Source organism: Tachypleus tridentatus, chromosome 11 (assembly GCF_004210375.1).
Source record: "Tachypleus tridentatus isolate NWPU-2018 chromosome 11, ASM421037v1, whole genome shotgun sequence".
Taxonomy (NCBI): Eukaryota; Metazoa; Arthropoda; class Merostomata; order Xiphosura; family Limulidae; genus Tachypleus; species Tachypleus tridentatus.
Genome location: NC_134835.1, coordinates 90,202,453 through 90,346,631, shown reverse-complemented (window position 1 = coordinate 90,346,631; position 144,179 = coordinate 90,202,453). Strand labels below are relative to the sequence as shown.

Genomic DNA, 144,179 nt, shown 5'->3' with positions numbered 1-144,179 from the left:
TTATGAGTTTCTGAAAACCTCCAAATGTTCTTTATATCTATAGGAATAGTACTTTCAACAAGATTGTTGTATACACATGAAAGCACAGAAAATCAACAATATTTTTCAAAAAAGTTAGATTTTTTTACTAAAATCATTGTTTAATTATTTCACGATTTTATGTGAATTACCTAAATGTTATAAGCTATTATCCACCGTCAACGTTCTCCTATTTCGTGTTTATATTAATTTCAATATTTTTATCCGAGTTTATTTCTCTCAATTGTTATGAATACATCCATCTGTGTATTCTCATGCATGGGGTTTCTGACTCAACCTCACCAAGAAAAATGACATTTTTTGTGTGTGTTTTTTCTTATTTCTTTGCCTTGAACTTTTATCTACAACTTCCTTGTTGGTGGAAGACAGAAAACATCACATTATTACTAACGGACTACCATGAAAGGGTATTTAATTTGCAGGTAAATGGTTACATGTATACGAGAGTTGTTTCTTCCAACTGATGCATTTGTACTTTTTAGCTCATATTTGGTTGTGATTGTCAAAGTTTAGCTGTAAACAGATAATTTGAACATGCTTAACAGGATATCTTGATCAGAAAATATCATCTTTTTTCAGATGAGTACAGCTGTTTAAAAGTGTTACTGGTCTTCACCCGAGACAAATCTTTCTACTTCAGCACCGTGTTCGTTCCGGGAATTATTTTGGTATCCAGTTCATTCATTAGCTTTTGGCTAGACATTAACGCTGTGCCCGCTCGCGTTATGATCGGTGTGACCACTATGTTGAACTTTTGTACCACCACTAACAGTTTCCGGTCAACTTTACCTGTCGTGTCCAGCATTACGGCCATGAATATGTGGGACGGTGTCTGTATGTTCTTCATCTACGCTTCCATGCTGGAGTTCATAGTGGTCAACTATCTGTATAGGAAACGAGGCCACAGCCACCCTACAAATCGTTCTGCGTCTGCTGCTAACCAACCCGTGACAGAATCCTCACGAAGCAGTTCAGCAGTGACCCAAGTAGGTCGCAAATTCGGAAAATATGGGGTGGTACGACCTTTGCTGAATTAGTCGTTTCGTGCTCGTGTAGCATGGCATCAAGTACAACTGATTTGTAAATGTCGTGAATGCATACGATTTTTTTCCCTTATGTTTGTTTAAAAAATAAATAAGTAGAGCTCAAACTTTTGCTTACCTTGTTTATAACACATTTTATGCTGTTATAACTTTTGCTTACCTTATTTATGATAAATTTTATGCTGTTATAACTTTCGCTTACCTTGTTTATGATACATTTTATGCTGTTATAACTTTCGCTTATCTTGTTTATAATACATTTTATGCTGTTATAACTTTTGCTTACCTTGCTTATGATACATTTTATGCTGTTGTAACTTTCGCTTACCTTGTTTATAATATATTTTATGCTGTTATAACTTTCGCTTATCTTGTTATGATACATTATATGCTGTTATAACTTTCGCTTACCTTTTTTATGATACATTTCATGCTGTTATAACTTTCGCTTATCTTGTTTATGATACATTTTATACTGTTAATTTTTTCGTTTTCTTTAGTAATTCACGTTTTCTACTTAGCATCTTTTTTCGGTTACTTCTTTATCTTATAAATTTCCTGTTTAGTTTTCTTCTTCTAATATATACGTTTTCAGTTGTCCTTTTCTTTTATCTTTTGCTAATAACAAAGACATTAAAAAATGATAGAGTTCAAAGGCATGAGAAAAACTCTAACAATTTACGTTTAACGTTCTTCTGATATGTTTGTCGAACTTATGAACAAATGATTTGGTTAGTATAAACACAAAGTAACACTTCAGTAGGTATAAAGTGAGAGAATGTTTTTATACCATACATTATTCTAAAGACCTATGTTATTTTGGGAATATCTAGAGTTTTATTTTTCACAACTGGTATTTGGACTTTGCTCATTAACACCCTGGTTTCACTACAGTATACATGCTTCATTCATTTTTTCTATGAACATAGAATATAAAGGGGAAAGAAATTATTGGAACATTCGAAAAGCTAATGGTTATACGCCAACATTTCTGATTTTAAAAGGCTAATTAAATTAATTAATACTTTTTTATGTTTGCGCTGTCATTATTATCCATGTAAACAGTGTTTGTCGAATGTTCTTTAATGTGTTTAACGCTTCGAGTTAGTCACTTGATGAAAGACTTTTTAAAAAAGCCTGGACACTATCTGAATACAAAAACAAAAAAAACCTTATAAGCCCAAGCGCTTTCGAAGACTAGATATTTCTTCATTAAGGGCAAACTAAAGAAGAAAGGACTGTCTTACCGGTTTTAGGGTTTGTTATTCTTGTCTTTAATTAATATTTTATACCTACATGTTTACCTAACACTATGAATAAACGTTAATTATATATTTTGATAATAGCTGTATTTAGATATATAGATATTTATATATTTTTTAGCTATTTCAAATTCCAGGGAAGTTTCTTTTCTTATTTAAATTTCAACACCATTTTTGACCATTATATTCAGTTCTCCAGTGTAACAGCGGTAAGTCTAGAGACTTACAACTCTAAAATCCGGGTTTTGATTCCCTGCGGTGGACACAGCAGATGATCCAATATGGCTTTGCTATAACACAACTAAACCATTACATTTATTATCATATTTATGCTTTTTTCTTAACATTAAAATAGTTTAATGAATTAACATGTATTTATGTTACGTCCATCTGACTTCAATTGAAAAATGTTTTCAATGTATTGAGCAAAACAGTGTTAAGGCAGATAAATAACATGCCATGTTTTACAAGTTATTACTCATATACAACAGAATGGCCTTAAAAAGGTGTACAGAAAATGATTATAATGCAGTGTTTTGGCATAACTTTTTGCTGGGCCACTTCCTATAGATAACAGTAAATTAATTGTTATCTTAAAGCCAAATCATACCAAACTAAGTTGTGGAACTGCTCTGTAATTTCCCTGAAAATATCATGCTACACCTTCTAGCTTTGAAATTTCTGCATTAACACCATTGTTCGATGATGTAAAAATCAGAGACTCTCAGAATGTTTATTTCCATATCAACAATGAATAAATTTACCACATGTAACCAACATATCTCATGTCCTGTATGAATCTCTGGATGGAAGTATGTAAATATTTTTCTTCAAGATACTTCCTAGATGTTTCAGTTTGTTTATTGGAAAAGGTAGGCGCGAACTCTGCCCTTGTACTATTTCGAAATGTACCGCATGGAGTTTATGTCCGAAGATAATACTGCCCAGTCCATTTCCACGATAATTTCTTTTAAGATTAGCAGTGGCGATATTTATCATTCAGTACCAGCATTTTTAAGATCATATCAGGTCTGACGGCACCAATGAAAAGTGTGGCGAAGAACTGTCATCATCTTCTTCTCATACCTCACACCATTCTTCAGTGACGTACTGATCGGTATGATCCAGTCAGAGAAACGGTCTCAACAATTGTACTCAGCTATGGTGAATTAGTGTAGTTCTTTCAGGTTTTCCACTCTCAGCGAGCTCTCACAACCCTCCAAGGTTGAATCACGCTATGCTTGAGTCTCAAAATGGAGTTCTGATATTGTTTTCCTTTTCTCTATATTGATCCACAGGTTCTGGTGGGAGAAGTAGGCGTAAAGCTGTTTCCAAGTATTTTCACTTGACTGGAAGTGAGTCCAAGAACTTACAGCAGTTTCTTGTTCTAGGTAAGCAGTGGTAATACATGTAGAGTAGGTATAAATATTAATATAACTCAAAATGAAATCGAGTCCAACGTTACAAATGAAAAAGCTAAAGATAGTTTTCATGACCTCATCTCCATGAAGCACTACTTTCACAGCAGCTGATTTCATCTTCATGAAGCACTGCATTCAGAGTAGATGATTTCATCTCCGTGAAGTACTGCATTCAGAGCAGATGCCTTCATTTCCATGAAACAGTGCATTCAAAGCAGATGATTTCATCTCCATGAAGCACTACATTCAGAGCAGATGACTTCATCTCCATGAAGCACTACATTCAGAGTAGATGATTTCATCTCCATGAAGCACAGCATTCAGAGCAGATGCCTTCATTTCCATGAAACAGTGCATTCAAAACAGTTGATTTCATTTCCATGAAGCACTACATTCAGAGCAGATGACTTCATCTCCATGAAGCACTACATTCAGAGCAGATGATTTCATCTCCACGAAGTACTACATTCAGAGCAAACTCCTTAATAAAATACAAATAAATACGTTTTTGGACTCCCTTCCAGTCAAGTGAATATACTTGGAAACAGCTTTACGCCTGCTTCTCTTACCAGAACCTGTGGATCAATATGGAGAATAGGAGAAAAAAATATCAGAACTCCATTTTGAGACTGAAGCATAGCATGATTTAACCTTGGAGGGTTGTGAGAGCTCGCTCAGAGTGGACAAAGTTACTGTTAGGGTGGTATGAACAGTTTGAAGGTTAACTTAATGTCATGATGTTTCTTTAAACATTCTCAAACAACAAGTATTGACGTGTGAGGGTATTACTGTGAAACAGTTTCTTATGTATGAAGGATGATTTTAACTGAAAGAAATAGTGTCGTTCTTCTAACACTTACATTGAATCGTGTTATCTTTAGGTAAAAAATACAAAAAAAATATTTTGTTTTTTGCTAATGAAGTGTATAATAGAATCATATTAACAAATTAAATATCTTGTTTTATTATGTAATTTAAACTTTGTTAAATTAGTTTGGTTTATTTGGAATTTCCTACAAATTTACTCGAGGGCCATTTGCTCTAATCTTCCCTGTATTAGCAGTGTAACATTAGAGGGAAGGTAGTTAGTCAACATCATCTATCGCCAACTCTTGGGCTATTCTTTCTCCAACAAACAGTGAGATTAATTATCACTTTATAACGCTGCCATAGCTAAAAAGGTAAGCAACTTAGGTGACAAGATTTCGAAATCGTGACCCGCAAATTGCGAATCGAACGCCATAACCACTAAGCCATACCCTTTAATTAGTTAAAAAACATAATTATTGAAAGCTATCATGTGCCCCTCGGTGGACTCGGCAGATAGCTCAATGTGGCTTTGCTATAGGAAAATATACAGATACACACGCTAGCATGGACTGATGAATTGAATAGTTCGACACATAAATGGATGAATAACAGGTGTATTTTATAGAGCAATTTCTTACCTTAAGGGAGACAATAAACTGCTGTTTCGTCAATATTTTTGAGAAACACAGTTTAGAGTCTTGCAAAATTTACGTCAATAACAATATTTGTTAATTTATAATTTTATTCATCCAGGATATGCACGTTATTAAAATCTGTCGTTCCTTTCTCTTTTTTTAACGTGAGGTTAAATAAACTCCCTGAGTGGTACAGTGGTATATCTGCGTACTCACACCGTTAGAAACCTGGTTTCGATACCCACGGTGGGTAGAGTACAGACAGCTCCTAGTGAAGCTTTTTGTTTAATATGAAAAGCAAACAAACAGATCAAATAAAACCAATTTCCACATATGGATTTTTTTGTATAAAACTTTGACAGAAAATATTTTAAAGAATTCCTAAATTCTGGTAAATAAATACAAGTAATATACTGAGTTGGGTAGATTCTCGTTATTAGTGTGCTGCACTATGGATCACAACATTCAAGGTTCGATCCAAGATATGTTGCAATAAATGTTCCGCGTTATAATAATAATAGTAAATAGCACTATTCAGTTAAAATTTGTCAAATAGGCGGCGGGCGTTGCTGATTGCTCTGATTAGCACTTAGAAATGGTTGTGCCCGAACCTTAACATCGTTGAACTAATCTATTAGTCTATACAAAAAAGGTGTTGTTCAATTCGAATGTTCTAAATATAATTATTTTTTTCTTCACACATATTCAACTACTTGTTAGACAGAATCGCTATTGTTTCACAGTATCAAACCCACCAAACTAAATACTCCTTGAATTCCCTCTAGGTTACGAGACTGTTCGTCAGTTTTACTATTAATAATTTTAAAAAAAAATTCAAACACAAAGAGCACTCACGTTATTGTAACAGGGAATTTCCATTTTGACGTATGAAAATAATAAGTACAACAACAACAGTCTCAAACCGTGCACTTTTCTTGGGTTCTTTGTAACCTTGGTAATTAAATATTACTTGTATTCGTTTTGTTTCCTATGTTACTAGAAAAAGTTGCTAGGTAATTTATAGATTTATGTTAATAACCTTTGTTAGATAACAGCGCTTTGAAATATGAAGTAATATTTGTTTTCTACTACTGACTGTAGTCCTATATAGTTAAAAAGAATTTTCTACTATTATCATAAACCTAAAATAATTACTTACCTCTGTCTTCATTCAGGCCGCCATCTCAAGGCTGTATCTTTCCAGTTGGGACCTGGAATGGCCAAGTGTGTTAAGGCACTCGACTCGTAATCCGAGGGTCGGGGGTTCAAATCCCAGTCGCACCAAAGATGCTTGCCCTTTCAGCCGTGGTGGTGTTATAAACTGACGGTCAATCCCACTATTCGTTGGTAAAAGAGTAGCCAAAGAGTTGGCGGTGGGTGGTGATGACTAGCTGCCTTACCTCTAGCCTTATATTGCTAAATTAGGGACGGGTAGCGCAGATAGCTCTCGAGTAGCTTTGCGCGAAATTCAAAAACAAACAAAAACAATATTATATAATATTATAACAAGTTGATGAATAATTTTGTTTTTGTATCTGAACTTATAATCAACAGAGATCTAAAGTACATCTGCTTCATTTATCCGTTATTTTGTAAACAGGGTTGCGCTCATAAAGTTGGTCAGGAGGACACTAACCACGAAAGTAACAATACCCGACAAGAGGTTCCTGCGTTCGATGATAACCGATATCAAGGAGCAAAAGTCAGAGCTGTTGCTTCTGTGTTTGGTTGGCTTCGTCGGCCACTCGTTCTAGAACCTGACATGGGAACTCGGCCGAAACTCGCCAAGAAAATTGACAACGTTTCCAAAGTGGTCTTCCCAGTTCTATTCTTCTGCTTCGCGTTTGGGTTTTTCTTAACATATGCTGTGATTGAACCGATGCAAGATGAAAACTGGGTCCTCACAGAGTAACAAAACAATAATAATCCTGACATAAGACATACAATTCTCTCTTCTAAAATACGAGACGTTCCGTTTTGTCTAGGACTTGACAATGAGGTTATCAACGACTGTGGAAAGATAGGATGGTATAATAATAGTCAAGATCTGTTACTGTATCTGTTCCCAGTATCAAGGTTGGATCGTAACATTGGTACTAATTATAAATTTTTTAAGTCCAAGCTTGAAGTTGTGACTCTTTACTAAATCTTCTGTAGAATAAAGAAAATATGAAAATTTCTGCTTCAGAAGGTGCCTATACGTTACAAACAGAATTTGTATCTATTAGAATACGGTTAACGTGTACAATAAACTTTAGTTGTTTCGTCTATTTATTATTCATAATTCGTTATTTAATTGAAACTAGACACATTTGTGATGTAATTCACAAGATAATTATGATTTTTTAATATGTAAGTCTGTTATAGTAATTATTTCATATGAAAAAAAATTAATGTTATTTATTATCTTAGGCTTAAAGCTTTCAAAAACAAAGTTCTTAATTTTCAAGAGATTTGGCGAATCTGAATATCTACCTTTAATACTGTTTACCAATGATACTTCATTTATGGCATTAGACTATTAAAATAGTTCCTTTCACACACACTGCTTTATAATTAATCGAGCAAAATATACCTTCTCTTGACTTTGGTTAAAAATTATTGTCCAGTAGTCTAATACTTAGGGTCTAAAGATTTCAGAATTGTGAAATGTCTCATCAGTTACTTTGAGTATTTTCTTCACTTAATACGTATAAAGGTGGATAGCAATAGTGTCTTTCTGCTCAGATAGTAATACATCTAACATGAGAGTATAATTGTAATTTTATACAGTGAACAGCAATGCTTGAATTTCTTAAAATTATTATCTGAACAGTAAATTGTACTTGATATGGTACGTCAAATATGAATACTATGGTTCAGTGGTTATAAAGAAGTAGTGATGAAATACGTATAAAACACGCGATCTTCGGTAACGTGTGTATTTGGTTTGCTCTGATCATAATTTCTAATGTTACGCATCGAGTTTTTTCAGAATTTGGTTTATTACAATAAATACAGATAATATTTCTAAATGAGGTTTAATTATCAAATTTATGTCACTCGCCCGTTTGTTTGTTGCATTTTACGCAAAGCTGTTCAAAACCTACCTGCGCTAGCCGTCCCTAATTTAAGAGTGATAAATTAGAAAGAAGGGAGGTAATCAACACGCCTATTGCCAAATTTTGAGTTACTCTATGAAATATTAGGATTCGCTGTCTCATTATAACTCCCAAACAGCTGAAAGAGCGAGCAGGTTTCGAATTTGAGATCCGCAGGTTGCGAATCGAGCGCCCTAACCACCAGTTTATGTCAGGCTTACTCACCCGACACTCAACAATGAGTTGTTTTTTTTTACTCACCATTCTTGTAAGCTAACCCTTACCCTAAGTTTATGTAAACGCTATTGCAAAGATTAAATACTATAAAAGTTGTTCTAAAAATTCGAACCCATTGGTATAATTTTTAGTTTTTCAGATCGCAAAACAAATTGTCAAGATATTATTTCTCCTAGTTTAATAAGCACTTTGTTTGCTTCTACTGTCTATAACTTTCAAGCTGCTAGAAAATTTTCCGCTTCTGTTACTGGATGTAAAATGTTTGGAGACATTTCTAAACATTTCAAAACGTTTAAATTCTAGAGGTTTCACTGTTTTATGAAGTTGTACAAAATAAAGAGACTATTAATGACTCTTTCAAGTGCACTAACAACGTTTTATCCTTTTATGAAAATTTCAAGGACGTAGTTCCTTAATATATATATTTTATTACACTATAGTTGCTAATGTATGAGCTTAAAAACCTTATAAAACACATTTTTTAGTATTAATTACAAAAAGGAAGTGATATTCTCATGTACCTTTAAGATAAACTTCTTCGTATGCAGGTAAATATTTCCAATAGTTAGGTTTTAGAATAAGTACCATTAAGAAAGATGATTTTAAAGCAAATGTAGCTATCGATTCTCTTAAGACAGAATTTTAAAACCCTGGCTTATCGTTGACCAACAGCTACATGTGAACCGAACGAAGAGGAATCATGATAAGCTGGACTTATAAATACACTACTTCTAATATATTACACACTGTTTGTATTATTCGAACCAGAAAGAAAAGGGAACAGTTGAATTCTGATGATCGAAGACTCGAACCTGGTCAGTTTAGAATATTGTAGGATACAAATATTTGAAACTTTTACATTATTTTAGAATTTTTTAAAGTAGATCCATCAAAGGAACTTTTGGCAATCTTTCTATGGGTAGAATATTAGACGTTTTTAATATTTGGCTTTTTTAGACTTTCTAATATTCTTTATAAGCCCAATTATACTTCCCTCGTGCATATTGACGTGCTTAATCACTTTACTCTTATAATTGCACGTGCATACTTTTTTCAGGTCTGTGATACATATATCTGTGTGTGTTTTTTTTTAATTCTAATTTGTTGAATTTAGCTATTAAATGACGTTATCTTCCAGAAAGTTTAGATTGTATCAAATAACGATGCTATGTAATGAACATGCTAGGTAATTAATAACGGCTTGGAGATACAGGGGTTGTTGTTAAGTTACTTCGTAGACACTAAACTTATTTTCAGTGTCTGATGAACTATCATCATGTAGGAAATTAGTCTTGAATTTTACAGTCAGAGTTGGATTAATATCTCCACATTTAAACAACAGCAACTCGCAAATGACTTTGTGTTTTTATTTGTTTTTCTCGTCATTGTGTGTGTGTATATATATTATATATCTGTGTGTGTGTATTATAAATATTGGGTTGAGGAATAATTCGTGAGCGTTTTTTTCAAGTTAAAAAATATATTCATAAATGAAACGCTTTCGCAAAATATTTCATGTCATTTGGTAGATAATGTTTTGCTCTAATAGATGGTGTGTTTGATTTTCATGTCTTTAATTTTTGCTTTCATTTTCAGCTCATTAAATGGAATGTCAAGTGGACGAAATCGAGCATTTTCGACACCATCTGCTTTTCGCATTTAATTTCTTGCAATTTCGTTTAAAACAATGCATACTATATACCTAGGTATTACATGAAATAAAGTATCATAATAAATGTTTTGGGTGTAATGTGTTCATGCATTGAAGTATTGTATAGTCTTGCATGTAATGCTTGAATGAAATTATTTAAAAAACGATCACGAATTATTCCTCAACCTAATACTATTACATTTGGAACAATATTATATCTGAATCGAATTCTTTTAAACTAAATATGAAAAAATTACTATAAAAATGATTTTCTTTTGCATTACTTTCTGATATTTAAACAAACTAAATAGCATTTCTTGTGTATGTTAACTTTTAATATAAAAGTAAATATTTCTGTGAACTAGGCAGTGTAAATATAGAAGTTTTTATGAACACACTATTACAAAAACGGGCCAATTTCAACTAGATAGCTTCGTTTTAATCCTAAATATACTGTTGGGTTAATTGCATCTTAAACTACGAAAAACTATAAGCCCAATTATACTTCTATCGTAGATTAACCCTCAGTCCTCAAGGGTGTTCCTTGTTAAATCAGTGCTAAGTTTTTTCTAATACACATTAACCCTCGATTTCAGAAGGCATATCAGTGTTAAATAAATACTAAACAACCAATATATATTAAATCTCAATATCCTATTGCGTTCAACTGTTAAATCAATGCTAAATATACAATACACACCAACCGTTTCACTCTGGGGGAGATTTTAAAGTATTATATCGTTACTAAACGTCAAGTACTCTGTACATAAGTGCCAATCTGTTTCTTATGTATTATATATGCTAGTTAAATAGTAATTCAACTTTAATCTCAAGGACTTTTATATTTTCTTCTCAATATAAACGCCGAACGTCCAGCACGTCAACTATGTCCTGGACATGCATTATCCCTAAAACCTCAGATGCCAAAAAATACAGCTAAACCCAGATTTATTAAAATGCAACATGTTTTCTGTAAGACGAACAAGAACTAGATCCAAATGTACACCACACATACACAGAAAAAAATCTATCTGTTAATGATTTTGTTGGTGCACACACATCTCTCACGAGCCCGAATTGTTCGCAAGAGATGTAGAAACACTATTGTCACAGTTATTTGAAGCGTCTAAAGAAATCTTTAGCTTAGACAGATTTATTTCCAATAATTAATTTCGACTAAATACTTTGTTGTCAACTGCAACTAACACTTTTATTTTCATATAGCTTCCTTAAAAGTAAGCTGAGGTTCGTTGCAGGTCATAATGTATCTTTTTTTTCTCACAGCTATGTAATCATTGCTTCAAAATTTCAAACACTTAGCAAAACTGTAACAAATTTATATGCAAAAACGGCTCGTTTGGGTTGAGAAAATATTTTACATAGAAGAGCGAACAACGTTTCGACCTTCTTCGGTCATCGTCAGGTTCACGTGAACCTGAGCCGTTTTTGCATATAAATTTCTCAACAAGTGGGTTTCTCGACATCACTGAAAACTGTAACAACTTTTTCTTTTCCTCTTTGATATACCTTTCACTTTATTAGAGTATTATTGTAATGTTAAATCCTTAATATGTTTGTTAAATATTTGACAGATTGAGTTTGTTTGTGCTCTACATTTGTTTAAAACCAAAAATAGTTTTTTGTAAGCTAACTCATAGCTCGTGTTTTGAACTCAAACTTGTGAACTGCAGTGCTATATACATTATAATAACTTCATAACGTAGTAATTCTGTAACAGGCTCAAGTGTATTCGTCGGCAACTTTCCGCTAACTATAAACTTTTAAATTCACATTTTTGAAAGAATTTCCAATAGTGTATTGGAATAGTAAAATGTTTCCTGTGGAAAATTCCTTTCTGATTTGGAGACGATGATTTGGGCTTTATGTAGCTCCTGATGAATCAACACGAAACACCGAAACGTATTCTCAAGACGGCTGGTATGGTTATTAAAACTTTAATTAAAATAAAGTAGAGAACAACGTTTCGATCTTTTTAGGTCATCTTTATTAAAAGTGTTAATACCCACACCAGCCATCTTGAGAATACATTTTTTACTTCAGGTGGGTTTCTCAACATCACGAAACACCGAAACGTTGTCTCCATACTAGGCAAAAAGCTGAAGTAGTAGTCCACAGAAAACTTTTCAATTATATTCATATTTCAATATGAATTTTTTTGTAAAAACTAAGTGGAAGATTTGTCTGTAACAGCAATGAAACAGAATGTACTTGAACATATGATAACTTCTGATTTTCTTTATATATTGATTAGAGTAGTAGTAGTTCGAGACATATACTGTATGCTACAGCAATTTCTCAAACGCCATTTCACGACAAATGCCATACTTATAGTTGATTATTCTTGTAAGAATTAAAGCATCTCTAAATTTATTATTCTACAAGTATGTTGCTGTATAAAACGCAGTCTACTTCGACTATTTTCTTAATAGTGTGATAACTTTAAGATCACAACTTAAACTATCAAAGCTTTGATAGAAAAACTGTACAACATGAAATAATTTATCTACATATGAAAATTGTATATTAGTGACAAAATCCAGTAGTTAGGCAATGAAAAAAGAGGTTTTTTATTTTATATGTTGTTAACTAAGCACAAGGCTACACAGTGCTATATGTTCTGCCTGCAAGGGGTATCGAAACCCAGTTTCTAGCGTTATAATCCTGCAGACTCACCGCCGTGACGGGGTGGGTGAGAAAATAAGGCAGCATAGAACGAAAGAAACGAACTTTGTTACTACTGGAGTGCCATCAGAGTTTTACTTGTTTTTTATTCATTTACAATAATAATGAATGATAACTAATATATTCATAATATATTAAGGTTTGAGATGTTACGAGGTTTAGTGTTAATCGTCACTTCTTCTCATGAATTAATCTATTTCAGTTTATATGAATCTGGTTATTTATCTATAACGTTCAGTGTGTGTGTATTTAACTTGTCTTTGTTATTTTCCGAAACATACAGTGGCACTCATACTTATTACAAGTTAACAAAATGGGTTTTAAGGATTGTAAAACTCAATTAAAGTGATAACAGTCCTTACTTGAAAGAAACTCGCGGCCTGGCATGGCCAAGCGCGTAAGGCGTGCGACTCGTAATCCGAGGGTCGCGGGTTCGCGCCCGCGTCGCGCTAAACATGCTCGCCCTCCCAGCCGTGGGGGTGTATAATGTGACGGTCAATCCCACTATTCGTTGGTAAAAGAGTAGCCCAAGAGTTGGCGGTGGGTGGTGATGACTAGCTGCTTTCCCTCTAGTCTTACACTGCTAAATTAGGGACGGCTAGCACAGATAGCCCTCGAGTAGCTTTGTGCGAAATTCCAAAAACAAACAAACAAGAAACTCGCGTCTCCGTCTGTACATGAGCGGACTGTTTATAATAAAGTTTTATCATCATTATCTTACAACTTGTGCTGAAATACTGAACTGATTAAATGACAAGTAGTTTTCAATTTTTATTATTTTTTCACATTTTGTATCGTTGAATCACTAAAGCCACATCTTCGTAAATCATAGGTGACATCAAGAAATAACTGAGTATCTTCATTGACACAATCTTAGTTTTAAACATGAAATATGACCTTTATTTGGAAGAAGGGTCCAAATGAACTCAACTTTTCTATAGTCCCGTACATGGGTATTAATTACAGTGATTGCATATTCGTTTATGCATAATTAAAAGTTGGACGTCCCACTTCAGACAACGTCCACGTGCTACACCCTCAGTCATCTCCAATACAAAACCAATCATCTTTACGAAAACAATGACATTAATCAGTATCAGAATATTTTTTTTCTCATATGTCAACAAGTAAGCCTGTTTAATATATACTCCATACTCACACACGTACATGGGTTAGGGGTCTCGGCCTAACCCCCTATATTTGTTATATGCTTCTACAGTTATAGCGCAGCTGCTTATGGTATTTGATTTTCCACATACTCGACATTTACTGTTGTACAGAATTGCTTATATTAGTAATATAATCTAACAATTAATAATTATTCCGTATGTAAATATTACAGTACTTTACTATAATAATATGCATATATTTATGTTAATTTAAGCCTAACTCTCCCTCCATGTAAGTTTGTGGATTTTGTGTGAACAGTGAAAGTTTAAGTACATTTCACGCAAAAATTGTTTCCAGATTTAATCACAGAGCACCTATGTTTTACAAATTTTTTGTTGGGCATGCCCCCAGATCCCCGTAGAATTTGCATGATTCGCACAATATATGTTGGCTTTTGATCTTCTAAGTTATAATTACACTTTCAAACATTCTGAGTACGAGCCCTGATACTGCAAGGTACAACTGCTGTCTATTAGATGATGAGGTAATGAGAAAAACTGGTTTGGTTGTTTTTTGTCCTCCAGAATAAATGTAGTATTTTTGTGTTTGCTTCTCAGACCTTAAGGAAATTAAGGATCAAAATCAGAGCTTCTTCATTCAGACTAAACCAAACTATCTTTAATAATTTGTCATGTAACACTATTAGCGGATACCCATGTACATTTCCATTTTGTCAAAAACAAATCTAAATCTACGATTTATCAGAAAAGCAGAGACGATCAATTACAACAACAATTTGAATTAACTAATTATAATTGGTTAGTTATAAAATTAAAAGTTTATGACACAGGCACCCTTAACAATCCTAGATAAGCAGAAATTAAAAGTTAATAACGAATAAACTCATCCTTTACAGAAACATACAAACAACATTTTGCGGTTTATTGTTGCCAAAAAAATATTTTTGATATAAATCCAGTAGGAATTTGGTGAAAAGTTTTAGGTCTTTAAGATTTATAGTCTCTAGAATATTTATATTTTAATCTCAAAATCTCTTTCTTACAATATGCTTGGAGCCTAAATTCGAACTTACTTTCGTACAATAAGAAATATCACACGTGACAGTGAAAATATCTGCTTTCTTGTTAAAACAGTATTTTGTTTTAGATTTATCACATAATTTATAACATTTGGACATATTTTAAATATAGTTAGAGTAATATTCTTATAAATGTTGTTCTTCTTTTTTTCACATAAGCTGCAAGAGTAAAATGTTCTAGTAGAATTTAGTTTATAATAAAAATATCTACTCTTGAGAAATTATTTTTACATTGATTTGAATATCTTGCAACTTCCATCTGTTTGTATTTGGTTTAGCATCTATTGTTGAATGAATTTCATCTGTATTTGATTTAGCATTTATCGTTGAATGAATTTCATCTATTTGTATTTCACTTAGCCTGTATTATAATTAACAAATTTATTACATTTACAAAAAAAAAAAATAATCAACAACTTATTGCTTAGTGGGAACCTTAGGTTAATTTCCCGATATAGTTATATGTGGAAACAAGTTACGTTTTCGACACTCAGTTTCTAACCTCTTAGTATTATAATCAATTATTATTAAATCACATTTATGAAGTAAAGACACTGAAACATGCATAAATATCTACATTATAATCATAAAGAGGTGAGTTAAATCAAAGTAAAAGTATTATTTGACTAGTATTTATTCGATATAAGAAAACGTTAATGAAAGAAATCAATGTATTTAAAATTATAAGCGTAAATCAATGTTATGTATAATAAATGTTTACCATTGTCACGTGATTCTGTATCGCAATAACTTGAGATGTTTATTATTGAGTGTTTTGAGTACAGGTACTTGATCTCTTAAATGTATTAAAAACTCTATGTGTCTTGTTCACCTGAATCCAAGATTTACTGCACCGTCAAGTTTAACGACGATTTTCATTAAGTGTTCTATGGTTTTGATAATGTGCAAGTGCCATATTTTAGATAATCATAATTAAAATTCTCTAGCTCTTGTTCTTGAGATTTATATAGATTTTTTTCTTCGATAGCTTATACAATTGGATTTAACATCATATGTTGATGTGTTTGATAGAATTTCCTGCAAGCAGACTACCGAATTATAAAAGGTGGCGTCAAATCCTTGTTACTACGGTTATTGATGAAAGTGTCAGAATCTTAAAATAGATAAAAGTCTAAATTACCCATTCTTATATAATTGTTTACAGTATCTACAACAAACATACCATTGCATGTGAGTATTTTTTCTGGCAGTTTTGGTAACGTGATTTCATAAACCTAGATCTCAATGTAACCGTTAATCTATATAAAACATTTTCTTTAGGATTCTTTTATCTATTTATATCCTATAGTATTCATATTTCGTCATTGTGAAATAAACACAAAGTTCCTCATGACCATACATTTTAATAGAATGTGGATATAGAGTTGGAATGATTAAATAGTTACATAAAGGCTGTATAAATCTGATAAGCCAGTGAGCGGCTATGTAATGACATTTCATTTCTGTTGTAGAAAATTCTCATGTGTGTTTTATTTTAGTTTAATGGGCATTTCCATTGTTGATATTGTACATATAAAAACGAGGGCAAAAAAGGTTGTGAAACAGGAAAAATGCAAGAGGCAACTACTGTAAAGTATTTTCACAAAAATAAACTTTTTTTTTTTCGCTTGACTCTTCATTGTAGAAGCTGTTCTTTTGAAATAATTGACAACACATTCTGTGAGGGTAATTTAACCTATAAATTTCTCAACTCATTTCAAACATTTATTCTGAACAGGTTAGGGGTAGAGTTCTTCGTTATGAAATAGAAAATAAGTGGAGTTTATGAAACGTTAAGATGTAATCTAACCGAAAGGGAGCCAAAAACAGCCGCTGGTCACCTGTTTTAACTACTTCCACCACTATACAATGGTGTATTATCTGCCAACCAGTCAGTAAACACTAATGTAACGTTACAGGAGGGGCGGGCGCTTAACATTCCACTTTGTATTGTCGTGACGTCAATAAAAAATTGCGCGTGCCGTGAATCACGAGAAGAATAATGCACTTTGTAGGCTATAACATAGCATGACATATCAACTTAAAATTAAGAAATAAAAATGTTTGTTACTCTTAATTTTGTTTATTTACTCTTGAAACAGAACACATTTAAGGACACTGCAGAAGTATATCTACTTCGTACTTTATTTATATTAATTCTACATATAAGTTTGATTAGAGTAATGCTTTAAAACCTAACACACAGATACGAGGGCAGTTTTCGTAATTGAATTTTACTCATTTTCATTTTACTGTTACTTTTACTACTTATTTTGGTCTACTTTAGAATATATAGCGGAGAGCTCATTTCTTGGACATTATTCTTGTTTGAATAATAGCGTGTTTAAGTTATCATCTGGTAAACATCTCTCACTTCCATACCCAAACAAACCAATCGTTAAAGAGCGTTAGACCAAGAAAATGAGAAGAACCACAGTCATCTCGATGAAATCTGTAACAATGGATCAACAAGAAAATGTCGCTTATCCTAACAAACTTAATATGAAAGGAAATTTCTGTAGTTCACCCGTGTTACTCCTAACACAAATTGTATTAACATCATCTGTAGTTCACCCGTGTTATTCCTAACACAAATTGTATTAACATCATCTGTAGTTCACCCGTGTTACTCCTAACACAAATTGTATTAACATCATCTTGCTGCAGGTATAGCATTCTGTAATCTCTCTATTCGTTTGTTTGTTCATCCTCGAGAAAACCTAAGCACAACTCACTAAATTCAGTTCATGATTTATAATTTATATAGTAATGTTATAATATAAACTAGAAAAAATGCAAAAATTTCAGGCGGTAAGTGAGACTGTAGTTCCTCATTTTTTATTTCCAGTATCTGATTGCATTTTGCCTGTCCACAGGCCTACCAAGAGAACTGGTATACCAAGGAATTACCCTGATCTCTAGACGTTTAAGAAGAGAGGAAAGATAAAGCCAACAAATAGTAATAAAGTAACTAATTAAATAACAGAGAGACAATGTAAGTAATAAATGTAAACAATATAAAGATTATTATATGTTGCAGACAGTTAAAATACGTACTGCCACAATCGACATTAGTCAAAAGACAAATACTATGACAGCCATACTAGAATATTACTACTATAATGTTATATCGTTTAATTCACTTGTCGTTTACATGAGTAATTACCAAACGTTAACCATGAGAAATCTTGAAGTTGTAACCCTTAACTGCGAAATTTTTCAACACATTTTAAATAATTTATAGTGTGTAACCCAATAAAAGGTTAGCTGTGTTTTTGATTTGAATAACCCTCTAATGTGGTGGTCACAATACCACTGTTCATTCTAGCTAGTAAAGTAGTTTAACCCACATAATTGTACTCTCTTAGTTACACAAATCTGCTTTTAATCAATGTTAATAAAAAATATTAGGGTAAATCATTATATTATACACTAAATGTGATAGTTGTCCAATTTAAAGTTTTATATCATTATGAGAGGCGTGAGAGAGACATAAGATTTCTTTCCTTAATTTCACATGGCTTGACTTTCTCATAAAAGAAAATCCCTTTGAGATTTGACCAACCTTGTAACCACCATGTAAAATGTAAAATAATCTAAATAACATTTTTTTCTTTCTAGACTGACTGCAGATTTTAACTCAAAATTACATTTACTTAAACCAAATACTTTATTGTTTGTAACGTTTTATATATTTTTTCTTCGTAATTTTATTATTTTATTGTCCATTTGAACCTGTATAACTAAATCACTCGGCGAGTGCTCAAATGAGGTAACCTTATTAAATTACATATTTCATGGGCTTGTGTATGGGCTTCAAGCGTTCAGTGCCAGTTCTCGGTGAAATTTCAGCCTTAAACTTTTACAATCACACTTCTTGTACACTAAATATTTTTATTTATTTAAAAATGCTCGTAAGAACATAGAATAATAACAAGCAACAAGTTAACAATACCCTAAGACTATTATAATTTAACTAGCTTTATGACTATTGCATAAGTGCCTTAAAATTTCATTAGATACTCTATCTGAACAGTTAAACAGAAAGGTTCCAACTAAGAAAAATACATGTTTTAAACCACGGAGAAAAAGTATGAATTGAATATAAATTAGTTGAGGTGGAACGTCAAAATTATGTCCATGAGGGTCGCGGGTTCGAATCCCCGTCACACCAAACATGCTCGCCCTTTCAGCCGTGAGGGGGTTATAATGTGACGGTCAATCCCACTATTCGTTGGTAAAAGAGTAGCCCAAAAGTTGGCGGTGGGTGGTGATGACTAGCTGCCTTCCCTCTAGTCTTACACTACTAAATTAGGGACGGCTAGCGCAGATAGCCCTCGAGTAGCTTTGCGCGAAATTCCAAAAACAAACAAAACATTATAACAGTGTAAGTCCGCAGTTTATTTAATTAAAATGTATGGTAAAAATATAATTGTAATAAATCTCAAATGTGTGTTTCTTATTCGTTGTTAAGCTCAAAGCTAGACAATGAGCTATCTGTGCAATGTCCATTACGAGTATCAAAACCCGATTTTAGCGTTATAAGCCTTCACGCATGCTGCTGAGATACCAGGAGGGCTTCGAAGTATGCGCGTTTAATTGTTTTGAAAATACATATGGTCGTATGTATTAATAAGGCATATATAAAAATTGTATAAATAAGTACAAAACACTTTTGACACGTAGGAATGTCCCCAAGTGGGACAACGATATGTCGGTGTACTTACAACGCCAAAATCTAGGTTTTGTTTCCCTGCGACGGACATAACATATAACCCAAAGTGGCTTTGCCCTAAAACAAACATATAAGAAAAAATAGTTGAACGCGTGATTGAAATAAGCATTTAAAAACTTACAAAATTACTGAAAAAATATTAGGAAATAAACACTTACAAAAAATGTATTTTTTTGGTCCTTTATGCTACTTACCTTAAATGTTACCGGTAAAAGTAGCAGCCACACAAGTGAAAAAGAAAAAAATATTTAACAAAAACATCACCATTTGTTTACAATAAAATGTGCAGATTGTGGTGATCTAACTTGCAAATTTATTTACAACTTATGTCCTTCTCTTAGAACCTTCAAGTGGCACATCGAACATTGGTATGTCTGCTGACTCACATCGCTAGAAACCCGGTTTCGATACTCGTAGTATAAGTTGATCGATACCTTTTGGGTCCAGAATATAGCACCAATGAATTTGTTTTTTTCACCATACAGTATACGCCAAATGAAGCATCATCTGAGAGTACACGATAAAAAAAGTCTGTGACAAATGACTTCTACATTTCTCAGGCAACAGTGCATGTCATAATCAAGAAGGATATCGGAAATTGCGACACAAGTCACGTGTTCATAAGTTGTTTTCATAACATATCCATTCAGTTGTTACATTCTTTAAGCAATTGGAGAATGAAACAGGTTTTTCATACTTTTTCTTATTAAGACATGCTGCTCAAGTTGGAAGAAGCAGCACTTGTTGATTTCCTACAATCAGCTGAGGAAATGAGAGCTTGTCAATCGTTCTTCTCCTTCACTTGATGAACCGTAGAAAGTCTGAATGGAGGAATAGCGTATTTGAGCAAAACAACTTAGTGACGGAGCCTTTTGCAATGGAAACTAAACGTCAAGGCCATTATCAAAATGCACTGTCGTCACATAGACCATGAGTGTACTGTAACGACACTGGAAAACTCCAAAATTACCTTAATATAACCTACTCAACCTCTGTACTGCAATGAACCAAATTCCGATTATGTTACCACGTTATAGACAGTCTTCGCATAACAAGAAACTTCTTTCTTTTCATAGGATCTATTAGAGAGTAGCGTATCGTTCCTGAAACAAAAAGACCTGGAATAATTTCTGAATTTATAAATAATAGCTCTACTGGTTCATCAGACGCTGGTGGCATGTTTGAAGTTGGTTCAACTAAAATGAAGATATGAAAGTATGAGATGAATAGAAATAAAGTGATTCTTCAATGGATTGAGCGAATAAATATAAATAGTTAAATAAACTTTGAAATTAAATAAACACAAACTAAATTATATAAACAATACGTTTAATACAATATAAAAAACTAAAAAATATATGTTAAGTTGTCAGAAGAAAGCCCGCCAGTAAAAAAAAACCCAAAAAACATATATATTAATCGATACACCCAGGATTTATGGCGGATTTCTTTCGGACAACAGAAAGTCCAACTACCTGAAACATAGACTTGACATTTGAGCATATTTTGTTTGTTTATTCGTGTTACTTTTCAGGGAACAGAATCCATTATTTCTGGCAGATTGATGGAAACAAGTGATTCGCGAGAAATGTGGTCTATAATAGTCGGTTTCTTCTCATTAACTAATGTTCTGTTTTAAACTATATTAACTTTTCATACGAGTGGTGTTGGAAATGTTTTTATTAAATAAAGGAGTAGAAAATGCGTTGTATGGAGGGGGGAAGGTGATTTTTTTCTATGGTAATATCTTACATTTAATAAAACTACATATTACAAAGAAAAATAAAACAAACAAAAATATTGAGGCAATAGATCATTATAACGTAGAACATTCAAAATATTTAGTAAATTGAAATAGTTTATTAATTTGAAATGCTATCGTGACATCAGGTAACTTATAAGGAAAAAGGGGCAAAAATAATAATTTACATGTTTATATATGTAAGTTTGATTGTTTGTTTGTTTTTCTTTAATTTCGCACAAAGCTACTCGAGGGTTATCTGTGCTAGCCGTCCCTAATTTAGCAGTGTAAGACTAGAGGGAAGGCAGCTAATAATCATCACCCACCGCCAATTATTGGGCTACTCTTTTACCAACGAATAGTGGGATTGACCGTCACATTATAACGCCCCCACGGCTGAAAGGGCGAGCATGTTTGGCGCGACGGGGATGCGAACTCGCGACCCTCGGATTACGAGTCGCACGCCTTAACACGCTTGGCCATGCCGGGACTATCGTAAGTTTGAAGCTAACCTTAACTGGTCCAACAAAATCAAAATAAAACACTAGATGTATGTAAATACTCCTAAAATTTGTGCCCCCTCCCCGTGGCTCAGCGGTATGTCTGCGGACTTATAACGCTAAAAACCGGGTTTCGTTACCCGTGGTGGGCAGAACACAGATAGCCCATTGTGTAGCTTTGTGCTTAATTCAAAACAACAACCTAAAATTTATTCTTCTGTTAGCTAAACATAAAACCATCTGTTGGAAATTTAATTACAGTAATTTGGCTTCATTACTTCTCACTAAAAATTATTAGGAAACAATAAACCAAAGTACGCTTAGTAACTTTAAACATATTTCTAACTCTCTCGTTCTCTCATCAAACAAGCACGAATTAAAAGACACGGCATAATTAAATACATGTCGAGGACACATATATATATATATATATAACCGTTGAAAATTTTTGTTTTTTTGTTTTTTGGAATTTCGCACAAAGCTACTCAAGGGCTATCTGTGCTAGCCGTCCCTAATTTAGCAGTGTAAGACTAAAGGGAAAGCAGCTAGTCATCACCACCCACCGCCAACTCTTGGGCTACTCTTTTACCAACGAATAGGGGGATTGACCGTCACATTATAACGCCCCCACGGCTGGGAGGGCGAGCATGTTTGGCGCGACGCGGGCGCGAACCCGCGACCCGCGGATTACGAGTCGCACGCCTTACGCGCTAGGCCATGCCGGGCCTGCCGTTGAAAATCCACTGCACTTCCGAAGATGTTAAATTATCAAGCGGCAGAATACAACTTCTTTAAGCTTAAACCTTTGTACTCTCAGCTTCGGTTTGTATTTTAGTGAACACTCCTGAAGAAGTTGTAAATAAAAACGTTGAGTGTCTAATTAAATAAAAACAATATTTGATGTTATGCGGTCGTTTGATTCTATTATTAATATTTTTTTCTCTACAATATTTAAAATTCTACTATCTTCTCAAAATAATTTGCCACTATACAATTTCCTAAAACATCTTTGTGTATCATACTCATTTAATTAGAACAAAAATCATTAACTGAATACGCAATTCAAAATTATATGCCAAATGTTTTTAAAGCTCTCTACATGTTCAGTAAACCAATCACAGACGACTCGCAGACTGCGATTCATTGCCTCAAAAAACATGTCCTACACTTTGAGTTTTTGGATTTGCCATGAGGTTGATGGTAAAATCTCAATATTCGATCAGGCAAGAGTTTTGTTTGTTTTGGAATTTCGCACAAAGCTACTCGAGGGCTATCTGTGCTAGCCGTCTCTTATTTAGCAGTGTAAGACTAGAGGGAAGGCTGCTAGTCATCACCACCCACCGCCAACTCTTGGGCTACTCTTTTACCAACGAAAAGTGGGATTGACCGTCACATTATAACGCCCCCACGGCTGGGAGAGCGAGCATGTTTGGTGTGACGGGGATTCGAACCCGCGACCCTCGGATTACAAGTCGCGCTCCTTACGCGCTTGGCCATGCCGGGCCGAGGCAAGAGAAAAAGAAGTCCGCGAGTTTTTAGTAGTCACTGTTGACTATCTGCCTTCACTCTAGTTTATCATTTCCTAATTATGGATGGCTAAGCATAGGTTTTTGTGTAGCTTTATGCGAGAATTATAAAAGAAATAGCCAATTTAGAAATAGGGAATGTTATGAGTCAATATTCCTTATGTAACCTGGCGCAAAATTATTAAATAAGCAACGCTTATGGTTTCCATTTTACTGTTCTTTTACTTGAGAAACAGATTTATTTGCATATAACCTGTAAATATGAAACTGGCACACACACACACCCAAAACCTCTATAGAAATTTACTTTTAGAATAATGGTCAAATTCTTATAGTCTGTTTAGAATTTCGCGCAAAGCTGCTTGAAGGCTCCAAGCGCTAGTCGTCCCTAATTTAGCAGTGATAAAATAGAGGGAAAAAAGCTGGTCTTTTATAAACAAATAGTGAAGCTATGACCGTGACAATATTCGCCTCCACGGATGAAAGGGTAAACGTGTTCGGTGACAGGAATTCGAGCCCACGATAGGCAGTTGCGAGTCGAGCACCCTGAACAAAATATTTATAAACATACGTGGGCATCTGAAAACGCTTCATCCTCTATGGTCTTCCTGGGAATGTTTCCTATATATGCTTATTTAAAGCACATTGTTTATTGGAATTGTGTCGTATCTAAAAGCTGTTTTGTAAGCAACTTTCATTTAGGGATAGGAGAACAACATTTTTTGTTACTGTTTCGTAGTTTAAAATCAGTATCATAATGAAGCTTCACATTTTAAAGGTCAAATTAAAGAAATGCTTGCGAGCAAGAGGTATTTGGACACAAATAAAACCAGGTCAGTGTTGTGTATCATTCGGAATTGTTCGGGTAATTCCGGTATCCTGCTCTGAATCCGATTAGTTGTTCCATGCGGCCCGTTGCGATTGTGAAATTAATTTCCTGCGTGCTGCCGTGTACATTATTGTCTCGTTTTGCCTGGAAATTCTAAGGTAAATTTTGTCTGTTGAAACTAGGCGCAGTCCTATAATTCTAACTTCTAATTTTGATTTTAGAAAGTCAATTATTCATGAAACTTAAACTATGTACGTAACTCCCGTAACCTGAAATACGCTTTCAGTGTAAGTTCAATCGTTTGAATTTACGACAACGCTGAGTTAGTAGGTGTAACTTAGCTCATAAGCCTGAAGCTTATGTTAATATTTGATATTGGGGAAAGAAAATCTTGTCTCTTTCTACAAAATCCAACTCTACAGAAAATTTTATTCTAAACTGTGTTTAGCAGTGGTAGTTAAAGTCAATTATTTGTACTGATTAAAAGAGCCTAAGAATTGGCGGTGGGTGCTGATGACAAGCTACTACCTTCCTTGTAGTCTCTCAGTTCATGATCTACATTTACCGTTTCTTGCATGTAGGTTTGAAATCTAAATATCCAATTTAATATAAATACAAGCGATGCTGGTTTAAGTTTTTCTTCAAGATTGATATTAGGTGTTTAACTATAATCAGTAATGTCGAGAAACCCACTTGTTGAGAAATATATATGCAAAAACGGCTCGTTTGGGTTGAGAAAATATTTTACATATAAGAGCGAATAACGTTTCGACCTTCTTCGGTCATCGTCAGGTTCTATGACTTTTGCTTAGTGACAAAAGTATAACCTAATATTGTTGCTAGTGTATGTACTGAAAGTCATCGTCAGGTTCTATGACCCAAGAAGGTTGAAACGTTGTTCGCTCTTATATGTAAAATATTTTCTCAACCCAGACGAGCCGTTTTTGCATATAAATAGGTGTTTAACTGTTTGAGATATTAAAGTAAAACGTTTGTGAGTCATTTGATATTGTTCATTCTTGAATTGGAAATTTTAGTTCAAGAACCAGTTACAAATAGGAGAAACCATCATTATACACTTGTGGTATGTTGTGAATGATTTTATCTATAATTTACACATGTGGAACAATCTCATTCCAAGGCCTTTCCTTTATTAGTAGTAATTAGTAGACTTGCAGTCTAATGAATATATTATATTTTTGAGAAAAATTACACCTCCTTTTATAATAATAGGAAATCATTATAATATTGTGCAGCACATGAGATGTTTAAATACAATGAGAAATTTCTAATTGCACTACCAGCATATAGACCAAAAATGAGGGAGAAGTACTACCATAGTATACCCTAACCTCACGTTTTATATCGAACTGAAATAAATAAATTCTGCTAAACAAACTTGACCAACAAAGAGGCATAAAACTGCTGTCGAGGCAGCTAAACATCGGTAAATTCCTTTGTGAACCAATCAAAATTAAGATCACTCATGAAATTGATAATAATTGGTAAAAATCAGTTATATTAGGAATTCTAATAAATAGAAAAGCCAGTGCATTTTGGGAACATTATGCTCAAACAGTGGCTTTTATGTCATGTTGCTTAGTGACAAAAGTATAACCTAATATTGTTGCTAGTGTATGTACTGAAAGTGTGAAATGAAATGTATGGGCAATAAAACAGGAAAAAGTATTTGTTGATTTAAAGAGGTTTTTTTTTATTATTATTAAAAACTGATAATATAAGAGAAAATAGCTTATAGCATAATTCAGAAATGATTTCAATAAGCTGAATTACTGTTTTCACTGTCACAATACAATTTATACACTTGGCTCTAGGCTAGGTAGTCTCATGGTATATCTTTACTTGAGACTCCAACATTCACTACACTTATAAGGTTTCATGACACCCTTCTTCATGGCTCATTACTAAAATCATAATGGACAGAGAGTAATTCAACTGTTTAGTTGGATAAATGCAGTTTGATTTTTATGATGCCTCATATTTCAAGAAACCAAGTGTAGTGTGACAAACACTGGTTGTTATATAGTTTAGGTAAAATAATTTACGATTGAAGTTTAGAAATTCAGAAAAGAAAGTAAAATCAAGATTCTTCAGTTTAGAATGTAAATACTATTGGATTAGCTTAAACTATCATTTTATTATTATCACCAAATTTTTACTCTTGAAATCATTACAAGAAATATACATAATAATGGTTTTATTATAAATGCAGAAGAGCATCATGGCTTACCTGATAAAAAAAAAGAAAATATTTCCCTTGAGAGTCATTGTTTATGTTCACAAAGAAGCCATTTTCAAACAGTTAACAGTAACACTGTGACAACTCAAGTAAAAAAAATCAACCTGTTAGGAACCTAGGGTTCTTTGACAAATGAGATAAGTACAATTTATCTGGGATATCTTCTTCCAATCATTATCAATAATTCATAAAATTTTAAGGCAGTAAGACCTTTTTGAGTTATACTAACCATTATGATCTGATTTTTTCCTTTTTGTAAAATGAAAGTAAATGTTTAAAGCACTCATACCAAGGTTTCTGGTATAAAATTTTTTGAAGAAAAGGTTACAGGTCATTTGGGCCACAAAGCTCAACAGTAGACAGTACAAATGGAATATGAGATGATATATATAGTAAATTTAATTTTTGACAACATTATTATATCTAAATGATACTGTTCACAAACTCTATTATTATGTATATTTCATGATCATGAAAAAAAAAGGCTTTATGTTTGTTGTTTTTCAATTGACTTGCAACCATTTCATCACTGTAGTTTTGCAGCAACACATTTCATTCCTCATATGAAAGATATTCGGTTATTTTCTAATGTGCCTTTTCCGAGAAATAATGTTATTGTTACTATAGCATTACAGCCTGTAGAGTTTAATTATTATTTCTTCAAATTCTTTACTAAAAAGTTGTTCACAACAAATTAGTAGAAGAAAAACTAGTGTTAAATATCTGTTTCAATATTGAAAGAATGTGATTAGAAAATAATGCATCCATTTAAAACTATTTAGATATAAAAATTTTCTCAACTTTTAAGGAAACCAGGTTTGGTTTAATAGATCAAGCTGGCTGTAAAGAAGTATGGAGGTGAAAACATTGAAGAAACTGTCTATTCCAGAGGCTCATGAATGTATCTACACACCCTGTTATTGGTAAGGTACAACAGAATATGGACTGTAGGTGTTAAACAAACAAAAAGAGCTCATGTTGCTATTTTTCAGGTGTTAAAATGGAAATTATATATTTAAATTGGCTTAAATAAACCTGCTGTTATGATTGTTTTTTTTAAACTTGCATGATGTCAGATTGAATGCTGCAAGAATGAATGTTTTTCATCACTCTTGTTTGTATGGTTTCTTTGAGACAGTTATTGTTTATATAGATTCCAGCTATAGAAATGTTTCTCATTTATTTTTTGTTGTATGTCTCCTAAATCTTTTGAATTATTTATATTTTTGTGTTTAGAACACCAATTTTATAAGCTATTGCTAAGAAGGAAAATGTCTGTTTTTAACCATTTTGTTTTTAAAAGTTTTTAATCCTGCATCTGTTTAACATTTAGAGCTTTGATAAAATGTTTTCTTGCACTTTCCTCTATGCATGATAGAAAAAAAAGTTTTCAGAGCTTGAAGTATTAGGGTAATTAGTTGAAGCCTTGTTGAGCAAGACTTTCAAATTTTTCTATAACTTTACATTATATGTTTTCCAAATCTCCATAATAATTGTGCAATAGATAAGAAAAGCACCAAACTTAGCAAACTTTTCAAACAATGCATTTTGAACATTTTCAGACATGGATGCATCTGAAATTACTTCTGCATTTCCACTCTCTTGAGTTTCAAAATAGTCATTGCTTAAGATCACACTAACTACCCTGTAGACCTATGGCCCACATTTACAGGGCCACTATAATGCAAATTTAATGCTTGAACTACTGTTTCCAATACGGTACTTCTGTTCTCTCACAAAATTAGCCTTCTCGTTTATTGCTGCCCCCTATATGCAAACATTTTATTAATGTGTGCTACAAGCCTTCCCCTACTGGAATTAAATGATTCCAGCATGTATTTCTTGTAAATCATCATGCATCATCTCTCCACCAGCAGGAGCATCATATATGCACATGTTATATGCAACTCCCTCTACCAAACTATCAGTTCTTGTTTGGCAGTACTTGTATTTGGATGTTTTTTTTGTCATTTTTTACTGTTTCGTGTTTGTATGTAATATACTCGCAAAAGTTATAACTTACAGATTTTCTGGAGTTTGTAATTTGTCTTCATTTATGGCAGCTTATTCCAGTCAACCATTTGAAGCTGATGTTACCACTTTGGGAATCATGCCTACAACTAACATTATCTCACAGGTTACAGGTGCTGGTGACCTGATGTGGGTTTTTATCAGTATGCATATCCTCTGGGAGATTAAGTGTTAAAAAAGTTTGGCCTCTTTCTGTTGTCCTCACCCACTTTGTAGATGCCAGTCCTGTTTGCTTGGACGGATATATTGATAGCCTTTATCCACCACTAGATGTCATGTGTTTAGTTCATCATTTCCATTGTGTAGTGTCCATTTTATCTTCTTTTTACACATTTATAATGGCTTTTATTCACTTTTTATTATGGACAGTTTATGCCTTATTTCCTTGGGAGTTTGATTGTCTACTGTCTGGATTTTTCATTGGACCTCACCTCTTGCTTCATGGTCTACTATTTATCATACAGTCCACTGACTTTAGAGTGGTAAGACATTTTACAAATTTATTGCTAATATTATTATCTGTAATATACACTTGTAATATACAAGCACAGATATTAATGTGGACAAAGCCAGAAAGAGATTATTTGTGAAGAGTAAATCTGTAGAATGAATTCCACTAACAACAATTATTATGGTGAAGCATATCAAGAGGGCAGTCTATCAGGATGGTAACATCTAGGGTCAAATACTGCTTCCACAATCTGTGCTTGCTTCTCTGACGAGCTAGGGATGGACATTACAAGTCTCATTGGACAACACTCTCTGTGGCCTCCAAACTGTTATGAGTTGGTCTTGTGTGAATGCAAGAAACGATGTAACCAACTTTACACTTGTAAGAAGACCATCTTTCACTGCAAAAATTGTTGTTTATGTGAACAAGAATGATCCAGGAACAACAAAACACCCCCCGCTAGTACAGCTGTATGTCTACAGATTTACAGCACTAAAATCAGGGGTTTGATTCCCCTCCGTGGCCTCAGCAGATAGCCTGATGTGGCTTTGCTCTAAGGTAACAAACAAGGAACAATGAATGACACTCTTATGAGTGATGGTGGCACATACCATTGACTAAATTGAAATTGTGTCTTAACTGGTATTATAAAACTGTATGGCAAGTAATGTTGCTAATTTTGCAATTATAAGGGTTCAGTGAATAAATATATAAATATATTAGTACCACTAATGTAACTTGGTTGAATAAAAATGACATTTTTCTGAAATAATCTTTATACAAGAATCAAAATTTAAATCTGGATTTATAATAATACAGTCAAACATCGATATAAGGCGCTAGTTGGGGTTCAAAAAATCGACCACGGTGTATCTGATTGCGCCTTATACCGATTTGATTATATATTTTTTTTACCCTCGGGGTGAGCGATAATGCAAAATTTACGCGTTTTGTAGTGAAATAAAGAAAAACAAACAAAACTACTTACACCAATGATATAGCATTTTTTTTTTTATTTATTAAACTCAATTTTAAGACTGAAATTAAATGTAAAAAGCAGAATTCTAAAGAAATTTATCGAATTCATTACTTTGATGTGGGCTGATATTCTAAAAGTAGTTCCGTCAGAGCAATCATGTGATCGTTTTTACGATTAGACGCTGATTAAAATTAGTTCAATTTTAAAAGTTAATACATATAGTAATTAATTTTGATAATTTATTTACTAATTATTAAAATCTAAGTACAAACTGAAGTCAAATAATTACCAGATAAAAAAATGTCATGGCAAAGTTTAAAATACTAATTCAGTACTGAAACAAAACGGATTTTCAAAAAAATTTAATAACAATAAAATATAGTAAGCACATAAAACAAGTTGAAATGCACAAATTTATAGTTACTCAGTAGTCTTCTTTCTTTCAAAAGCCTCCAAAAGTGTCTGTTGTCTTCCTCCTTGGTTACGCATCCTCTTCGCAGTCCTCATTAGGTAGTATCTTGCAAATTCCTAGATTGTGGTGTTCTGCCCAATATAGAAGTTGTTCTGTGTACTGTACTGCCTGAGTTGAGGTGATGCAATTCCTGAGTTCTTCTGGAATGGGGTCATCTTCTTCTTCTTCATCTGGAGTGGTAAAATCTGTGGGTGCTGCCGCTGGGTTCTCTATTGCTTTCTGGATCTCTTCATCTGTGAGGGGTGGCTGGATAACTGGTGCTACTTCGTCAATCTCGGCCCACTGCTTCACAAGGGTTGTCAAGGGGAGTCCATCCTGGTAGTCTACAAACTTCCTTTCTGCCTCTGCTACTTCTTCTGCTGTAAATCCATGGAAAATGTCATCTTTTTCTTCTATTGGTTCTGGTTGTGGTTCTGGTGCTGCTTCTTTGAGTCCTTTATTCCAACAATTGATGATGGTGCTCTGGCTTATCTTGTTCCATGCTATGCTGCTCATGTAGATGGCGTCCTTGATGGTCATCTTCTTCAAGAACTCTGGTACGTTGCTGATATCATCGACTATGGCCTTGACCAGTTGAGCTCTGTATTCTCTCTTGAAGCTGGCGATGATCCCTTGGTCAAGTGGTTGAATCTTGCTGGTGGTGTTTTTGGGTAAGTAGAGTACGGTAATCTTTCCATCTCTGCTAAGACCCCATCGCGCCCAACTGATTATCGCGCTTTATCGATGCGTTTTATATCGATGTTTACCTGTAATTATTACTACTAAAATATTTATTATTATTAACAATAACAGAATGCCTTTTTTATATACAAATGTGTAACCACAAATTGAAATATGAACAAATCATATAATTTATGTTCATATGGACATAGGTATAATTTCAAGTATTTTCTGTTTATTTTCCTAATATATGTTTACATGTGTGCCAAATTTGGTTCTTTTATTAATAAATTTACAGTTGTTTTGTAATTCCTTTGTACTATAATGACACGCTTCCCCTCACAGACATACATAGAGAAAGAGCAACAGTATCCATGAAGATGTAGATGTGGAAGTCTTCCCTTTTGACATTTCTATGTATACGAAATGAGTGTTGTTGAAATTAGACTTCGAAGATGCAGTTATTTGGTTCATCTACCTACTTCCAAGTACATATCAATGCATGCTAGAGAGTTAAACTGAGTATAGGTGTGATTAGAATAAATGGTTAAATATAGTCAAATTTTCTTTAATATTTTTATTTTTTGATATGTAGTGTAGTATGTTACTGCTTAAAAGTGTTTATGCTTGTTAAACCTGCATAAGTTAAAGAACATACAAGCAGTAAAACATTTTCAGATTGTATCACATCCAGAGACAGCCTACAAAAAATATTGTTTAGTTTTAAACTTTAGAAAGCACAGTTTTTGTTTTTTAAAATTCATAATTTGTTGTCATAACTTTAGGGACACTTTTTATACTTAAATGTATATGATTGTACTGGAATCAACAGCAATATTAAATTAACATGGACATGTAATTCTAATGAGGTTAATAATGTTGTAATTTATTTGCAGTTTTATAATGCAGATTATTGAAGTTTGAAAATGGTCATTCATTTTTTGTTTTTAACTATTACTATTAAAATAGGGAACTTTGCTTTTATTTGTCTTTTTTTATATTTGAATATAATTACTCAGTAACACCATAATTTTATGGCAACATCATTATATTTTTGTACTGAATGGCTAACAGCCAGTTAATGGACTTTGCTTTTCCACTTACAGTGAAGAAAATGTTTGGAAACTCTGTGAGTTTGTGGCAAAAGAACAGCCTGAACTTATCAAATATTGCAATGTTGTTTTCATATCAAATGAAAACCAAACAGTAAGTACCCAGAGAAGCTTTTTTTTTTGGGGGGGAGATGTAATACTAGATCTGTTTATTTTGTATAGTATTTAAATGCAATATTTTGAGTTTTCAAAGAGGTTCAAAATGTACAATTATGATAGAAAGTGTTTGTACCCCTGCATCGTGAGTAGTTTTTCCTCATAACTTAAAAAGAATCAGGATTAGGATAATGAAAGTATAGTGTATTATAAATATTATACTAACATACATCTACATAACTTGCTATGTAAATTGAATGACAAATAAACTGTTTATAAACAAATAACCAAACATAGGAGGGGCAGAAAATGTTTGTGCATCTACTTTAATGGTCAGTTGTGTAGCCTTTCAGGTTCATTACTTGGCACAATCTCTCCTCATAGCCCTCCATAATCGTTTGACAGTACTCGACTAGGATTTTCTTCCATTCTTCTTTACAGAAGGCCTCCAATTCTTGCAAGTTTTTGAATGTCGCTGATGAACCCTAGTCTTCAACTCATGCCAAACATTTTCAATTGAGTTAAGATTGGGTGACTGAGATGGCCACTCCAGAATGTTTATATGGTTCCTCTGCAACCAGGATTGCACATATTTCGATGTGTGCTTAGCGTCATTGTTGTGCTGAAAGATCCAACGACGCCCAAGCCGCAAGTTCTGAGCATCATTCTTGATATAAGTGTCTAATATATCAACATATTCTTCTTTTTTCATGATTCCGTTGATGTGGTGAAGGCTGCTTACACCAGAAGAGCTGTAGGGATGGTGTTCTTTGGAAGATTTTGTTCCCCCTTCTGTAACTGTAACTGTAGAAGTGCTTACTTCAACCCCAGTTTCTGTATGTCATTACGTGTTAAACGAGGGTTCCTACTAACTTCTCTGAGAACCTTCCTCTTGGTTCTCTCTGGAATTTTGGTGTGGCGTCCGGAATGAGGGAGGTTAGCAGTTGATCCTGTAAGCTTAAACTTGTCAATTATGCTTTGAATAGTAGATTTTGGCATATTAAGTTGTGTAACAATACCAGAAAAAGACACATAAGATTTGTGTTTTACAATAATTCAGTTTTTTAAATCACTGGACTGTTGTTATCTATTTACCATGATGACCAAGCAGATAATGACGGAGACAGCACTAAATTGCCGGAAGTACATTTTTTTGCTGACTAAATTCCAATAATTATGAACCCAGTGTCTAGTTCTGGAATGGTATAATGTAGTTTATTTGCCAAACTTAACAAATATTTTTATGGTAATATCAATTTTTTTATACATTTTGAACTGTGCGAACACTTTTTGCTCCTCCTATTTTTGGTTATTTGCTTATAAACAGTTTATTTGTCAATTAATTTATATAAGAATTTATGTAGATGTGTACTAATATAATATTTATAATATATTATATGTCTATTAGCCTAATCATGATACTTTTTCAGTTATGAGCAAAACACTACTCAGGACACGGGTACGAACACTTTCTGTTATAACTGTAGTGCTCAATGTATTGTTTCAATAGCTTTTTTCAGAATTTATTACCAAAGGATGTGGAAAAATATTCAGATATTTAATAGATTGAATTCTCTGGTATTTTTATATTTTGTTTTTTTTGTAAGAAACTAATATTTTGTTTTGTTATACACCTTACTTAAAGTTGTTTGTGTGTATACCTATGTATATTTTATACTGTAAAGAATAAATTTAAAAATTAATTATACATACTATAAAAGTGATTAAGGGAAGGGGGGACAAATGGGTGCAATTGCCTTGGGCTCCACAAGTAAAATAAAAAATTGGATGTTTTGCTGAATAACATATATTTGCAGCTGTCGCAATGACAATACTAATTTCAGTTTTTGTATTAAATTACTATTTTGAAATTTTCATTAATATATTCTTACAGCTTCTTCTTTCATATATTTAACAATTAAACTTGTTGTCATTATACAGTAAAACCTGTCTAAGGTGGAATCACACAGGACCAAGTAAAATTTCCAGCTTACGCAGGTTTTCCAGCTTAGACAGTAAACATGCATTTCCTTATTTATGTATAATATTTGAGTGGAACGTTATACTTGCTAGACTCATGGGAAGTAAGACGTTTGCGAATAAAGTTATTATATTGTTTATGCTATATTTATTAGAATAAGAACAGAAACAGACATTCAAAATGTACATAAGTACACAATATCTTAATCAAATTTATTCGAAGAAAGTGTCCAATTTCAACTGTTTTGTTTCTTTAATGGGCTTCCTCATGTAGTTAAAAGAGAATGCCAATTTTATGGCCTTTTCATGAAGTTCATTTTCCCCCTTCATTTTTGCATACAATTTGATAGCGATGAAGTAGGAATCTCTATTTCCTCACTATCTTTTCCATTTTGTTCATCTTCTGAATATCTTACACTGTTTACACCTTGTGATTCTATTATAGATTTTAGATCAGTTTCATCATTTTATGTTAGAACATTCTTGTCAATGTTCACAAAACTTTCCACGTTTACAGAATCATCTGCATTAATCTTCTCCATCAGAGTTTGGATTTCACTGGAATTGTCATAACAAACAACTTCCCCACAATCTCGGCCATTATCAAGAATAAATCCACAGTTTTAAAAGCACTTTATTATGCATTCATCTTTTATGCATTTGATTAAATGACTTAAAAATGCAATTGCATCTAACATGTCAATTTTCATGGTCATTTCAGATGCTCTCTTACAGTCATCCATGTTTGCAATAATATGCTGAAGCATCAATTTTCTGTATTTCAATTTTATACACTATATAATTTGATTATCTAGTGGCTGTAGAACTGATGTTTTATATGGAGGTAGAAAGACTAAACAAACATTTGAAAGTTAAACTTTTGGGTGACAAGTTAAAGTAGAGTATTCCTATTTTTCGTTCCATTCTTTTGCTTAATTTGTTCGATATAGTACTTGTCATCCATGTTTTATTATTCGCTTTCCATTCCATAGGAAATTGATTTTTCCTTAAGTTTTTGACATTGCACAGATTTTCACACTTACCTCTATTACCTATGGTAAATTTTCCCTAAACTGTAAAATTAGGGAAGATAGGATTTTTTTTTTTGTGAGAATTATTTAAAGAGTAGAATTTTGCACTTAAAAGACAAATATATTTCTACAAATCATGAATCTAATTTAACTGCAAAAATGATGGCAGAAAAAAAAAACATGAAATATTTAACCAGTACTTACTGTAACAAAATGTCCAAGAATTTATTAATATTTAAATGAATAATTAATTAAAATAATTTATTATTAATTAAATAAGAAATTAATATTTAATCAAAAACATTTTTTCCACCTTCTCAGGTTCTAATCCTATTCATTGATAGATGAGGTAGGTGAAATATAGTTTTCAGGTTCTGCCATATAGAGGGCTTTTTATAAGAGAAATCTTAAGATAATGCTGCAAAATTTTCAAATTTCCAGCTTGTATTGGTTTCCACCTGATGCAATTTCCAGCTTAGACAGGTTTTACTGTATTATAATCACTATTTTGTACATTATCTACCCAATGCTTATGTTCATGTATTGCTCAAACTGTAGTTAATAAATAGTTTTTAATTATATTTATCTTATTTATGAAGTTTATTCTGAAGGCCATCTAAACAATTTGACCCTGAACAGTGTATAAGTATTTCTTAGCTAATACATAGTATTAATGCAAAACCATTTCATTATTGGGGTGATCATCAGGATCCAGCAGTGATCTTTTAGAATTTTATGTACAGAAATCTTTGGTATGTCTTTACTAATTATATGGATATAAACATTTTGCACTTTCAAATTATATATATATTTTGTAATTTTTATGGAATGTGTAATCAAGAACAAAATAGTTCATCATTAATTTTCAAAATAATTTTCAACTTTTGAAATATCTGAAACATTTTACCTGTAACAATTTGAGAACTTCATGCTTGGATAAACTTCTAAGTTTTATTTTATTGCTAATTCATTAAAAATGCTATTTATAAGAAGCAAATGATGGAAAAATAAGGCTTGTTTACAAACTTAAAACAAATTTGAAAATAGTCTCAAAAATCAGGAAAAGTAGAAAAATAGGCTAGTAGCTAGCAGTCTTCTCATGTATTCTTTGATTAATTAATAACAAAAAGTTTCCTATTATTTTCCCAAGCAATGAGGACAGAGTTAGTTTCAAGTGAATACAACTGTGGAAAGCTGCCGTTTACTGATTATGAATGTACTTCTTTAATCCATTAATATCGCGTAAGAATTAAAGAAAGAGGTTTGAAGTTAAATGATAATGAAATACTTTATCATTTTGCTCTTTTTAAGTGTTACATAATGTATACACAAATTTCTGTATTTTTTAACAGGTACCATTGTGGAATCAGCGGGCTGGAAGTGCAGATGATTTAACTGTCTGGGTAAGAAAATGTTTAAAATGTAAACTAAATGATATTCCTTATTAGTTTTATAAATAAATATAATTCTAAGTCTCTGAATGTCACTTAAGTATAGTAATATGTAATTTTGCATAAATTTGTGTGTTCCATCTGTAACTGTCATTTTTAAGCAAACCTTGCACATTTTGGATAGGATCGGGAACTTATTGAAATTTTCTAATTATTTAATTGTTGGGCTTAAAAATTTAAGCATTTAATTAATTATTCATTCCCACATAAAACTGGATGAATAGAATAATCAAATTTAATGTGAAAAGTGTGTCTATAGTTTGTTGTAATTTATTCTAAACAAAGGAGTAGTAGTTACTGTGGGCATCATTTTCTGCACATATGAGTTTTTATGAGTTACATTAAAAATTTAGTTAAACTACTTTTTATGGCATATAAATAAACTTGACATGTAATGTAGCTTGACAAATAATGTATCTAATAGTCCAAATGTTAATACTCTGTAGGATTTAAGCCCTTAATTTTATAAATTAACATCTCCTATTATGAGAATTGTGACCTTTGTTCTCTAGGTATTCTTTCTTCTCTGTCTATTTACTATTTCTCTGAGAAGTATGAAATTTAACATAAATAACTCCTTACAATGTTGTAAATGCTCAAGCAAAGTATAATATTTGTAGCCTATAATTTATTTAGTTGCAGAGACATAAAATAGAAAATCAGATTCTTCTTGCCACACTCACCAAGAAATTATCGATAGTTTTTTCTGACATTTAATACTATATTATTTATAACCAATAGAAGCCTGCAGTTTTTATCTATCAAAGTATGTATTACATTATGTTGTTTTCCATATATAGTATTGTATATTTTGCTTCCAGTTCCAACTTTATTTCCATAGGAAACCCATTAACAAGTATATTTGAATTTTTTGGCTCTTATTGCATAGCTAGAAAGCCAGAAAACTGTGATAGGTATGCAGCATTATCTACTTCTTTCCATAATAGTATTTTGTATTCTTTGGTGCAGTAGTACCTGTAATATAAGAAAAGGAGGGTTAAGTTTCATTCACATTCAACAGCAAAAAAAAATAACTAAAAAGACCTGGGTAAGTACTATATTTCTTTTTTTTCATGTGTATTCTTTGTTTATTATTAAAAAGAGACTAAAGTATAAAAATTAGAATCTTTTTATGTTAAATTAGCTGAAAATAATAATAAATGTTTATGAGGTATGCTTGTGAGCAACCTTTGAGTAGTTTGTACCTTACATAATTTAGTAATGTAACATGAACTACACATTTGTCAAGTGATTTTTAATTTGTGTAGTGGGAGTATCAGTTACACATAAACAATAAAACAACAACAGTTTGAAGTAGTAGAGTATGTATACTGTAACAAGTTTAAAGCTATGTAGGATAAATGTTAGAATTTGAAGTCATTTTGTAAAGGAAAAAGGTTAATTTATATTTTGTATTTTATTATAGTGGTTATGAGGTTGGCTCACCTCATATAGCATTAGGACAGAAAAATAACAGATAAAATATGATGAAAGTTTATTGAAAAAAAAAATTGAAATTTATTTAGGTTTTAAAGATTATGCAAATAAAATTTGAAAATTTTCAGATGAAGAAAGATTTTTTATCTTTATGTGAATGCTATGTTATGCTCAAAAATAGTTTAGGAAAAAACAGTATCTAAGCACCTGTAATGACTGGTTAGAAATAACACCATAATGTTCTTACTTTTGATACTGTTTCTTAGTTCCTGTGCTGAGAAAATGAATAAACAAAAACAAAACTTAAAGTTTTCTTTAACATAAACTGTTTAAAAAAATTTGTAATTGTTAAATCCAATTTAACTTTAGGCTATTAAGATTTTCAAAGTATTTTTAAAGTTAATAAAGTCAAAATAAAGTATCTGCGCAATCAAAAATATGAAAAAATTCAGTTAAATCCTTTTAAAATATTCATATGTAAGATTTAGATGGAAAATGTTAAAATGGACCTCAGAAATACCATGTTGAATGATTGATATATGTATTTTTAAAGGTTTACAGTTAGCTATCTTTTATGCAAGAAGTATAGACATTGAGTAGTGATAACCCTCAATAAAACTGTTAGGTGCAATTACAAAAGTAACAATCAGTTTTAGTTATATGTAATGAGAATTTGTAGCTATTAATGATTCATAAAAAGACTTCCACTCATTTACAGACATATACACCTTTTTATTTGAAATTCGTATATGTATTTTAGGACTACCATGTTATTTTAATCCATACGCCACCAGATCAAGGGCCAGCCTTAGTGTATGATCTTGACAGCACGTTACCTTTTCCAGTAGACTTCAGTACTTATGGTTGTCAAACATTAAAATCTGACTTTTTATTAAAACCAGAATTTCACAGGTGAGTGTACACATCAAATGCAAATGTTATTGTTCATGCATGTTCAATTCTTAACATCCATCTAACGTAGTGTATAGAGAAATTGGAAAGTAAATTATATCAGTAATTACTTTTTCACAATATATGTAAAAAGAGTTTTGCACTACCCAAGAATTTTATGATTTTGGTGCTATTGACCCAAAAAATTACTATTAAAAAAGTAGGAAGGTTTTTCTACTCAAATTGTTTACTGTACTCCTTTATTTACTGTCTATGGTTTAAGAAAAATAAGTTTAAGAACTTATATGTAAATTGTAATAATCAATATCCATATATAAAGTATAATAATTTAAATTAGACTATATTTTACAAAATACTAGTCCTTTAAAGCACAGTCAAGACACTTTATAAACACTAAAAGTTAGTTTTATATTATTGGATATGGTAATGTAAGTGCATGTGTGTTGTGTCATTGTTTGTAAGTTCTGTATTGTTAGCCAGGCACAACTGAAAGGCCAATATAGTAAATAATAAATACATGTAAATGTATAGTATTATGAGATTTAACTATTTAGAATAAACATTTGAGTAATCATGTTATAGTTTATATTCATTCTAGAATGAAAAAGGCATAATTCTTATTTATTTCCTAATTTTTATGATGGTTACAAGATTGGTGAAATCAACCAAACCTGTACAAAGATTCATTTGTGAAAGTAGCAGATAAAATATAAAGTTTTTTTATCAAGAAATATTTGGTAACTACCTGAATGTTATAATGATTTTGTACAGGAAAACTAAATTTTTTTAAATGCATATAAGTGTTTTTAAACTTAAAATTAAAATTACTTTGCATCTTGGATAGGCAGTATGTGAAAAGAAAAAAAGCATGAGAAGAACATTGCTTAACAATTCTTAAGACTTAATAAAAAAGAATTTGATATTTTACATATGAAAGCATTGTAATGTTTATTGTTAACATATGCTTGTAATTTAAGGGCTATAACATGAAAACTATATCAAGTTATGAGGTCGTTCCCAAGGATCGAGCCTGTGCTGAAATAGTTAGTTACAATGGTAGATGCCTATTCACTTCTTTCTCCTGTGTACAAACTTTTGGGACAAACTGCAGATGATCTAAAACCTTTCATTTTTATAATTAATGAAATTCCTGGTGCTTATTAAGATTTTCAATAATTAAATATACAGTGAGAAATGTTTTATTGTAAAAATATCAAAAACATTCATAATTTTTCTAAATGTACTCATTCTGGAATATTAATTAGTATAGTTATTTTTTGGTAAATGTTAATTTACCAAAACAGATCTTTTATTAAAGGGCAAATATACCAACATTCAGAAACGTCAGTCTGATTAAATCTTAGTTTAATTTTTTCATTTGTGATTTTAAATATAGATTAAACCAATTCACATATATTTTGTTTGTGAAAATTGATTTGTAAATATTTTTAAACTCTTAAACATGATTTGAACTGTTTAAAATTATTTAATTTACAGTAGCTGTTTAAACCTTAATGATTAAAATCTGCATTCTTTGTTTAAAAATAAGTACTCATTGCCTACACTTTCTCAGCAGTAAAACAAATTCATAAAACAGGAGAGAAGGACATTTTAAACATAAGAAGCTTATGTATTTCTGTATTTCTTTTATAGTTATCTAAACAACAATAACATCTTTTAATGATTTTTTTTAACCACAGTCATACCCTAATATTGTGTTTTTTAAATAACTGATAATCATACCTGTCCCATTCTTTTAGTAACTAACATCTACAACTGATCTGGTAATTTAACTGAACCATTTCAAATGTACTGCAATCAACATAACCCTAAACTTCTGCATTGTCATGCAGATAAAATATTTCTTAGATTTTATAATCCAAGCATCTTTACTAAATTTATGGCTTTTTCTGTTTGCATTAGCAAGCATGTTTTTGTTGTTGGCATTTCAATGCATAGCTACACAATAAATTATCTACTTTGTTTACTATGGGGAATTGAACTTCAGATTTTAGTGTTGTAGACTTAGAAACATGCTGCTGATCTAGGAGACAAATATATTGTACATACATGTCTGACGTAAAAACTGCACAGTTGCTCATGTTATGCTTAATTATCTATGAATTGACACTAGTCGGTTTACTTTTTCTATAAACTTTACAAATTTCATATTGTTATATCTTTTCCCCTTTTCTGTCACAGATATGATAGATGATAAAAAGTGTGCATATTTTTGAAAGCAAATGGGCACCTCCTTAGTCACTTGTGTTAATTTTCAATCTAGCCTTCATATTTTATATCATTATTATAGTTTTGAAACTATAAAACAAATCTTAATGGAAAAAAAAAATACTTGAGATATTTATTATAGAAAGCAGAAGTAAACATTAAGGTTTATTTTGCACAGTACAGTAGACTGGAAAAATTAATTTGTACCTGGAGCTCTTCTGTAAAAGCATAAATGTTTTATATACTTCATTTTTGGAATGTATTAAATTACAATTATTTTATTTTTACTCAAAAATATGTTATTTTTGTACATCAAGTCTATAGATTATTGTCCGTACTAGTAAAGATAAAGAATGCCACTAGTTTTGAAACTGTTCAAATCACATTGAACTATTATATTCTATGCAACAGAAATTATGTGTAAAAGAAGTGTCCTAGTTATTGTAAATTTGATAATGAACAACATATCTTAATGTATTATAAAATTGGTCTTATTTAAATGAAGTTTCTATTTTTCAAGAATACCTTTTTAGCACACAGATTTCATGAAGTGATAAGAAAATTAAATTAATAGCAATGGGGAATAGTGAAAAATATTTTAACCCATAAATATTAATGATATGGAGTCAACTTGTCTCCCTAACTTTATTGTAAACTTAATCACTTATCATACCATGTTTATTTTTAATTTAGTTTTATACATATATTTATATATTTTATGCATCACTGTTTGAGTTTTGATTTTCTACACATACATCACGATACCTTGAAGGACATGTTTATATTACATGATGCTCTCTTCATATGATTATCTTTAAACCAACATTTTATAAACATGTCTCTTAGTATATTTTCCATGGTTCTAAAGTTTTGTATTTTATAATAATTTACCTTCTTTAAATTCTAGTCACTTAAAGTGTTTTTGAGAGACTGAAGTAGTTAAACTTTTTTATTTCTAGAAAATTCCGCATCATTCCTGCTGAAATGTTTCTTAAAAAGTTTACTTCAGATCGTTCTCATATGAGAAACCCTGATGGCACATGGATAAAAAAACCTCCATCTTACTCTTGCATTCAGACATCAGGTATGTGTACCTTTGATTTGAATACAACAAATGTTTAATCATTTTCAGCCTGTTTATATGTGGGACATTATGGAAAACTCATTTTTTATCTAGGAACAGGTGCACTAAATGCATTTGTTGTATTGTATAGTATGGAACACAAATAGTAAAAACCAAAGTTTATACTTTATCACTCAATAATAAAATTACATTTGATCTCTGTACTTGAGATCACAACATGTGATTAATAGGCTTTCACAATAGGCTCAGTATAATATACACAAGTTCATCTACTTTTTTGCACACCATAAGTATTTGTACTATAACTTTTGATACAGTGTATGTATCTTTACAAAATTTGGTAGACTTTTAGTAAATATTACAAGTATTTTGGATTAAAAAACCAGATTTTTTTATTGAATATTTTTACTAAAGATTTGTTTGTGAAAATAGTTTAGTTTGTTACTAGTCTGAATGCAAAGTGATTTCATGTTATGATTAAAAATATTCTTTTTCTCAGAAATCTCAAGTATTGTTTGCATAATCTCTAAAACACTCTAAATACATTTCAGATGTTTGTTTTCAGTAAGACTTTTTGTTTTATATTATTTATATACTCTAACTATGTGGGATCTGTTACTTAACCAACTTTGTAACCATAATAAAAAAATTAGTGAATAAAAATAAATATAAATTATGCTTTTCTCATGCTAAATGACTGTATGTTATAATGCAAAAATACAAATGTTTAGTCTAAGTAGCTACCTAACATTACATAACTTGCACTGACACGGTGCATGTGCACTCAGGTCACATATCCAGTAATATAAAACTGACCTTTAGGCTCCCTTCTCTTGGCTGTGTTTTAGTGGACTTGAATTTTGTAGTATACAGTCACATTTCAATTATTATTAATTATATATATATAGGTTATTACTATTTAGAAATAAATTATTAAACTTATTTTTCTTAAAATATAGAAAAATAAATAAAAAACTAAAACAAGCAATTATTTCTTCGTGCTTACAACCTTTGTACTTGGTTGTTGCTAGACATAGGTGGCTAAGCCTTTAAAAACTTTTGCACTTGGAAGATATCAAACAAAATTTTTTTAAGTTTCATATATATAGGTGAATAACCAAAAAATTGTAAATAACTATACTGACACCATACATTTTCACTATAAATTTATTTAGCTTGGTAACTAAGATGTATTGAGATTTTAAAAAATATGGAACTTTGAGCAGGCTAAAAACACAATCCTATCTCCTCAGAAACTTAGATCGAAAGAATGTGGTAGCTTTTTCAAAGATTAAAATGGCTGAGTAAACCACCTTTGGAATATTTTAAGTTGTTGATTGGTTATTCATATGTCTTATACTGTAGTAGGAATATATAAAGGGACCATTTTAAAGTAGAATGAGGCCACCATGTTTGATTCAGTACATGAACCACAAATTTCAGCAAAATAAAAAGATACGAAGCTCTTATTTTATATTCTAGCTTGGCAATATTAATAATTTGTGTTCCTAATTTGTATGAAATTATAGACTTAGTATATTGATGCCACAAACATTAATTTTAAACAGTGCTGCATTCAACATACCATGTGACTCACTAAAATCTATATCTAGTTGAAAGTATATTGTTCAATTTGATTCCAGACTTATTGACATAAATTAGTGGTTCAATAAAATTTTGAATACAAGTCAACAAATGTGATAACATGGTCTTTGAACCCTGCCCCTTTGTGAAGGAATTAGTTGTTGTTTTCCACGTGAAGAGGGCATTCAGCTCAACTTAAATATCTCTTTTATGATGCAAAATAAAATATACACATAAAGAAGTTATAAGCTGTTCAATGTGTCAAAAACTCTGACCATAATTTACAAGGAACTAACAACACTGAATGGGAAAATTAAGACTAAAGATATACAATGCTAGTCTCAAGGTAGTTTGTTTAAAATCTGTGAAGAAAAGAAGGAGCTTTACATGCAGAAAAGAGAAAGGATGTATTTACTTAAGTCATGATTTAACAGTTGTTTAGATTTTTCATAACTGCCAGTCTTCAAAAAAGCTTCATTTAGTAAAGTTTGTAGTGAGAACTGATCATAATTTAAGTTTATATCAGTTAATGTCGTGATCAGTAAGAGTTCAATGAAATTCTCAACAAGAGCAGAATTCAAAATTCTTCATTATTGTAGGAACTCTTCTATGTTCTCTACAAATTTGCTTTTGTAAAAAAATATAAGAATATAACACCATTTTATTTCTAATGATAACCTTTAATTTTTCTGGTTTAGAAGTTACCACATAGGATCACCAGCAAAAGTTGTTTTAACACAAGACCCAAAACTGAGCACTTTTGGAGAGTTGACTGTTCTTCATCAACCATTCAAAAGTGCTCCTGTTTTTGAGTCTCATTAGAAAACATTACAACATTTAATTTTTGGTAGGGTAGGAGCTTCGTACCAATATTTACTGATCTGTTGTGACAGTACTATATCTAGAGTATGTCACTCTTTATTACTTTGGCAAAAAAGAAAAACAACATAATTTTGTAACATTTCTATAGATTTTGTAAATATTTTAAAATGTTTTCTATTTTCATTGTCTCCACGCTTTTTACACAAAAATGCATATTTACTACCCAGAAAATGACTGTTTATAAAACATAATTATGTAGCATTAAGTCTGGAACATGTACTTTCTTGACATTTGGCAATATGAAAATACAAACTCAGTATCAGATATGACACAGATGAAAGTGATGAAAATAGGGCAATGTTGTTTGTTGCCAGTTTATTTTAAGTAGTATTTTTATGATAATAAAGAACATTTCACAATAAAGGTAAATTTTATGGGTGAAAAATTTTCAAGCTTTAAAGGTATGACTGTTATATTCTACTTCTTTTTCTTTCTTGATGTTTTTTATGTTTTCCCTTGTACTACATGGAGACAACCATTTAAGCATAATAAAAATCATAGTGTGATTGTATTTTACTATAAAAAGCTAAAAAAATGTTTATTTCTATTTGAGTGCCAATTTAGATACCTAAAGTTGTTCTTTGATCCATTTTTGTTTACTTCAAAAGGATTGTCATTATTGCAGTATGAAATAATAATGTTTTTAATGTATTGTGATACATATCATATCGAGAATGAACCACTGCTACACACTGTAATCTTTAACATCACCAAGGAATTATATCAATGTTTTTATGAGATTTGAATACCTGCAAAGTTGAAACTTCTGATTAACTTTTCAGGACTATCTTTAAGATGAGATAAGGTTAATAAAAAGAGGTGTGTTTCTCTGAAATATTGATATTTTTTGTAAATAGGTATATTATAGAAACTATTTACTGTGACCGTATAGTTTTTGAGTCTGGGTAATGTATTCTACTTTAGTGTTTTGTCTAATATCTCTGTATATTTTATTAAATTATTTGGCAGATGTTTGATGAACAGGATTTTTATATGATGTTAGATAATGAGAATTTTTATGATATAATATCTGAATATGTATATTTTCATTAAATATTTGTGGTGGGGATTTTTTAGTCAGTGGATAACAAACATGTCTAAGAATCATTATAATTCATGTTAAAAAGTAAATTAAATGACATGGTTTTATTAACTTAGATGGGGACACAATTTGGCATTGTTAACCCTACTAACATTGGGTTAATTTTACAAACTGTCCTTATATTGGAGAATTAGCATTTACTATGATTCTGAACTTACTGTTTGTACCTTCACAAAATTTGACCTGCTTTTAGTTAATGTGAGAAGCATTTTTACTAAATATGAAGTCAGTCTGATGAGTCTGAATGTAAGAAGATTTTCATGTTGAGAATAAAAATTTATATTAGTTTATAACTAAAGTTACAATAATAGTTATAATTTGTTGATTTCAAAGAGAAATATTTTAAAAGATCTCAGAATTGTCTGAGCCCTGATCACTTCAGAATTGTCTAACTTCTTTGAAATAACTACTGAAAAGTTCTAACCAATCAAAACACAAACAATACAGAATTAAAATAATCTAAACAAATTTGAACCTCTTACCTTCTTTATTTGCTGAAGTAACAACAATAAATTTGTCAAACCCACCAGAGAAGTTCCTCCCCTCTGTCCCTTGCTTTTCATATTGTTCACTGATCAATGTTACATGATTATTGGACATGTTTATTAACTAACAGAAATAGCAGATTTTCTTCTATGGAAATACTAAAATTCTGTTTTTGTTGTTCCTGTTTTTACCATTTAGTCAAAAATAGTTACTTGGTTATTGGTGATGAGATGTAATGCCCTGAACAATAGTAGTTTTCTTTTACTTGTTTATAGCTAATTTAGAAGGTCAGATAAATTATGGTAGTTTGGAAGCATTCTGTTTTTGTGACCAATATATTTTTAATGTTTAAAATGCATATTTGAAAGCTGTGTTGTTTCTTTTGTAACTAAGATTTTTGTGATTACAAGGTTTAGAGAAGAATATAAGCTATAATATTTGAGTGTATATGACTCAACTATGCAGTTAGTATTAGAAATCTTTTTATATGTATATTTTTCAACTAAAAGTAACTAAAATGTAAACATTTTAAACTACTCAACAAAACTAACAAACCTAACAAAACTTCATTAAAATAAAGCATATAAATATACACTTGTTCAAACATTAGTGTGAAATATTAACATTGAATCACATCCTATTTACATTGGTTCTATGAAAATTAACTCAGGGGCTCCAACTGTGATTTATAGAAGTAAAAAATGGATATGAAAATAAAAATTTATTTGGGCTTTTAAGTAATCAAACCTTATCAACACAAAGTAAGCAATTCTCATCATAAAGGATGATGGTGTGAAATCTTAGAGGAGAGTCTGTTCTTTCTTTGTTATAAATATGTCCATCAGCCGTGCAAAGTTAATTAGCAAGCAGTCTCAAAAGTCAGAGATAGGGAGGGGCATTTCTGGTAGGTTTGAGAAACTTGTTGATGTCTCTGCAAATAAAATAGGTAAGAGATTCAAAATCTAGATTCTTGCTGGTAATTACATATAGTTTGTGTTTTTAATTACTTGGAAACTGCAGGAACCTGTATTACAAGTTCAAATATTTTAAAGTTAAAACATAGATATCAAAATATTGGGTGTCCCAGAAAATGTACAATTTCAGAGATGCCAACTATTTCAAATGACTGAGCGTAATGATTGTAGACAGAGCCCGTACAGATATCGTACAACCATTGGATACAGTTTTGAGTCATCCATGTCTGTGGATCCATCTGTGGCTAAACTGTAAACACTGTTATGCTTGAAATCATATTGTAATCTTCACAACCCAACATTTGTACAATGGTTGTAGTTTTGGTTCTAGCACAGCCATACTTTTTTGCTATATCGGAGTCTGGGAACATTTTTCTGAATAGATGTCCTGCATGATCAGCTACAGCTAGGGGTAAATTATGAGCAATGACGAATTGCATGAACCTCACTTCTGCATTTGTGGTTTCATATTCTGAATTCTTACTCATAAATGTTGTTAGCTGCATCATTTTTGTCTTCGCCTCAGCCTCTTGTTGGTGAGATGCTGATTTTGTATGTCTGGAACAATCGTTTATCCCGCCATGCGACACAGAAAAATCGATGTGACAAACTGTACAAAATGCATGACTGTTACTGACTTTTGATGCAATGACCAGATATTTTGCACTATACTCTTTCCTAAATTTTTGATTCACAGTTTTAGTCCTTTTAGATTTGCCAGAAACGATACAATCTGGTGAGCGAGGCCTCTTTTTTTCCATCTTGTGAACAATCGCATTGGTGTTTCTATGCTGCTTAGAAAACGAGAAATACACATCGACACGAGCGCTGATTAGCTGACAAGCACTGATGACGTAACTCTGGATTACCCCACGTACCCAGTATGGAGAAGCACCGCACTAAAACTATTGGAAGATGTCGGAGATACAAATATTTTTTATTATTTCAAGCACAAACATGATTGTCGCAAGTAGCTATTTGGACTGTCTTTTATTTATTATCAAAATTTATTTGTATCTCACTAGAAATTTTTTTTTCACCCATTGCAAGCCCTGGGGGAACAATTTATCACTTTATTGTATAGGCCTATATAATATATAATAATTTGGGAGTTGCAACAAGTCGTAATATTTGTCTGTATGAGCATATAATCGTAATGTATACATCAAAATCATAATGATTACACTCAAATTGTAATGCCTGGCATCTCTGCAATTTTAATGTGGCACAACAAAAAGTACAGACTCTGGTGATTGCCAAATAGTAAATTTACTCATTTAAAAGCTAAATGATGAAAGATTGTGTTCCCATAATATCTTTTCATGTCTCTTGTTCAATGTAGGCTCCACATTTACCAATAGCATTATGCATATGGACTGTCATGTTGTTCATCATTTCAGAGAATGTTTGTTGGTGGGTATTCCAAATCACCCACTGGATATTGTCCTTGAGCTCACTAATAGTCTGAAGCATTGAATTAATACAAATTCTATGTTTTAGATAACCAATAAAAAAGGTCTGGATATGACAAGTTAGGTGAATATGGAGGCCATTTCAGATCTTCATAATGAGAAATCAGTTGTTTATAAGAATTTTTCATGACAGTAACAACTTGTTTCTCTGGTAGCATGAGGAGTTGCTCCATCCTGCTGAAACCTCATTACTTCATCAGAACTGTTTGTTTAGTTCGAGGAGAAACATTACACAATTATACAGTCATTCGATAGCAGTTAACATGCCACATTCGTTGATGTACACTGATAATATAGTAAATTGTTTAATGAAATTTTGAATTCAAAATATCATGAAATGGGCAATTTGACCGTGGTTATATGGAAAGATTTAAGGTTGATATACTTTGCAAAAGTAAAAAAAGTCATTGAGTCTTGACCAACCTTTCTTACCTATGTGTATAACACCTGATTGTTTTTCCACATTTCAACAATCTATTTAGCAGTTAATTATTTTTTATGTGGAAGCCTTGACTATCATTTTGGTTACTGTTAGTAAGCTCTGGATAATGACATCCAACAGTAATTAAAGTGTTAGACAGTTTTTAACTACTTGTTAGTGTTTTAATAAACCGTTTAGACAAAACAATCGTTATGCTCCAGATATATAAAAAGTATTTTATTTAAAAAAAATTTATATATATATATATATCAAGTTTAAAGGTCATTTTTCTAAACTTTTAATCAAAACTTATGTAAATCTTTCTAGCATGCACTGCAAGTTTTGAAAGACTTGCTAGTGTTTATTTTGTAAATTGTGTACATTATTTCTTTTGTTAAAATATATATATATTTTTTGTATGTTCTTTATCTGAAAGTTTCTTGGTAAATGCTAATTTTAATTCACATATAACACAGGTAAGAAATTTCTAGCAGATATGCAAGGAATACAAGTAATTGTAATAAGTACCTCTTACTGTTTCACTATTTTTATAAATATAAATATTCCTAACATTTTTAAGTGACTTTAATATTAAACTAAACTTTAACACTTTTTTTGGAACTTTTACAAATACTTCTGTTACATTAAATTTTAGGTCTTTATGTCAAAATTCCAAATGTTGTGGAACTTAGTTTAATTTCAATTAATATATGCAGTATTGTTTACTAATCCTAAGTGTATTATTTTAATATACCAGCAGAGACCTGCAAAACATTTGGAGTCAAGTTATTATCTTTATTGCAACAGTTCTTTAAATACAGAATTTCTAGAATAATACAAAAGAATTATGATTTCAGACACCAAAGTCTATACATCCACTTGTCTTAAGCTTAACAAGTTAAGTGTTTGTTAAGTATAACCTATATTTGTTAAGGAGATAACATTGTAAATTGTGTAACATTTTTTTGCTTTTGTTTGATTAGAACTAAATTTTAATGTATGTAGTTTGAATATACAAGAATGTTTTTTTCTCAATAGTTATTACTTAGTTCATTTAGTGATCTAAAATTTAATGAATATTTGGTTTTCATAATCAAAGTGTTAAAAGTTGATTTATTTTAAGTGGTAGTTTTGAGAAATTTCATGATGTAACTCAGTACAAGTCATACATTACTTATGCAGTTTAATTGTTATGCTAGGTTTTAGTAATATTGTTTAGATCATTTTACCAAAAGTTTCCAAGTTTTTCTAGATGTAATATTGTTGTCACTAGAGGGCTAGATATTTCTAGCTTTTTTTATTGCATGTTATAAATATGTGCAGGTAGAGAGGGGTAGACAGTTCTAGACTGAGTGATTGGCAGTTCAGCTATGACATACAATTTCTAAAGAAGTTAAAGTTAAGTCATAAGACATTAAGTTAATGAAAGTGAAATTAAACTATGTCATTGTTAGTTTCGCTATAATGGGCAATATTTAAAGTGAGTTTCACACCGGTATTGTGATAACAGAAATAATAGAGAATAATTTATCTTGTCACAGGATGTTCTAAAGTAACTCAATCTGCCTATGCAGAATTTGACCAAAAGGAGACAATAATTTAAAGTTATAGATACTACTATCACTGGTTGTGCAATAACAAACAGAGTACAGAAAAATAATTTGTCTTGTCATTTGAATTCTAAAGTAACTGAACTAGCTTGTGTAGACTTTTGACAATAAGAGATAGTCATTTACAACTTTGATAACTAATAGTGAAACAGATTTTTGCATACACATTGGACTTTTTTATATATATTATTTTAAAACAAATATATTGTGTGTTGTCTGTTTATTGCTGACATTTATAGCCTACTCTAGAAGAATTCCAGTTCTATAAAACTGACAACTCAATACCATCAATAAATAAATTTGTAACATTATACTATTACCTAATGTTAGACTTTTCTTTAAAACGTTTGGTACGCTTTCAACATGTTGTTTTATAAAATGTCTTCTAACATATATTTCCATTTATCTGTTGAAATGAGGTACACACATGTCAGAACAGACAAAAATTGAGTATTGTTGTAATAGATTCATTGTATTACTGGTATTAGTGCTATATAAGTGTTACACTGACTAGATTTAAGAGATTCTTAAAAAAAGTAATTTTGTATTTAGAATGTCTTGCAGAATACGATTAAATTTTGACTAACTTTCTGTTTATAGAAAGCACCAACAACTTGAAAGAATTCATCAGCATGAAAGCTGGAACGGGAATTGGTGAGGTGATGAATTTAAACCAGTTTATAGAAAAATATTTTCCAGACTGAGAAGTCACCAGAAATAAGAACTGATATATATATAAAAACCCAAAAAAAAACCTGTTCTTATGGTTACTTTTGGATGTTTCTGGGGTTGAGGATTATGTGAAAATATATTCTCTTCTAGCTTCCTGATGATAAAAAATATATATTTGTTTTAATATGTTCCTTTATGTAATTTCTTCATTAAAAATAATATATTTTTTATCATTTAGATTAAGATCACACAAATCAGAATAATGACACTTATTGTAACGTTCACATAAGTGTAAAGTAAGATGTAGCAAATACTTCAAAATTTAGAATGGAAAAGCGTTTATTGTGTGGAAAACACACAAGAATAAATTACGAATTATAAATTTTACAACATATCCAGTTCATACTTCACATAATTAGTAAAAGATTGTGTTTGCTGTAATATTATAATCTATGAATTATCTTATTCAGAACAATTTAGAAGAAAAAGACTATAAAAAACTTTAATTTTGTAAGTTTTTAGAATTTGTGTGTTACATATTGTGGGTTCGAACATTCTGCTTATGATAATGTAAGTGACTGGTAAGTTACATTAATTGGCAAGGGTTTAACCATGTATCAAAACCCACACTGGCAAAAGTAAATTAACCTTTAAAATGATTTAGATGCAGTCAAAATAAATTTTATTTTTAATGTTCTGATTTTATTCGCATTTATTAAGCTTAATTAAGAGGAAATAGTTGTAGAAAAGCAATAAATTTGTAGCAAGCAGACACAGTTTGGGATTTTTAATTTCATAAGGAGTAATTATTGAAGCATTTCCAAAAATCATTTAGTATATCAATGATAAACATAGTTTATAAATTAATATCAGTTTTGATACAAACTGTGCTGGTGACTGAAACCTATTCAGTCTACTTGTTAAAGGATGTACTGATTGTAGAACAGAAATGGAAGGTAATGTTTTTATTACAAAACAAGTTTTTATGACTATGGTATACATAGACCCTTTTTTTTTTTAATTTGTGTAAAAATGAGAGGTGTGACATCAACTGTGATTAATACTAATGCTTGGAATTAACCAAATAATGAAAGTGTGTGTAAGGAAAATGACATTTTAAAACCTACATTTAGATGACTTCCATTGCTGTTATTATGATTCAAATCTGTAATAATATTTCAGGACATGGAATAACTTTATTAGCATTTTGTACCCAGATGCACATCATAAAACAAATAACATTTCAACATCATTTCTAGTAATTTGTAAGTGTGCGCACAAACTTAGTTACACGTGATAAAGTGATGCTTAGCTATTAATAATAATCTGGTATTCTTCAACATTTAAGGAAGTGATTAAGGACAGAATTAAGATGTTTTATTTCTCAGTACATTAACAGAATAATCTCAGTATAAAGACTGAGGTTATCAAGAAAATTAGAATAAAATAACTAAATAATCAGTGAAAAATTTGTGAAAGTGAAAGTGTTTTTCACTAATCACTAAAATTACTTCTCATTTAGAAACAGAGATATGTATTTAGTAGTATCTGTGTCAAGAAATGATTGTACAAAAATTAAAATAATAGTCTTTCTTCCCTAAATTATTACATACAAATTATTTAAGGAAAGTATATCATTAAATTGCTCAAATGTATTGTTTACAAATATATTTTGATGTGTTTGTTATATTTATCATAGATTTGTTTGTTTGCCAAAGCATGTTGAATTATGTTGTATTAGTGACATTATATGTTTTCTATTTTTATCATTTATGATACTAGTATAGTCATCATACTTTAAGGGGATTATTGCAGAAAATGTTAATTAACAATATAAGTCTTAATGGAGAGAAAGAAAAATATCCACTCATTTTTGCAATTTAACATTTGGATTATTTGTATATGAAATAATATAATTTCTATGTCCTCATATCATCCATCATTTCTGGCAAACTTGTTGGTTTATCAGCAGTTTTCATTTCTTCCAAAAGATTATGATGCTCTTGTTTTTAGGTTGTAAAATGTAATTGTTTTAACTTGATGTACTTAAACTTGTTCTTTTTACCTCTTCATGAAGTAATAATGGTTTTCTATTTAATTTGTTTCAGTAAAAGTTATAAATTCAGTATAAAGTTCCAAAATATAATAGCCTATGATTTTAAAGCAAATTATGTGTGTTGTAAGACATGAAAATGCAATTATATGTGTGTTTTAAATCATTTATGCAGTTTTCATGAATTTTGTCAAAAAAAAATAGGATACATATGTCTTGTTCATGTACATTATGAAATTGCACGTTTTTTGTTATTGTGTTTACTTGCATTTATATTATTAATATTTCACTGTTATTATGCTGTATTAGCTTTTGTGTTGAAATGTGCGTCACATTTCTGGATTTAAAATTTTGTTTACTTAGAAATAAATAAAAGTACCTGGAGTGGAATTGTGAGACCTCAGCACAATGATGAACTAGTTAATTTAAAATGTATATATATTTTTGAGGAGCATGATTTTTTTCATCACTACTTTTTGGGGCTTTTTTATATGTTCTTCAAATGAGAAAGGTAAAATGCTTTTTTTTGCTATTAGAAGTAAACTCCAGTGGAAAGAGGGCTGAAATATTTTATTGATTAACCTTGAATTACATATTTCTCATGATATATTGGGGTATCTATAAATGATAAATGGACTCTATGAGTGTGTATGTACTGTTTTGTCATTACATCAAACTTGCATCACTTTTCCAAATAGAGACCTTTTTTGATTATGTTGAACACTTTTGCCTAGGGCACATGGATTGTTTTTGATACTAACCTTTTTGTTACTGTATTCTTCCCTGTTAAAAGATGCCACAAACTGCCTACCATGGTTAGGGTATAAATTGTTACAAGTCTCTTTCAGGATAGTTCTGGTGCTTTGAGTTGATCCATATATTTTTGTTTTTCTGTGCTGTCGAATATAAATGATATCCTTAGCTTGGAAATTCTAAATCCACACTCTGGACACAGATGTATGATCTGAGTGTATAAACATTTTCTGTTGAAAAGAACTGTTATATACCTTTCTCAAAAGGCATTATATTTTGGTGGTAATACACTACCTATGAAATGCCAAACTGTGTGAAATCTATCTCTGATACATCCTGTCCCTTTGTGACTTTATATAGACTGTGGTTGTCATATGACTTGGTGATTTGCATTATTAAAATATTTTAATATAATATACTTAATCTGCTGTATAATTTCTATACAGCCATCTGTGCATCTTCTTGACTGGTAAATTATTTTCTTAATATTTTGGGAAAATATTTGTGACAGTGAGGAGGTGTGTACTTCTTAATAAATGAAGAAAAAGTAGTGAAATAAAGTAGTTATAGCACTTTCCAAGTAGCATATATCATCATCATCAAATAGATATTTTAGAGAAAAATATGCAAAAGCTGCTTTAATTAAGCAATAGAAAAGGGACAAATAGAGCATCCTAGTGAGTAGCATTTTTACTTTTTAGTATCCTCGCATGACTACTAAATACTTAACTAAATCAACTTGTAACTCAAATTTTAAAACATCTTTAGCCTGAATACTTTGTGATTGGCCATAAGTGTTCACAATTATATATATATATATATATATATAAACATAAAAAAGAAAGAAATGTTGATTTCAAGTTGCTTAAGAATTGGTGTATTAATCAGTAATTTTATATGTTGTATAAATACAGAAAAGTAACTATTTTATATGGAAAATTATTTTGAAGCTTCTTTTTTTTTAATGTTATATCATGTCACCCTATCTGGTCTTGTTCTCTCTGGTGACTGTTTTTTTTACCATAGCAGTGGAGTATAATTTTCATTGAAAAAAACTGTTATAAGGCTGTAAAGTCCAAAGTGCATTACTCCTCCCTGCAGATTTTCATAATTCATTTAGTTTGTGAAGACACTTGTTTCCTTATAAAATTTGCAACAGTCCAATCACACAGAGGTCTATAGGTGTTACAGTCAGTGACTTTACTAGAATATGGAATAACATGAATACCAATTCCCTTATCCAGTTGCTTAGGTATGAAATGGTTAAACAGAAGGTATGACTAAAAATCTTATTGAAACCATATCATTTCCACCTTGTTTCTCAACGAAGATTCTTTTTGATTTTGTTGTGTACTGTTTCATAGGACATGTGAATGGTTATCAGACAAACATTTTATGTGATTTTTCAAATTCCTCAAGTTTTATTTTGTGTGATATGATATTCTAAAGTCATGAGTTTAAGTTTGTATAAACACATGTATTTTACTTATAAATACATATTTTGTTTTCTTTGTTTGGGAGCATGTCTACCAGAAAGAGATTTAATTTGGGTGATAATTATTAATAAGGTATAAATTATGGCTGGAAATCTCTGTTCATATATACCATATATTTTTGTGTAATTATGATGACTGACTTGTAAGGACTTTGAACATTTTTGGAAACTGATCTTCACAAATAAGCTAATGAAATCACAACCAAGAGTGCATTCATTTTCACCACTGATGACCAGGGGCATTTGCCAAGTGATGGGTTTCCCATGCTGATGCCATTATTGTTCTTCCAAACACACAAGTCTGGCACAAAAGTTAACTGTTAATTGTTTGAGTGTACATACTGATTGGCAGTATAACTAATGATAATGACCTCCATTCAAGTTTGTTTTGCTGAAAGATGCAAACACAGTTCAGGGAATACATGTAGTGTTCAAGAACAAATAGCATTGGGCCCAGCTTGAGAGAAAACATTGATATCAAAAATATTCCTTAAATCTCAATAGAAAATTGATTGCTTTGAGAAAATTATGGATGACTTTATTATAAAATAAAAGATTATGATGTAATAAAACTTTCTTTGTTAAGTCCTAGTTCTAGGTCTACTGTACATCTAAGTGCAATACTGCATGGTGTATTTCTGTTTTGACCTCTGACATTAAAGGTGGATGGAGGTTATGTTTTAACCCCTGTGTGTGTATGTATGTCTGCAAGGTTTCTTGAAAATGACCGATTGGATTTGGATTAAAGCTGGAATATCTTTGGATTTTGTTCTAATTTAGAAATGATTGATTTTTTTTTAGGTTCAAGGTCACAACCAGGTCAAAATAATCCAGAAAATCCCTGTTAAATGTAGTGATCGATTTTTCACTTTTTTTTTTTTTACTGTATAACTGAGTCAGAAATGATCAAGTCATGGTGAAACATGTATATAGATTATTATTATTATTCATTGTTTTGTTAGAAAGGATTCATGTCCATTGATAATGACAAACAAATGGATACATTTTGGTTTGTTTTTCGTTAGAGCCAAATATAATCAATGCTGCATGGCAGAGATATGCAATCTGAGTACTTCTCTATTTGGTGATCCATCTAATTTCTAACGTTGACTTAGGCTTATATTGCCTGTATATCTCCATTTCAATCAAGATACTTTGTAACATTAATTTATGCCACGAATGCCTGATGATGATTATTGGTGGTGCAAGTTGTCAAAAAATAAACCAGTCACTTCATATATTTATTTCCAAATAAGTAAAAAGTATGAGGAAGTAAATGAATGTATTTGTTTTGTTGTTTTATTTCAGTTTTTTAACTTAAATGAACTTTCATATAGGCTTTAAAATGTGCCTGCAGAACAGAACATCTAGAAATATACAGTTTCTGAGGAGTTCAGGCAGCCATTGACTTTTATGGGTTTAGCCCCAGGATGCATTGTTTAGAGATGTTTCAACCCAAGCTTTTATCTGGGTAATTATTGTTAATTGTTTGTTTCACGGATTCTCATTTGTTAAGAGAGATCATACTTTGTTTACCATGTCGTATAACTCATTTTAGATCTCTTTATGGATGGCCCTGGTGCCTTATGTTGATTCATGCTTCTTTGTTTTCCAATGCTATTAGTTACAAGGAATATTTCAAATTATAAGTGCATCAGCAGTTAAGCTAGAAGATTGAGGGCTTATAATAATAGAATTGAGATTTGATTCCTGTGGTGGGCACAATATAGGAAACCCAATTAAAAAGATGAAATAATTAAATGGTACGAATGACATTTGTCCTTGTAAATGAATCATTAATGTTACTTTGAAACAAAAAATTGTTTTTTAATGAATAATGTTTTTGTTTAAGACTAGTTTTTGTGAAAAGTTCTTGACTTCAAGTTACAGTTGTTTAATTAACCTATTAATTCATTGTGTTTTAAATATATCTATATATATATATATTGTGGTTAGAATAGTTAACTTTAAAAGGATATTTAGTTGTATATTGGGTATGATAGTATGTTGTGGGTCATTTCAGTTGTTATTTGAAAGAAGTAATTTCAGTTTTTCATTTTTATGTGATTGTTATGCTATGTGTAATCTGTTTTGCAAGTAGCATTTTAAAATGCATTATAGTTATGAAGTTTAGAATTATGTACATGTCAGAATTTGTTACTTAAGCTTAATTTTGTTTTATAAGGTTTACTTAATTGAGGTATATGACAATGTTTAAGCTATACATTGTGAATTTCACTCTTTATCTTATCTTTATCCTGATTTTTAATCAAAATATTGAAAATAATTTAATACAATAGTTTAGTGTCATAAAATGGCATATGGCTAATAAATTATTTTTTATAAACAAAAATTATTTATTTTTTACTTTTGCAAAATCCAGTGATTGATTCTAATGTAAACAACATGGATAATTGGATGTCCACGTGTGTAAGGCTTTTGTAATTTGAAAATATCTGTGGTTCGAGAAGACTTACCTATCCTTTAATAGATTGTTTACAAAGAGTATTCATGGTGAAATTGGTTGAATAATGGCAACTTTCTATAGAAACACAAGTTTATATACTTTTTCAAGCTCTACACTTGTGTTTCTACAGGACGTTGCCATTATTCAACCAAATTTGAAGGCTTTGCGTAATCTCATATTTGTATTATCAAAAAAAGAAAAGAAATCCTCAATTTTTTTAGTTTTTTTCCTTTGTATGGAGATTCATTAGTATAAATTTGAAAAACTAGAATATTGTGTTTTTAATGGTCTATTGTAATGTCTATTTTGTCTAGCTTTGTAATACTTTATGTCAGTGCATTTTGTTCTGTGATGTTGAGATTTCATGTTAATCTTTAACAAGTTGGTGATAATGTGTGATGTAGTTGAATGAGAATGGATGAGTTGTATAGATGTTTGAAAAACATCTTTGTAACATCTAGATATTTGAAAAATAAAGCACGTGTTATTTTAATGTAAAAGACAAAGCAATGTTCAATATTCTTTATGTATACGTTCAGAAAAAACATTGGCATTAAACATGTTAAAAAATAAGTATTCCAAATGATCTTACGTGATAGAAATAGGTTTTTTATGAATATTACAACTTTTACAAATCAAATTTTAACACATAATAGCATTATTTACAGATTAGTTGATATTACTTGAAATTAAGTGCACTGGATAAATAAATATAAAAAAAATGTTGTAAGAGTGGTGTTTTTGAACATGAAAAATATACACTACAGAAATTACATTCAGTTTCATTTTAGACCTATCATACTTTAATGTAAATTCAGTTTATTTAGAAGTAGTGTGTGTTCACTGTTCTTTACTGATCGGTTTGAAGCCTAGTTTCTATCATGTTTAGTTTTGTTCACCATATGTAATCTTATGTTTTTACTCTTGTTTATTCACATGCATGGAACTCAGCGAGCATAAATACAGACAAACATGAGCTAGGTGGGTTAGTGGCATGAAATTGTATACAAGATGACAAATTTTAATTTTAGAAAAGAACAAGTAGTCTAGCATATTCAATGAAAAATACTTGACACTTTCAACACAACCACTTATGGCCCACATGACCAGGTGGTTAGGTTAAAGTTCATAATCCTAATGAAATGTTTAATGGTCTGCCACTTTGAAACCAGATAAAATGTACAACCAGCTCAGAGAGACAGTTTTATACAAATTGTGTTTGAATACTCATGCAGTGAGGTAATGGTTACATATACCAGTGATTTCAAAGTACCTACATTTGTTGACAGTACTTATTACGGTACCCATATGATACCCATGGGATACAATAAAGCTATTACAAATTTTACAGTACTATTACCCATATAATACCCATTGGATACAATAAAGCTATTACAAATTTATTGCAGAAATGATTTCTGATAATTTTGCTGTTCTAAAAAGTAAAAACAAAACATACCATTGGTGCTTTTAAATAAATCACTTTTTTTTTAATTGCATGCGCTATAAAATTGTTTGTTGTTAAACACAAATCTACACAATGGGCTATCTGTGCTCTGCCAATAGTGGATATCAATCCCCGGCTATTTAGTGTTCTAATCCTTCGACCTACCACTGAACTACATGGAAGGGGGGGGGGTCACCATTTTGAAGCTCCTGATGTCATAGAATGGACTTATTTACAATAGCCTGTGTACAACCGGTGATTATTACTAATTGATTTTGTTTTTACTATTGTTTTACTATTGATTTTGTTTTTCATATTTACAGCAGGTTTACTTTAATTCGTGACCTTTTTCCCCCATCTTGAATAATATTCGATTTTACTAATCGTCTATTTGATGTGGTTTGTATTTATCATTGTGTTCATACTTGGTGAGTCAGTGGTTAAGGTGCAGCAGAATTATATGTTCGATGTGAAATTTCAGCTATGCAATCAGAAAACACCCAACGTTTTAATCTGGTGAACAAAGAACCCTGGTAATGTTACAGATTATATCATTTTACGTACGAGATGTTTATTTCTAGTCTAGACTATACCTTCGTCTAATTTGTTTGGTGGGATTTACGTAAAATAATCGCCACACAAATTTATGGAACTTTGCTTATATAATCTATATTAATTAATTTATTCTTGTTGTTTTTTAATTACCTACCAGTGTTAAAAAATTATATCATCAGTTTCTACCACATACAAATACATTGTTCAAAATTCACAAACAATTTATTTGAGTAATTCTACTTTTAATTAAAGGTTTGCTTTGCATGATGTCATCTACCTATAAACATCGTGGAATAGCACAGTTGTATCAAGTAAAAGACTCGTATTTGCTTCTAACCTTTCGTCTAAAAACAAATTTATTAGAAATTTATGTTCGTACGACAAAGATATTTACTATATAAAATTATAAACATGAGTGTTGGTAAACTAAATTTTTTTTTCTTTCGAAATCCACATTATTTGTTATCCAAAATGAGAATTTAATATGTGTAATACTCATAAGGCTCTAAATCTAATGAAAGAGCAAATGTTAATTTTTTTTTGTCATCCGTTGGGACAGCGGTAAGTTTACAAACTCAAGGCTAACATCCTGGGTTCGATTCCTTGCGGAGGACACAGCAGATAGCCCAGCGTGACTTTATCCTGAAACAAACAAAAAGATGTTAATTTTCATGGTCTTTTCTCCCATGTCTTCACGTTTTGTTACGAAGTGAAGCGAGCTTCTTTTCTGTGGAGTATAAGGTACTCAATTGAAGAAACTAGAGGAATGGGGTTCTGGAATAGTAAACTTTGTAAGAACTGTACAAGTTAGTACTTCCTGCGAAAATCTTTGTATCAGTTGTAAAGAAAACTTCTTGTATATCATCCATTCAGTAGGACAATCCTAGTGTACTACAGAATATATGAGTATGGTTCTACATAAAGAAACACAAGTCAACATTTTAAAGATAGGGAAAATGATTTGGATAATGTATCTATTACTGTTCGTCTTTTTGTTAATTCGTACCACACGATTTTTGAATGACACATATTATCATTAATGTTTACGGTGTTTTGTTGTTGTTGTTTTTACCATTAAGAATTTCCGTCTAAGGCATCATCATCAGAAAGCATTAAAAACTGGACGACTCATGTTTTGATCAAGTTTAATATTTTCTATTCAGAGATGCAGTGCAAAAGCTATATTCCTCGCAACAATTCTTCATGTTAACAACGTACATAAAGCCATGAGATAATTCATATAATTAAACTATTAATCAACAATAAGGAAAATGTTAATTTTTTTATTTGATGTTAATAACCATGCATGGTTGAATAAAGAACCAGAACAAATAGAGATAATTTTAACGTTTACATAATATTTATTGCTTCCTTTCATACTGGAGAAGTAACATGTGTAAAACAAAACGTATCTATTACGATGAAATAAACACTAGTATATAGATATATAGATGTAAAGCTAATTTTACAGACACATATAATATCAATCCTAGTGTACTACAGAATATATGAGTATGGTTCTACATAAAGAAACACAAGTCAACATTTTGTTAGGCGCAAAGCTGCACAACGGAATATTTGTTTTTTAGCGTTATAAGCCCTCAGACTTACCTCGGGGGCTCACAACTCAAAACATAGTAGTTACATAAAATATCTTTTGAATTCAACCCTCCTGTGTTACCACAGTACACATATACTTTTAAATATAACGCTATCTGTCGAACTACTAAGACAAACAATATTATCGTTAGGACATAGAAGTTAGAATAATCAATTATATCGTAGCTATCAATTTCAAAAACGTTGCTTAATTCTCCACAATTTTAAAACAACTTATTATTACAGAATATAAGTTAGTAGCGTTAAGACAGGGAAATACAAAGAAATAACTTGTTCATTTTGTTAATCTATTTTGTAATTATATTCAAATAATCTGTATTGTGTAACTATAAAAACACCTTTTCACGCGATACGTATATGTTTATACCTGAATCGTATTTTGTCCTTTATCGCTAATAGAGCGATAAGTTTACGGATTTATAACGCTATAATGAGGGTTTGGATTCCGCTCAGCAGACAGCTCGATGCTATAAGAATACACACACATGCTCCTTTATCGAGAATAAGGTGAAACACTGTGCCTCCTAGGTTTTGATATTAAAAAATGCTACTTTAATATCTCGACTTAAAAAGCTGTATATGTCAATTGGGGCTATTAAGTTTAAACTAAACGTTTAAAAATAATTAACTTATGTTTGTCGAGAGTAAACTAATTCTGGACTAAGCTTTTGTTCGTAAATCTGTAACACTGGCTTTAAATTCCAGTAAAGTTAATGTATTAATTGTGAACCAGGTGCTTCCTTTTACAGAATATTTAACGAAATGAACATTATTATTCTACTTAACCCTAAAATTTAAACACTAATGTTATACTTTACACTAATTACTTTCAATTATATGTTAAGAAATTCATTCGAAAGTATACGGTTGAAACTTCCAGCCCTCAAAGAAAAAATGTCTATAGTGAAATTTCGTCTGTTGTTTCTTCTGGTGTTTATTTTATTTTTATTAGTAGCCTGACATATATATCTAAAAGTTACGTCAATGTTAAGTAATATGGTTTATATGACTTTGCATGAAATTAAATAAAATAACTAATGTTCATAATAATTAAAATGTTATGCTAGAGCTCACTTTAGTTTCCTTTAAAATCAAACATTTCCCGAAAGCTGTTCCCTAAGTTACGCAGACCAACCTGCAATGTCCTAAAATTACGTTAACAAACGTAATAACATTTATTTCCAGACCTTTGATACATGAGAATACACACTGTTCATACTTCATGTATCCGCCACTGCACAACTGTCATCCCAGCAGGGGCGTAGCCAAAAGGGTGAGGAGTTGAACGACTACTTTAGTATTTTGAAAAGTAATCTGTATTTTGATTTTAAAAAAGATTAATATTAAAAAAAAATAAAAATTACTTTCATGTAAGTCACTTAAATTACATTCTTTATGTAGAAGAAAATTTCCACTATGTGGTGCTGGTTAAGATCATGCATTGCAACAGTCGAGGCTTATGACTCATACATCTGAAAGGCAAGGAGACACGTTTGTGTAATATCAACATTTTGTACTGAAAATGTCATAACGGTAGATCCGAGGAGGAGATTACAGTTGAACCAATGAAAACAAAGATAATCTGAAGCAATTCTAAAGAAAAATCAAAATACTTGTTTGTTATAGCCCTACAAACGTTACTAGAAGCATCAATTATCACGGTGAAGTGAAGGTGAAAATATTTAATCCGGTTAGTACATAGTTTTCCACCTTTAAAGTTTGAATGGATATTTTTCTACTGAATATTTTATAAAATTCGTAAAATAATTAGTCATTGCTTTATAAACTTGCGAAGAAACTGTTCAGATTATAAGCAAAACTCACGTTTATAACGACAGGTTTGCCTATTGATAACGAATGGAAATATGTTTGAATTCAAAAACAATAACAGATTTTAGGTTCTATCGCTGTCAACTGACTTGTGCTTAAACAAAATGAACTTTTCCTCAGACATCCATCAATTGTTTAAATATAACACCTTTTATTATAAGTTCATTGAAATCTATATTTTCACCCCATTTAACTCACTACATCTTTGTAGATAATTATACAATTATTAGAACTGTATAAAAGTGTGATAACTATTTTATCACCCCATATAATTCGCTACACCTTTCTAGATTTAACTCTGTAAAGTAGAACCAAGAGCTATTTTAAAATCTATAATACAGGAAACATAGATTTATATTCTCGTTAATGTCAGTTATATCTTACTTTAACATATTGTGGAAGACTTGGATTTTCAGGACCGATATTGGCTGCCTTTCAAAGCTCGGTCGCAATAATAAAGATACATACACTCAAAGCTATACCATAAATTCTACTGATGTCATGATTACAGAAGTTTCTTAGTTTCAGGTATACACACATATCCCGATGTAATCAGGCATCATTATTTTATAAATAGAACATTGCACTGAACACTAATACAAGTTATGAAAAATCAATTCACATAAAACAAGTGTTTAAATTACAAAGTACATTAAGAGAATATGTTATTACCTTCTTTTCATATAAGAGTGTATAAGTATACAAGGATTATTAGTCGCAGAATATTATAGTAATTTTGCTTCGCCATGATATAAGCCAGCTGTTGATTTAAGATATATACTGTACACTATACAGGAAAAATTGTCAGCTTTGTAACAGAAATACTAACAACCAGTGCTTATTTATCATTTCTTTTAAAACATGTGGAATGATTCGCTGCTGTTGTTTTCGAAGGTTATTATCCGTCTAAACTTTTGTGTCAGAATCATCTTTTACTTGAGCCAAATAAATAAATTCAAAACATGAGCTGAGGTCGAATGTAATACTGGAAAAAAAATGTCACGAAATAAAAGTATTTTGATGGTTTTCGAAACTGCCAATAAAAAAATGCAAAGTTTGTTTTATGAATGAGAAAGCCCACAAGTACAGGTGGCTACGAAATCCACGTTTGGCGTACACACTCACGAACTATAAACAAAATAAGTAAAAATGAATCTCCAGTCAAATAGAAGTAAAATGTACGCGAGTTTACATGTTTCTTTTCACAACATGAGAGTAAAAGATGGCTACCATCATGAAAAAATCTTTCTGAATGACATTTGGAAACTGGTGGAAGCCTTGTTGTAACATTTAGTACACTAAGAGCATATGTAAGCTGCAAACGTTGAAATAAAGCTTATGATACTGCTCATGCGCAGGGAGAAAACCCTAGTAATGATGTGCTGAATGTAGTAAATAATGATATTTATATATATGGTTGTGACAGGATTCTGATACAGTTTTGAAGTAAAACTTAAGAATATGAAAGTACGTTCAAAGGATTGCAAATTAAAAAAAAATGATTACCTGTTTTACTGATGACATTTCTTATATTGACAAGCAGAAAATAATCAAAATAATGGTATGTCATCTTGCCAAAATATATTAAGACTGTGTCATTGTTTAACAGACACAAAACACTAATAACACGATCCATGCTAGTGTTAAGTATATGTGTAATTTATCTTGGTATTTACCCAGTGGGTTGTTATATTTGCATATATAGTCTGTGAGAAGATTTTCTCGTTAAACAGTACAGAGACTGGTTAATCTGCGACGAGTGTAGTTCTCGGCAATTTTTGTACCAGTCTGCTTTCATGGTAATGGTTTTGGACAACTAAATTCAGAATAGTGCCATCAAATTAAAACTGGAACAAAATAGATAAACGAACTTTAAGATAAACAGTATCCATTTCAATAGTTTCCAAGTTTTAAGGAAATATTTTTTATGTTTCTCTATTTTCAGCAATTTTTCGAACTACACAACACACAGTATTATGTTTCTCTCCATCATACACTTTCTGTAAACACATACCAAACCATGGAAAATTTCGTTCGCAACATAAAGATACTACATTCCTTGAAGTTTTCTACATGTATATTCAATTTACAATACAAAATAATAATTAATTTCTGGATAACTGTTTTTTTCAGGTGTCTGTTTAAATATAACACGTAAGCACTTATATTATTATTGGCTCTCCACGTTTAGACTAACGGCAACTATAAAATTAAAATAATAAGTACAGATATGCACGAAATAAGGGGTATTTATTTTTTTTTTAATCGCAGGATAAAATAACTTACACGTCTTTTTGTTAAAGTTTGTTCTGACATGAGCTGTTTTACCTAAATATGCAGACTTAATGCTATATGAATCACAAACATCTAAACTATGGACCATGTGTTTTTAAGGTTTGTTTTTTCCTTTTTGTCAGAATCCTATAAAATGGTGTTAATAACATAGAAGTAGGTTGACACTGATTTCAAAAAATGGTTTTACGTTACATATTCAACCCATATTATATTGTATCTTTTTAGTAAATTTCATGCAAGATAAAACCGTAAATAGATTGATTATTATGCTTAAACTACACACTTACATTGTGTAATTTGACCGATAAATCTACTAATTTTGTGCACAGAACTGCGTGCTGTCGTACATCTAATTACTAACACATACGTTTAGTCACTTCTATTTAACCTGAAATAACTTTATCTGTTTTCCTAAAGGTCATGTCCTAACCGCTCCAGTTCATTAAGCATGTAATCTACATCCTCCTCCTTTACTCCTGGGTTTGAGATTATCGCACGAAAGAAGTTGGGTGTGTTTCCGAGAGGCTGATAGCCAATCATCAACGTGCCTGTATCCATCATTCTTCCTTTAAGTTTCGCTGTTATCTGAAATGGAGCATTCTATGTAAAATATTTCAGTCACTTAACACATGGTTATACATTTTTACTCATTTAAAGTGCTTTTTAGAATTTACTAACTTCGTCCAACCTGTCAAAAAATGACGAGAGAATTTTGGAAAAACATAACAAAAAAAACCTGGAACCCCACCCTTCCTTCAATAAGTTTTGTTTACCACATTTCCCCTTCATCAGGGTCCGGCATGGCCAGGTGGGTTAAGGCGTTCGATTCGTAATCCGAGGGTCGCGAGTTTGAATCCCCGTCGCACCAAACATGCTCGCCCTCTCAGTCGTGAGGGCATTATAATGTGACGGTCAATCCCCACTATTCGTCAGTAAAAGAGTAGCCCAAGAGTTGGCGGTGGGTGGTGATGACTAGCTGCCTTCCCTCTAGTCTTACACTGCAAAATTAGGGACGGCTAGTGCAGATAGCCCTCATGTAGCTTTGCGCGAAATTAAAAAAAACAAACACCAAACCAAACTCTTTTACCAACGGAATAGTGAGATTGACCGTAACATTATAACGCCCCCACGCCTGAAAAGGCGAGTATGTTTGGTGTAACGGGGATTCGAACCCGCGACCTTCAGATTACGAGTCGAGTGCCTTAACCACCTGGTCATTAATTAAGACTATTAGGAATACGTTTAGGGGGAAAAAAGAATGAAAAAGTTGTATCGAAAGATAATAAGAAAGCTGGAAAACTATACAAAATGCTAATAACAGCATACGAATTATTGTCGTTAACCTCTAACTTTAGATGTTTTTAAAACTCACTGAGAACTTTTAAATGTCTATGTCAAACTAAATACATGCATAAAACAATTTAAAATAGTGGAATTCGAGCTAGCTCTCGTGACAGTTCGAAGTATTATATGCATACTTAAGACAACGATATCAGGTCATAGTTTTGTTACTAACCGACGTAAATGAGTGGAACGTTACCAAAATGTATTTGCATTTTATATATTTTAAATATTTGATAATCGAAAATTAAACATCTGTGTTTTTACTTTATAGAAGGACTATAATTTATAAGCGATATTAACAAGGGGATATATTTATTTGTTTATAACTAAATAAACACGTTACATTCTTTAAGATTTCGAACCTAGCAATTACAAAAGTATAGTCTCACCTGTCCAAGTTTAATCTCTTTGTCCTTGTTGTGTGGCATATTCCTTATGCTAGGGGGAACGTACCAGAAACTGATGTTAACACATTCTGGCTAATACAGACAAGAATAAAACAAAGGCTCATGATTTTGCATGCTTAAGATAAAAAAGTGTTTGTACTTGATAAATGATATAAACTATTTCATAAAACAACAGTTAAAAGAGAAACTGCATAACTTTAAAATAATTTATGTCTACAACAGTCATGTTTCACGGCACAGAGTTAAAGCATTTTTTATTCCTTTTTTTGTATTATGATTGTTTGGTATATATATATATACATAACAGAAGTTGGAAGTTCTAAACGTATTTATTGGATTTTACCTACTTGAATTTTCTTTGTTTCATCTCTACATAAATCACTTTACACATCCGATTTTCTTACCTTACAAAATGTTAAATACGCAGATATTTTGCTGAGTTATTAATTATTCAGAATATGTTCAGGTGTAGATAGTTTCTATTAACTAACAAATATATACGTAGAACGTTTAGGTAGTTAATTGTGAAAATATTGCGTAATAACACTACAGCTTCCTCTGAAAACTTAGATTATGTTTCATGATAATTCATTTAATAGTTCTACATAAGTAGCAAAAGGCCAGAGAACAGGATCAGACTACACGCAAACTAAGTCTAAAAACGAATCTAATAGAAAACTCAAAACAAACTAATGCTACAAGAGCTATAATTTGTATTCAGAAACTGACTGTTTAAAAGAGAAAAAGTTCTAAAACTCATTGACATGAATGATCGTGCAAAGAAAAACGAAATAACCACGTCTATAGTTCATAATGAGTAAAATACAATGTTAAAAATTAGTTCAAAATTAATAATGAATAAATTATTTTATCGCCTTACAAAAAGCATTAACTCTGAACATTCATTTCAAATTATAATTTAAATATAGATATCAGAGAAAACTTTTCTTGAAATTTTAGTGTCATGGTTTTCTCATGTTTATCAGGTGATTAGAAAATGTTAACTCTCATCCTTAAAAGTGAACGTACAAAAACAATTCAGTTTTTGTTTGTTTTGAATTTCGCGCAAAGCTACACGAGGGCTATCTACGCTAGCCGTCCCTAATTTAGCAGAGTAAGACTAGAGAAAAGACTAGTCATCACTACCCACCGCCAACTTTTGGTCTACTCTTTTACAAACGAACGTAACGCCCCTACGGCTAAAAGGGCGAGCATGTTTGGTGTGACGGGGATTTGAACCCACGACCATCAGGTTATTAGTCAAGCGCCCCTAACCATCTAGCCATGCTGGGTAAAGTCAAGTATTAAGTAGCTTAATTTCTTATAGTGAGCTTAAATTATCACTTGATTTGCACTGTGTGAGTACCATGCAGCGAAAATTGGTTATATATATATATATATATCAGTAATATCGGTAAAGATTTAGATAAAAATGCCAGACATTATATCTCCCTAGTTGTGACAATCTGTAGTTGTATTTGTTCTTCAAATATATATATATATATTTTTCAGGCGTGTCTTAAAATAGTGTTTGATATTGATAGCAGCTGTTTAAGGTTATATATGAAAACCATAACCTAATTGGTATACGAAATACTTTAGAAACGAAAAGAAAAACTCGGATACTGCCTTATATTAACACGCTTACATATCGCATAATCACATATATATGTTTTAGAATATTAGATTGGAGAGAACGAAAAAAAAAACCGAAAATATTGATAGACGAAATTTTATTATAAGTTAGAATGAACACACTTGGATGATTTTGTAAAGATGATATTCTACGACACTTTCAGTCATTTGGTCCTCAGCATTTCCCCCCCGGAAACAGTTAGATAAATTGGAGAGTTCCTTTCTAGCTGACTACATTGACGATATTGTCTACAGAACAGCACAAAAATGTGATAATAGGCTCAGCGAGACAAATAAAAAAGGCTGTGAAAATCACTCGCAAGAAGGTGTGAAACACTGACATCCTTCTAAGAACTTCGTGATTCTATTGTAAATCACAGTTTCCTTAAAAAAGAACTTGATCATTTATGACTGAATTTGAAGCCTGAATGAAATCTCACCTCCTTTAGGATCAAGAAGAAACGGTCTTTTCTTTCATTCAACTTCCGGATCATGTAACTGGAGAAAATAACAATTTTATCGTTTTAAGAATCAAGTACGTATATATCTAAGTTTTGGAATTCTCTTAAAATGTCTACATTATTTTATAATCAAATGTAAGTCATACTCTTATCTTTAACGCTACTGTTTAAAAGATTATCAACACTAAGCGAACTGTTAGATAAAATGCTGATGAACCATACTTAGTTAAGACGTTTCGATTTTGTTTGTTATTATGCGCAAAGTTACACAATGGGCTATCTGCATTATACCCACGACGAGTATCGAGACAGCAGTAAGACTCGATTTACCTCGGAGGACACAGAACATAGCCCGATGTAGCGTAATAAGTCTTATGTTTTACTGATGAGTCTCTTGGGAATTGAAAATTTATGGTATATGAAAAAATAAAATTCATTTTTAAGGATATTTCAAGGCAAATGTGTTTCTCGATCATTACAGTACTATGTATGATTTCTAACCATAGTCCTAAAAGCCTAAAAATAAAACAATGATTTAGGGTTTTTACTTGGTTCTCTGAATTGTGTTTAACCTGTTGACTGCCAAGTATTTCAGCTGCTACAATACAACTCTAACGCTTCTTCATTTTGTAACTTTTTCATGACGCCATTTTGAATCGAAAGTGAAACAATTTGTAAATAGGTCAAATGCATGTATGGTACTGACATCTAGCGTTGAAGTTAGGTATTACTGAGAACAAATTAACTCGTCCGTGGCACTGTGTTACCGATTGGCTTGGACGAGTTATCTCGTCTACGCCACTGAATAGGTTAATTAACATACATAAACCCACGAGTATATAACATTTTTTCATTCTTCAACAAGCCCTACAAATCAATGTTCAATACTCACTGGGCCATATCAAAGAGATGATCGATGTGCTTTTCATATCCTGTCATTCCCTGAAAAAGAAAAAGTCAGTAAAGGGTACTTAGGGACACTATGTGTAATGTGCAGAGCATTTATACATCAAGTATATAGAGCGTATAGAGCTAATTCATACCAAATAAAGGTAATATTAGGTTTATATAACTCCTATTGATATTTCTACAAACAAAATGAAATTAATATATAGTAAAATTTGCTAAAAAACCGTTCGTTTGATTTTACATTTCGATTCTTAATGAGAAAAGTGGAATAATGTGAATATATAAATAGGAGAAAAACTCGAAATAGAAACCTAAGTTTTGTAATACGCCAAAATCTAGATAAAACTGATATTCTAAATATAAAGAACTATAGAGCACATTTTTCTTTAATTCGTTACAAATACGTTAATAAAAACATATCAAGTAAACCCATGTTTATCAGATTACAATATACTCATGTTTAGGACAACATGGGATTCAGTACATATACAGAATATCACTTGCTGAAGACAGTAATGAGGTACATGCTGTATTAACTGTAAGCTGATCTATGCTTTATTTATTTATAACCGTTGGAAGTTTCCTTGCTTTTGTTATACACTGCCCTGCATCTCCTAAGTTGGATTCACTTCGTGAGATATTATTGAGTTTACGGCTAGGAAAGTGGTCCAGAATGAGAAAATATGGTACCATATTCACGAAACAATAATGTTATTCTTCTCTTCATGCGAACGCTATTCAAGGAACTATAAGTCATCATATCATAAATAAGTGAGGTTGTTACCCCAAGGTCTCACTTGACCTGCCAGTAGAAAATATCACCATGTTTCTTAATAGGTTTAAAAATTGAAAAATTCTTCCTCAAGAAAGTACATGTAATACCACAGGTGAATGACTAGGATAATATGTTCCTATAGCAAAAGGACTTTAGCCACTTTCTTGAGAGATCTTATGTGTTAAAACTACGTGAATGATAAGTTTGAAAGGTGTTATGTCAAGTTGACGTGTGATTTGTGTGTCTCAGTAATCCCAAAATATTTACACTCATAGAAAGCACACTAAACAGATCTTAGTGATGGTGTTTGTTCACATGTGACTTTCATTGGATGCAGTAAAGTTACTTCGAATTTATTGCTACGATAACTCTTGGTATTCTTTCAGGATCCTATCGTAAAATGGGCTGGTGGTTAGGGCGTTCGACTAGCAATTTTGAGGGTCATGGGTTTAATTCCTGTCAAAGAATATGGTCAGTCTTTCAGACGTGTGGGAGTTATAATGTGACGATCATTCTAAATATTTGTTTGTAAAAGAGTAGCCTAAGAGTTGGCGGTGTGTAGTGTTGACTAGTCTGTCTTCCCTCTAGTCTATCATCGCTAAATTATGAATGGCTATCGCAGATAACTCTCGAGAAACTTTGCGCGACTTGCAAGTCCATAAAAATCTGTGACGTCCTCTACCAGGGTTTTGGGCTGAAATGAAATATTTTAGAGTTTGTATTATTAAGTTATTGATGTCACTGAATTATCTTGCGTAAAACTGATCACTCATTATCAAGCATTGCATGCATCTCATGTTTTGATTTTCAATTTTTCTTCCAGAATTCTGTTATCTCAAGACTGAGCTTTACCTAATTCACGATGTTTTGACATTTTTACCCATTGCGACATTGCTAATCTAATGTTGATATTACAGTGACATTTTCGATTCCAGTTGAGTTCATTGGGTCTATTGTTTATTTATTGTTGTTGTTTTTTTTATTTCGTGCAAAGCTACACGAGGACTATAGCCGTCGCGGGTTCGAATCCCCGTTACACCAAACATACTCGCCTTTTCAGCTGTGGGGGCGTTATAATGTGACAGTCAATCTCACTATTCCGTTGGTAAAAGAGTTTGGTTTGTTTGAATTTCACACAAAGATACACGAGGGCTATCTGCGCTAGCCGTCCCTAATTTAGCAGTGTAAGACTAGAGGGAAGGATCTAGTCATCACCACCCACCGCCAACTCTTGGGCTACTCTTTTACCAACGAAGAGTGAGATTAATCGTCACATTATAACACCTCCACGGCTGAAAAGGCGGATATGTTTGGTGTGAACCTGCGACCCTCAGAATAGGACCTTGATTATCTACATTCAGTTAATAAAACAGATGGTTGCCAAGAAAGTGGTGTCATGTACTAGTCAAATATGAATTTATTATATAAAATGATTACATAAAAAATCTACCAAGAGTTCCGGTCAACAAACTTACTTTTGACCGCCACATGAGGCAGAGTTTAAAAATGTCGAGCACCTTAACCATCTGGCCATCCCTGGCTTTCAAGCATTGACATTCTTTTAGGATAAGGAAGTATCATGTTTCTAAAAATACACGTTTAAAGCTCACTGTGTGTGTTTTGATGTGTCGACCAAGTAACTATATCTGTTAACATGTTTCTGTTCTTTATTTATTGTATATTTCTATATCATAAATACATGTAGATTAGAAAAAAATAAGTTGTTTTTTACGTGTAGCATTGAAATGCTAGTTTTTACGCCTTTTTTTCCACTGTTTTTTGAGCTTACAAATTTACTGATAGATACGATCAACCAAACTCGAATAAAGAGAAATGTGAATGAAAATGAAAACCATTAATAAAATAATTTATCTATCTCTAAGACGAAATCCACAATCTCTATTTAATACAGTACTTATTTGAAATAGCTTGGTTCATGCCTCTCTAATTTTAATTTGATGACACGGACCCTCTTTTTAGAAAAACGTTTGGAGACGACTTGAATTAGTAATAAAAAACTTCATTATAAATGTACAACGTCTCTACCTGATGATTACGTAATTTCGTGTCCCCCGCTAGTACAGCGATAAGTCTACGGATTTACTACGATAAAATCAAGGGTTCGATTCCCATCGGTGGACTCAGCAGACAGCCTGATGTGGCTTCGCTATAAGAAAAACACACACACACGTAATTTCGTCGAAATGTTGTATATTCAGAATAAAGTTTCCTTCATTACCTATTCAAGCCGTTTCCAAGTATTTACTCTCTTCAATTTTAATTTCACAATACTGCTAGTATTTTACCACGTTAAAAATTTGGCAAAAATACCTTTATTATTTACATTCAGTTAATAAAACAGATGGTTGCCAAGAAAGTGGCGTCATCTACTAATCAAATATGAATTTATTATATAAAATGATTACATGAAAAATCTACCAAGAGTTCCGCTCAACAAACTTACTTTTGACCGCCACATGAGCCAGAGTTTAAAAATGTCGTTGTGGCGACCACATTGAATAACTTTGTCTCCAGTGTCGTAAGTGACGTCATAGTGTTTATCTTGTTGAAACAGGTAGTCAGCGCTTAGCATATTGCAGCTGATGAGGAGACCCTATAAGAAAGTGACATTATATCAGAGATTTCATTTGCAGTAAAGCTAAAATTATATCTATAAAGAGATGAATATATAAGGTTTTAAACTGATGAAATAACTGCACAGCAAAAAAGAATGTCAATTACAACATTTATGTACAAGTGTGCTTATCAAAGTTACCTTGGTAAAAATTGCGTTATAATCGACAATCTGCAGAGAGACTACTCTGTTGGAGACGACGTTTCGGTACACTTGCGTGAATTTTATTTAGATCTTTGGTTTTATAGATTTTGCTTCATATTTATCTTGTAAGGCGCTCGTGTATTATACTGTTTTGATTGGCTGAACAGAGGTGGTTCCCGGTTGTTTGGTTAGTTTCGGGAACAAGCCTTCTGATTGGCTGTTTTTGTTTTTTTTTAGAAGATAGTTCTGTTTCTTGTTTAGCACAAATCTTCACGATGAGATATGTACGTTTGCACACCGCTAATATCGAAACTCGATTTTTGGCGTTATAAGCCCTCCAACTTACTGCTGAACCACGGGGACAGGGGTTTCAGGAATGTAGTCATGAATCTCTCATCCTAAACTGTTAATTAAATTCAAGAGATTCTCACTATTATGAGTAAAGTTCTTTTTATCTAATTTGTAATAGTTCATTCGTCAGTTATTTTGCTCTTCTTCCATTCTATGCTGTGATTTGTGTTCATAACGTTTTCCGTGATAGTGGATGAGTTACTACATTTTAGTGTTTCCTGAGTCTGTCCTTAGCGTCTCTATATTTCTTCTATATAAGGAAACCCATAGGAACACTCATTTTTAAATAAAAATGCCTTTAAATGCTAAGTAGTCTAGCCTGGTGGTTGTTTAACTGAGATTTCTTGCATTCAACAGACTGACGAAAAGAGATGAGCAATATTCAACCATTCAGAAGCATTACAAAACCAACTACAGAATCTGAAACCACCTCCACTCAACTAATCAAGAGCTTTCTATCATAGACGCCCTAAGAGATACAAACACAGCTATGTCTACAAAACGGCAAACTTGAAGAAGATATATGAAAGTTATCTCCAACAAGAAATCCACCGGAAGATCGTTCATTACAAGTCACTGTTACAACTAATCCATTACCACACTTTAAAAATCAAAGTTCCCTGACAAGAAAGAAATGTAGTTTTCGCTTTGTAATTATTAAAAACGTTAATATGTTAAGAGCACTTAAAAACCTCCAACGAACTTGTAGTAATCTTGATATCTACTTCCTTGGAGTGAAATAGTTTGTGCACTTTAGCTGTTGTACAGAAAGTTAAATACGTTATTTTAAGAAGACTTTGAGCACTCAAATCAACAGTACTACATTATGATATTGTTTGGTGTTTCATCTAGGTTGTATGATGTCACTTCTGTTTAAGGGGAGTATGTGAAGGAATCTCCGTCTAGAAAAAGTGACATAAGATTTGTATACAATGTTTTTCCATGACATATCTCTACAAAAAATACATGCCTCAAGCTTTTACATATGAAGACGCGTGTAAGCCGCCAGATACAGAGCTTGCGTGGAGACCGTCATTCTCGTACACTTGAGGGGTTTTATGTATTATAATTTACCTCGGAGGTTTTGTTTGTTTGGGAATTTCGCACAAAGCTACTCGAGGGCTATCTGTGCTAGCCGTCTCTAATTTAGCAGTGTAAGACTAGAGGGAAGGCAGCTAGTCATCACCACCCACCGCCAACTCTTGGGCTACTCTTTTACCAACGAATAGTGGGATTGATACCTCGGAGGAGTCTTTGATTTATTATGTAATGTATGATACGTATTAAGGTTTTCAAATAGCCACAAATTTTAATTTTAATTTAGAAGTTAGTTAAATGTCGATATGTATTAAATTTATGATATTTGCAAACAAGATTGATACACACAATTTTTTTTCTGAGCACATATATTTTACCATACAAAAAACAATACACTTTATAATAACAGTTATTAATACTAGTTATTACAAATAATGATTTAAATACAATAGTTTTACAAAATTATCAAAAGTGCCGAGTCTTATATCCGATCTGGAACTGAATATTTTATCGATGGTTCACGAGGCGCCAATTATTTTATGTTGATATACAGATACAGTTTACTTGAAGGGAATGCTAGCTAACTCTATTATTCGCACGTTAGTTCTTTACCGACGAAGATATCTAAGTTCTCGTAGAAATATTAACGTCCGAAGTTGATTCACTAAAGTTTGTAAAGTTTGAAATCTATAAACGTTCCTGGTCAAATATCTGTAGTTTTCCTATTAATAAGCGTTTGTCACCATTATACCTTCCGAGGCTTATAGTATACTGACTGTAGCGATCCAAGAATACTATTCAACTGTCTCTTGGCGAGGTTCTACAAAGTTCAATTGACAATAATACCGGAAATCACTAGTATTTTACGTACACACATTGTTGATTCTTACGCTCGAGAATCTTCTACAAATTGCGGGACTTTCTCAATACACATTTAACATTATAAGTTACACATATCTCTAAATATATATTAAAATAAAACAAACATAGATGTTTAACATATATTTTAAATAATATTAAATCCGTTACAATAGGGATTTGATGTGCTTTGAACATGACAATTATATAATGGAAGCATAGCTTCAAGGATATTGTCCAAATGTACAATAGTTATATAGAGCGTGACCGGACATTACGAGATTCCATACTTGTTTTAACATAACGTACTCAACCTCTGTAGCTATACTAAAACAAAGAAATATCTCATACTCTTCACATAAGTACCGAACTATTTTTTCAAGTCCGAATTCAGTTTATATATCATCAAGGCTTCTTTAATCATTTTAAGATATTTTTTTTTGAAAAATAACATCAAAAGTTATATGTATAACTATGTAAAGGTAAAAAGATTAAAAACTATGAAATTCAAAGAATCCAAAATATTACACAGTGTTGAAATTAAATTATTAGGCAGTCAGTGTAATATTTATGTGTGCATTAATCACAAGCAAATTTTGATTTTGTAATTAACATTGTAACTGTTACTGTTCCACATTCTGTTTGGGAAGCTGTTAAGCTCAAAATAACGTACACATTTTCTTGTATGTTTATGTTGAGAATAATACATCTAATGGGTGCAGTGATGTGATGGTGTTTATATCAATCGAGTCTTCATTCAACATTTTAATATACGAAAACACCTGTTTTATCAGTGCATCTTTCATACTAGTGATATTAAAAGTTAACATATAAATGTAGGTGATTCCATTCAACAGGTACTTACGTTTTCCTTAAAATGTACAGTAGAACACTGAAGTAAGGATCCCATCAGCTTATGCGGATTCCAAGTAACGGAATTTGCCCTATTGAAATAAGCACACATCCGTAATTACAGGAAGAAAAACAAACAAACCCAATGATACAAATAATCAATGAAGCAACTCAAAGCATTTTCATCTGTTGTGAACACTCTATTTCAAAAAAGTTCGTGTAACTTCAGGTGACATCTTTGTGAGTAGAAAGCGTAAGGTCCTAGTATTAAAAGTCTGCGTTCTATCCCTACGATAAGCACGGAAGAGATAGCTCATTATACAACTGTGTGTTCAAACACACATACATATAAAACCCACTCGTAAATATTAAATTAAACTACATGGAGGTTCATAGGTGCAACAAGATAACCACGTAAAAGTAAAGATCTGATAGTCTTACGCTTAGTCGGTTAACCCTAATTTTCGAGCTATACATATTATTTTGTTTATAACATTTAGGTAATGATAACAGTTCACATTCGTTAATACTTTGTCATTAAACACTTTGAAATTCAGTGTATTTGCTTCAGTCTTTAAATGTTCTGTATTGAGGCATCTCAGGCTCTTGTTGGTATAAACAACAGACATATTTTCCCAACTGAAAACACTTCTGCATTGAGACCAAGTCTGGAAACTCATTCCTTTTTGTGACCAAGAATAAAACTAAAACATACTTTTTTATGAACTATGAAATATCAGATAGAAAACCAGTTACATACTTTACTTAACAAATTTTACACGTCATAACAATACTAACATCTCGTGATTAAGTTAATCAGCTTAACTCGAGTGTTTGAAAGTATAATAAACGTATATATATTAATTTTGATATTACCTTTCGATGCCGTCAAGTAGGCCTTTGTACTTCCTAGACAATAAACAGCCTCCACCCCAAGCAGCCTATGTGGTAAAAAATAAAACTAAACTTAATTTTTGGTAGTCAGCGAACAGTTTTGCCATATTTATATGAAGTAACGTTTATGAGCTATCTTCTCACTTTGTAACATCCCAAATACTTCCAACGTTAGATGTATCTCGGAGATGATGAATATTTTTATACTCAGCTATGCTAGGATTCTGAAAGCTACCAAAAGCTTTGTCATGGACAAGAATTAATCCAAGACGTCGTCCAAGTGCAATAAAAACGTATGTTTGTAAAACCACTGACATTCGTTTAAAACGTTTTTCCTGACTTCTCATTTTATTGACACAAACACTTTTCTTCCTTGAATATATTAATTACAAAAAAATATCCAAGTTCACAGAGTTTTACACAATCTGTCTCCAGGTTTTAGAGAAATGTCTTGTCTTCGACATTAATTAACAGTAAAAACGTTGCCTTCTGTTTCGGAGTATCAAATACTAAAAAATATTAGGAAATTAACATCAGAATTCGATCTATGTTTTGGACTAGAGAGGGTCAGGTTAAGCTTTGAATTCTTCCTCTCTCTGATGAATTGTTACTTTGTTTCCACTGTTACTGAATTATAGGTAATAACCATTGCTACGTTAGTTCACTATTCACACTATGTTGAATGTCGTCCATTATCTGCTTTATGTTCACTCGTGTATGCTAGTTTATTACTATGCTTTCTTTAACTTTGTAGTTTTTTTATACGGAACCAGAAATCTTTGGGATCTATTTTAGAGTTTATTTTTGTACAGAAGGTGTGCTGTTTTTGTTATTTTAATAGTTTAATTTTGTTTGCAGGTCAACTGTTGTCATATAGTCAGTTTCTTCATCTTCATCTCTTTACTTTGTTGATTATGTTTATTGGTATACATCTGTCTGCTGTTTCATGAGGTTGTCTGATACGTCTGAACAAGTTGTTAGTGGCTGTTGTGATGGGTTTGTGTTGAAGAAATTCTGTCAATAGCTCCTCATGTTTCTTTCACTTTCCTTTTTTGTAATTAAAGTTTTCTGTGTTGATTTTGGTGTGTTGAGAGGTCGAAGACACTCCATACTGGTAAATGGTCGCTGTATGAATCTTCTTCTACGTTCAGTGTTAGAAATTTGCTTACTAATATTGGTGAATGCATACGCGTGTCTAGTATATCTCAGGAATGATGTGTCCCAAGTTTGTGTTGTATCGTTTAGTACGTAGGTATCCAAATCTTCCAGAAATGATAGTAGATGTATTCTATTAGCATTTATGGTTCTGCAACAGAAAATTCTGTTTTTGCTACAGATGGCGTTTATAATAATTATATTTGGTATTGTGGGTGATGATGTTGTTTGGTAGGGTAGTGTCTGGTTTGTTTTTGGTTTTTCTTATTCTGTGATGAATAATATACACCTTCTATTGTAACTGTTTTATCATTGCTTAGAAGTACATCTATTGCAATATTTCAGTGTTTTGACGGTAAATCTATCTTGTTTATATGTAACGTTTTAGCACAGCAATAGTATGCCCAGTTCCGAGGATTTCTTGTTTGGTCTGTCTGTTCTTGGTATCCTGTAATTTTGTATACGGTATATACCTAAGCGTTTGTGGCAATGTGTTCAATCTCATGCCACTTGGAAACAAGGCTGCCTTGGTTGCTTTCGTGTAATACAATAACAGTATTCATTGTGGTAGCTAGAATTATACGTATTACACGTAATATTATATGTTTAAGTGTTGCTTTTATTGCACTGATAATCAGCGTTACAATGTTTGTGTTGTTATTTGGTTTACTCTATTTCTGTACTTAGTCTGCTGACCTTGTTTGTTGTTATTCATTGGTTTGTGGTTATGGTTGTTGGTTTAGTTTTTCTTGCTGTGTTGTCCCCGAGTATGTCCTTCTTTGGCCCGGCATGGCCAGGTAGGTTAAGGCGTTCGACTCGTAAACTGAAGGTCGCGGGTTCGAATCCCCGTCGCACCAAACATGCTCGCCCTTTCAGCCGTGGGGGCGTTATAATGTTACGGTCAATTTCACTATTTATTGGTAAAAGAGTAGCCCAAGAGTCGGCGGTGGGTGGTGATGCCTAGTTGCCTTCCCTCTAGTCTTACACTGCTAAATTAGGGACGGTAGCGCAGATAGCCCTCGTGCAGTTTTGCGCGAAATTCAAAAACAAACAAACAACGTCCTTCTTTATATTGTATTTGCGTTAACTTTCTGGTGATAGTAACAACTCAATTATTGAATTTCAAAATTAGAATTTTGTATTTCCAATCACCAGAATAATAAAATGGTTCGTATTGGGATAGTTTTATTTTCAATAGCAAACATCTCATCTGTTTACACTTAAGTATAATGTAAGAAGTGCAATGACAAAAATAAACGAAATGTATACACAACTTTAAAAAAACACCACTTTAGCTCTTAGTTCAGGCACTGATGCAAGCACGTCTTGAGTTTAGTAAATTCATAATGTCATAAAAGACAGTTTGCCCCTGAAGAAGAAAGGTCCATCTTTCGAAAGTGCTCGGGTTATATGGTTTTTATTTCATTAGGTTTAGTAAAGTCAGTATTTGTCATGACGTTTCTAAAATCTGAAGTAAATGAGTATAATTACTGGAAAAAATGATTTTAAAATTTTAATATCCAAACTCTAACGTGTGGCCAACTTACGTCAACGTGCAGCCACATGTCATACTTTTCGCAGATGTCCGCTAAAGGGTGAATAGGATCAAAAGCCCCTAAAACTGTGGTGCCAGAAGTGCAGTTAACAAAGAACGGTCGCTGTCCCCTAGCGACAGCTTCTACAACCATTTTCTCCAGCTCCACAGGTATCATCTTACCCCTGTTTAAAAAAGACAGGAAAACGTTTGAATATCAGACTATGTACTTTAATGTTGCATAAAAAATTAAAATATTGATCAACAATATGCGCCACCTATACGGTTTGCTCGACTCCATTATTAATCACGGGACTGCGTTGGTTAAACTGGTTCAACAACAATGCTATTAAAGTAATGTATTTATTTAAAACACATTATAACAATTCTTACCTAGAAATATTTGTAGATTGGAAAACGTTTCACAGAAGCTGTTGCAACTGTCTTGTTTAGCGATAAGATTTCTAGCGGCAGCACATTAAGAATTTCATTAGCACTCGTTTAGAATAAGTTATTTGCCTGAAAAAGGCCTCACAAGAGAGAAAAGGCGAAACGTCGTCTAGTCTACAAACAGGCAGGGCCGGTACTTTAAGCTAACCATCATCAAAAAAACAAAACAACTTCAAGTTTGATAGAAATGATTACAAAAATATCCGTAAATTAGGTTAACAACACTCTGAAACGCAAGTAAGTACGTTTATTAACATAGATTGATATAAACTAAACACTATTATCACAAGACGTGTAATCAAACTATTGTTATAAAAAACGTGTAATCAAAGTAAATATTGTTATTAGAAGACGTGCAACCAAACTAAGGATTATCATTACACAAGAATATGTTCTCAAATAAAAAACATCGTGAACGTTATAAATGAAAAATATTGATATCACATAATTAGATTAACACAAGAATGACATTTATCATGAAAAGAAAAGAACGAATTTAACATTAGATTCCCCTTAACATTCTGATACGTGTTTTTTGCATTTACGGCAAAGCTACTGAGGTTGATTGCAGCCACCTAAACAAAAACAGCTCTTCCACCATTCTTCATTAAGCACGCTAGAGGATTGACTGTTAATTTTATAATGCAACCACAAATTAAAATATGTTGAATACTTTTTAGCATCACATAGGTTCGAAGCTGGCTCGCCAGATCCAAAAACGAGATATATATACTATAAGGTCCACGTCTGCTCTCGCCAAATGATCATAGTAACAAAATAATCATTTTATTTTAAAATGAAGATTTTATAGTAACAAGATAACTGTCGGGCTGTATGTTAAAATAAATATTTTGTAGTAACTAATTAACTGTCGGGCTGTATGTTAAAATGAATATTTTGTAGCAACAAGATAACTGTCGGGCTGTATGTTAAAATAAAGATTTTGTACTAACAAGATAATCGTTGCGCTGTATGTTAAAATGAAGATTTTGTAGTAACAAGATAACCGTTGCGCTGTATGTTGAAATGAATATTTTGCAGGAAGAAGATAACTGTCGGGCTGTATGTTAAAATGACGATTTTGTGGCAACAAGATAACTATTGGGATGTTTGTTACAATGAATATTTTGTAGTAACTAAGTAACTGTCGGGCTGTATTTTCAAATAAATATTTTGTAGCAACAAGATAACTATTGGGATGTTTGTTAAAATGAAGGTTTTGTAGCAAGAAGATTACTGTTGGGATTATTGTAAAATGAAGGTTTTGTAGTAACAAGATAACTGTCGGGCTGTATTTTCAAATAAATATTTTGTAGCAACAAGATAACTGTCGGGCTGTATTTTCAAATAAATATTTTGTAGCAACAAGATAACTATTGGGATGTTTGTTAAAATGAAGGTTTTGTAGTAACAAGATAACTGTCGGGCTGTTGTATGCTAAAATAACTGTCGGGCTGTAATATTTTTGTAGCAAGAAGATTACTGTTGGCTAAAATGAATATTTTGTAGCAAGAAGATTACTGTTGGGATTATTGTAAAATGAAGGTTTTGTAGTAACAAGATAACTGTTGGGATGTTTGTTAAAATGAAGGTTTTGTAGTAACAAGATAACTGCCGGGCTGTACATTAAAATGAACGTAATGATGTGGTAATCAAAATTCCTTGTTTTCGTCAGTTAAGGGAATGTAGTCTATAGATAATTTACTTACGAAACTGTAACATTTAAGTTCATAGTTTGTTGGTTTACGACACAAAGAAATAAATGGATATATAAATAATATTCAAATGAAACATCTGAAAAAAGGTGTTAAACTTAATTATTAGTTCAACACAGATTCTGTAGTTTTCTTCTTGATTACTTTGCTTGGAAATAAAAATATATGTAATTCTTCAAGGATGGCAAAACGTTTCAGGAACCAAACAAATTAAAAACTCTTTATTTAAAATGCCATGGGATTTTACATTTGTTGTATTTCTATTAAGGCCCGACATGGCCAGGTGAGTTTAGGCGTTCGACTCGTAATCTGAGTGTCGCGGGTTCGAATCCACATCGCACCAAATATGTTCGCCCTTTCAGCCGTGGGGACAATGTAATCTTCAACATACCCAAATACCCACAAAGAAGAAGCGAAGAAAACTTATAAAGGTTGAAAGGGGTGTATTGATCAGATGGGTATCATTACTGTTATTCATATAGTAACATTTGTCATTTTCAAAATGTGTCTAAGAATCAGCAATTAGAAAAGAAAAGTACTATTTAAATTGAATTCGCGTTAATTTATTTCACCACGTGTGACGCTTTTAATAAACTAATACGGCCCGGCGTGGCCAGATGGGTTAAGGCGTTCGACTCGTAATCTGAGGGTGGCGGGTTCGAATCCCAGTCGCATCAAACATGTTCGCCCTTTCAGCCGTGGGAGCAATGTAATTTTACGGTCAATCCCACTATTCGTTGGCTAAAGAGTAGCCCAAGAATTGGCGGTGGTTGGTGATGACTAGCTGCCTTCACTCTTAGTCTTACACTGCTAAATTAGGAACAGCTAGCGCAGATAGCCCTCGAGCACCTTTGCGCGAAATTTAAAGAAACAAACAAGAAACTAATTGGCAAAGCCTCAGATTATTTACCTTTATCTTGCATCATAGCAACAGGAAGTGTTTACTAGTATGTATGTGTCTTACTAAGAAAACTAATAAAATATAACACCAAAATCACTAGGAAAGATATTTTCGTTAGCATGACATTTCGGGCAGAACACCCTGGGTGCATTAAAGCATCAGAAATAAGAATGAGCTAAAAGTCTATCCGAAATATCGTGTTAATAAAATAATACATATTTTCAAGTGGTACTAATTATACGTCATGCGTACGTTCAACGCTATTTCCTACCACAACAACCTTGCGAATTTTTATTTTATTTCGTTTTATATTTTTATCTTTAGGACATCCTTATTACACTTATTAGTCTTACACTGCTTAATTAGGTTAGCTAGCGCAGATAGCCCTCGTGTAACTTTGCGCGAAATTAAAATACAAACAAACATTGTTTATATTAAAGTTTATTACGTCACTATAATATACCTGTTGTCACACGGAACTGGTATTACGTTGTCAGTGCCTAATCCTGTTATCATACCAGTACCTTTTATGGAGTAATGACTCTGAAAAAAACACACCAAAAAACAACACTTCTTAATAAAGAAATTCAATCACTAAATTTATGTACTTAATAATAAATCTTTTTTTATAGTTATGGGTATGGAAATATTAAAAATCATTAAACTCAACTTATATTAAAATTTTTAGAATAACTTTTGGATAGAAGTTCACACAATTATTGAACTAGATGTTTAAAAACATTAGGACTAACTACAAGTTTTCTTTTACGAAAACGAAGTGCATACATCCGTAATACTATACTTATAATTCAAATGGTAATCTAAGTAAATGTATTTGTTTAATGTACTTACAGCATTGAATTAGTAATTGCTATATTTATGAATAAAAATAACATTTTTGTGTAGAAATCAAAGTTTAATTAAACATTTTTTTTTAAAATAGATTTATTTCGTTACATATATGATCATTTGAAACTCACATGATCAGATGTGAAAATCACTAACTGTGGTAGACACTTCAAACCTTGAGTTTTATAGTTTGGAAACATCTTATGTCGAGCTGCCATCACAGCATAAAGGTTGGATATAGCGCCACCTAGAAGTAAAGGTCCATCCATAGAACTTTATACTATCAAACGTTTTTAAATTTTTTATTTGTTGTGATTTTGGGAAATTTCATTAATTTAATAGAAAACTGCTACTAAAGCAATGACACTGAACAGGGTTATTTATCATGTTGAATTACTAAAGATAAAGTTGACGTCATACCGATTTACACATTACTCAATAACATGAAAGGTATGTAGTTTAACAAGATCAGGTAAAGTGTGTATCATTACACATATTAACAACAGTGTTACAGAAACTTAAAACGTTAAAGAGTGAAAAGCTACTATAAAAATCGGTTACACTTTCCAGCATCATTAGATTAATAAATATCTTTACAGAAATTATTATCTTTCATAATATTACTAAAACTAATATCTTTACAGAAATTATTATCTTTCATAATATTACTAAAACTAATATCTTTACAGAAATTATTATCTTTCATAATATTACTAAAACCAATATCTTTACAGAAATTATTATCTTGCATAATATTACTAAAACTAATATCTTTACAGAAATTATTATCTTGCATAACATTAATGCAATTTTACACAAATTATTTTGCATTATATTGCAGCAACTAATATCTTCCAGTTTTTCTTTTTATTATAATGATGTTGTTAGAATCTAGGGATGGGTAAGTTTTAAATTACAATAACTGTTTTTGCCAAATCTAAAACTATTCTGTTGAAAACTATATGATTTAGAAGAGTTTAGTCTCAGAGAGAAATTCGACTTCGTGCCGTTGATAACAAATAATTGAACTACATTTGGTTAGTTAGAAAACTACACACAGACACAGATTTGTTTGACATTACAGCTAAATCATACAAAGGTAGAAAGAGTTATGGTTAGTATTCCATTTGGAATATATCTTAAACCTGGAGCTAAAATACTGTCTCCATCACTGAATCCAATTATCTCTCTCATCTTCTTCAGTGTAACTTGTTCCATTAAAATGAACACGGGAGCGATTTCGTAGGTAAACCTAAGGAAAATAAATTTATTGTTTTATATGCATGTGTTATATAGATGCTTTGATCATCTAAATTATTCAAACTGAATACATAAATAAATAAAGCAATAGGAATTTAAAAGTTAAATCACCTAGCAGCTTTTGTTACTCATAATTTTTTATATTTATGTTTAAATTGTAATCTAACAGCTTTTTGTTCCTGCTAATGATCAACAATTCGGTAGTGTAGTTTAACAACTGTTTGTTACTACTAATTATTAACAACTTTCTCTGCATCATAGTTTAACGACTGTTTGTTTCTGCTAATGATCAACAATTCGGTAGTGTAGTTTAACAACCGTTTGTTTCTGCTAATTTTCAACAACTCTTTCTGGATTATAGTTTAACAATTATTTGTTCCTGCTAATTATCAACAATTTTCTCTGGATCATAGTTTACCAACTATTTATTCCTGCTCACATTCAACAACTAAGCCAGCATCATAGTCCAACAGCCCTTTGATTATACTAATTATCAGTGGGTTATGTCTCAGTTATTTTTGTTTTATGACAAACTTACTAACCACTAACCAGAGGGAAGGAGGCTAGTCACCAGAGCCCCACCACCCATTGTCTTTGTTAAGGAATTGAATGTTATATTTATAATGTACACATAGCTTAAAGGGAAATATTTTGTGGTATTGTACGTATTCCAATGCGGCTCACCAACTCCGAAGTCCTGGACCAACCAGAGCCCATCATAATAACATCAACCATGTTCCTACTAATTTTAACAGCGTCTGTATGAGAATATTTTTATAATAAACCAGGTCTTTAAAATAAAAAAGTAACCACTAGACCTCAGGGAAATACATTTGAGCTTTCTATCCAAAAACTTCGCAAGGCGAAATATAGAGAAATTAAACTTTTGTTGTTTTGGAATCTGACTGTCCGTTTCATATCGAGTCCGCCGTTAGGACAACAGTTAACTTTACGGACTTACAATGCTCAATTCCGGGGTTTGAATTCGCGCGATGGACACAGCAGAGAGCCAAATGTGGCTTACTATAAAAACAAACAATTAATATCGGTTATTACACCATCTGTATTAAATTCAGTAGCTTCTTAGTGAAACAACGGTCAAGAATAATTCTATATTATTATTCTAGACTGACGTTAATAAATCTCTGAGAATATATCAAGAGAATATATATTTTAAACTGGGTAATATCATGGGTTATAGAACGATGATTATGTATCTGTCATTAAACATTTAAATAAAATCTCCAGGTTGTTAGCTGGAATATTCTGTACGATGTTTTCCTTTTATTATTTTACAACAGCAGTAACAACCCAAGTTAAAGAAACCACGTTTTGATTGCTTGATATTTCGCCTTATTACAACAGATGTGTTGTTTGTATTTCTGAAAATTCAGTAAAATATCTAGTTACCCTGCGATATGTTTGTTACCAGTCGCCTCACCGAGAGTTGTTCACGCAGGTAATTCAAGTTCAAGGTTATAATGAGATATATAGTATATGATACAAGCTCCAAAGCAAAATGCTGAAACTTTAAAATATTTAAAAACTGGCATATTTCTTTAAAAAAATAGCAAAGTACTGGCACGAGTCACTGTTATTTCGTTATTGCCACACATAAAAAGAATGGAGGACGTTATTTTATCATATCACTGCCACACAGTAGAGGAATAATGACACAGGCTACTTTTAACTTGTTACTGTCTTTCAGCAGAGGAACAGCTTTCGCTACTTTTACCTTGTTACTATTGTACAGTAATGTCAGAAGCTACTTTTACCTTGTTACAATTGTACAGTAATGCCACTTTGTTATTGTTTTACAACAGAGGAATGACACAAGCTACATTTACCTTGTTACTGTTACACAGTAATGTCACAGACTACTTTTATCTTGTCACTGTCGTACATCAGAGGAGTGAAACAGGTTGTTTTTGCATCATTAATTTCGTACAGTAGGGAAATGACATAGATAATCTCATGAGTATGTGAATGTGTAAATGGACCTTAGCAGCGATATCTTCCTTTTTGAAGTATGTTCTATTAGTTATGAAAAATACTCTTGTCATAGTAATGTTTTTATTATTTTATGTTATATTTAATTATATATATATAGAGCGACGTTTGTATTATTAGTGTGATTTTTATATTATAGTTTTGATTAAAAGATCGAGATAATTCAGATGTATTCACCAATTCTAATTACCAGGTTACTTTTTTTAACGAGGCAGTTCGCATTGTTTAAAATTGTTGTCGCGTTATACATTTGTAGAAGCGAAATATCTAATAGAGTTTATGTATGTTAAATATGCATAACTGTTTCAGTTTAAGTTTAATGCGACAGTTATGATTTAGATCGTTTATTTTGCAGGACTGTTAATTATAGTTATTTTTAGAAGCGGTAGTTTATTGCAAGTTTTATTTACATAACTGTTTATGAAGCATAGGTTGTGTAGTTCAGTTGTCATGAATTTGTGATTGTTATATTACTGCTAAAGCCTTCTGAGGTTTTCTCGTTGCTTTAATTGAGTATTATTGCATCATAATATCAAGTAGCGAGTAGAACGTTCTAGACGTATGTCGATGTATAAATACGCATCATAAAGTTTAGTTCAAAAAATAGGACTAGACTACGTGATTATGAATTTAGTTATAAAGAGCGTACAGTGTCGATTTTTAAAGGAAACGATCACAAACTGTATTGTAATAACAGAGCAGGAAAAATTGTTTTGACAAATTGTGTTCTGAAGTAATTGATCCAAGCTGTGTTGACTTTGACGAAAAACACTTAAGGCTCTGAATACAACTGTGAGAACCACAATGTAATAAATACTTATACATACATTTGACTTGTTTTAATGTATTATTTTGAAACAAGTGAATTGTGTGCTGTTTGTTTATTATTGGAATTTATCGCCAACAAGTCACAGATAACTACTGTAAAGAATCCTACCCATGCATACAACCTTTTGTGACTTGGACCAAAAATTTGAATGTGAAACGAGCTATAACCGTTTAATATCATAATATTATTCACTATTCCATATTTCTAATTACCTTAGATGACGCCTAGATGCAAAAATAACTAGTAATCTATTTCTACAATTTCAGGTAAAATGCTAGAAAACATGCACAAGTTTGTAAAAAAAAAAGAGAAAATAGTAAGAGCATAGGGTTAATAACAAATTTAGAGTTTCAATCAGTTCAAACATAGAAAATTTTTTGTGCTAAGGTCATTTATCAAGCTGTATTTTGTTCTGTTTACTTTGGAGAAACAATAGCATGAAACGAGCTAAAATATTATAATAAGCTTTATCTGTGATAACACAATAAAACCTTCCGATTAATTTTTCATTTGAGTGCCAAAATTTTACTCAAACAGACAAAACTTTGTTATTAAATTCTGTAATCCAACCAAAATACTGACACGTTCAGATACTGACTCTGCTAACGAGAAACCATTTACTCACATGTTAGTATTTGCAGCTGCTGTTAGCCACTCTCCAGCTAACGATACGATGTCCAACCCACAAGAAAGTTGGTTGAAGTAATAAGGATGTCCTAAAGATAAAAATATAAAACGAAATAAAATAAAAATTCGCAAGGTTGTTGTGGTAGGAAATAGCGTTGAACGTACGCATGACGTATAATTAGTACCACTTGAAAATATGTATTATTTTATTAACACGATATTTCGGATAGACTTTTAGCTCATTCTTATTTCTGATGCTTTAATGCACCCAGGGTGTTCTGCCCGAAATGTCATGCTAACGAAAATATCTTTCCTAGTGATTTTGGTGTTATATTTTATTAGTTTTCTTAGTAAGACACATACATACTAGTAAAAACTTCCTGTTGCTATGATGCAAGATAAAGGTAAATAATCTGAGGCTTTGCCAATTAGTTTCTTGTTTGTTTCTTTAAATTTCGCGCAAAGGTGCTCGAGAGCTATTTGCGCTAGCCGTCCCTAATTTAGCAGTGTAAGACTAAGAGTGAAGGCAGCTAGTCATCACCAACCACCGCCAATTCTTGGGCTACTCTTTAGCCAACGAATAGTGGGATTGACCGTAAAATTACATTGCTCCCACGGCTGAAAGGGCGAACATGTTTGATGCGACTGGGATTCGAACCCGCCACCCTCAGATTACGAGTCGAACGCCTTAACCCATCTGGCCACGCCGGGCCGTATTAGTTTATTAAAAGCGTCACACGTGGTGAAATAAATTAACGCGAATTCAATTTAAATAGTACTTTTCTTTTCTAATTGCTGATTCTTAGACACATTTTGAAAATGACAAATGTTACTATATGAATAACAGTAATGATACCCATCTGATCAATACACCCCTTTCAACCTTTATAAGTTTTCTTCGCATCTTCTTTGTGGGTATTTGGGTTTGTTGAATTTTTACTACCCAGGAGTGTCAGGTGCACAAGACCTCTTCCTCCATCCCTAGTTTTCCTATCGGCTACTATTATTTTGTTGTTGTAGTGCTTTTGGGCCAGAGTATCCCACAGTACTCCGGCCTTTTTTAGGGCAATGTCCATGATTTGCCCCCTTTATTTATTTATTCATTTTTATTTTTTTCACTTTTATATATACATGTATATATATTATTGGAAAAAGATTAAAAATAATAAACGAATGTTATACTAGTTTTAAGGGTCTAATGCATGGTGGCCAGCTTGATTTATATTTCTTAAATATATATTAATAGGAGAGAGGTACTTAGAACTATGTTCATCAGGTACGTAGATCACACAATAAATAATTTTTATGTCAATTTTTATTAAAATAATTTAGTGCATTATGCAAGAGTCATACAGATATTGTCTCTATGTTTGCATACTTGTGCAGGAATGTGCATGAAGTACTACGTGGTACTTCATGAGCTGAGGTTAAAATTGAATTTTGTATTTTCTGTAATTTGTGTAATTGTTTTTGTGTTATGTTTATCCAGGCATGACATGCGTATTCTATTGTAGGTCTAATGTATGTTTTGTAGATTTTTATTATATTATCAGGTGATATTACTTGATTTTTACCTGATAGGCTTCTTGCAAAATTTGCTCTTTTCCACATTCTAGTCAGGATATTGGTAGTATGCTGTATCCACGTTAATTTGGTATCGTAAGTTAATCCTAAAAATGTAGCTGAAGTAGCAGTCTATAAAAGTGATTCATTCATATATCATTTTGGTGGATCTTTTTTTTTTCAGTTTATTTAATGTGGTGAATAGTATTACTTGGGTTTTCGGAATATTTATTTTTATTCTGTATTTCTGGCAGTATTCTTCTAAGTTAATCAGAACTAGTTACTGAAGGAGTGGTGGAACTTTTCTAGACCGCTACATCGTCAGCAAACTGTGATGCAAAACCTAAGTTTAGGTCCGACAGTGGCATATTACATGATAAATAAGATAGGGCTAACTACCCCTCCTTGTGGGACTCCTGCCTCAAGTGAAAAGGACCCTGAGTGGGCCCCATTCACATCTACTTTTCACGTTTTTTGGCCAGAAAGTTAGATAGTCAGCGAATAACTTCCTGGGGTAAATCCATTTCCGTTAACCAGTGGCGTAATCTGTTATGCCAGACCGTGTCAAATGCTTTCTCAATGTCGAGAAAGCAAGCTGCAGTACATTCGTTTTTGTTAAAGCTGTCTGTTTCTGTTAATCTGATTAGGTGGTCTGTAGTTTTGTCTATATTTTCTAAATCCGTTTTGAATTTCAGGTGATTTTGAACTTACTTCTAAGTATATAGATAGTCGGTTACTAATTATTCTTTCTAATATTTTGCCGATACAACTGGTTAGGCTAATTGGGCGGTAATTGTTTGGTTTATTTGCTGGCTTTCCTTCTTTCTGGAACATTAATAATATTACTGCTTCCTTCCAAGAAACAGGGATATATCCGGCTAATAATGATAAGTTAAATAAAGCTGTTAGGTGTTCATATAATTTCTGAGTACCATGTTTTAGGAGGATAGCTTGTATACCATCTTCTCCGGGAGCTTTGTTTTTGTCTTTTTGATAGCTGTTAGTATTTCCGTTACTGTTATATCTTTTATTAGTTGATGAGTGCTCCAGTCTATTGTTTTCTCTGGTTTTATTAATGTGTTTACTGGGAATTTTAACATGTGTATGGTTTTTTCTGTTCAATGAAGTTATTGACTTTATTATAGAAGTATCTGTTCATATCTAGTTCATGGTGTGTTTTGAACGTGTTTTGTAGGTGGTCGTTAAATATCTCTGCTTTTTCTAGGTTCGTGTAAGCTGTTTGCCATGTAATTCGAATGGTGGGTACTCTTTGTTTGTTTTTCCTGTGCTAGTATATCTTTTCAAGTGTGTCCAGAATTGTTTTGGATCTGTTTTGTGATTTAATTGTGAGCAGAAGGTGTCCCAACTGTCTTGTTTTTGTTGGCGGATTTGATGTCTTATTTTATTTCTTATAGTGTTTATTTGTGTTTTTAGTGTTGGATTTCGATTTTATAAGTTTTCTTATTTGGCCATTTAGTTTGTTTTGAATTTCGCGCAAAGTTACACAACAGCTTTCAGCGTTAGCCGTCCCTAATTTAGCAGTATAAGACTAGAGGGAAGGCAGCTAGTCAACATTACTCCCTGCAAACTCTTGAGCTACTCTTTTTACCAACGAATGGTGAGACTGACCAACGTTAAATAGCCCTCACGGCTGAAAGGGCGAGCATGTTTGGTGGGGTGGGATTCGAACCCGCAGGTTTTAAATACGTGCCTTAAATACGTGGTCACAACAGGTCCATTGTTTAATATTACATACTCCTAATCAATCTGTAAAATTAGTTACTTACTTTCCTCCATTACTTTTTCATATCTACTTAATTAGATTACTTTGATCAGAAATTGTTAATATTGTTTAGAGATATATTCACCACCATCAATTATGTTTTTGATAGTTTCAACTTGATCACCTCTTCTCTTGACGTTACTAGCCCAGTACTGTTTTTATGAAGTATCTAAGACAATATTAATCTAGTCTTTCTAACAATTGTCATAAGAGACATTCCAGGCAAGAAGTAGACATCAATAAAGTTAGACGTATGGTAAACAGTAAGTCTAGCAGAGATTGAAATGTAAATAGTTCGAAACAAATGTTTTTTTTCTGTCTCTTTATAAACGTACTTCATTATTGAGAGCTGTATAAAAGAGATGTTCCACAACATGCTTTAGGCAATGGAGAGATCAAATGTATTATAGTAAATCCCTATACAACATTACTCGTTCTGAAAACTGAATTCACCTCTGATGCTATCGTTCTAGCGTTTACATAGATATTGAAGAATAAAGGGATTTCACCTCAGCCAGTCAGTCAGATAGAAGCTTTTTACTGTTCTAGATCTATAAGTAACCACTAGAAAAATACAGTTGTTTGTAGAACTAATCGTAGGCTTTAAACACGTTGGATCTCTTGCTATTCCCAGCAACACAAGAAGAACAGTACGTTAAAATCGGATTCGGATGGCCATACGGAAGAAACTTGTAATACCGTAAGGCGTATTGGAAGATTAAGCCTTAAGCCTTCATCAGATTTTTCAATTATGGTTCTAAGAATATACTGAACATATCAGAAAATATATCATTGAGTCTTTGTTCATGTTTTATATGAAAATAAGCAAATACAAAACAGTGAGGATGTTTCTGTAGTTAGAAATAAATATATACATGTCTTTATGTGTGTGAAATGTATATGTCAACACAAGTGAGGAGCACTCAGAATCGTGTAAGTCAATAATTAACATAATTGCCTTACATTTATATAAATTAAGCAGTATAATAATTATAAACGAATTTAAAATGACCAACTGAGGGAGTATGCATATAGTATCAGTTAATCATAAATCATATTTCACCCACATAAGTTTTCTTCTCAGATTCACGTCTGAGGAATAACACTGGCGGCGGAAATATGTTGAAAACAAAAAGTAGTATTGATAAAAATAAAAGTAATAAATAATTTGTCTTCTTTCAGTTTTATCACTAAACAGAATATTATTATTTGTTACAGTAAGGTTGATAATAAAAGTCCATCACGATTTAACTAGACGTCATAAAACAACACATGCAATATATACTCGTATTTCGATGATTTTCAATACGAAAGTGATAACTGGTTTATTTTAAATTAAACACAAAGCTAGTTGAGAGTTATTTGCACTAACCGCCCTATAATATATCAGTGATAGAACAGACAATAGACGGCTAATCAACACCACCCACTGCAATCCATTCGTTGGTAAAAGATTGATCGTCACATTATAACTTCCCCAAGGGTGAAAGGGCGAGCATGTTTGTTGATGTGGATTTGAACCCGCGAATTCTAACCACCAGGCCACGTCAAGCCCAATGATAAATGAAAATCCAATATGTGGATTGTGTTATCTGGTAACACCAATTCACAGTTGTATACCTCCCTACACAGTTTTAGCAGTTTACTTGTCTCTTAAGTTTTCGGTGTATAAAGTATTCGTTAAAATTACTAATAGTTTTTATATAAAATGGTTCATCTCACTTCAAAATATTAAATAACTGCCCTTAAGATGCAATAATTAATCTTATTTTAAATATGATTGGTTAAGAAACTTTCGTTCAACGTTGTTTTGAAAACATGCAGATTTTGAAACATTTTTTTAAAAATTACATTAAATGTATAATATTTTGTATGATGTTAGAAATATTAGTTTGAACTATCTTCCATTTTTAGATGTCACCTGACTTATTCTTATATTGTTTCTCTCTTACGGTAACACACTGTCTCGTTTATAACAAAATATATAAATATTATACGAAATCGATTTAATTATAGCTTATTACTTAATTGCATTTATTCGTTTTTTATTTTGGTTTTACACAACTGTTGTCAGTTGACTTCTATTTATTTTTACAATTACTTTCTTTAAATTATTTTATATGAATGATGAAAAACAAACACATTTTGCAGAATCTCCTTTCTTTAGTTTATTTCGCAACAATCAGAGTCAGTTCATGACTGGGTCAGTGTTTCTGTTTGAAATACTTTATTAAACGCTAATTTCCCATTGATAAGGAATAAGTGCCTCGCACTATCTTAGGACATAACATTATACGTGCGTCTACCAACAACGGAGTTAAAGGTAAATTGGAGTAAGTTTAATAGCAAAGAAATTTTTAAAAAAGGCTTATTTTCAAAATGGTGAAGGCTGTATTTCATATGAAAATTTATCTAATCGTTAGAAAATGCAATATACGATTTTCATAATTTAATTTAATTGAAAAACTTTGTATGCTTTAGTTTTTTATTAAAATATACAGTTTTTTAAATATAAAAATGTAAATGTTAAATCGAGTGAGATCATTGCATCCTCTTGATTTTACGAACTTAACAAAATCACTTCGAAATTACAACTGTCTAATCTGATATATCAACTTAAGAAAAATATAAAAAGCAAAAAGCGTTGCAAATGAATTTCATAATTTTCAAACACCAAGACAAAGCCTGAAACTGTTGAATAAATGTACTGAAACAGCCAAACTGTAATTACTAATCTCGGTAAATTCCGACCCTTTTCGTTAGAGACAAAATTATCTTCTACCTCTTTCCTACAACTAATATCATATGCATTAGCTTCTCTTTTTAATAGGCTATATCTTCTCCGAAGTTATATCTATAATAAATATTCCAGTGAAAGTCAACGAAACGTTACTTCTATTGTAAATATATCTACGCTAAGTTGCCAATAAAAAAGGTTTGTTTTGCAATAAAAGCCATTTACCGCTAAAAAATTATATTAACAGCTTTAATATTATTAAAAAACAAAACTAAAAGCATTTTAATTGGATACAAAGATGAATAGATGGATAATTAACTCTATTGATAGATAAATGGGTATAATAACGCCTCATTTGAGGAAGTCATTTACTGGCCTATAGTGAAACAGGAAAGGCATTATCAGAAATAAATGTTAACTCCAACACTGAAAACGTTACATTAAATTTTAAATAAAGTGAATACTTCTGTGGATTTTCATTATTTGGGTGTTACTCTTACATTCAATGCAATTTCGTTTATTATAGATTATAACAATGTATTTTTTACCAGTTTTTACTTGGAACTTTAAAGTATTTCTACAGTCCGTTAGCAGTTGGTCTAACTTCTTAGGTTCAGCCAGGAGGTCGAAATCCAATATTTTCTTCAGCTGTTCTGGCTGGTAGAAGTCCAGTATCTTCGAACTCCTGTCAGCAGATGACTTCAGAAATTCTAAGAGTATCTGGACAACTCGAAGAAGGAAGTCACGAGTAACTTCAAATCCGTCTTTTGTAAGAGGACTGAGATCTGTTAAAATAGTATTTATAGATACATAATGTATTTTTTTTAGATTTGTGTTATTTCTAAAACATACAAATATCAGAAAAAATAAAATATTTACTAATATTGAAGTTTTCTTTTGTTTTAGAAAGTATATGAGTTATGTTTAAAATTTAATTGCATGATGTTGAAAAATTAAAATAAATACATAAAAGTGAACATAATTCCCTTATGAATAACAATATTATACTTATCAACATGAAAGCCGAAATTAAAACTGAAACTGAGATTTATATTTTCTTCACTTAGTGGTCTGAGCCGGCATGAAAAATATTTCAAAACAACTAAAACAACAAAAAAGTATAGAAAATATCAATATGGGAGATAAAACACAAGACGAAAATAGCAATCGTTACAGGAAATTAGAAAGCTGATGTTAAATATAACAAAAAATCATTCTGTAAGTCGAAAAATATGTGCTTATTTTGAGGTGATTTGAGAAGTTGTATTTAACATGTTCACGTGGTTTATATATATATATATATATACTGCTGGCCAAAATCTTAAGGCCAGTAAACATAGAGAAAAAATATGCATTTTGCGTTGTTAAACTCAACCACTTATTTGAGTAGAGCTTCAAAAGATGAAAATAAGAAAAGGGAAAATAAAAATAAAAACCTCTTTTAGCATTTAATAGGGAAAATTTGAACACTATGAAATTAGCCTAAATACTAGCTGGTCAAAAGTTCAAGACCATACCAAAAAGAAGTCCTAAACAGGGTAGGAAATGCCCAACAAGAGGTTTCAGTAGTGAGTTGCACGGCCGTCATTGCGAATAACTGCAAACATTCGTGTTTGGCATGGTCGATATAAGCGTTTGCAGAAGGCTGGTTGGAATATTATTCCAAGTGGTGAAGATTGCTTCACGAAGATCATGTACTGTTTGGAATTGACGTCCATTTCTATCGACTTCCCTTGCCATCCACCCCCAAACATTTTCAATGGGGTCCAGTTCGGGCCAACACGCTGGATGGTCCAGAAGAATCACGTTATTCGCCATTAAAAAGTCCTTTGTCCTGCGGGCATTGTAGATTGCAGCGTTGTCCTACTGAATGATACAGTCATTTCCACACAAACGAGGACCTTCAGTGAATAAGGATGCTCTCTCCAACGTGCCTATGTAGCCAGGTGCTGTTTGAAGCCCTGTATAACCTCAAGCTCCATTGTTCCATGGAAGGAGAAAGAAACCTCAGATCATGATGGAACCTCCTTCACTGTGTCGTGTAGAAAATGTCTACGGTGGGATATCCTTATCGTGCCAGTAATGTTGGAAGCCATCTGGACCATCCAGGTTTAATTTTTTCTCATCAGAGAACAAAACCTTCTTCCACTTTTCTACGTCCCTTGTTTGGTGCTTTTCAGCAAAGTTTAGCGGAGCTGTTTCGTGGTGTGGAAGGGGAGAATGGCCTTTGAAGACGTTTACAGTTTTTAAATCCTCTCTCGTAGATGCCGTCTTGTTGTTCTTGAGCTGCATTCTGCGTCCGTAAGGTCCTTAATCTGTTTCGACGATCGGCTGATGTCTTGCCTGACAATCCGTCGAATCCTCCTGCTCCATGCCGGCGAAATTTTCTTGGGCCGACCACTTGAAATTCTCGTTCAGTATCCCTCAGGGTCTTTTAAGAAATTTGCAACAGCAGTTTTACTACGCCCAATCTCACCAGCGATGGCACGTTGAGAGAGATCTCTGTCAACTTTTTAGCCTTTGCCATGTTTTTACCCAATGTAACACAGGAGATGTTGACAATGCTTAAACACAAATAACTAAATTTGGTTTCGTGTTTACCGATTAACGCTTTGTTTCAGTATGGTCTTAACCTTTTGACCAGCTAGTATTTAGGCTAATTTCATAGTGTTCACATTTTTCCCATTAAATGCTAAATTTTTTTGGTATTTTTATTTTCCCTTTTCTTATTTTCATCTTTCGAAGCTCTACTTTGTCAAATAAGTGGTTGAGTCTAACAACGCAAAATGCATATTTTTTCTTTATGTTCATTAGCCTTAAGATTTTGGCCAACAGTGTATATATATATACACATATATGGATCTTCCCTGAATTTACTTTTAATTTTTAGGCGATATTTGAGCTCTGTATTGAGAAGAGAAAGGCGAAATAAAAAAGAAACTGCGTTGATGTGCAGAGGGTTGAGTGGGTTATATCAAAAGAATTTTGAATGTTGAAAAAAAATACACGTCACAAAACAACCACAGCCGATATAATATTGTGGATGTGATGGCAAGTTTTGGAACTAGGTTTTCACATTATTTGGTGTTACATATATCACTGAATCAATAATTCAGTGATACAAAGTATTCATACATTCAGATCATATCTATGTTTTCAATTCAAGGATTTATAATTCACAAGAGGGGAGCATTCCTTGTACTTAATTAAATTAAAAAATAAAAGAATATGGATTAACCTGGACCACTGAGACCTTTCAAAAATCGTCAGCAAAAGTGACACCCAGATGTAGTAAGCAAAGTGAGGCAGATTGGAACAGGAGAGTCCGGGAACACAGAGGTCAGTGGCAAAAACTGTTCACGTGTCCCAACCAAAACTACACAATGTAATTTACAACACTCTTCTTCAAGACAAGCGACACAAGTAATTTATACACAAGCTGTTTCTAAGGCATATCCGTTTAGCTGTCGCATAAACCAAACAATTGGAGAATGAAATTGTCATTAATCTCTTCCATAAGAACGCGGCGTCTATGGATTTGTATGCGATAGTGCTATTGAAACGAGCGCTGAAAAACCATGGTCTTCGTACAGTAGATTGGTTATGAAAAGCAAGTGGGAAGATGTTATATACTTCGGACGTGGCAGCCTTACGAAGTAGCCTTTGGGAATGATAGATTTGCAGCACGGTCATCATATAAAGCATGACTGGATATAATGGCATGAAGTTTAACAATATGATGAAGCTCAACATCGTTTTAATTCAACCTAATTAACCTTGGCCGGGATTATCTTAATTGAAACAACTCTGTTAAAAAGTAAAATGTGCAAAAGGTAAAAATCATATGGAATAACTTATGCAAATATAAGTGAATTATCTCAGAATTCTTTAAGTGCGAGTGCTTCATATACAGTGAGAAAAGTGCCAAAAGTTTTAATAAACTAACTTTGCTAAATCTTAATTAAAAGTGTGATATATATTTTACACTCTCATGTATTTAATTTGACTTTATGAGAAATTCAATAAAAATGTACAAATTGTTTAATTTTTCATTTCCTTTTTTCGTATATGCTATTATTTAAGGTTTTCAAAAGTTTCTTAGTAACTTTAAACCTTATTTACAAACATAATAGTCAAATGTTCTCAATGATCTTTAATTTAAAAAAAAAACTAGCTTTTCTGAGCTTAGTGGACGTGGATTTTCGCAATGTTGAGCTCTGGATTTCGAACTAAGTGTAGACATCTTTACATTATTGAAAAATGAAGTAGGATTTCTGAATTTTATACATTTAAGGCAATTCATTGAAACGCAATTAAATTTTCGTACAGAATAGAGGTAAGGAACTTGTTAAATTAAATAATTAGGGCCCGGCATGGCCAAGCGTGTTAAGGTGTGCGACTCGTAATCTGAGGGTTACGGGTTCGCATCCCCGACGCGCCAAACATGCTCGCCCTTTCAGCCATGGGGGCATTATAACATTACGATCAATCCCACTATTCGTTGGTAAAAGAGCAGCCCAAGAATTGGCGATGGGTGGTGATGACTAGTTGCCTTCCCTCTAGTTTTACAGTGCAAAATTAGGAAGGGCTAGCGCAGATAGCCCTCGTGTAGTTTTGCGCGAATTTCAAAGCAAACCAAACCAGATCCAAGTGCACTTTTCAGGCATATATCAGGTCAGTCATTATACGAATGATTGGAACAACTGAATAATTTAACTTCTATGAACTTAAACAAGTTATAAATATACATTATCAACTTCTGACTTTTTTCCCTGTATTCCATTTTGCAATCCTTACAATTTATCCTATACCTCTTTATAAGCAATCAAAAGATTCTGCTGAAAAAATAAAGTATGCATAAGTTTAACCTAGGAAAAATTATGTTAAGAGTTTAATGAACGCTTAATCATCTATGTCTTTTTATTAATTAAAAAACTGATTTAACTAGCTGGAATAAAATACGGAGAACGTATTAATTTTGAGCATATGGAAGGTAATCCACCTAGTGAAATATTGATCTCTGAGGTATTATTCGGTTTTAGGTAATGGTCCATGATTTCTTAATACTTTTAAAAATTATTTACTATCCTATATGTAAACATTGTTTATTGGAATACCTGTGATAAAGGTTTGCACAGATAAAATTCACAAAGGTTAAAATCACGAAACATTGTAGATAAAATTAAGATTGGGTCAATGTTTTCACACTTTTTTGTCGTCGTTTTTTTCTCGAACCTCTTCACTACTGAAATTCATGCCATTCACTATTGGTTCAGTTCAGCATTCTTAAAAGACCTAAAAATGTACAACTAATACTTGTGAAAATAGGGTTATTTACTTACACGGTTACAGACTATAATTAAGCTCGCTATTTTTAACTGTTTTTAAAAGTCTGTAACTCATAACGTGTTGTGACTTAAGTTCAATATAAATGAATATATTATTTTATGCTAAGTATTATTGTGCAAATTGAAATATTTCTCGAAGTTTCCACAGTATTTTAAAACGTTTGGCCAATTTTTGCGTCTGTACAAATAGTACATCTGCATCAGCATACTGTGATACTGTTCCAATATATACGTTTATATTTTGGATTTGAATTTTCTATATATTTAGGAAACAGTTCTTAAATCGATTTTATTGACACATGAAATTAAAACTTGATTTTTTTTCTAAAAATGATAGCTAACTTTTGAATACTCATTCAAAAGAAAAAATTACCCATCGTTGATTGAATTTTTATATTTTATTTAAAAAAAAACTTGGGCATCAGACATGTTCTAGTTTAGATTATTGAAATCTTGAGAACTGAAAGAACTGTTATGATTCACGTTTAGTCTTCCGTGAGTAATGGTATTGTGAGGGTCTTAGTTAAGCTAGTATGAAGCTAGGCATAAGATCCTCACTGTTTAGCCAAGATAGAATGCAAATAGTTGTATCAAAAGAAACATTCAACACACTCCATGCTGAGGGATAAAAGCAGACTTTTTATTTATCTTAATTAATTTATTAGGCACTTCGCTCTGTGAAAACTGACGAGTAGTATTAGAGTACATCATTTTGTATTGGACAATATCACTTCAGAGATGTTTGTAAAATAAAGAAAAATAAGTTTCTCTTACACATTTCTTATTTTATCACACAATAAACCTTACAACGTCTGCTAAAATGTAAAATACAATAAACTACGAGCTGCGAAATTACGTTGTGTAAACAACTCGAAATATATTGCTTATTTGTATCATTGTCACGTTAAAGGTAGTTTTTTGGCACAATATTATTCAAGTGGACATTAATTGTACATTACTTTGTACTTACGTTGCCGGCATTATATTCTTGTATTATTTCCTGACAGACGTCTAATTTATTATTTGTCAGATTTTGTTTAAGATTTTATTTATGTTTTTGCCAAGTTGATTTTGTTTGTAGGTAAGACCAGAAATACACTACATGGCCAAAAGTATGTGGACACCCGAACATTACGTCCATATGTGCTTGTTGAATATCTCATTCCTAAACCATGAGCATTAATATGAAGTTGGTACCCCCCTTAGTTGCTATAATAGCCTCCACTCTTCTGGATAGGCTTTCTACTAGATTTTGGAACGTGGCTGCGGGAAATTCAGCTACCAGAACATCGGTGAGGTCGGGCGAGAAGGCCTGGCTCGCCGTCGGTGTTCCAATTCATCCCAAAAGTGTTTGATGGGGTTGATGCCAGTCAAGTTCGTCTAAACAAACCTTGGCAAACCATGTCTTTATGGATCTCGCTTTGTGCACGGGGACATTATCATCCTGAAACAAAAAAGGGCCTTCCCCAAACTGTTGTTACAAAGTTAGAAGCACACAATTCTCTAGAATGTCATTGTATGCTGTAGCATTAAGATTTCCATTCACTGGAACTAAAGAGCCAAAACATGAAAAACAACCCTTGACCATTCCTGCTCTTGCACAAAACTTTACAGTTGGCACTATGCATTCAGGCAGATACCGTTCTCCAGGCATTCGCCAATCCCAGATTCATCCGTCAGACTGCCAGATAGTGAAGCGTGATTCATTACTCCAGAGAACAAGTTTTCACTGCTCCAGAGTCCAATAGCAGTGTGCTTTACACCACTCCAGCCGACGCTTGACATTGCGCATGGTGATCTTAGGCTTGTGTACGGCTTCTCGACCGTAGAAACCCATTTTATGAAGCTCCCGACGAACACTTCTTGTACTGATGTTGCTTCCAGAGGCAGTTTGGAACTCGGTAGCGAGTGTTGCAACTGTGGACAGACGACTTTTACGCGCTACGCTATTCAGTACTCGGCGGTCCCGTTCTGTGAGTTTGTGTGGCCTATGGCCTCGTGGCTGAGCTGTTGTTGCTACTAGACGTTTCTACTTCATAATAACATCACTTACAGTTGACCGGAAAAGCTCTCGCAATATTAGCCCAATATTCATGATATTTTCATTCTCCAAAAGAAAACATTTTAAAGGTGAATTTTCAACAAATTTAACAATTGCCTTAGAAACTGTACTTTGGTTAGGTATAATTCCTGTGTGGTTACCATATTTTTAAACACTTTAGCTTTTGAGTAAAAAATGAAACAAACTATGCGGGTCCTCGAACTCAAATTCCTCCTGGTCGTTTGGCTGTTTCCGTGACGTTTTACAACTATGACGTAATAGTTGCCAAACACGCTTCGTTGCGCGCCGACCATTGTGTTCCTTTCAGTGCTGGTGTTTTATGTAAATCTATCGGTACTTTTTTCGGATTACATACTTTGTGAGACTATTTTGTGTCTACTTTATGTTTGTTTTGTGATAACATGGTTTACTGCATTGTTTATGGTTGTAAAAAAGGTTCGGCATCGGGCAAAAGCTTCTTTTCGTTTCCATGCAAGGAGAAGGAACCGGCAAGGTGGCGACAGTGGGTGCGGATGGTCAATAGGAAGAACTGGACTCCTTCACACCATGCAAAGCTTTGTCAAGATCACTTTGAACGCTCATGTTTTCTGTCAAATCCCACTGTTTTGGATTCCGTGGGTTTCAAGCCAGGCAGGTTGAAACTGAAAAAAACCATCGGCAGTAGACAGGATCGTCCCCATCATCTTTCCTCGTGAAGAGCTAAGGACTGATCTCAGTTTGCAGCGTATAGGTTCCACCCCTCTGAAGCCATCCTTTGCCATCACGAAAAAAACAATCTTAAAGGTATGTGTGCAGTATAAAGCGATAAACAATAACCAGTATAATATAATAATTTAAAAAGTTAAATTTTTGAAGAATGTAACTAGGCATACACATTTCACATTCATGAGCGTGTTTTGCATTTGTAGCACCTAAAAGTCAGTAAAACCTTGATTTCCTAGTCTAGACAGTGGATAAATCTATCCCAAATAGAGTATATTCCAAGTTTAAAAGCTGGTAGATCATTTTGTAGATGTTTTTGTAACATTTTTAAATGTGGAAAAGTTTGAAGAATTCCATTTTTCAAATTTAACATTTCAAGATAAATTAACTATTCAGACTGTCACATCTAGTTTGATTTTATAGACAGAATTATAACGTATAATTGAAATTCATTTTGTTACAAGTCATAAATACTCGGTACAATGATTGTGGAAGGGCCGAGTATTTGTTACCACAGTTGGCAAAGTATAAACAAATAAAATCCAGTCTGTGATACCAATAATTTATAAACACCAGACAGGTTTCGAGATGCTTAAAATTGCACGTGAAATAATACAGACCATATTTGTTGTCATGACTTAGGCTTACCATTCTTCCACTGGAGTTATGACCGACTCGCAACCGGCCTTGACGCTATCAGTATCACTCACAGTTCCACTACTCTCGCTCGTGGAACTGACCTCATCACTAGAACTTGTCAGATCTGTGTCAAAAGTAACTGTTCTAGGTTCAATCAGAGTAGATTCGAATTGATATGGCAATACTCGACACTGTTCAGAACACAAAGTCAAAACAGACTCCGCCTCTGTTTCTCTCTATGCACTGGCCATGTTTGTTTGGCAACTATTACGTCACAGTACTTTTCCTAGCGGCAAACGTAAAAACTAAAATGTTCGGATTGCCGCTCGGAAAGGGCTCTTTCTTCACCACGTTCTATGTTTCATTTATTAACACATATTTTTTATAAAAAATGTGAACCTGCAAAATTAATCAGTACGAGTAGTTCTTTTGACTGCAAAGTTTTCTTTTTTTCTGTAAAATTCACCTTTAAATACATTACGAATATGTTTGTAACTTCTTCAGTCGTAACCACTGTCTGACAGCCTTTTGTATGGATTATATTTCAAATAGAGAGTCAGGACTTGACTGTACATTGCAGATGTATAACAGGAATATGATAGTGTTACTCACGTGCAGCAGCCACATTATTCTAGATGGAGACACCAGCAAAGGTAACTAAAGGTCAACCATGTATTTTGTCCAACTATCAGAGTTCGTCAGAAATTTGACGAACGGACTTGTTGGAAAAGTCGCATCCTATGACAATGCCACGTTGAAAGTCACTGAGCTCTTCAGTATGACCCATTCTACTGCCAATGATTGTCTATGAAGATTGCATGGCTGTATGGTTGATTTTAAGCACCTGTTAGCAATGGGTGTGGCTGAAATAGCCGAATCCACTAATTAGAAGGGGTTTCCACATACTTTTTGTCATGTAGTGTATATCGCGTACAACAATTATTCAATCTTTAATGAGAAGAAAACGTAGTAAACGTGGATAAAAATAATTGGTCAGAACACGAAGATGATGTTGATTAAATTGAATACGAGTTAGAGGAAGAAAGCAACCTTTCTTACAAAATAAGATAAGCATAACCTGAAGATGAAGCACCACTTGGGAAGGCGATAGTGAAAGGATGGCTAGGTTTCTGGAAGTACAGCTAGAATAGCCATCAGCATCCACCGCCAACTTATGGGCTACATTTTTGTGTAGAAGGGGTGTCCACATACTTTTGGTCACGTAGTATATTTGTGATGTCGCTGTTTGGAGAAATGTTCCGTTAAGATAGAGTTTGTGGTTGATTTTCATTAGTTTCTTTAGTTTTGCCAGTAGTAAGATTTGTGTTTTTGGTATATTAATTTTTATTCCTTTTATTCGTTTATTCATAGATGTTTTTTGTTTGTTTTTTGTTTTTGTTTTTGGAATTTCGCACAAAGCTACTCGAGGGCTATCTGTGCTAGCCGTCCCTAATTTAGCAGTGTAAGACTAGAGGGAAGGCAGCTAGTCATCACCACCCACCGCCAACTCTTGGGCTACTCTTTTACCAACGAATAGTGGGATTGACCGTCACATTATACACCCCCACGGCTGGGAGGGCGAGCATGTTTAGCGCGATGCGGTCGCGAACGCGCGACCCTCGGATTACGAGTCGCACGTCTTACGCGCTTGGCCATGCCAGGCCAGATGTTTTTTAATGAGGACTGTAAATTCGTGGCTGCGACCCTTGGATTACGAGTCGAGTGCCTTAACCACTTAGCCATTATGGGCCGACTAGTTGAGTAGGTTTTTGAAGATTTTTTTATTTTCCGTAAATCTTTTTAGGTGATTCCAGAGTTTTTTGGCCCAGCATAGGCAGATAATTAGGGCGCTTAACTCGTAATTTGAGGGTCGTAGGTTCGAATTCCCGTCGCACCAAGTATGTTCGCCCTTTCAGCCGTAGGAGCATTATAATGTTATGATCAATCTCACTATGGGTAGGTAAAAGAATAACCCAGGAAATAGCGGTGGCTGGTGATCACTAGCTACCTTCCCTCTAGTCTTACACTGCTAAATTAGGGACAGCTAGCGCAGAAAACTCTGTGTAAGTTTGCGCGAAATTCCAAACAAACCAATACACAGAGTAAATACTTCGTGAATATTTAAATAAAAGAAATTTTTTGTGATATTTGTCCATTTGAAGTGTTTAAATGCTCTCTTGTTATTGGTTTATCTTTCATGGATAAATACATCTTAGTTATCAAGAATCAACTAAGACAGATCGTTTGTTGAGCATAACCAAAGGTACAATTAAGGTGAGTTTTCAATCTATTTGTCACCTACAATTTTTTTATATATTTTTTTTACAATTTAAGGGCCATATTCCTAAGTTAACGTGGTACTTAGTAGTTTACAAATGTACTTCTCCCACTTTCGATATGGTTATATTGACTCTACAAAATGGAGAGTAATTGCACGCATAAAATAACACTTTAACTTCAGATCTTGGTACAATCGTTATGTACTATTTGTTTAGGATCCTAGTTAGGGCCATCGATGAAGAAATCGTTTGTAAGGAAGTCTCCTGATTTACGAACTTGGGCCTGATTTAAGTGTTTTTGAGTTGTCAACTAGATTAATTCTATTCACAAACGGTAGCTCCGTTTTTGTTTAGAAATCACAACTATGCTTGTTTCTCTCTAGTGTTGCATCCATGGGTTTTTTTGTTGTTGCTTCTTTATATTTTAATTATATCTTATTTTCAGTATTTTTGTGTGATTTACAGGTATAACTATTCTATTATTTGTCTACAAGCACTTGTGTTTCTCTACTGTGTGTTTATTCATTGACGCATCTATTTTTGATATTCTTTATCTATAATATATGCATTAAAATTTACTTCCAGTTTACTATACCTAATTCCGCAGTCACATATGTCTCGAAGATTCTTTGTATGATTTACGTGCAACTTTAAGAAAAAACATCTTGAAACTAGTCTCCCATTATATATACATCAAATTGTTTCGCTTCTTATTCGGCTCGTTCTCTACAGTTCAAAAGATAAGAAGAGAACAAAATTGAGTATATTCTAGAATCATCAAACAAGATTCATGAGAATACAAAGAGGTGAACTGAAGGCAAGACGGAAAAACGACACGTTAGTGAAATTTCTTGATCTGAAAGTTTCCCTTTCATGTAAAAGCACTTTACATGAAGAAGGCGGTTTTGAACATGCCCAACGGAAACGATGGGGTGTGTCTTGGAGATGGCATTTTCAGAATGAAACTAAACATAATCAATAATGTGATGATTGCCAAAGAAACTTTCGTAGCTTTTAACATTTACTAAGAACTATCTTCCCCTAGTTTCTCAATTGCCCTATAATTAAGTTAGGTTTCATTATCTTTGCGCTGTTATCGTAGTATGCTGATGAAACGTTAAGATAAATCGATTAAGTTGAGACTTAAAATACAGAAATGCATGTGAAAAGTAATTATGTAGTAAAGTGTAAAAAGAGCAAAGAAAAAAAGAAGACAAACCAAATTAACCACACAAGTATGATATTATCAAATAAAACAGAACAGTATTTGAAGTATGATATTCTGATGAAAAACCATAAGTCGGAGTTGGAAACTCTTAAAAATAAATAGGTTTATTTGTGAGTGTGTGTGTGTTTTTCTTATATCAAAGCCACAACGAGCTGTTGTTGTTTTGAATTAAGCGCAAAGATATAAGTCCTCAGACATACCGCTGAGCCACTGGGGGGCCACATTGGGTTACCTGCTGAATCCACCGAGGGGAATCGAAGCTTATTTGTGATGCTAACCCAGTGGCACAGCGGTATGTTTGCGAACTTATACTGTTATAAACCTGGATTCAATACCTGTGGTGGACAGAGCACAGATTGCCCTTTGTGTTTAATAACAAACAAATTGTTTGGGATGTTAAAATTATAAACATTAATTAGACAGGAAGTTAATACGTGAAAAAAACAAACCATAAGAAATACTTATATGGACAAATATGTTTTCAAGGTTGGTTAGTTTTAGACTATGTTATACTTATTCAAACTCTTTTACTCCATGTTATTAAAAAAAGAAAACCAGGAATGTATATGACGGTTTAAGCCCGTAAAACACATATTTATGAATAAATTCGAAGATCGTGAACACCAGAGGATCTTTCAAAGTTTGTTTCCCATTTGTTTAACGTTTCGGTTTTACACCTTCATTTTGCTATACATTTTCTGTAATGAATTCTTATCACTCAAGATTGTGGTGTTCTAAAAATTAAACCATGCACAAAATTGTAGCTTGCCTGTTATCTTTCCTGTTACCACAGAGCTTGTGATACATAAATAATATAATATAAATATTACCGTTAAATAAGTAAAGAATATCTTGCCTGGTAAAAGGAAATCTGAGGGTCGCGGAATTGAATTCCGGAACACCGAATATGCTCGCCCTTTCAGCCGTACAAGCGTGACGGTTAATCCCATTATTCTTTAGTAAAAGAGTAGCCCAAAAGGTGGCGGTGGGTGATGATGACTAGTTGCCTTTCCTCTAGTCTTAGGTTTGGAATTTTGCACAAAGCTACTCGAGGTCTATCTGTGCTAGCCGTCCCTAATTTAGCAGTGTAAGACTAGAAGGAAGGCAGCTAGTCATCACCACCCACCGCCAACTCTTGGCCTACTCTTTTACCAATGAAAAGTGGGATTGACCGTCACATTATAGTCTAGTCTTACACTGTTAAATTAGTGACGACTAGCGCGAAATTCAAAAAGCGAACCGGATGATATGAGGAAGGTCATGAGGGAAAGAGGGTTAAAACCCTCATCTAATTTAATATATAATTTTGAAAAACTACTAAATATGAGGGAGATAGACCTCTCTCATATAGTTTAACATTAATGGAAATGTTGAAAATCTTTCTTTTCAGTATTGTACCTCGTGTTTTATTGCACTTGTAATGTTTATTACGTTAAGAAAAAGAAATACAAACAATTTCTTATCGTTTGTTACAAACGAGTCTTTATTTCTCCACCTAGTTTATTATATAAAAAGGTCGTTAAATTTAAGAAAGGTGTTATCGATAGTACAATGTTATTTGTTAGTTCCTTTTTCTCTACCAAAACGTGTAATTTTAGTAAATACAATAAAGAACTTGTGAATGACACTATGTTAATACTGGTAACAGTTCTTCTTCATTGACCTGCTACGAGTTTTTTTTAGTAAGAAAAGAATTTCAATTACACTATTGAACCAGCAATGAATGATGCGATTAAAACTAGCAGCTGTCTCACTGCAACGTAAAATAACTTAATACGATGATCATTTTATATCAGTATGAATACAAGACTACAAATACAAAACATCCAAAATTACCAATGAACGTGGTTTTCTTTCAAACTTTATGCGGATAGAGAAAGCCTATTTATACTGCTTAAACACGTATAACTGAGATTTATATAAAAACACACTAAAGAGCAGCTGGATCAACGGAATAATACTCGCAGCAGATTTTGACGGGGTGATGATTCTTAAGGTGATTGCAATACATATTGTGTGTGTATTTTGTAATATTGTCTATATTATGGTTGTATCTTACTACGCGTAATTAATTATTGCGTATATTAACCTTGTACTTTCTGTAAACCTATTAATTAAAGATGTATGAAACACAAGAGTTTATTTTTGCATTGTTGTTACTCTAATTGTAGAGCTTATATTAATCGTGAAATGGAGTAATGATTCTTCAAGTGGTTCGAACATCTAATTTCAATATTTCACTTTCGGAAACAAATCTTTGTTTATTCGATCTAGTTATCGACAAGAATATTTTGCCTGAAACTTAAGGTATAATGCTTTGGCAGTTTACGTTTTATATTAAGCTCCTTAAAAAGGTTCCAAGATACACAGATTTACGTAACTGACCATATTTGTTTTTCTTAAATTGTCGCGATGCCAAACTAAGTTCAGGTTAGTAATTATCCTTTACAACAGTTCCTCTTCTTTTCCCTTCTTTTTTTTTTTAGTCCCTAGTGGGTCAGGGGAAAGTATAGGAACTTACAACGCTAAAATACAGTGTTCCCGTAGTCCCCGTTGTGATCAGAGTACAGATAGCCCATTGTATTACTTTGCGCTATAAGGAAAAGTACACCTTTTCTGCTCTTTAAGGTGTTTTGTTTAATAATTTGTCACTGATCTTAATTTGACATAGAGTAGAAATATTTTCTTAGGATTACTTAATAATTTTATTTCACAGTAATGAGTACGTTTAATATGAATTGGAATTGTCTTGCTCCAACGACAATAAAATAACATGAAATACAAGGTTTATCCGTTTTCCTTCAGTTTTAGTTGTTAGAACATCTTGTTTATTATTTTTGTTCTTACTTTATACTATACTTGGTATTTCTTTATTTCTTAGACACGTTTTCTTTGTCTCACAATATGTAATGTGATGCTTCTACCTATAACAGTAAATACGAACTGACCAAACTATCCAAATTATATTTTTGTCATATTCATGGAACTTACAGTCAAACATTTTTGGTGTTTCGTATACAGAAAATACTAGATTCCCAGTAACAACCGGTTGTTCTTGAACTTAGATAATGAAAATATGAATGGAAAGTCTGTAAACAAGAAATGAAAAGAAAATATACACGAACAAAATTTCTTATTAACTCGGAAAACATGGTAGCTTGCAAGAAAAGGAAACGACATTTAACAATGTATTTAGATAAAAAGAAGTTGCTGGAACCAATTACATAAAATTAAATCGTAAAACTTCATTAAAATGAAGTAGAAATAAAGAATAAACAAGAACAGAATTCTTAAAGTGACGTACAAATGAAAACTAAACAAAAACAGAATTATTTGAAGAGGTTTGTTTTGAATTTTGCGCAAAGTAACACGAGGACTATCTGCGTCAGCCGTCCTAATTTAGCAGTGTAAGGCTACATGGAAGGCGGCTATCCATCACCACCCACCGCCAACTCTTGGGCTACTCCTTTACCAACGAATAGTGGAATTGACCGACACATTATAACGCCCCCACAGCTGAGAAGACGAACATGTTTGGTGTGATGAGGACTCTTTTAAAGTAAAGTGAAAATGAAGACTAAACAAGAACAGAACGCCTAAAGTAAAAATAAAGACTGTGGAATAAAAGAACTAGAGTAAAGAGAGCTTTCGCCTGACAAATTGACTGTGTAAGCCTATTTAAAAGTACTTTTTATATAAAAATCTGACTGAAAAACATGCCTAGTCCTTAGATTTGACAACAGAACTTCACTTCCAAAAATATCTAGTTTAATAAGTAACATTGTATGATTGGATATTTTCCTTAGATAAACGTGATGCCATACATTACTCATAATTCGAATTATTACTTTATTACAGAAAAGCGTTTGTGAGGAAACTAAAGTTAATGTAAAGGTTGAGCTTGTTCTTGTACGAGAAAAAAAATTCCGATTCCTAAAATCATCATCCTTCTGAAACGTTTAAGACTTCAGCATGCGAATTCGTTAATTAACCTAACCACGACATGCTTAATATGTATTGTACGAGCTGATTGATTATAATCTGTTATGGAAGCATTACTTAAAGCCAGAGACGTCGGCTGTAATTAATTGCAGTCGTTATTGAACAATTCAACTGAACTAGCTACGTACCGTAGTGAAAAGAGACACCTTTTCTCCACAAAGCATTCATCATTAACGTAAAGACATCCTGAACCAGATGCCTTTTCATCCTGTCTTTTAAAATAGCTCCATTCATGGCAGTTTTAGCATCTTTCTTAAAGTCATCTATATGCGAGCCATTTAAAACTTGTGCAAAGTATCGTAAAGTTTCGTTCTGTACTGATGACGTAAAATTTAGTTGGAGTGTGAAATTTCGTTATTGTAAAGAGTAAACCACTAATTCCCAGCGTTTACCATATATCACCTCGACCCTAATTAGAAATATTCCACTGCATAATTATTAAGCTTCGTCACTATTTTTTTCATAATTGTTACTAGTTAAATATAAACAAATAAAATAAATTTAAATATTTTAAGATTTTAATAAATGTAAGCATTCTTGAAGAAAAATTATCTTAAGATATAAATGTTTAACCCAAAATTACTGATTTGATTTTATACCCTTTATTGATTGATTGATTTAGTGTTTTATGGCACAAAGCATCTAGTCTATCTGCGCCAAACGTCCAGTAAAAAGGTAAATATAAATTAAATGTAGTAAAATACATAAAAGGAAATGAAGGTAAAACAAAACATCATTGAAAAACAGAAAAAGTATAAAATCAATGTTGACACCTAGTCTACAATGTTAAGAGAGAAAGCAGAGTAAGAGAAGTTGTGAAGGACTTTATCCAGCAAAATGGTAATGATCATAACCTGCCAGGAAGACTAACAGGTAAATACAAGAACCACCGTCAGTCAAATGAAGCTGGCCTTTCCAGTCCTGGTTGCGGGTTATGTGTCATAAGAGCCATTATCAAAAGGTAAAATAATAAAAGTTTTAAAAGACATATAGCAAAATCATAATAATAATTAGCCAAATGTCCAGTAAAAAGGTAAGAGTAAAGTAAATGTAGTAAAATTCGTAAAAGGAAATGAAGGTAAAAACAAAACAGCAATTAAAAATAGAAAATTGCATGAAACCAATGTTGACATCCAGTCTACAAAGTTGTAAAGGGCTTTCTGTAGCAGAATGGTAATGATCATAACCCGCCAGGCAGACTAACAGGTAAGTACAAGAACCACCGTCAGTCACCTGAAGTTGGTCTTTTCAGTCCTGGTTCCGGGTTATGTGTCATTATGGCCAGTACCAAAAGATAAAGTAAGAAAAGTGTTAAAAGACATGCAGCAAAATTGGAATAACAACTCGCCAGGACGACTAACGGGTAGTTCAAACGGATAGTTCAAACAGCAGCGTTAGTCACCTGAAGTAGGCCTTTTCAGTCCTGGTGTCGAGTTATTTAATGTTCTGGCCATTTTCCAATGTAAAATTGAACTAGAGAGATTGAGACTCTCTATACCTTTTATTACCAACAGGATCCAGAAATTGCATTACACTGAGTAACTTTATGATTTAGTGTTTTGTTTGTTTGTAGGTAAGAACAGAGTTAAGTACTTTGTTCGGTTTGTTTTGAATTTTGTGCAAAGCTACACGACGGCTATCTGCCGTCCCTAATTTAGCAGTGTAAGACTAGAGGAAAGGCACATATTCATTATCACTTACTGCCAACTCATTGGATACTCTTTCGTCAACGAATAGTGGAATTGACCGTAACATAATAACGCCCTCACAGCTGAAGAGGGCGAGCATGTTTGGTGTAACGGGGATTCGAACACGTGATCCTCAGATTGCAAGTCGGATGCCTTAAACACCTAGTCATGCTGGGCCTCAGTAATAAATAATGGGCTACCTCTGCTGTGCTCGCCACGAGTATTAAATTTTAGAACCTGCTTTATAATTTTATGAAACCGCAGAGGTGATGACTTTTTTGTTTATTTATTATAGCACTTAGTCTAGCAACTGACCAAAATATTGGGTGAATTCGCTCATTTTTATGTTAAATTCATATGAAATCCTAGCGTTAATTAAAGAGATTAACTGTTGTTATCTTTTACATACTACTCGTATATCATTAGAGATCACGTACCCCCAGTGGTACAGCGGTATGTCTGTGGACTTACAACACGAGAAACCAGGTTTCGATTCCCGTGATGGGCAGAGCACAAATAGCCCAGTATGTAGCTTTGTGCTTAACAACAAACAAACAGGAAATCCTATAACCAATTAATTTTATTCGCCTAACATAACATACTTTTGGTTAAAGGAATGTGACGCTATATATTTGATGGAAATAGAGAAGCGCAAAGTATACTAATAATTATCAATTTCTCTTCAGAAAAGTAAAAGCACATTCCTGTTGTGTAATTAAATACTATACTACTGACAATAGGTCATCGGATCTATCATTTCATAAAATAGCTGCATCCTTCGTTGACCGAATTAGACGCGTTAAATATATTACGATTATTTCAACACAGATGGGCGACTCGTAATCTGAGGGTCGCGGGTTCGCATCCCCATCGCACCAAACATACTCGCCTTTTTAATAGTGGGGCATTATAAAGTGACGATCGATCCCACTATTCGTTGGTAAAAGAGTAGCCCAAGAGTTGGCGGTGGGTGGTGATGACTAGCTGCCTTCCCTCTAGTCTTACACTGCTAAATTAGGGACGGCTAAGCACAGATAGCCCTCGAGTAGCTTTGTGCGAAATTCAAAAACAATCAACACAGATGCGAGAGTTTATTCATCACTATGTAACGTTTGCATTATGTTATTTATTTTACAATATGATTAAAATTATTAATTTAAAAGAAGGAATAGATATCGTAAAATATATAGAAATAAGTTTTTTTTACGATCTCTATTCCACTTTTTAAATTAACAATCTTTATTTTGTTTGTTATGTGTCCATGTATGAAGAAACATTTTAAGGTACATTCGTGCATATGCATTCAATTAAATGTTACACTTTTTTTCAAGAATTTACTGCTGCATTGGCTTATTTTCCACCAAACCGTCACTTACTGAACCAGTTGGTTTTTGAGCCTAACATTTCGTGTAAACACGCGCTAAACAAGAGTTGAGTACAAAAGAAGACGCTCACAACAACATCGCACGTCTTTTGTACTTATAGCCAAGTAAATCAACTTTCAATGAAAAATTCAGCAGATAACCCGATGTAGCTTTACTATAAGTAAAACACACACAATTAATAAAAAATACTCAACTTTAAAACTAGGTCATTTGCAGCGTTTCATACACTGTATCTGACTATATTTGGGTGCAAAACAACTCAGTCAATTTTGCTGCAGGCTTATGAAACAGTAATAATAATAATAATAAAAACTCACTCACAATTTCAGCAAATTATGAAAATCAGTCAAATAAACCACCAGTACAGAATTATGCTACAGTAATTGTTTACTGTTAGAAAACTCACTTAAATAGTCGCAGAAAGCCACGTAAAAACAAAATACAACAGCAAACTCGAGAAATTGTCAATCCTCAACATAACAATTTCCAATTGGTGTTGCACAAATTATTTTCCAAGTAATGCACTTTAGTGTTGTTTTTTTTAATTTCGCGCATAGCTACACGAGGGCTATCTGCGCGCACTTTAGTGAAACGTCGGATTTCTAAATGGCGGAAAGTGAAGGACTCAGAGAAGTTCTTTAGAAGGAAAAACGAAGGTATTTGAATTAGTTTTAAAACTACTCTATGTCATACTCATTACTGCATTCATTACTGCTGTTTACATTTCAGTAAACTATTCATAGCTGTTTTTTCTTGCAGTGGAACGTGAAATTATAATCAGTTATAATAATGATGAAGACACTGCTATAAATATGCACACTGTTTACTCTACTAAAACGAAACGTTTCCAACTAGTATAAAACATAGCATTTCTGACTGCAATGACGGTGCTTAAATGGCTTTTACATTTCTGTGATGCTTGAATGTCTTTGCAAATCTTTTAAGTCAATAGGAAAAAGAACTTAGAAATTTTAAAGGGTGGAAATCTGTACTTTCAATAATAAACTTAAAAATAGCCCTACAACTTTCGCAGGTGTTTTTAGCAGCTGTGCATAGATTTTGGTGCAGTATACCTAGCTATAGGCTTAGGTGCTTGAATGGAGTCGAAGAGAACTTGGTCAGAAGCGATGAAAGAAAAACTGATAAGATTTCTTCTTCTCTCCTTCTCTTCCTTAGTTTTACCTAAGTTTGAATAAACTATTCATATATGTGTTTTTTTCTCTAGGCTTGTGGAATAACTACAATAATAATAATATAAAAAACAAATAGATGAATTCTCAAATTTCTCGAAAATTTTGAAAACCAATTTTTTGATATTATCAATAGTTTACTTGTCTCAGCCATTGAGGCAGAAAGTGTAGCCCATAAGTTGGCGGTGGATGCTGATGGCTATTCTAGCTGTACTTCCAGAAACCTAGCCATCCTTTCACTATCGCCTTCCCAAGTGGTGCTTCATCTTCAGGTTATGCTTATCTTATTTTGTAAGAAAGGTTGCTTTCTTCCTCTAACTCGTATTCAATTTAATCAACATCATCTTCGTGTTCTGACCAATTATTTTAATCCACGTTTACTACGTTTTCTTCTCATTAAAGATTGAATAATTGTTGTACGCGATATACACTACATGACAAAAAGTATGTGGAAACCCCTTCTAATTAGTGGATTCGGCTATTTCAGCCACACCCATTGCTAACAGGTGCTTAAAATCAACCATACAGCCATGCAATCTTCATAGACAATCATTGGCAGTAGAATGGGTCATACTGAAGAGCTCAGTGACTTTCAACGTGGCATTGTCATAGGATGCGACTTTTCCAACAAGTCCGTTCGTCAAATTTCTGACGAACTCTGATAGTTGGACAAAATAAATGGTTGACCTTTAGTTACCTTTGCTGGTGTCTCCATCTAGAATAATGTGGCTGCTGCACGTGAGTAACACTATCATATTCCTGTTATACATCTGCAATGTACAATCAAGTCCTTACTCTCTATTTGAAATATAATCTATACAAAAGACTGTCAGACAGTGGTTACGACTGAAGAAGTTACAAACGTATTCGTAATGTATTTAAAGGTGAATTTTACAGAAAAAAGAAAACTTTGCAGTCAAAAGAACTACTCATACTGATTAATTTTGCATAAAATCAAGCATACAGCTATGCAATCTCCATAAGCAAACACTGGCAGTAGAATGGGTCATACTGAAGAGCTCAGTGACTTTCAACGTGGCACTTTCACAGGATGCCACCTTTCCAACAAGTCAATTCGTTAAATTTCTGCTATTATTATGATATGGAAACGTCCAAGAGCAACAACAGCTCAACCACAAAGCAGTAGGCTACACAAACTCACAGAACGGGGCCGCCGAGTACTGAAAAGCGTAACTTGTAAAAATCGTCTGTTCACAGCTGCAACACTCACTACCGAGTTCCAAACTGCCTCTGGAAGCAACGTCAGTACAAGAACTATTCGTCCGAAGCTTTATGAAATGGGTTTCCATGGCCGAGCAGCCGCACACAAGCCTAAGATCACCATGCGCAATGCCAAGCGTCAGCTGGAGTGATGTAAAGCACACCGCCATTTGACTTTGGAGCAGTGAAAACTTCTTATATGGAGTGATGAATCATGCGTCACTATCTAGCAGTCTGACGAACTAATCTGGGTTTGGCGGATGCCAGGAGAACGCTATCTGCCTGAATGCATAGTGCCAACTATGAAGTTTTGTGGAGGAGGAATAATGGTCTAGAACTGTTTTCATGGTTTAGTCTAGGCTCTTTAATTCCAGTGAATGGAAATCTTAATACTACAGCATAAAATGACAACTTTGTGGCAACAGTGTAGGGATGACCCTTTTTTGTTTCAGTATGACAATGCTCCGGTGCACAAAGCGAGGTCCATAAAGACATGGTTTGCCGATGTTGGTGTGGAAGAATTTGACTGGTCTGCATAGAGCCCTGACCTGAACCCCATCAAACACCTTTAGGATGAACTGGAGCACCAACCGCGAGCCAGGCCTTCTCGTCCGATATCAGTGCCCGACTTCACTAATGCCCTTGTGGTTGAATAGGAGCAAATATCCGCAGCCATGTTTCAAAATCTAATGAAAAACCTTCCCAGAAAAGTGGAGACTGTTATAGTATCAAAGTGGGGACCAACTCCATATTAATGGCCATGGTTTTGAAATGAGATGTTCAACAAGCACATATGGGTTTGATGGTCGGGTGTCCACACACTTTTGGCCATGTAGTGTATTTTTATCCTGTCTTTCAACCTTCGATCAAAATGTGTAATGGAATGAGCTATGGTAAAGGATGCACAGTAAAAGATGGCCAGTAAGGTTGTTCATTGGCTTGCATAATCGGTGCAACAGTCTGGAAAGTGAACTATATAGCTTTTCTGCACATTTACTGAAAAGGTTATCATAGGTCTAAAATAAAATGGATGTGTAAATGCACCTCAAATGGAATAAGTATGCAGAAACAAAAATCAAACAATCGAAGTGAAACGAAGGGCTGAAACAATACGAGCTTGTGGTTAGAAACGGTTATAATAATGAGAAATGTACTGTAGGCCACAGCTGCTGTGGCTAAATTAGAGCTGAATAATGTACATTTGAAATGTCCTGTGATGCAAATACATTCCAGATGGTACAAGTATGTCGTAAATATACTAAAAATCAAGGCAGTTAAAGCCCATATAACTTCATCATAAATGTCAGTTACGTTAACCTTGCAAAAAAACAAAACAAAAACGAAGTTATTTTAAATTGTGCTCCCTTCCCCAAGTGGCACAGTGGTAAGTCTACGGGCGTATAACGATAGAAATCGGGTTTCGATACCAGTGGTGAGCAGAGCACAGATAGTCCTTTGTGTAACTTTATGCTAACATAAGCTTGAATGTTTTTGAAAATAATTTTGTATCTAGAAATTTGACGTTTTTTATTCCATTGATTTAAACCAATTTTATAAACTTTCTCGTTATTTACTGTTCTTTGTTGCTGTTTCTGGTGTTGTCAAAATGGCCGAAATGATTCAAACGAATTTTGTAATATTTTATTTTATTTGTTCTTCATATTCATGTGCGTCTCTTAAAAATTAAAACTTCGATTAGAACGTTCCTTTTAAAATGTTCAAAATTATCAAAAACTGATCCCAATAAAATTCAAAAGGAAAAACCAAAATTTTATATTAATTAAAACCCAGGCTAGTTTGTGCATGCTATAAGTAGTGATGAAAGAAAAGCAGATAAAACAATTTCCATACAAGTAATAAAAACCACATACACAGGAAGATAAGATTATATGGTTTTACACAGCAGTGCAAACGCATTGCTGATAAAATACCGAAATAAGTGTCAGAAATAATCATAGTACTAATTTAAGTTCCCTTGACTTTCTTGTAAAGGGTTACTGACCCAAACAGAAAGACCAACGTAATTTGAATTACTAATGAGGTAAAACAAGAATTCACATGCTACACATGATAGCTGACATTTGCAATTCCGCAATGTAAGAGGACATACAACACTACGCTGAATTTTGAACAGCTGGCTTACAGCCAGCCACAGTCTTGAACTATATTCACTAAAATCGTTCAGTCTTATTAACTACAGACTGGTATAACATTTAGAGTATATTCTAACGTAGTCTGACAGTATCCGAGATTATAGAAATTGATTAGTTTAAAATAATTTTAATGCCTTAAAATTATCAGTGAATTCAGGATACCCTACATTTATTATAATAGGTTACTTCCAGTAAGAACCTTTCTTCAAGTATGCTGACAAGCGCTCTTTGAGACCAAATCACGTAGTTCTTTGTGTCATTGTAACCGTACGTTCGTAAATGACTTTCATCTTCACAAAGATGTTCGAGCATAACATTTTCGAGTTTTCATTTCTCAAGACCACTCTACAGACGTAAAACCAATAAAAAAAACAGACTAACAGTGGCGAATTTAATGTTCTGTGGGCCCAACGGCTAATAATTTTTGTGGGACCTACATTCCATGCAATTTTATATATAATAAAATTATCAACGGGCTTGGAGCTGAGCTCCTTCTAGCCCCTACCTAAATATGCCACTGTCGACTAAAGTTCAAACATACATAAGAAATATCCTTTATACTAAAAAACAATAACTGAAAACTAATTGCACTTTGAAGAAGAAAAAACTAAACATAACAGCATTAAGCTAGTCTTTACATTCCGTAGAATATATATTAGAATATTAGAGAAGGGAGTATTTTCAGGCACAGCGTGGCCAGGTGGTTAAGGCACTCGACTCGCAATCCGAAGTTCACGGGTTCGAATTTCCGTCACACCAAACATGCTCGCCCTTTCAGCCGTGGGGGCGTTTACTTTATATTTAATAACATGTAACGAAGACAAAACTCTTTATGCTATTTAGTAAAACATTCGTTCTATAAAAAAAAACATTTAGTTTCTACCCAATCGGAGCTCATTTGTAGAGTGGGAAGAATGAAATTCAATGAAAGTATCTCTTATAACAGACCTGCTGGCACGAGAAGTACCTTTCGTGTGAATAATTTTTAACAGACATCTGTTTCTTTGTGTCTGTCACAGTCCAGTAACATAAAGAAATGTAATGGACGACATAGTTTTATTTCTGAAAAGGCAAATTTAAGAATGCATATTCTACAAGTTTACATATATAGATCCATCAAATAAGTCTATCTTAAACAAAAGGTTTTCATCTATAAAGATAGTTTCGATTGCAATGAGGCGCGTAATGAGGAAGTACGCCTTCAGATGCGGAAACTTAGACTATTTTAAAATTAATAAAAATTTTACAAATATTTGGATGCTAGTTCCGCTTGCGGGGCTCGGCATGGCCAGGTAGGTTAAGGTGTGCGACTCGTAATCTGAGAGTCGCAGGTTCGCATCCTCGTCACACCAAACATGCTAGCCTTTTCAGCTGTGGGAGCGTTATAATGCTACGGTCAATCCCACTATTCATTGGTAAAAGAGTAGCCTAAGATATGGTGGTGGGTGGTGATAACTAGCTGCATTCCCTCTAGTCTTACACTGCTAAATTAGGGATGACTAGTGCAGATAGTCCTCGTGTAGTTTTGTGCAAAATTCAAAACAAATAAACAAACAGTAATTTTAATTGATTTACAATAAAAAGACACATTATTAAGTTAAATGTTCGCTAACTTCTTTTATTAGTGTTGACAAATGATTTTACATATATCTTTACACGTGCTCCAACAAAGGCAAACTATTTGGTGTATTTATCATACTTAAATAGTGTATATGCTAGAAACAATTACACAGTACTAAAATTTTATAGCTCGATATAAGTCCTGCACTAATCTTGGAAATGCTTCTCTATCGCCAGTTGTGGTCATTCTGATGACCATGATAATGAAATGATACCTATCACTCCAATTTCCGTTGTAACCACCTTCTCTAATTGATAATAGGGAAAATGTTATGTTAACGTTCCACAGGCACTCTACAATACGTGAAGACTACTTCTAAGACCGCGTTTAAACAGACCAAAGGTTCAAGGTCTATTGATGCTACAACGGAGAACTAACAGCTATTTAGTCAAGTGGAACTGCTGTTATCCCAATTTCTTCGGCCATCTTCCTCCAAAAAACAGCCGTTAGTTTTAAAGCGAGATTGAAAAGTGGTAAAGTTTTGATTTATGACCTTTCGTCAACTTAAAATCACTTTTTTTTTTTATTATCTGGCAAATAGTACCAGAAGATATTACAGGCTTTAATGTGGTAGATTTGGTGAGGGAGGGAAGGTTCTCTTTCGTAACTATAGCTTTTACTTTGCAGATTAAAACGCTAGTACAAAATGACTTGTGACGTGGTTTACAGCCAAATTTTGAACTTAACTTTCTACTGCCCAAGTTTTATATTTTCAATGGAAATTATTGAAGGCTTATTTTATTAAAATGTTTGGTTTTCGTTGTTTAGAAACCTCGCTTTACGAATATATTTGTCATCCAAAAGGTCTGCGACATTCGTTCAGCTGTGAGTCTACAACATCATGGGGTCATTACATGTCGAATATTCAAGAATTCGCCATAAAGCAAATTTATATATGGATACTGAACTTACCGTCAATGGCGTCGAGACCGCGATTTGTTTCTGTAGTGATGGCCACACCAACAACATATGCTAGTCGTTTTATAAAGTGCGATTATATTTAATGTACATCAGATATATGTTGATTTATTAGTTTCGATGTCTATTTGAATTAGTTTTGTTATTTTTCTCTTGTTATACTATTTCTGTAACAAGTACAGGGAAGTTAATGTAGGCACTACTTTCTAAAACTTATTACTACTGGGAAAAGGAAAATATTTTGGTGTAACTCTTTTACTTACATGTTTATAGATACTCACCCACCCAGTGCTAGATTTATTTTTAGATTCACAATAAAAAATAAAAAGCCAAACTTCCTCCGTTGTGACAGCAGTATGTTTATGGGCTTGTGGCTTTGCTCTAACACGAACTCTAAACAGACACGTTTTAATATTTAATTATTTATTTTAAACTGGTAAACTTGAAGGAATTTTACAATTCCAAATTCACATGTATTTAATATCACATGCTTCAAGGCTAAAACTAAAGTTATTGTCAGGGTTTTACGTATAAGTGGGTCGAGGATTTTTCTACAGTAGATGTATGCGACTTGTTAGATATATATTCAAGCAATAAACGGACAGTACACAATCTATTTGTTTAACATAATATATTCAAATTAAGTCAAACATATGTACAAATCTTCTTTACAATACAGGGTATCAAAATCATATCTAAAACTAAAAATAATTCTCTCTTCCTGTCAAAAGTTCGCTTACGCTGATTCAATTACTTTCTTATCCGACTAACAAGACGAATTGTCTTTCTCAACTCTTATCACAGTAGTTTCAATGAATAATTCACTTGCGTTATACTGTGGGTTACCAGAGTTGTACCTCGAACATTAAATAGTCTCCCTTCGTCAACGTCCACATAGACCAGTGGTTCCCAACCAGGGGTGCGAGATTTCATTTCATGCATGGATGAAAATTTATTTTTTTTAGGCCATGTAGGGTTTATGCAACTTTTAGTTTGTTGTAATATTTTTTCTTTTCCAAATGTTTCGTTTTTGTTTATATATCATTAAAAACTAATTATGAAAATTTGTTTTGGCCACCTTCACCTTTATTCTTAAATAAATAATTACTGTGAGGGGTGCGAGAACATTTTTTAGGGTGCGGGGCATAAAAAAGGCTGGGAACCACTGACATAGACGGTTCAACTACGTTAGAACACTGACAAAATAAAGCATTCTCATTGTTTCTACCAAACTGTGGAACTCACTATAAAATATCGCTCGTTATAGCTAATCACTTATACTCCAGCTAACTTCACGTTATCTAATGTTTTTGTAACTGACCTTTAATTGATTTTTTTTCTTTACTTCTTCAGTTCTACCTCTTTTCTTCGTAACTTACGCTCGCGCGTCCTTACACAAATACTTTATTTCACCGAGACCTACATCTTTCTCTAAAGTACGCGAAAGGTGCCGATTTAATAGTACTTAGTTAATGTGATAAGAAAAATACCGAAAGTTCCAGTAACGTGACGTCAACAACATAGCCTCGACAACAATAAAGTGTAACCACAAAATACAACTCTTACCGTGTTATGCAACAAAACTTATCATAACTATCTGCTTTAAAATGATTAAATTTTAAAACTTCTAAAAACTAAACAATTATTAAACATCAACTCACGATATAAAATAATTAATGGCTACATTAAACAATCTTATATAAACAGGAAATCTTGAAGAAAGCTCAAAACTCCAAATTTATAAATAGTTAATACCACATGGCTCCAGGCTATAACTAACACTAGAGGGCGACATGCATGTGTCCAAGCCAATGAAAGAGTTAAATGATATTTATCTATTCTAATGCTGTTAATACAAAAAACAATTTAATGTGAGAATTTTAACTGTTGATCTACTGTTACGTATTATAATATATCCTGGACGAGACTCCATTTTATTATTTTACGTGTACTAGTAATTCAGATTTCAAATAGCCGGAAGTTTTAAACTGAATTTAAAAGTTAATCAACTGTCACCGGGCCCGGCATGGCTAGGTGGTTAAGGCACTCGACTCTCCCTGTGAAGGTCGCGGGTTCGAATTCCCCATCACACCAAACATGCTCGCTCTTTCAACCGCTGGGGCTTTATAATGTGACAGTCAATCCCACTAATTATTTACATAAAATTCTCACAAACAATATTTAGTCTTCTATCTGGTTTCGAACTGAATATTTTACCGGTGGCCCATCTCTCCGATGAGCGAGTTAATTTGATATTGATGCATAGATACACTTCACTTGACAAGAATGCAAGTTAGCTATATTCTTGTTTGACCTAACACGATTTACAAACTTACTTTTCACAATGACTTCGTAAAAATGCTAACATTCGTCCGAAGTTAATTCTCTAAAATTGAATGGTTCGTATCTATAAAGTTCAATATCTATAAAGTTCCTGGTCAAATATCTCTAGTTATCTGATTAATAAGCGTTTGTTACAATTATAGTTTCCAAGGCTTATGGTATACTGAACAAACAATAATTTTTTACTGTCTTTCATCGCGTCTATTTGCATTCTTTAAGTCTAGATTCCAGAAGGTTCAATAATATTCGAAGATACGCTAGTGCTTTCGTAAAATATATATTATTGATTCTTATATTTGAGAATTTTCTACAAAGTTAGTAAACAGGCGGGATTTACGCAATACACATCCAACAATATGAGCCACGTGTATCAAATTGAAGCAAGCACAGATATTAAAATAGATATATAACTGTAAATCCGTTACAACTATTAAAATAAAAAAGTGGCCTTGATTTAAGAGTATGCTATTTGTTCTGTCGTTGCTGGTATAAGATGACTTCTTCAAAAGTAGCTTTAGGCGGTGTGGTCGACATATAGAGAATGTTTTGTAGAGAGTTCCTACATTGTGTTTATTTTAATACCGTTTCGAGCTCAGTTGGACTCATCATGGAGTCCAAAACGTTGTCATCAATAAACACAAGGCAAGAGTTGGTCACAAGAAACTGCTACAAAAGAAGGAGACGTTGATTTAAGTGTCCTTCACCTTTGAACTATTCTTAATACAAAATATATCTCAAATATTCTTTACCTGTTCATTTACTCTTAATTTAAGAAAGTAACTTTAGCATTTCTTTACCTGATGGACAGGTACTAATTTAAATACCCTTTACAAATTTTAACATACCTGATACAAGAGAGAGACACACCTCAGTTTAAGTGTTTTGCAAGTTGTATTATACTGCTAATAGGATAATATAGTGTAATGTTTTTCGCTTGTTTTACTGCTAGTAAAGAGCAAAGTATCTTTTTCGTGTGCTATTGAACATTTGCTGCATTAACCTTGCAGAAGCTAATCAGAAGTATGATTAATAACATTATGATGGCGAAATACGATTTATATTTGACGATCAGGTTGTCTTTCTGTTGGTAAACGCAATTAAAACTGCGAAATGAGCTACCTGCGCCCACCGCGGGGATTGAACTACTATTTATAGAGTTATAAGTCCCCAAGTTTCCTGCTAAGCCATCGAGGTGAGAGTAATTTTTAAGATTAACACCTTCCACCACGTGCTCGGAGTGGGCATCTGCATACCAATGATTTGCGTCCTGTTGCCATCGCCCCTCAAACAAAAAGTGTTCCGTACTTCGGTGATCAGAAAGCACCACAAGAGCTGGTGACTAGCTCCCTTTCGTTTCATATATCAATTCAAAATTAAGAACGTTGATACAGTCCACGCGTTGTGCGTGAAAATTCTCAAACAAAGTTCACAACACCTATTTGAGTGAATAGTTGACTTTAGTCAATGAACTTCTATCCATATTACGTCGAGACAATGCTAGCAGAACACTTGATTGTGGTGCTTTTCTCTCCTCAGAGATAGAATAAGTACAGGACTCTGCAGCATTTTTAGATTAGAAGACAATCCCTAGTCCAGTAAGAACTTATTAGCTATGAAGTAATCAACTCAACATGTAAATGGATTTGATGTAACAACTAACTGCGTTGCACTTAATTTATATAATTATGGACGCAGACACAGAGACACACACATCTATAAATTAGTTCACATGCCTGACAGAAAAGCGATTTATGTTTGGTATTCGCGTAACTCAGAATTCACATATTTAAATACATAGAGTAATACTGAGATACGTTATTTTCAAATGAAAGCCAACTTAGGAATGCATTTATAAAGATGCAAAAGTTGCTAATTATCTCTAAGTCTATTCTCGGTCTAGAAGTATACATCTCACTTTGTTATATATAACGACATTTAACTATCGGAGTAAAATCGATCCCAAATTATGCCACGTATACGTGAAATGTTTAACTGTTAACAATGAACACGACACGTCAATGAAGAAACAGGTCTCAGCGAAAGTCGGGATAACCCCAATATTCTAATCAGGGTGGCTTCTAACTCCAACATGTACCAGCGAAACAAGAAATCTGGGCTCATTGTCGTACTGAGCTATGTCGTCAGCCGTTGACCTAAATCTCGCAGCAACTCTAATTAAATTAAAACGACAATACCTTCAAAGACTTCCTTTTATCAAGTACAATATAAAACTAAAAAACGTTTCACAAAACTATCTTCAAACCGCCCAACTAAGTTCTTTATTAGATTTTTATTTAAAAAAATGGTAGTTTTTATTGTTTGACATCAGTGTTGATAGCGTTCACCTGAAGTTACTTATTTACAGCCATTAGTCATTGTCTTAATTAATCGATTGATTTTTTGCGTTAATAAGCTTCTCAAAATATATGCAAAAAAAAGGTTTGGTTTTAGGACTCTTAAAAACTATGTACGTATGTTGAATGTGTTACAGTTTTGAAGGTTATTATGAGAATGTATAAACAAATTCAGAATTAAATAATGTTAAGCGATTAACGGAAAATGTTTTGACGAAAAATATCCAGATTAGAACCCTTCTACACAGGTATGTTAAACGTTTAATATTTTTCAACCACGATGTCTGGACCATTTAATCATATCAAAGTACTTAATATTTCAAAGATACTTTGATTTTAAGGTGTGCTTAAGTTAAAAGTTCAAAGGTTTGCAATAAAGAAACATGATTAAGCGTGTTTTTAGGGCAAAACGAACAATAATGCATCTTAATGTTTCAGTCCGAAATCAATACAATATACCTTTAGCTGTTTATTACAAAATGGATAGGTATTTTCACATATGATTGGGTTGGATTTTTATTCGTAGGTGGGTAATTTGGTCGTTCGCTTTTGCATGTATATTACAGGAGACGTGAAAGTTTTTACCTTAGAAAATCATAATAATATTTAGTACTGGTTTCATTTACAATGTCCATGTTATATGACTACATCAGAAACTATCACTAATTATTTTCAAAGTAATCCCAAACTCAGACATAGTGAAATAAAACATGATCGTTTGGTTAAGCTGATGTAACTGTTCTAAAGGAACAACGGTGACCATGACATGAGTAATCTCTGTAAATGGTGGTAAGCAATGTTCACGATAACCAGTGACCAAAGTGAGTCAAGCTGTCAAACGCAGTTCCCATGAATATCTATGTGTTCAGACTGTGAAAACTGGTTTTCCAAGACCGTCGTTCTTGTAAATTAAATGGATTTTGGAAAGAATGTAGGGAGATGTGGCGTGCTTTCAACACGACGCCTTGGAATAAAAACTACGTTAAAGGCTATTGTCAACACGAACAACCGTCAAATAGAGCATGAACGGGCGTAGCGACATGGGCTGTAACGATGTGGAGAGGTTTAAAAATTGTTTCAATAAACACACTAAATCTATGTACATGACGGAACTGTATGTCCAGTTAGAAACATTTTACAGGAATATATGTGTATAAAGATGTGTTGTATACTAGCTAATGCACTAGCACGAGCGTGTCTACGGATCAGTAGGCGTAAACCATTGGCCTAGGTAACATACATCTACAAAAACGTATAGGTAGACTAACACTTTGTAGTGCTTTTTCTCAACGGACAACTGGTACAGAGTCTTTATTTAAAGTTAGCCGAAATAATAAAACGTATATTTGTGGTATTCCATATGTGATACACCTGTTAAGTCACCGAATTCAGTGCAGTGCCTGGGAAACCGTCGTCTTCGTAAACCATACAGATTTTGAAAAACAAGGAGAAACGTGGTAGTCTCATGACGGAGCTTCTAGCAACACGAACCACGCTGCATGGCTGTTGTCGAGATGTACAGCTGTCAGATAACCACGCCGCATGGCTGTTGTCGCGATGTACAACTGTCCGATAGAGCATGACTGCATGTTACAACATCATCTGTAATGACGTGGTAAAGCTACAAAATCATTTTAATATAATATATTCAATCCTTATAGGTTTTTGTCTGCTTCAGCGAATGTGTGGTTTGTTGTGATCACTTTTAACACTGAAAGTCGACTTGTCATTCATGGTTTACGTATTTGAGTCCAGTCTAGCAAAGTTAGATGTAATTCTTTACTTAACCAAGTTTAACAGCTTTTATATGGTAGCCCTTCTTTCTACCAGACTCAGCATGGCCAGGTGATTAACGCGTTCGATTCGTAATCTGAGGGTCGCGGGTTCGAATCCCTGTCGCACCAAACATGCTACCTTTTCAGTCGTGTAAGCGTTATAAGTGAGGGTGAATCCCACTATTCGTTGGTAAAAGAGTAGCCCAGGAGTTGGCGGTGGGTGGTGATCACTGCTGCCTTCTTTCTAGTCTTACACTGCTGAATTACGGGTAGCTAGCGCAGATAGCTCTCGTGTAGCTTTGCGCGAAATTCAAAACAAGCCAAACGGTTTAAAGACAAAAATTAAAGCTGATAAGAACAGATACAGGGCCTGGCATGGCCAAGCGCGTAAGGCGTGCGACTCGTAATCCGAGGGTCGCGGGTTCGCGCCCGCGTCGCGCTAAACATGCTCGCCCTCCCAGGCGTGGGGGTGTATAATGTGACGGTCAATCCCACTATTCGTTGGTAAAAGAGCAGCCCAAGAGTTGGCGGTGGGTGGTGATGACTAGCTGCCTTCCCTCTAGTCTTACACTGCTAAATTAGGGACGGCTAGCACAGATAGCCCTCGAGTAGCTTTGTGCGAAATTCCAAAACAAACAAACAAACAGAACAGATACTACACTTTGATCTTAGCCAAAAGGTCGAGAAGCGATTTGGAGGAAAAGGTCTTGTGCTCCTGACCCTCCTGGGTATTCAAAAATTCAACATACCCAAATACCCACAAAGAAGAAGCGAAGCAAGAATTAAAAGTATTCCTATAAGAAAAACAAAGAAACATAACTATATTCAAAAAATGAATGTTTATAGTCAAGACTTAAGTTTTTTAAGTTAAAAATGTTGTCACTGCGTGATCAAAAATAGGTTTACAGTTAAGAATTACAAATAACCTAAACATTCGACTAAACTAACAAAATAATGCGTTTACGTTGCAAGTACTTACAGCTGAAAAAAATTAACAATAAATTAAGTTTCGTGTAAAAAATTAGGAAAATGTATATATGAACCCGTTGATAAGATGTGGTAGTATCCACGTATTATGATCTCCGTCAATAAATAAAAGACTACCTGAGTCTACCTGGTCTAAAAGACTACCAGAATGGCAAGATTGTGCGTTAAGTTTAAGTGTATTTTTATCTGAAAATTGTTATTTCGTAAATGAAATCAAGAAATATAACCACCTAACAAATATTGCTAATTAATAGTATAATTTGTTTGAAAGATGTTATTGTTCCTTGAACAAGATGGGAGGATCTTAAATTTAAATCAGGAATCAAAAGTATTCCTTTGTGAAAAACAACTTCACCAGAGCGAGAAAAAGGTTAAATATTGGGAGTGTAGTTCTATATGAAAAATTTTAATTAGCACCTTGAACAAACTGACAATAGAAGGAGTAGAAATATTTCTAGCTGGACTGGTGAAATTACGTGTTTGTTGTCATGAATTAGAGCTACTTTTAAGTCAAATATATTACTGGCGAGAAATTTACTGTTGCCTCCAGATTTAGAAGTATTCATATTTAAGCCCTTTTTACCATAGTAACAGAAACAATAATTTACGCTCAAATAGCTTGTTTGTTTGTTTTGGAATTTCGCACAAAGCTACTCGAGGGCTATCTGTGCTAGCCGTCCCTAATTTAGCAGTGTAAGACTAGAGGGAAGGCAGCTAGTCATCACCACCCACCGCCAACTCTTGGGCTACTCTTTTACCAACGAATAGTGGGATTGACCATCATATTATAACACCCTTACGGCTGGGAGGGCGAGCATGTTTGGCGCGACTCGGGCGCGAACCCGCGACCCTCAGATTACGAAGCGCACACCTTAACGCGCTAGGCCATGCCAGGTCCCCCTCAAATAGCTGGTAGTTAGTTACTACAAGTTGTCACAGAAACGTCAGCTGTTGCGTTATAGTGGCGATCATAGTATCACAGCTGGTATTGTTGACGACGTCACAGAAGCACCTGTGAACAGGAAGACGCCGACTGGAGTTCCATTGCTTTGGCTGTTTTATAGAAATATTGTTAAAGCAATTACTGTTAATGGTATTGGATAATAGAAAATACCAAAATGGAAAATCAAGTTAACGTGAAAGAAGAAAATAGAAGGGGAGAAAATATAAAAATGTTAATCTCTGAGACAAAAGAAATAACTCAAGCGAAAAAAGATCCTTTATGAGTGCGCGAAGCACATCGCAGCATGAAAGGATATTATAGGATACTAGTACAACAAGCTTAATGTATAGTCATTTTTCTATAACCTGGCAACCGCTTTTATCATATTGCTTCGATATTAACCCCTTAATTGGGGGGAGACTAGTTAACTCGTCCTGATGTCGTTTGACCGTTTCTGAAACAAGGAGGCCATTTTATCTCGTCTGAGAAACTATTTCCTCTTTTCTAGCTATTCTGTGTTGTTTACCGGATAATTTGGTTATATCGCGATGTACTGGTGGTGTAATTTAACAGTTTTTTTTTTTTTTTTTACCACTGAAATAATGGCATTAAACACTCACGGTATTCAGTTAAAATAATTCCCCATTGAGTGAGAGTTTAACCACTGGGTATATCCCTGGTTAATGGGCTAATAAAATGTAATGAACTAGAAAAATATACTTTTTTTTTTTTTTTCACTATACTGCTACTTTCCCTTAAGTTCGTTAAATTTTAAACGTTTAATGTTTCCCTGGATGTCAATTTCACTTTTTCTATTTTATTATTTTGACTGTTCAATAATAAACAATTACCAGCTGCATACTTCTACTATCATGAAAGTCTCAAATATAAAATCAAGACGAGCGTTGAAGTAGATTGTAAAATAAATTTGTACAAGCGAGTTAAACATTAAAACACCTACGACTTATGAACTATTTTAACAAAAACCTGCGTTTTTAAAATTCAGTAGCATATTCGAATACTGAGTTATATAATTTACAGAGTAGTAGCATTTTTAATCAAAAGAAAAGTTCAAGCATTTTCTTCATTCAAGGATATGATAGTAATGTCATAAGTCTGTGCTTAAATTTATGCCTTCATTTATTTAGTCGCATTTCCGTGGTATTGTCAGTATGTAATTTTGTTGTCAGAGTGTTAATTTTAGCTCTAAACATTTTTTGAGTGGAATATTAAAAAAAACAAAATTAATTTCAAACCCTAACTCGAGTGTTGTAGTTATTGTTTTTTGTTATTTGTTTTTGATTTTTTTACGTTAGGCCTTTCTGTCATACATAAACCATAAGAAATGACTAACGCTAAACATCGACAACTCGTTCTGTAAAACGTTGCTGGTTGCTAGTATATATGTTTTATTGTTAAAAAAAGGTAGACAGTTATGAATTGCACTTCTGGATTTTGATAATAACAGTCAAATAGTGGAAGCATTTACGGAAGCAATAAAAAGTTGAATAATTTATATTGCTTCATTAATCGTTTGTTTGTTAAACTGAAAGTTAATCCTTTACTAAACAAAATCCCATATGTTGTTACAAAAATGTGAGAAACTGAAGCCTTTCTATATCAAAGTGATAATTGAAACTTACCGGTGTAATACTTGTTTCCAAAATGGATCTTTATATTGTTAATGGACTGCGATTCCATGGTGGAAGACCAGTTGACCAGAAGACTTCGCCCCTAATTCAGTTGTTGGTTGTAGCTGGGATTATGAATGTATGCTTCATATATCATTATATATATTCGCTCACAATAGAACATTTTACCTTTTTATAATGTTTGGAATGTTGCCATTATTCTATTTGGCCAATCACACTGGCTGTAATCTTGCGCACGATTCAGTCCAGCTGAGTGTGACGTCACACTCAAGTAATCACGAGCTGACTTTTCAACTTCTTCTTCTCTGAAAGAAATGTTAATTAACGCTACAATATTTTTTTTTCTGAAAAATTGTGTCTAATAAAACTCTTTTGTCATTTGCAAAATTAAAGCAAATGCTACCCTAACCAACATGGAAGAGTAAAAAAATAACCTCATGAAATTCATGTTGTTTCAAAAACCAGGACGTCATATTCAACTAATATTACATTATCGGAAGTATTTTAAAAAAAATTTAAATAAATAAATAACTGAAATTCATTTGTTTGTTATTAAGCGCAAAGCTACACTAGGAAATATTTGCGCTTTTCTCACTGCGAGTATCGAACCATACATTTTAGTGACAAAAGTTTTCTAACATATCGCTGAGGTTATAACAAGGAACAACGAAAGACCCTCGCTAACACAGTGAAAGACAAGAATAAATAAGTATAAATATATCTATTTGTGCACTGTTTTATATATGCTTTGTGTGAAAATACAAGCTAAATCCGTATGTGTTATTTTTAAAAACACTTTTTTGTTTTTAAAGAAGTTAGAATTCCTTACACTTTGACTCCAAATTTAGTGAAAAGTAAATTATCAATTTTAGATTCAAATAGATATGCCCTCATATCAGAAAATCATACTTATAGGTGATACAAAATAACGGCCCGGCATGGCCTAGCGCGTAAGGCGTGCGACTCGTAATCCGAGGGTCGCGGGTTCGCGCTCGCGTCGCGCTAAACATGCTCGCCCTCCCAGCCGTGGGGGTGTATAATGTGACGGTCAATCCCGCTATTCGTTGGTAAAAGAGTAGCCCAAGAGTTGGCGGTGGGTGGTGATGACTAGCTGCCTTCCCTCTAGTCTTACACTGCTAAATTAGGGACGGCTAGCACAGATAGCCCTCGAGTAGCTTTGTGCGAAATTCCCAAACAAACAAATACAAAATAACCTAGAAATGTCGCATTTGAATGACTGTATCGTTTTTCCATAAATTACGATAAAAAGGCGGAATCACTACTGGAATCAATTCAGACAGGTACGAATCTTATCATGTGTTAGTTTGTATGAACATATTCAAGTTCCTACCTGGTTAGGCCTGATTTTCGTTTTTTATGAACATGATTAGATCTAAAAAGGCTACTTTATTCGTGATGGCGAGAAACCTACGATGTAAAAATGTATTCTAAAGACGGCTATTATGGTATTAATACTTTAATTATAATAGAGTACAGACCAACGTTTCGACCTTTTTTAGTTCATCTTTAGGTTAACCCTAGCTTTAATTTTAATTAAAGTTTTAATAACCATACCAGCCGTCTTGAAAATACAAAGTTATTCTCTGCTCAGATTCAGACTCCGTCGTATATCTAGACTTATTTTACATCAGACTCCGATGAGGCGAAACTTAAACCTGAAGATATCGGACTGGCTCGAGCTTAAAAACATTATACCCAAATTCATCTCTCACAGTAGACTTTTCAGTCGTTCGTTGTATTATCGATCTATATACACATTAATGGAATCTTCCCAATGACATTTTTACCTAGAAACAATAAATTAATCATTTGTACAATTTCAGCTTCAGCAATGAATCATTGTCTACTGAAAACTTTATAAAGTTCCAGCTAAGTATTTTTGACAGTTCTTCTAAGTTGTAGCATTAAATCTGCAAATGAATTGTAAAATAAAATTTACAAAGTTTGCAGGAGGATTTAATTGATTGGTTTTGAATTTCGCGCAAAGCTACACGAGAGCCATCTGCGCTAGCCGTCTCTAATTTAGCAGTGTAAGAGTAGAAGGAAGGCAGCTAGTGATCACCACCCACCGCCAACTCCTCGGCTACTCTTTTACTAACGAATAGTGCGATTGATCGTCATCATATTATAACGCCCTGAAAGGGCGAGCATGTTTGGTGTAATGGATATTCGAACTCTCGACCCTCAGAGTACGAGTTGAGGGCCCTAACCACCTGGCCATGCTGGGCCATAGATGGTTTAAATTCTATAACAAATGCTGTCATCTTTACATGAATTTATTCACGTTTTAGTTGATTATTAAACGTATCTGTGTGTGTGTTTGTATATACACATGCATGAACTCCTCGTATGCATATTTAGATATAAAAGCTTAAAACAAGAAAAATAACAATTTTACGATCAAATTAGCATGTTTTAATTTTTCTTCGAAGTTTTTGTGCAAAGACAAAAAGACTGTCTGAGCATGACCGTTCCTAATTTTGAACAAGAGAAGTGGTTCTGAAACTTTAGGTAGCGAGCGCTTCGTTGTGGGTGCAGAGGTGAATTATAGACAAGATACACTAAATGCTTGGTTTGTTTTGAATTTCGAGCAAGGCTACGTGAGATTTATCTGCGCTAGTCGTCCCTAATTTAGCAATGTAAGACTAGAGGAAAGGCAGCTAGTTATCACCACTCACCGCCAACTCTTATGCTACTTTTTATCAACAAATGGTGGGATTGACCGAAACACTGTAACACCCCCTCGGCTGAAAGGGCGAACACGTTTGGTGCGATTCGAACCCTCGATCCTCAGATTACGAGTCGAGTGCTTTAACCACCTGGCCATGCTGGGGCTCACATTAAAGCGCAAGTATATATCTATTATAAAGTTATTCACAAAATAATGATATTAGAATATTTTTGAAAAAAGAAAACGCAAAATTTTGGAATGCTAGTTGAATTTGCTGAAGTGTATTAGTACAGTAACCCCCCTCCTCTCATGGCTAATCGGATGGGTCTTGTATTTTAAACAGTTCGGGATTCTCTGTACTAGAGGGAAGGCCGCTAATCAATAGCAGCAACCGACAACTCTTAATCTACTCTTATCTAACCAAGTAGTGAATTTAACTGCTACTCTTATAACTTACCTAAGACCCCAAAATTCGAAGCGCATTTTTTTTTGGCATCAGCCCCTGGATTCTCATTCGAGACAAACTAATCGCACCGAAAGTTTTAAAGTAACGTATCTTAATTAAACTGTGTTTTATTATATTATTATAATATAAACGTGTTTTTCATAATTAACCGGAGTAGGAACACATTGATAGAATATCATCGCTCTGTGATATCAAATATGTCAAACCAATACACTCTTCTGTGATGTCCTAGGTCTTAATAGCTTCGATCTGTGATTTGTTGTTAAAAAATCAATATCAAAATGAAAGTTTTACAATAAATTTCTAGTTCCCTTAAGTATCGCCCATAATTGGCAAAGAAGTACTAATAGTAGGGATAGTCTGTGCTGCTTAGGTTTCAGTCCAGATGCTTTCTATACTTGAATTAAACCAGTTATTAATCATTCAATAGAAAGTGCACGAAAGACTGCCGTACGGTTAACTCAAGCGTTTTACAACTGTTTATAATAAATGTTTCATGGTACAAAGGACCTTATATTTTAATTATCCAATAAATTAACTTTCTAAACATAACGAAATTTGATCGTTTGCGCTGCCTTAGATGTTTATAACGTACACAGAACATTTTCATCATGTCCTATCAAATTTTGATGACATTCTATAAACCAAATTTCACCAAATGCAATGAAAAAATAAAACGACCAAAAGCTCGTGTTTCATTAACTAGGTAATATCTAGTTCATAACAGTATGCTTCACTCCCAGTAGGTAATGACCCAGTGGCACAGTGGCATGTCTACGAACTTATTACTCTAAAATCCTTGTTTCAATACCCGTAGCGCACATTGAGTAGGCAAAGTGTAATTCAACATTTGTAACAGATAAACAATTATATATTTATTTTGATATTAATGTTTGTTTCAGTTTAGTATATATTTAGAAATGTATTGTTAAATATATATTGCAAAACTTCCACCTATTCTTTAAATTTGTAGGATATTCTCGAGCGTAAGAAGCAAAATTATATGTTTTACGAATTCACTAGCGTAACTTCGAATATAGTTGTCAAATGATCTTTCGAGAACCTTGCCTTAAAGTTTATAAATCGACACGCAAAAGAGACAGTTTCATACATTGTTGGTTTTCTATAGTTAGTATACTATATAATTCGGAACATATAACTGTGATAAACGCTTATCAATCGGAAAATTAAAGATATTTGACCAGGAAAATTTATATATTTCAAACTTTACAAGCCATTCAACTTCAGAGAATTGTCTTCGGGCGTTAGCATTTCTACGAAGACATTAGATTTCTTTCTCGACGAAGAGTTAGCTTGTAAACCGCGTGTGACCAACCAATAATAGAAATAATAGCTTGATTCTCGTCAAGTGAATTGTAAATGTGTATCAACATAGAATTAATTCGTTCAGCATAAACCATCGATAAAATATTCAGTTCCAGACCAGATAAAAGACTCGGTATTGTTTGTAAATTTATAAAGCTGCTGTATATAAATCATTATTTGTAATAACTGTTATTATAAAATCTAGTGTTGTTGATATATTGAAACATAAGAAAGAAAATTGTATATGTCAATCTTTTTGACAAATGTCGTAAACTTATTGTCACAAATCGACAATCAAATAACTTCTAAAATATAATTAAAATTTCCGGCTATTTCAAATCGTAATAGTAATATAATAGAGCAGAGACTCGTTCGGGATAAATTATAGTACGTAACACACTTATGAGTTCTTATTGCTTCATGAATAAATAAAATTAATACATTGAAATTGTGTTTTGATTTACTGTTTCGACTGCGATGATAGCTTGTAAAATATGTCACATAGCAGTAGACGTAAGTAGATGGAGGTGTTTACATCGGAACAGCACTATATACAATGTAACTCAAACAATATTAAGCCAAGGGTCTCAAAACAAGTCAGAAATCGTTTTGAAATTGAAATCAGAATTTCACATTATAATATTTATGCTACCACTGTGCATGCAGGAACTTTCACAAAGTTCATGTGGTCTATAACCCTTGTTCCAAATTTTACCGTTGTATTTAGATCAGATAGTTGTATTTTCAAAATTTCTATCAGTTTCTTCTCCGTCTGGGTTTTATGTAAACTATGACATAACTATTTGTTTGAATGATTTCTATTTATCATTCTTTACTCTTAAGAGAACAAAATTTGTAAAAATGTAATCATTGCTGCAGCTTTTCTTCTCCATGAAACAAAACATTAATGTTCATTTTGTTTGTTTGTTTTAACTTTTGTTTGAAAGATGTCCTGCTCTGTATTTTTCTTATGAGCTATTTATGCTCTTTTCACTGCAGATAGCGAAACTTGATTTTATGCCCTCAGACTTGCTGCTGAGTAATGGAGAAAGTAGTGGCATTTCTGTTGTGACAGGCAGAGTTTACAAAAAATTTTTATCCCTGGATGTTATTTAACTGTCAGAATCATATTTTGCAGTCTGCTGTGTAGCCACGAAGTAACAGGTGAAGAGCGTTGAGTTTATTTGCACTTTTGGATTCTTGAGCTTAAATATCAAAGGTTTGTCAGTGAGTTCTGTCAAAAATTAAGCATACCATCTCTAATTTATTACATATCTCATTCAGACAAAGGTATCATTCATCAATCTGTAAGATTAGTGCTTGAATAATATAAAGTTATTGCCCAGTTTCATGTAAAACAATAAATTCAGTCGAAGCACTTACGTTCTTTGATTCAGACTGGATAGTTTACACGATTAAAAAATGAACAGCTGACACAGCATGTAAAGGAAAATGTCAAGTCACGTAAAAAACTAGGTGGGTAAACGTACGTAGGTTTGGCCCGATGGATAGTTCATAGTTTCCTGCAATTAAACAACCTTCAAGTGATTCATTACTAAAAACAAAACAAAAAATTGTAAATGTCCAAATGTTTAAGAGTGAGCTCTACGTCTGTGTAGAACATCAAGTAGGGATAATTTTGTCGTGCTGTCTTCTTTAATCCTAGTAGTTACTAAGATATTTCTATCCTACCAAAGTGGATCACCTGCACCCTATGGTCACTCTATTTCGCCACTATTTTAATACTCCTCTTACTCTTGTAATATATTTCCTCAGAAAAAGTCTTAAAAGATCATGAAACGTTTTCCTAATTCTCATCACGTCAAATCGTTTTTGCGTTTATGTTCCCATTTGACAGAAAGTGGCCGGACATAACTATAAGTTTAACATTTTTGTACTAAGCCGTACGTTTCTTTGGGCACTTGACAACAACCCCTCCGCCTAAGCTTCTCAAACCTCTTTTACGGTTAACTTTGCTGAGCACCTAGTGTGCCATCATAATTCATCTACACCTGCCACACTTATAACACTTTAAACGTCTTGCTACTTCACATTTGCAGGTTACCTTTGAATTAAACCTTGTTTCCATCTCCACCAAAATAAACACTCGTAGAATTTGTTGCGCTTTTTTCAACAGTTCCTTACACGTTTCACAAAACGTTTAAAAATGGTATCTCATAGATAATGCACTACAACAAATCATCACCACTGCTCTGAACTAAGGTAAAATATCACTCATCTATACTGACACAAACAATCATAACTTATTTTTTTGTCATCCAATTATAGATTGTTGTACACCTCTGGATTACTCGTAAAATTATGAAGATTCATGTATATTTTCAGATAAAAATACTAAATGGTGGATAAACTTCTTACAAAGTGCTCATCTATTTTTGATACCATTGATTCAGAGTTGAGTTAAAACCAAGTGTTTAAATGATGTTGTTGTTGGTGTCTTCCTCATTGTTGACACTATATTTGATATCAACACTTAACCAACAAAAAGTTTTTCTTATAGCAAAGCCACATCGGGCTATCTGCTAAGCCCACCGAGGGGAATCGAACCCCTGATTTTAACGTTGTAAGTCCGTCGACTTACCGCTGTACTAACAGGGGGCAGAACATAGTGGTTAAACGATGTTCTTATTAAAATGGTATTATAAATTTTATTGTTATTTGTATTTTAAAATATAGTTGCTTAAAAACTGTGTGCATCAATCTTGTTGGTAAATATAATTTTGATACATATCTACATTTAATTAAAATACAATTTAACTCAGTTTTAGTCTCTTTGAAATCGTAATACGTAACATAGCCCATTATTTAGCTTTGCGATTAACTACAAACAAACCTTTAATCTTACCTGTGAGTAAAAAACCTTCGCTACAAAAGGCTTATTTGATAAAAAAAAATGCTACGTTTCCAGTATTAACAACGAACTTCTGAAATAATTTTCGTTCGTTTAATCTGTATATTTGTCAGACTGAATTTATTTTTTCCATTTAGAGCCGGTATGGCCAGGTGGTTAAAACGTTCGACTCGTAATCTGAAGGTCGCGGGTTCGAATCCCCGTCGCACCAAACATGCTGGCCCTTTCAGCCGTGGGGGCGTTGGTAAAAAGAGTAGCCCAACAGTTGGCGGTGGGTGGTGATGATTAGTTGCCTTCTCTCTAGTCTTACACTGCTAGTAAGGACAGATAGCGCATATAGCCCTCGAGTAGCTTTGTACGAAATTCAAACAAACCAAACCATTTAGTACATAATGTTGTAAATGGTTGTGGTTTTGAAAGAAATCTTATGTGTGGCTGTGGAAGTATTTGCAGATATATCAATTGTTTGAGTAACAAAAGAATCAATGTACCTTTCAATTATAATATCAATCGTGACCCGTGGTGTTCAGTTCACATATTTTCTTAAAATGTTTAACTAATTTGATTTTATCTGTATCATCATGTTTCACATTGTAGTCAGTGACATACAAATTTAACCGATTATTTTGCTTTTCTTGAGTTATGTACACAATGACGTTTCTCGTTTGTAGGAATTAGGAATTATATTTCCCTGCGTTAAAGGACATGAATTTGAAACGTCTGGTTTTACATGTGACACTAATTTGCTTCTTCTCCACAAGTCAAAATTGCTGTTAAGCTGTGTGTTACAATCACTGTCAACTGCAAAAGTTTTTATTTTTATTTTTCATACGATATGACGGTTTACATTCCCAAATCTTCCACGACTGACAATCGTGCCAATGTCTGTCCTTGAAATAAGATAACTCACAAAATGACTGATTTTGTCTCATCACATGCAGTGTCCGGTCTCTTAGTCTAGAACACGTTTTTTTTTTTAGTTTTTTTCACAGTTTGAATTAAATTCATTTGCTCTTTTAGTTAGTTAATTGCAAAACTCTGAACTCTTCCAACTGATAACTTTTACCATGTTAAAATTCATGTTTCCAACTTTTATTTAAGTCTTTGTGCTGATGGTTTTCATACAACAATAACACAAACCTTTCCTCTGGTCCATGACGTTTTAATATTTGAAATTACTAATGGCTCTGGCTATAGATGCTATTGTAAAGTGTTCATATGTCGTTTTCTTCAGGAGTAATTCTTCTTCCTTATAACACTCTTTTCTTCGATTATCTCAATTGCATCTAGAAATTGTTCGAATAGTTGCTGTGCTAAATCAAATAATTCAATGTTTCTAATTTTTCTTGTTATTAGTTTTAAAGAAGTTTCCACATTGAGTCATGAACAATTTCTATGCCTTTGTTCCTTATCTCATTAATCAATTCGGTGCATGGGAAAGGTTTTTTTCTTTTATTCCTGGTTCAAACAACTTAGATTAAACTATGTTTTTCACATTTCATGATAGTCCAGTTACGAATAAAATTAATACAATAAAATGTGGCTAAATGCCACATTTTTCTAACAATTATAAAAAAAAGATATTATAGTTTTTATTCTTTACTAAAGAGTTTTTGTTTTAGAAATACCAATGTTTTTCGTGCAGAGCTTAATGTTTACCCAGACCATTTATCTTTTATTTTAAAGTTTTCAAACTGATACATTCTCTGAATAAATCTTAAATTTCAAACATGAAGATATTGATGAATGTCTTTCTTAGTAAGTTTGAATAATTTCAGTATGCTTGTGACTTTGTTTTATTTTAGTGCTTTCAAATTGAAGTGATTATTCCTTTTATTTTTGTCCCCCGATGGTACAGCGGTAAGTCTACGGATTTACAACGCTAAAATCAGGGTTCAGATTCCCCTCGGTGGGCTCAGCAGATAGCCCGGTGTGGCTTTGCTATAAGAAAACACAAACACAAACATCTTTTATTTTTGTGAACATGTTTAACTAACGTTACATCTCTTTTCCCTATTACTGAGTATGTCATTGTGGTTACCCTCTTTTTCCTAGTACTGAGTATGTCATTGTGGTTACCCTCTTTTCTTCTCCATTGTGTATAATTTAATTTAGACCTCATCTTTCACAAAATCGCCATTTCTATAGTTTGTTATTGATCCGCTAAGCTAAAGTGACAATGTTAAAAAATGCTCATTGCCTTTCACTCATTTCACCCTGGGAAAAAATGGCGTACTTATTTGTCGTCAATCGTGTCGAATTTATACAAATTAATTAACACTGATTGTAGTAATGCCGAGTTAGGAGGTTCCATAATGAACAAACAACGTTGGAAACACAAACAATTTTGCAAATGGTAATTTATTTCATCTATCTGTGTAAATGTGACAGTTACATAATTCAAAATTTGTACCTGGAATGTATTAGTTTATCACACTTCTGGCCCCGAACGTAGCTTAGCGACTGGGGTCAAAGATTCTTGATTCGAGGGTTTGGATTCATATCCCGTTGCCGTAAAACTGTTCTTCTCGCTATGGAGTCCTGGGTGAGTTATAAGAGTGATGGTCAAACCAAAATGGCGGCGGGTATGTTGACCACTTGCCTTTCCACTAGTCTTTCAGTTCAAACTATGGGTCAGTTATGCGTAGAAAATGTTCGTGCAGCTTCACGCAGTATCTATATACACTACTTCAGCTAATGAATCTTGTTTTGTCCATTAATCATTAAAAGAGATTATTAAAATAGTTACTCATGACGAGCACTTCGTGACCATCGTGATTTTCATAAAACTAAAAAGTCCCGTGTTTCAATTGAGAAATTTTTAGAGTTATTAAAAATATTGTTATACAAGATATTTCATTCAATATATTTATTCAAATCCACACTAAAGGTATTAATAATAAAATGAATAAAATCATTTTAACTACGGTACGTGTGTAGGTTTTCTTAATTTTGCGATCAAATAACTGTAGCTTTTAATACTATTTCTTTGTTTCAAGTTTCTGAGTAAATTCAACCTAGAAGGAAAACAGTCAATAACACGATCCGCAAATTCTTGAGCTACTTTTGTCTAATTGGATAATGGGATTTCATTATCACTCTTATAGTACACCCACAACCGCGTATTGGAAGACATTTTATCAGCAACAGACCGCGAAGCATTTCACATTCCATATAAAAAACTTTTAGTGTAATGTGGTTTTTAATTACAGAATTTGTAAAAACTGTTTATGTCTATATATACATATGGGTGTGTGTGTATATTTATGCTTGTGTTTTTAAATACAGTTTATCTGTGTACCGAAAATATACTGTGATTTGATTTTCACTCGACCAACTATGTTTCGTTATTTCCACCCATGCAACATAAAGTACTAACCATTTCTAATGATAAAAATGAAATTTTAAATTGTATTATGATATTGATGTAAGAAACGTAAATTTAGATAAAACCATTTCCAACATGCTAAACTCAAAATCCTGAGATGATCATGATTATAATGGGCTGTGTTATCAGTAGTGATCTTATGCTCACGTTATATGTATGAATAAGCAGAAATGTCTGTAGGTCTGTACCTTATGCATGCCTACACCTTAAAAGCTTAAAACACCAAGCACAGGGTTTACAACTTTGTGCGGGAAGTAGCACGGACTGCATGGACGTAAATTGAAGTTACTGTGACCAATATGGCAATTTTGGCAAAAAGAACAACCAACTGGTTTCAAATTGAAAAGGTCCGATTCTTTTCGTAATATGTGGTCGAGAGGGCTATTATTTACGTTTCTTCTCTATGTGAGGACTTATAATCATTCTATCTATGATCATTTGTGTGTTCAAATGAATTAAAATCTTCGTGAAGCCTTCATGTGTGCTTTCTTCCTTCCTCTCTTTCTTCTACACTTACATGTCTACTTTTTAACTCATCATAATTCAAAAAGGTTGGCGCTTTCTCTCGAACATAAGCGCATACTCAAACTAAACAGGCTTGCTTCAGCCATATCTTTTGCTTTGCTTGCGTATACGCGTAAGAATTAGATATACAATGACTTCACATATCGTTTGGTATCAGCCATTTTTCCTTTATGTTGGATTGCAAAGAGAAAGGAATAATCCGATACTTCATTAAATGGAACGACAATTAAGTTAGAATACGTTGCAAACGATACTTTACCACACAACAGAAATCAGGGCATCAAAAAGTAGGGAGTTTTGGTTTGGGAACTTCAAATAACATGCAAAGTACATACAGGAACAATGTACCCAATTCTTGCTTTGATTAAATTAACTTTAGT

General features: G+C 32.9%; 3 protein-coding genes and 1 pseudogene across 7 annotated transcripts; 2 read left to right on the top strand and 2 right to left on the bottom strand.

Annotated features, from left to right (window-relative positions):
- The first annotated feature begins 550 nt into the window (after positions 1–550).
- LOC143232744 (gamma-aminobutyric acid receptor subunit alpha-5-like) lies at positions 551–7,514 on the top strand. 2 transcript variants are annotated; one of them, XM_076468540.1, is made up of 2 exons: positions 551–1,055; positions 6,811–7,514. In XM_076468540.1, exons 1-2 carry the CDS (start codon positions 765–767, stop codon positions 7,120–7,122), a joined length of 603 nt encoding a protein of 200 aa, XP_076324655.1. In that variant the 5' UTR covers positions 551–764; the 3' UTR covers positions 7,123–7,514. The 2 variants fall into 2 exon arrangements, with proteins under 2 accessions (XP_076324655.1, XP_076324656.1); XM_076468541.1 differs by having other exon boundaries at positions 559–1,025.
- Positions 7,515–24,240: 16,726 nt separating this feature from the next.
- On the top strand, positions 24,241–59,083 carry tun (N-terminal glutamine amidase tungus). Of its 3 annotated transcripts, none has more exons than XM_076468530.1 (7): positions 24,241–24,579; positions 27,490–27,604; positions 32,381–32,480; positions 36,846–36,896; positions 39,142–39,293; positions 42,482–42,606; positions 51,738–59,083. In XM_076468530.1, the coding sequence occupies exons 2-7, from the start codon at positions 27,534–27,536 to the stop codon at positions 51,839–51,841; spliced, it is 603 nt and encodes a 200-aa protein (XP_076324645.1). In that variant the 5' UTR covers positions 24,241–24,579; positions 27,490–27,533; the 3' UTR covers positions 51,842–59,083. The 3 variants fall into 3 exon arrangements, with proteins under 3 accessions (XP_076324645.1, XP_076324646.1, XP_076324647.1); XM_076468531.1 differs by having other exon boundaries at positions 24,434–24,579; positions 27,512–27,604; XM_076468532.1 differs by lacking the exon at positions 24,241–24,579 and adding an exon at positions 31,620–31,762.
- A 2,035-nt stretch (positions 59,084–61,118) lies between these two features.
- On the bottom strand, positions 61,119–132,707 carry LOC143232740 (glutamate decarboxylase-like). Of its 2 annotated transcripts, XM_076468529.1 has the most exons (15): positions 132,522–132,707; positions 96,589–96,825; positions 89,956–90,046; positions 86,377–86,483; positions 85,363–85,478; positions 84,846–84,925; positions 81,330–81,501; positions 78,610–78,674; positions 77,747–77,825; positions 74,320–74,469; positions 71,064–71,113; positions 70,151–70,208; positions 68,058–68,147; positions 66,713–66,909; positions 61,119–61,221 (listed from the first exon to the last, which is right to left on the bottom strand). In XM_076468529.1, the coding sequence occupies exons 1-14, from the start codon at positions 132,577–132,579 to the stop codon at positions 66,736–66,738; spliced, it is 1,527 nt and encodes a 508-aa protein (XP_076324644.1). In that variant the 5' UTR covers positions 132,580–132,707; the 3' UTR covers positions 61,119–61,221; positions 66,713–66,735. The 2 variants fall into 2 exon arrangements, with proteins under 2 accessions (XP_076324644.1, XP_076324642.1); XM_076468527.1 differs by lacking the exon at positions 61,119–61,221 and having other exon boundaries at positions 63,882–66,909; positions 132,522–132,706.
- LOC143232925 (U2 spliceosomal RNA) lies at positions 129,492–129,640 on the bottom strand (annotated as a pseudogene).
- Positions 132,708–144,179: the final 11,472 nt, after the last annotated feature.

Coding starts and splice junctions, on each gene's coding strand:
- tun (XM_076468530.1), top strand. CDS start 27,534: ATGGAGGTGAAAACATTGAAGAAACTGTCTATTCCAGAGGCTCATGAA. Junction 32,481..36,845: donor TATCAAATGAAAACCAAACA/GTAAGTACCCAG, acceptor ATTTTTTAACAG/GTACCATTGTGGAATCAGCG. Junction 36,897..39,141: donor CAGATGATTTAACTGTCTGG/GTAAGAAAATGT, acceptor TATGTATTTTAG/GACTACCATGTTATTTTAAT.
- LOC143232744 (XM_076468540.1), top strand. CDS start 765: ATGATCGGTGTGACCACTATGTTGAACTTTTGTACCACCACTAACAGT. Junction 1,056..6,810: donor AATTCGGAAAATATGGGGTG/GTACGACCTTTG, acceptor TTTTGTAAACAG/GGTTGCGCTCATAAAGTTGG.
- LOC143232740 (XM_076468529.1), bottom strand. CDS start 132,579: ATGGAATCGCAGTCCATTAACAATATAAAGATCCATTTTGGAAACAAG. Junction 96,826..132,521: donor TGGAAACAAGTATTACACCG/GTAAGTTTCAAT, acceptor CTATTTTAACAG/ATCTCAGTCCTCTTACAAAA. Junction 70,209..71,063: donor CATCTCTTTGATATGGCCCA/GTGAGTATTGAA, acceptor TATTTTCTCCAG/TTACATGATCCGGAAGTTGA.